The sequence below is a fragment of the Eleutherodactylus coqui genome, chromosome 3 (genome assembly GCF_035609145.1).
Source record: "Eleutherodactylus coqui strain aEleCoq1 chromosome 3, aEleCoq1.hap1, whole genome shotgun sequence".
NCBI classification, from domain to species: Eukaryota; Metazoa; Chordata; class Amphibia; order Anura; family Eleutherodactylidae; genus Eleutherodactylus; species Eleutherodactylus coqui.
Window position 1 is genome coordinate 303,437,241 of NC_089839.1, and position 144,179 is coordinate 303,581,419.

At 44.9% G+C, this 144,179-nt stretch overlaps 3 protein-coding genes and 1 long non-coding RNA gene across 15 annotated transcripts in view; 2 read left to right on the plus strand and 2 right to left on the minus strand.

Annotated features, from left to right (window-relative positions):
- Positions 1-32,047: 32,047 nt before the first annotated feature.
- NEXN (nexilin F-actin binding protein) lies at positions 32,048-80,290 on the plus strand. Of its 9 annotated transcripts, XM_066597816.1 has the most exons (16): positions 32,049-32,243; positions 51,877-51,959; positions 54,635-54,826; positions 56,345-56,426; positions 58,047-58,192; positions 59,326-59,367; positions 60,472-60,669; positions 60,899-61,078; positions 64,070-64,261; positions 66,411-66,608; positions 68,861-68,929; positions 72,897-73,094; positions 75,463-75,684; positions 76,520-76,705; positions 79,487-79,841; positions 79,927-80,290. In XM_066597816.1, the coding sequence occupies exons 2-16, from the start codon at positions 51,933-51,935 to the stop codon at positions 79,938-79,940; spliced, it is 2,301 nt and encodes a 766-aa protein (XP_066453913.1). In that variant the 5' UTR covers positions 32,049-32,243; positions 51,877-51,932; the 3' UTR covers positions 79,941-80,290. The 9 variants fall into 9 exon arrangements, with proteins under 9 accessions (XP_066453914.1, XP_066453913.1, XP_066453916.1 ...); XM_066597817.1 differs by lacking the exon at positions 79,927-80,290 and having other exon boundaries at positions 32,048-32,243; positions 79,487-79,852; XM_066597819.1 differs by lacking the exon at positions 68,861-68,929.
- A 6,771-nt stretch (positions 80,291-87,061) lies between these two features.
- On the minus strand, positions 87,062-89,322 carry LOC136621942 (uncharacterized). The gene is made up of 2 exons (XR_010791283.1): positions 88,158-89,322; positions 87,062-87,708 (listed from the first exon to the last, which is right to left on the minus strand). It is a non-coding gene; the product is annotated as an uncharacterized lncRNA (long non-coding RNA).
- Positions 89,323-89,723: 401 nt separating this feature from the next.
- On the minus strand, positions 89,724-109,706 carry FUBP1 (far upstream element binding protein 1). Of its 4 annotated transcripts, none has more exons than XM_066597827.1 (21): positions 109,513-109,705; positions 106,606-106,696; positions 102,140-102,178; positions 102,016-102,055; positions 101,102-101,151; positions 100,945-101,016; positions 99,915-99,972; positions 99,660-99,819; positions 99,473-99,571; positions 99,288-99,389; positions 98,530-98,632; positions 98,353-98,453; positions 97,439-97,580; positions 95,665-95,825; positions 94,905-95,059; positions 94,740-94,819; positions 92,874-93,002; positions 92,515-92,589; positions 91,989-92,048; positions 90,361-90,506; positions 89,724-90,085 (listed from the first exon to the last, which is right to left on the minus strand). In XM_066597827.1, the coding sequence occupies exons 1-21, from the start codon at positions 109,603-109,605 to the stop codon at positions 90,077-90,079; spliced, it is 1,965 nt and encodes a 654-aa protein (XP_066453924.1). In that variant the 5' UTR covers positions 109,606-109,705; the 3' UTR covers positions 89,724-90,076. The 4 variants fall into 4 exon arrangements, with proteins under 4 accessions (XP_066453924.1, XP_066453923.1, XP_066453926.1 ...); XM_066597826.1 differs by having other exon boundaries at positions 106,570-106,696; XM_066597829.1 differs by lacking the exon at positions 92,874-93,002 and having other exon boundaries at positions 109,513-109,706.
- Positions 109,707-127,702: 17,996 nt separating this feature from the next.
- Positions 127,703-144,179, plus strand: part of DNAJB4 (DnaJ heat shock protein family (Hsp40) member B4) — a 40,247-nt gene continuing 23,770 nt past the window's right edge. Inside the window, exons 1-2 of the mRNA XM_066597830.1 lie at positions 127,703-128,049; positions 142,523-143,094. Coding sequence (XP_066453927.1) covers positions 127,839-128,049; positions 142,523-143,094 — 783 coding nt within the window. The 5' untranslated portion in view covers positions 127,703-127,838. The remainder of the gene's footprint in view (positions 128,050-142,522; positions 143,095-144,179) is intronic.

A 144,179-nucleotide genomic window follows, 5' to 3' on the forward strand; every position in this document is an offset into this window, starting at 1 on the left:
AGAGCTATGGTTGTAAACTTTCTAAAAGTCCAGAAACCACTGACCAAATGCATCCCATGTTAATGGCATTGGCGCAAATCACTCCACCTATCCCCTTTACTTAGAATGATAAAAGTTATACCTGCCTTAGTAAATATGCGCCATTCTTTGCTAATACTGGCCATTACTTGATGACGCTCCCTTCCAAGTTTTGTTATTAGGCCACCATGGCTACTTGCTGCACCCAGTGAGTGACACCCCTCCTTAGTGTGTTTCATGTTTTTATATGAGACCCCCTCGTATTGTACTTGGTAATCCAGACAAAAGGCAAACATCACCATATAGATTTATAGAATTTTTTATTAGAATAGCAATAAGCAGCATTGTAATGAAATATTACCGTCCCTTTAATAATGACACAATGATCACAGTGACTTTCAGGTCAGGCCGGTGGAGACCACAGAACTTGCTGCGGTCCTTCTGACTAGTCCATCGATGTCCTGAGATGAGAGCCGCCGGACCCAAAGATCCAGAGGAAGGCGAAAAATCCCTCCGGAGAGTTCTACCTCAGGGGGGCAAAAAATTCCTTCCTGACCCCAGATGTGGCGATCGGCTGTTACCCTGGATCCCATCTGTGCTACTGCATATTGCTGTATAGATCTCTGTAATTACAGACAGCAGTCAGTGTACAGTCAGTCAGACAGTGTACCACCTAGTATAATTCGGTAGTCAGTCAGTCTATAGGGAAGTGTAATGCTACAGTATGTCTACTCTCCAGTGCACTGTTTAAATTTTGGACAGCTGTTGGAAAGTCCACCTCCACTTAGGCAGAACAGACTTTAACCTTTCTTAACCAGTCCTCAGTCCATCTTAATTAGTTAGTTTAGTCCGCAGTCTGTCCTCAGTCGCCAAGTCCACAGTCTGTCCTCGGTCGCCAAGTCCACAGTTCGTCCTCGGTCGCCAAGTCCACAGTCCGTCCTCGGTCGCCAAGTCCACAGTCCGTCCTCGGTCGCCAAGTCCACAGTCCGTCCTCGGTCGCCAAGTCCACAGCCTGTCCTCGGTCACCAAGTCCACAGTCCGTCCTCGGTCACCAGGTCCACAGTCCATCCTCGGTCACCAAGTCCGCAGACCGTCCTCGGTCACCAAGTCCACAGACCGTCCTCGGTCACCAAGTCCACAGACCGTCCTCGGTCACCAAGTCCACAGACCGTCCTCGGTCACCAAGTCCACAGTCCGTCCTCGGTCACCAAGTCCACAGTCCGTCCTCGGTCACCAAGTCCACAGTCCGTCCTCGGTCACCAAGTCCACAGTCCGTCCTCGGTCACCAAGTCCACAGACCGTCCTCGGTCACCAAGTCCACAGACCGTCCTCGGTCACCAAGTCCACAGACCGTCCTCGGTCACCAAGTCATTTTCTTCTTTACTGTTTGCTATAGACAGTCAGTCTGCAGGAAAGTGTATTGCTGCAGTATGTCTACTTTGCAGTGCAGAAATGATGCGTTTTCTTTCCCTGCTTAAAAAAAAAAAAGTTATACAATACATTAAGTACACTCAAGCATGGTTCCACTAAAACTATAGTTTGCCACACAAAAAACTAGCCCTTATTTGGCTGAGTTGAAGAAAAATGTAAAAAGTTATGGCTTTTGATATGTGGAAATGAAAATCTTCTGAAAATCATTGCTTCGCCAAGTCCGCACGCAGTCTGTCCTCGATCACCAAGTTCACAGTCCATCCTCAGTCACCAAGTCCGCAGTCCATCCTCGGTCACCAAGTCCACAGTGCGTCCTCGGTCGCCAAGTCCACAGTCCATCCTCGGTCACCAAGTTCACAGACCATCCTCGGTCACCAAGTCCACAGTCCATCCTCGGTCACCAAGTCCACAGTCCATCCTCGGTCACCAAGTCCACAGTCCGTCCTCGGTCACCAAGTCCACAGTCCATCCTCGGTCACCAAGTCCACAGTCCATCCTCGGTCACCAAGTCCACAGTCCGTCCTCGGTCACCAAGTCCACAGTCCGTCCTCGGTCACCAAGTCCACAGACCGTCCTCGGTCACCAAGTCCACAGACCATCCTCGGTCACCAAGTCATTTTCTTCTTTACTGTTTGCTATAGACAGTCAGTCTGCAGGAAAGTGTATTGCTGCAGTATGCCTACTTTGCAGTGCAGAAATGATGCGTTTTCTTTCCCTGCTTAAAAAAAAAAAAAAAAAAAGTTATACAATACATTAAATACACTCAAGCATGGTTTCACTAAAAACTATAGTTTGCCACACAAAAAACAAGCCCTTATATGGCCGAGTTGAAGAAAAATTTTAAAAGTTATGGCTTTTGATATGTGGAAATGAAAATCTTCTGAAAATCATTGCTTCGCCAAGTCCGCACGCAGTCTGTCCTCGGTCACCAAGTCCACAGTCCATCCTCGGTCACCAAGTCCACAGTCCATCCTCGGTCACCAAGTCCACAGTCCATCCTCGGTCACCAAGTCCACAGTCCATCCTCGGTCACCAAGTCCACAGTCCGTCCTTGGTCACCAAGTCCACAGACCGTCCTGGGTCACCAAGTCCACAGACCGTCCTCGGTCACCAAGTCCAGAGTCTGTCCTCGGTCACCAAGTCCACAGACCGTCCTTGGTCACCAAGCCATTTTCTTCTTTACTGTTTGCTATAGACAGTCAGTCTGCAGGAAAGTGTATTGCTGCAGTATGTCTACTTTGCAGTGCAGAATTGATGCGTTTTCTTTCCCTGCTTAAAAAAACAAAAAGTTATATAATACATTAAATCCACTCAAGCATGGTTCCACTAAAAACTATAGTTTGCCACACAAAAAACAAGCCCTTATTTGGCCGAGTTGAAGAAAAATGTAAAAAGTTATGGCTTTTGATATGTGGAAATGAAAATCTTCTGAAAATCATTGCTTCGCCAAGTCCGCACGCAGTCTGTCCTCGGTCACCAAGTTCACAGTCCATCCTCAGTCACCAAGTCCGCAGTCCGTCCTCGGTCACCAAGTCCACAGTCCATCCTCGGTTGCCAAGTCCACAGTTCATCCTCGGTCGCCAAGTCCACAGTCCGACCTCGGTCGCCAAGTCCACAGTCCATCCTTGGTCGCCAAGTCCACAGTCTGTCCTCGGTCGCCAAATCCACAGTCCGTCCTCGGTCACCAAGTCCACAGACTGTCCTCGGTCACCAAGTCCACAGACCGTCCTCGGTCACCAAGTCCACAGACCGTCCTCGGTCACCAAGTCCACAGTCCGTCCTCGGTCACTAAGTCCACAGTCCGTCCTCGGTCACCAAGTCCAGAGTCCGTCCTCGGTCACCAAGTCCAGAGTCCGTCCTCGGTCACCAAGTCCACAGACCATCCTCGGTCACCAAGTTCACAGACCATCCTCGGTCACCAAGTCCACAGACCGTCCTCGGTCACCAAGTCCACAGTCCGTCCTCGGTCACCAAGTCCACAGACCATCCTCGGTCACCAAGTCCACAGACCGTCCTTGGTCACCAAGTCATTTTCTTCTTTACTGTTTGCTATAGACAGTCAGTCTGCAGGAAAGTGTATTGCTGCAGTATGTCTACTTTGCAGTGCAGAATTGATGCATTTTCTTTCCCTGCTTAAAAAAAAAAAGTAATATAATATATTAAATACACTCAAGCATGGTTTCACTAAAAACTGTAGTTTGCTACACAAAAAACAAGGCCTTGTATGGCTGAGTTGAAGAAAAATTTAAAAAGTTATGGCTTTTGATATGTGGAAATGAAAATCTTCTGAAAATCATTGCTTCGCCAAGTCCGCACGCAGTCTGTCCTCAGTCACCAAGTTCACAGACCATCCTCGGTCACCAAGTCCACAGTCCGTCCTCGATCACCAAGTCCACAGTCCGTCCTCGGTCACCAAGTCCACAGTCCGTCCTCGGTCACCAAGTCCACAGACCGTCCTCGGTCACCAAGTCCACAGACCGTCCTCGGTCACCAAGTCCACAGACCGTCCTCGGTCACCAAGTCCACAGACCGTCCTCGGTCACCAAGTCCACAGTCCGTCCTCGGTCACCAAGTCCACAGTCCGTCCTCGGTCACCAAGTCCGCAGTCCGTCCTCGGTCACCAAGTCCACAGACCGTCCTCGGTCACCAAGTCCACAGACCGTCCTCGGTCACCAAGTCCACAGACCGTCCTCGGTCACCAAGTCCACAGACCGTCCTCGGTCACTAAGTTCACAGACCGTCCTCGGTCACCAAATCCACAGTCCGTCCTCGGTCACCAAGTCCACAGACCGTCCTCGGTCACCAAGTCCACAGACTGTCCTCGGTCACTAGATGATACACTGACTGACCACAGCATAATATGAGACTGTACACTGCCTGCCTGTACTAGACTGACTGTCTATAATTACAGAGATCTATACATTTCACAATTCAGCCTCTTTCATTCCATGTTTAGTAATCCAGTCCACAGTCTCGCCTTCGTCAGTCAACTGTTTCTAGTAATGCAGTAGTCAGTGCACAGTCTTGTATTATGCTATAGTTAGTTAGTGTACCATCTAGTGTAATTCTGCAGTCAGTCATTGTCTTCTTTACTGTTTGCTATAGACAGTCAGTCTGCAGGCAAGTGTATTGCTGCAGTATTTCTACTTTGCAGTGCTGAATTAATGCATTTTCTTTCCCTGCTTACAAAAAAAACAACAAAAAAAAACAGTTATGCAATACATTATATGCACTCATACATGGTACCAATAAAAACTACAGTTCGCCACACAGAAAAACAAGCCCCTATATGGCTCTGTTCACAGAAAAACAAAAAAAGTTATGTGGAAATGAAAATCCCCTGAAAATCGTTGCATCCTTAAGCCAGACATAGTCTGTGTCCTAAATGTGTTAAAAATGCAAAAACTGATGAAAAATGTGCATTCACTTGTAGTTAAAATGTTCAGTTTTTACAGAACAAATGCAATTGAAAACTGCAACACAAAACGAGTGAACGCAGCCGTGCAGAACCTCCCTAGATCTGTATCTATATAGAAAAAAGTGGCGCGGTCAGTGTAACGGCTTCAACAGACGACCGTGACTTTGTCCCGTTTTGTGGATGATAAAATCACTCCCGTAAAACGTGACGAAGCGAAGCCATTGACTTTAATGATATTGTTTTCACGACCATATTGTTCACGCGATATAACTCGCACGCAGTTTATCTCTCTGTTTTCGTTCGCATGCAGAACAAGTTTGAACAGTCAAAAAAAAACCTTTTGCCAGGTTCATGCGCTAATATGCTCCATAGCAGAGAGGATATTTGCGCATGCGCCAGTCTAGAGACCCTGAGAGACAAAGAGTCGCACACTTTGGTGCACAAAACGCCATGCGCCAAGTTGTATGACTTTTATATGATAGAAAACTAAGAAAGTTCAGTAAATCTGCCCTATTGTGCCCAGATGTGCACAATCTCCCTGCTACATAATGTGTGAACGAGGCCCCAGCACTTACCTAGGAGCTACTTACCTGCACCTGTCCTCTTCAGAATGTCACGCTGAAGTGACACAAGATGGCCCTGGTAAGAACTTTACACATTCTAAACCAATTGTGATGTCACGGGATGTCTGTGATGTCATGTGCCTTATGATGTCATCATAACTGCCCGTATTGTTCTGTGTATGCTGATTAAAGCGTTGAATTACCGTATTTCCCTGACTATGTGCACAGCTGATAACCCCATGAAGCAGGAGTGCCACTAATGTAACATGTAGTTTAGCGCTAGTGACAAGTCTGGCAGGTACAAGTTTGGGAACACGATACACACAAGCTACTTAATAAAAAATTTACAGTTAGACCTGCAGATTGTGATGTGGAATTCAACAGCTACAGATTTGGCTGCGTACTGCGGCGTCATTCCGTCCTGCGTGAAGGGTCCCTCAGTTGTCCTGCTTTGCCTTCCTGTAAGCCCAACTTCACATGGGAAGCACTATATCCAAGTTTTGGTTGGCGTCGGCTTTGGGTCATTTTCTTTTCGTTATATTTTAATTTTATCCTGTTTATTTTTAAATTTTTTATTCTTGTATTTTTTTTTACCATCTGTGCCCCCGTGATGTCATATAAGACCTCTGGGGGTCATTCACATTGTCTTTTTTTTTTATTTGACACATTTCCTCTGTAGTTGGGGCATCCATAGGAGCTCCAGTAACAGGGAAAACATTCTCCTGTAGTGACAATAGTCATTAATAGAGCTGATCACCGAAAATGGAAAAAAAGGGCCTTGCCCTTCAGGGGTTGAGAGTGTGATATCAGTCCAAGTTTCTCGGCCCCGTACCTCATTCACCCTAAGAGTGTCCTTGGTGCACCTAGCAACCAATCACCGCGCAGCTTTTACTGCTTAAACTGCTCTGGATAATGTGCTGTGATTGGTTGCTAGGGGTAACAAAGGCAACTTTACTATTAGACAGTTTTGACTAATGAGGCCCGTGATATCCTACAAGTGGAGGATTATATTATATTATGACCTCTTTTGTAGAACCAAATAAGGCAAACACAACAGCACTTGTGCGTACATTATCAAAGAGGTCTGGATCCGTGACCCCTATGAAGTCCAGCAAGAAATGATGTGTTGGAGCCGCAAAGCAGTTTACGCAAATACGTCAGTGCATGGAATTAAAGGAATTTCATCCTTATTTAAGCCCCCCGGGCTTGCATTGACGTATTTGGGTTCCCTGCTTTGCGGCTCCAACACATCATTTCTTGATTAACTCTTTTGTAGATTCAGAAAAGTGTAATACTGGAGCCGAGCAGCTGGATCTCTCCACTTCAAGAACTGCTGCATTCACACCGTGTGCAGCGGCGCCCTCCAGCATTTACATCGAACGTATCTCTAGTCCTCCATTAACCCAGTGGAGGCGACGCTTCCTTTTGGCTTACGCTGGGCTGGGATACATTTTTTGCTATGTGGAGTATTGCAGCTCTCTTCCATAGCGAGGCATCCTGTGTTTACCCCATATGTGTGATGGATGTTACCGTATGGAAGGCCATGTGTGATGAGTATTACTGTATGGAAGCCCATATATGATGGATGTTAACATATGGAAGGTCATGTATGATTGATGTTACTGTATGGAAGGCCATGTATGGTGGATGGTACTGTATGGGAACTCATGTATGATGGATGTTACCATATGGCAGTCCATATATGATGAATATTACTGTATGGAGGCCCATATATGATGGATGTTACTGTATGGAAGCCCATATATGATGGATGTTACTGTATGAAGCCCATATATGATGGATGTTACTGTATGGAAGGCCATGTATGATGGATGTTACTGTATGGAAGGCCATGTATGATGGATGGTACTGTATGGGAAGTCATGTATGATGGATGTTACCATATGGCAGTCCATATATGATGAATATTACTGTATGGAGGCCCATATATGATGGATGTTACCATATGGAAGACCATGTATGATGGATGATACCGTATGGAAGGCCATGTATGATGGAAATTACTGTATGGAAGCCCATATATGATGGATGTTACTGTATGGAAGCCCATATATGATGGATGTTACTGTATGGAAGCCCATATATGATGGATGTTACTGTATGAAGCCCATATATGATGGATGTTACTGTATGGAAGGCCATGTATGTTGGATGTTACTGTATGGAAGGCCATGTATGATGGATGTTACTTTTATAGTGACATCTAGTATAGGTTTTCATCACCCAATCCTACTGGTGGAAACCTCCAACGGACTGACCTCCCTCACACAGGGCGTTTTCAGCAGCATTTTCAGCCCAGCACAAAGCGCTGTACAAAGCTCCCATTCATTTCAGTGGGGCTGCTCACACAGGGCTGAAAACGCAGCGCCTTCCAAAGCTGCGCTTTGACAGCGATGCAAGTTCTATTTTTGGGGTTTTCAGCCCTGCGTTGCCCATTGAAATGAATGGGCAGCGGTTTTAGCACTGCTGAAAATGCAGCAACACTTGGTGCCGCGTTTTTGGCAGCGTTAACCGCTCACCGATTTTCGGGGGGAGGGCTTGCAATAGAAGCCCTACCCCGAAAATCAGTCCCAGCTAGCTAGATATAGAAAAAAAGAACACAATACTCACCTAGCCGCTGTGGTCCGGGTCGCGGACACTGGTCTCTGCCGCTGATCCGGGCTTTCCGTGCACTCCCAAGTCTATTGCCGTAGGCCAGGTTTGAGAACCCCGCCTCCAGCAATAAAGTGCTGTGATTGGTTGTCGGCGCTGGCTCGATGCCCAATCACAGCCCTTCACTGACTGTCTCAGCCAATCAGAGCTTGCTGCCTTAAGAATCATTGTTAGTTCATTTTCTTTAAACAATGATCGTTCCGTGTTTCACATTCATTACGAACAAGTCATCGATGAATCTGCCTGTCTGAACGCAATGAGACCTAATGTCCTTCAGACGGTATCGGGGAGAGAATGGAGAGCTGCGCAGTAGGAGCTCCGGTATTACAGGGCGGCCATTCATAGCGGTCCCGTAATACGGCGTTTCCTGTAGCAGCCACTGTAGGGGGCGTGTCAGGCTGCCTGCGGCTTCCCCCAGCAAAACCAGCTGATTGTCGAGGGGCTCAGAGCAGAACGCGGGGGGATCATCAGTCCGCCATGGGCACCGTATGCTGGAAGTGGTTGTGCAAGTTACCTCGACCCCTTTAAAGAGCGGGTCCTCATAACAGGTTCCCTTTAAGACATTCCTGATGGGTGAGAATCCTTACTGTTTAATCTATTGGATTAGTATGGAAGCTGCAAACCAAACATCAGATGTTTATCTGTTGCTTATATCTGGAGGATCGGCTAAAAGTCTCCAGTGTGACGGCGGTGCGAGACCGGAGACACAAATGTGAGGAAAAGGGCTGAATGTCTGACTTCTGGATTACATAAATTATAAGTACATGAGAGCCTAATGAGAATATATGTAAGTGCCTGAGTATACAGTCAGGATATATGTAAGTGCCTGAGTATACAGTCAGGATACATGTAAGTGCCTGAGTATACGGTCGGGATATATGTAAGTGCCTGAGTATACAGTCAGGATATATGTAAGTGCCTGAGTATACGGTCAGGATATATGTAAGTGCCTGAGTATACAGTCGGGATATATGTAAGTGCCTGAGTATACAGTCAGGATATACACTACCGTTCAAAAGTTTGGGGTCACCCAAACAATTTTGTGTTTTCCATGAAAAGTCACACTTATTCACCACCATGCGTTGTGAAATGAATAGAAAATAGAGTCAAGACATTGACAAGGTTAGAAATAATGATTTGTATTTGAAATAACATTGTTTTTACATCAAACTTTGCTTTCGTCAAAGAATCCTCCTTTTGCAGCAATTACAGCATTGCACACCTTTGACATTCTAGCTGTTAAAGGGGTTGTCCGGCCAGAAACATCATGTCTCATTACTTCTGTTTGCCCATTTCCATGCACTTTGTAATATACATTGTGCATGGAAAATGAAGCAAACAGAAGTTTTGGACTTACCTTTAGGGGTGCCCCCCCCTGTGTTGACCCTCGGTCGTCCCAGGTTACGACAAGAAATCTTCTGCATTTCTTGTCGGGCCGGCAGCAGCTCTCGTCGGCGCTGGAACGCTCCTCTTCCCTTCCGCGCATGCGCAGTCCTTCTTTCTTCTGCCGGGACCGCGCTCTTTACCTCTTCATCGCAGCGGACGCGCGCCGCCGGTCGGCGCATGCGCAGTACACTCACTTCCTGGTTTCATATACCAGAGCGGAGTGAGTGACTGCCTGCTGCTGTCGGGACCGTCGGGACTTTAAAAGTATGTGAAAGGGGAGAAGGGGAGTAGGGGAGAAGGGGAGAAATGTTGGAGAGATGGATGGATGTGTGCACGGGGGGGAGGCAGTGATGTGTGTGTGTGTGTGTGCACGGACCGGCTGACAGAAGTCCCGGAGGAAGGGGGGGGGTGTGGAGTGGGAGAGATCGATGGATGGATGGATGGATGGATGTGTGCAGGGGAAGGGGGGGGGGTGCAGTGATGTGTATGTGCATTGACCCGGCTGACAGAAGTGTGTGGGGGGGGGTCATTGTGAGAGGGGCACTATGAGGGCATGTGTGTGTGGGGAAATGTTTTACTTTACTTTAGCAGGGGGCGGGGCCTGGGCGGGGAGAGACTGTAGAGCAGTTCAATAGAGGTGGGCGTGTCGTGGGCGGGGCTAGAACGTGAGCTGAGGGAAATCCTGCCTTTTCATGTCTTACTACCATCGGGAGCGCGCACACAGAAGAGGGGGGGGGGGCGCAGGGCATGTGAGAAGGCAGCACAGAGGCGCCATCTTTGAAAACTGCAGAGAAGATCAGTCTAAGGTAATAAACTGACATTGCAGCTGATCTGCCGGCCAGTTTGAGCCCTAGTATGCTGTCTGTTACTATCCTTACTGAAAGGGAAGCAGCAGCATTATAAAAATTTTTACCCTGTGTGGCCGGACAACTCCTTTAATTTGTTGAGGTAAGCTTGAGAAATTGCACCCCACGCTTCTAGAAGCATCTCCCACAAGTTGGATTGGTTGGATGGGCACTTCTGGCGTACCATACGGTCAAGCTGCTCCCACAACAGCTCAATGGGGTTCAGATCTGGTGACTGCGCTGGCCACTCCATTACCGATAGAATACCAGCTGCCTGCTTCTGCTGTAAATAGTTCTTGCACAGTTTGGAGGTGTGTTTAGGGTCATTGTCCTGTTGTAGGATGAAATTGGTTCCAATCAAGCGCTGTCCACTGGGTATGGCATGGCGTTGCAAAATGGAGTGATAGCCTTCCTTATTCAGAATCCCTTTTACCCTGTACAAATCTCCCACCTTACCAGCACCAAAGCAACCCCAGACCATCACATTACCTCCACCATGCTTAACAGATGGCGTCAGGCATTCTTCCAGCATCTTTTCATTTGTTCTGCGTCTCACAAACGTTCTTCTTTGTGATCCAAACACCTCAAACTTGGATTCATCCGTCCACAACACTTTTTTCCAGTCTTCCTCTGTCCAATGTCTGTGTTCTTTTGCCCATCTTAATATTTTTCTTTTATTGGCCAGTCTTAGATATGGCTTTTTCTTTGCCACTCTGCCCTGAAGCCCAAAATCCCGCAGCCGCCTCTTCACTGTAGATGTTGACACTGGAGTTTTGCGGGTACTATTTAATGAAGATGCCAGTTGGGTACCTGTGAGGCGTCTGTTTCTCAAACTAGAGACTCTAATGTGCTTATCTTCTTGCTTAGCTGTGCAATGCGGCCTCCCACTTCTTTTTCTACTCTGGTTAGAGCCTGTTTGTGCTGTCCTCTGAAGGGAGTAGTACACACCGTTGTAGGAAATCTTCAATTTCTTAGCAATTTCTCGCATGGAATAGCCTTCATTTCTAAGAACAAGAATAGACTGTCGAGTTTCAGATGAAAGTTCTCTTTTTCTGGCCATTTTGAGCGTTTAATTGACCCCACAAATGTGATGCTCCAGAAACTCAATCTGCTCACAGGAAGGTCAGTTTTGTAGCTTCTGTAACGAGCTAGACTGTTTTCAGATGTGTGAACATGATTGCACAAGGGTTTTCTAATCATCAATTAGCCTTCTGAGCCAATGAGCAAACACATTGTACCATTAGAACACTGGAGTGATAGTTGCTGGAAATGGGCCTCTATTCACCTTTGTAGATTTTGCACAAAAAACAGGCATTTGCAGCTAGAATAGTCATTTACCACATTAGCAATGTATAGAGTGCATTTGTTTAAAGTTAGGACTAGTTTAAAGTTATCTTCATTGAAAAGTACAGTGCTTTTCCTTCAAAAATAAGGATATTTCAATGTGACCCCAAACTTTTGAACGGTAGTGTAAGTGCCCGAGTATCTGGTCGGGATATATGTAAGTGCCTGAGTATACAGTCAGGATATATTTACGTGCCTGAGTATACGGTCAGGATATATGTAAGTGCCTGAGTATACAGTCAGGAAATATGTAAGTGCCTGAGTATACAGTCGGGATATATGTAAGTGCCTGAGTATACAGTCGGGATATATGTAAGTACCTCAGTATACAGTCAGGATATATGTAAGTGCCTGAGTATACAGTCAGGAAATATGTAAGTGCCTGAGTATACAGTCAGGATATATGTAAGTGCCTGAGTATACGGTCGGGATATATGTAAGTGCCTGAGTATACAGTCGGGATATATGTAAGTGCCTGAGTATGCAGTCGGGATATATGTAAGTGCCTGAGTATACGGTCAGGATATATGTAAGTGCCTGAGTATACAGTCAGGAAATATGTAAGTGCCTGAGTATACAGTCTTGATATATGTAAGTGCCTGAGTATACAGTCGGGATATATGTAAGTGCCTGAGTATACGGTCAGGATATATGTAAGTGCCTGAGTATACAGTCGGGATATATGTAAGTGCCTGAGTATACAGTCGGGATATATGTAAGTGTCTGAGTATCCGGTCAGGATATATGTAAGTGCCTGAGTATACAGTCAGGATATATGTAAGTGCCTGAGTATACGGTCAGGATATATGTAAGTGCCTGAGTATACAGTCAGGATATATGTAAGTGTCTGAGTATACAGTCAGGATATATGTAAGTGCCTGAGTATACAGTCAGGATATATGTAAGTGTCTGAGTATACAGTCAGGATATATGTAAGTGTCTGAGTATACAGCCAGGATATATGTAAGTGCCTCAGTATACGGTCGGGATGTATGTAAGTGACTGAGTATACAGTGAGGATATATGTAAGTGCCCGAGTATACAGTCGGGATATATGTAAGTGCCTGAGTATACGATCAGCATATATCTAAGTGCCTGAGTATACAGTCAGGATATATGTAAGTGCCTGAGTATACAGTCAGGATATATGTAAGTGCCTGAGTATACAGTCAGGATATATGTAAGTGCCTGAGTATCCGGTCGGGATATATGTAAGTGTCTGAGTATACAGCCAGGATATATGTAAGTGTCTGAGTATACGGTCAGGATATATGTAAGTGCCTGAGTATACGGTCAGGATATATGTAAGTGTCTGAGTATACGGTCAGGATATATGTAAGTGTCTGAGTATACGGTCAGGATATATGTAAGTGCCTGAGTATACAGTCAGGATATATGTAAGTGCCCGAGTATCTGGTCAGGATATATGTAAGTGCCTGAGTATACGGTCAGGATATATGTAAGTGCCTGAGTATACGGTCAGGATAGGAATCCAATAATTTGTGAAAGAATGTTCAAAATCCAAGTTTTTATTTTTAGATCCAATGCATCAATAGATGCAAATACTACCGCACAGCGAGCCGCACCGTTACTATAACCCCCAGTTACGGGAACGGTGTAACTCGCTGTGCTGTTTTCTCAGCTCTCATTGACTTCTATGGACGTTTTGGAAACAGTATAGTGATGCCGACTCGGCTGTTTCTGTATTCCCGGCCACCTCTTCTAGTGCGGTGTTCCCATCTCGGCCATGCTTGGCCAACATCGGACCAACGCTTCGCTAGTGATTGCTGTGGCTGCTGCTTATGAGAAGGCTGGGTTCATGCGAGTGCAGGACGGGTGATTTATGTGGCACTTGCCCGCTCCAGAGCGTTTGCTATCCTCATTAGCGGTGATATTAGGACGGCCGCCCCTGACACCTCTGATTTATCGCACTGGCTCACCCCATATAACGAGGTCACACTGGATCTCTGCCCGGCTGATTCTGCCGTTTCCTTTTGCAGATGATACTTTCGCAAGTTGAAAATCGAGAATTTTTGATGAACATTGGCAGAAGAATCTTATCGCCTCTGATTATCAAGGCCAAAAAGGTACAGAAGTGAGCGGCCCGTGTTACTGAGTACGGGGGGGAAGGCCTCGGAGGGAGGCACAAGGCATGTGGTGTCTCATAATCAGCAATGTCAATAGTGGTGAGGAGTGAACTTTTCAAAAGTTCGGTTTGGCCGGTTCATTGAATTTCGGCAAAAAGTTTGTTTCGGTCCAAATGAGTTCAAACTAAACTGGTGTACAACACTGTCAAAGAGCCGTAAAAGCCCTATATGATACTTCAAAGTCATCTAGGAGGGTATCGAAGTGCTTCTGAGATGGTTTTAATGGCAAAGTTGAAGAAGAAAATGAGGGAAAGAGGGAGGAGGAGAGAAAAGGTGAACAATAAGCAAAAAGTGAAAATATTTTTTTATTTTTCTTCTTCTTCCTCTCCTTTTCCTTTTCATTCTCCTTCTCCCGCCTTCCTTCTCTTCTGATTCTTTCCCTTCTCCTCCTCCTCTTCCTTCCTTTTTCGCCATGTTCTTCTTCCTTCTTCCTCTTTCTTCTCTTCGATTTGTGCCAAAGCAAACTTATACCAAATTTTGACCTAAAGCACGGTTTGCTGTAACACAAGTAGAAACTGATGGCTTCTCCTCAGGATAGGAGACCAATATCTGACAAGTAGGGATCTATTGCCTGTGAACTGGCCTATGACATCACATACATCAGCCACATAGCCTATGGGCAGCTGAGTCCAATTTAAGTGAATGGGATTGAGCTGCTTTGCCCAGTACTGAGGCGCTGTGCTTTGAATGCGGTGAAGAGCCTGCGGCCTATTCAAACAGCTGATCAGTGGGTGTCCTGGGTGGCAGACCTCCACCGATCGGATATTGATGACCCAGAAACCCTTCTAAATTATAAAATTCTACATGCCTGCAGCCACCACTAGAGGGAGCTCCCTGCATAATTCAGACATATACATTGATAATATTAGCTCTGCATACAGGGAGCTCCCCCTAGTGGTGGCTGCAGGTAGGCAGAATTTCTGCATCTGAAATTAACAAGCACAGTTTTTGGCACCTGAACATAAAATTGTGTAGAAAGGTGGACATTTATGTTAACAAGGAGGCAGCTATTTTAGGAGCCTGCAAGCTCAGTGCAAACTAGTGACATCACTGTGATCAGCAGATGACATCACAATGTCTTCAAATGTGTGTGTGTGGGGGGGGGGGGGGGGGATATGAGAACAAATTAACAGAACAGACGTGTTCTTCATATAACCGAATTCTGCAGAATGCACATTTAATGTGGCAGATTTAAAAATTAAAAATGCACAATTTTGGTGCAAATTGCGCTAAAAATGTCTTGAATGCTTTGCACCACATTTATAATGTGTGTTAGACACTTTTTTCACAGTGTTTGACAAAGGGGTGTGGCTTTGCAGGAGAAGGGTGGGATCTAAATGTTACCTTATGAACCATAATGTTTCAAAATTTTGGCACAAAAACTTGTAAAACTAAGAAAGATCGCAGCACGTCCTGTTTTTTTGGGCGAAATCGCCCATTATTTGCTATTGAATAAGTAAAATAATCCCATTACGCTCCCATGCCGATGCGGTTTTCATGCGAGTTCATTGCGATTTATTTATTTTTTCTCTTACTGAAATGACATACAGTTTTAATGCACGTGAAAATCGATTGTGCCGCAACTCGTTTTTGTCTTTAAACGCAGAATTGCACTCGCATATAAAATCGCTGATTTGCATGTGCGATATCAGTCTGTAAATAAGGGAGATGGGATGGTACCTCCACAACGCCACCTATTGGATGGCAGCATTCCTTCAAGCCAAAGTTAGACTCTTTATACAAGCCTTGTAAAAATGACTGGGAATTAAAAGCAAAGCCAGACTCCATGTACAGACAGCTGTTTCAGGGCATTTGCCCTTCATTAGAAACGCTTCTGATCCCCGTTCCAGGCCTCTCACTAGCAAAACCAGACTCCTACTGTACACTGTACAACTTTGGCTTGAAGAAATGCTGCTTTCCACTAGGTGGCACTGTGGAGGTATTATTCCATGTCCTTTATTTGCATATTACCCAGAGGAGCATGAATGGCCTTTGAGTCTCCTCACTCACAGTCAAGGTGCTCTCCCTAGGGAGAAAAGATAACGTTCTGACCCATATATCAGTCTGTGGCACATTAACCCTTTCCAATCCAATTTTGGAATCAGGGTTTCCTAAAAGGCTTTCTCTTTTTGCTGTTACATAATGGTGCCATCTGCTGGCTAAAGTCAGTGTGCGCCAGAGAGGCTAAGAATACCCTGTCGGACGTCTTCTGACATTGGAGTTGTACAAGCTTGAGTCAGAATATAGGAAAACGTCAGACAGTGGATTGGAAAGGGTTAAGGCTTTGAGCACATGGCCGTATTTTCAAGGAGCATGCTGTCTGCATAGCCCACATACAGCACACAGACTCGTTACAGTCTATGAAGCTCCCTCTGCAGAGCCTGTCATCTGTCACCCCCCCCCCCCCCTCCTTCCACAGAAGCCTTCGTCCATCTTTCCACCCAATTGGCCGTGAAGCCCATTTCCATCTGTCCTCCCCCCAATCCCTCCTCAGAGCCCTTCGACCGTCCATCCCCCTCCCTCTGTGGAGCCCTTTGTCCATCCCCTTCCTCTGTGGAGCCCTTCGTCTGTCCGTCCCTCCACCTCCCTCCATAGGGCCCTTCATCCGTCTACCCCTGTCCCTCCACAGAGCCCTTCGTCCATTCCCCCCCTTCCTCCGCGGAGCCCTTTTTCCATCCTACCTCCCTCCGCTGAGCCCTTCATCTGCCCCCCTCCCTCCGCAGAGCTCTTCGACCCCCACCCGCCATGGAACCCTTACTTCTTTAGGTCCAATGAATGTCATTGGGGAGCATTACGTAGATGCTTCATTGTCTTACAAGTTCCCTTAGGTCCAGTTTTCAGACACTACAGCACATGCTGGACTATCAGATATTCCAAATTATCAGCCAGTGCAGCGTCCTGTAGGGTGACCCCAGATATGGCATATGCTGAGGAGCTGCGGGGGCAAGATGCTGGCTTGTCACGGTGGCCCTTACCATGCTCCCTCCCAGAGGGACGCACACAGTCAAGGCCAAAGCAGTGCTGGGCTTTTTCTGGACACCCCCGGCATGGGGATGCCCAATAAACAGTAGATCAGGTGCAGAGTTTGTCACGGGTGACGCCACCATTCCAGCACTCACCGGCATGAACATCAGCGGGGAAATAATTGAGCCACAGACAATGATAGAGTACCTCAGGTCCTCGGGAATGGTCAGGACCTGGAATAACTTTACTCGAATAAACACTCCAACAATACAAGGCAAAAAATAGACAATGTTCCAAGTGCAGGTAGCGTTCTAGATATATTAAGACAGACTTGAAGATGAGTACCTCCACACAGCGATCCCAGACTTCAGGACACTTTGGGCGTAAACAATTGGGAGAAGAAGAGTGCCTCTGCACTGGGCCTAGTAAAAACTTAGGACTGGCTCATGCTTTCTCTCTCTGGGGGCTCACTTAGTGATCATGCTGATTTTTGCATTCGGTAAATCTCTCCTCCTCTTCCATCTTAAACACATAAGGGCTGAAGGTGCCCTCATGTGTCTCTGTGTTTTTTCTAACAGCTCTACAAGATGAGAGATTTGAGGGAAGCCAAGATGGAACTCCTGAACCCTTTAGCGCTCTCAAGCACTCACATTTATACCTTCACTCATACCATGTGACAGGAGATCAGTTGGTACATTTATAGACAGTCAGCTCACACTTTGCAGACATTTAACCTCTTACTTGCTGCAGCTGTGAAATACACATACCTGAATGACAAGACAGTTTTCCACAGTGCATCTACATCTACATGTATGACATGGAGGGAGCCAGGAAAGCATGTACTTGGCCACTACACCAGGTTCAGGGTTTTGAGCAAAATCTTCTATTCCGGGTAATTTTTAGTCTTTGGTTTTACAAAACTCTGGATTACTGGACAGCAGAGATGATATTCCAGATTAGAGGTGACCTCTGAGCATTTGCGTGAACTGACCGGCTTTTCTGCGTCCGTCCTGCAGGTGAGGAATGTGAATTTTTACGACATCTTCTTGGACTTCATCGTGATGGATTCTTTAGAAGATTTGGAAAATCCGCCGTTAGTGATCCAGAATGTCGAGAAGAACCGCTGGCTAAACCCCTCCTTCAAAGAAAAAGTGAGTCGCTATTATTAGGATGACATTAACGGCGTCTGCAGATAATTACTGATAAGAGGCTTGTTAGCCCAAGTATGGCGGTGGCGGCTGACAGAGAGCTGACGTATCGCAGCTATTGCTCTGGCAGGAGCTGTCAGCATCACGTCGGATCTAGTCCAGAGCAGCCGGCCGACAGTAACTAAAGCTTCTGTGGGACTGCTCTGCATGCTGGGACCTGTAGTTCCTCAACAGCTGGATGCCCATTAAATGCCTGCTGCTGCTGTGCTACAACCTATATTATACTGTGATATGAGGGGGTCTTAGGGCTGATTCACACTTGAGTTTCGCCTCCATATCTCTGTTCTGTTTTAGGAGCAACAGAAGAGACGGAAGTAAACGGGTCTATTTTTTTTCCCTATTGATCTCAATTGGGTTAAAAAAAAAAAAAAAACGGGAAGCAAACTGAAAGCTTCCATTTTTTTAAAACCCCAATGAGATCAAAAAGGAGGAAAAACGGATCTGTTTACTTCCGACGGAGAGCCTGAACGGGGGAAAACTATAATGTAAATGAGCCCTTACATGATATTTACGGAGCTACCATCCCTCTGTTAAAGCGGATGGGAGAGATGGGAGAGATGGGGAGACCCCGATCGATCCCGCCTCTATGATCAATTTGTCACGGATCGACTACTGCTAGCGCTGTCGCCGCAATGACCACTCGTCACGGCAGAGCCTCAATCAATTACTCTAGTGGAATTGCCAGCGTGGAGTCATTAGAATACAGGCGCATTTGTACCCAGGTTTCTGCATGCATGCAAAATGAAAGCTCAAATCACTACCTGATCCAGTCCAACGGCTCCAGCACGCTACAATACCCGCACACACTTGCTGCCACCACTAGCTTTTATATCACAGGTAAGCTGTAACCCAGACTTATGAATTATTAACACAATCTTCGGAGTTATGGTTCATTTTAAAACGGACAAGGTCTGACTAATAAATTACAGATTTATTCTAAAAAAGACTAGCAGTGCTAAATATTGATATATGTACAAAAATATACAGAGAAAGATGTTACAGTGGAGATAAGGTTTACAGGAATACACAACAAATAAAACAAGGAAAAAATAAAATAAAGATAGCTGATTAGGGATGTCCAGCCCAAGGTTCTGATTGTACGGAGTCAATGGAAGCAAACGGGATAGTCCTTACACCGTGGCATATCTCCAAAGGTCTGACAACTGGATCTCACTGAGCCCCTAGTTTTAAAGTTTCCCCAGAACACACCTCCCCCCCCTCCCACTATGAGGTATGCAGAGAAGGGTGGGGTAAATGCGTACATTCCTGTGAAAAATCACAATTCCCCATTTAGGACATATCTCTGCAGTGGATCCTCCGATCGGGAATATATGCCTGCCGTATTTCTGGTCATGATGATTTTATCTATTCAGCAATGCCAAATGTGACACGTAAATTATAACCAGGTATGTGGATACACCATTTGGGGGTATTCTGGGCACCGCACCCCCAATGACTTTAGATGCATTTTATTGGGCTGGCCTGCCCGATTCTGCAAATATAATTCATATCAGGCTAAGACCTTCACACGACCAATCCTTATTAAAAGACTTTTTCATAATTTGAATGTCAGAGCCAGAATGTCTGCAAGAATCCAGCTCCTGGGTGAATGATTTCCCTTTGACTTCATTAATAAGTAAATAGTCACACAATTTGGTATCCTCATGCTAATTCCAAACCAAGCAGACAGGTGGAGCCAGGTGAATGGAAAGGCTTATTCCCTCTTGTCCAGGGAAATGTCAGACAATTGCCTTTCTAAATGTGAATATTCAAAAGGCCACAGGCCTGAATGGGATTATACAGTGGATACCAAATGGAAGCTGAGATAGGTCTTAGGCCTGACATACACAACAAAATGGCTGATGGCCTACTTATCTCAATATAACAGAACCTCCAACCCCTTGCTCAATGCAGGAACACTGAATCATCCCAGACAGATGTCTGTCCAGCCACTGAAGATTTCCATTTAAGGAGAATTCACCACCTCCTGTGGCAACTTGTTCCACTCATTGATCGCCTTCACAGATTTTTATCTCAACAAGTTATCCATTAATCACAGTATGTGGGATAACTTAGTGATTGGTGGGATTCAACTGCTGGAACCTCTAACGATCCCAATATTTTGCTCTTGGTAAGTCCCACAGTATTGGCAGCGTTAACCGTACATGCCTATTATTCTCAGTTTTGTTCTGCTCCAGGTTTTCTGGTTCCCATGCCATCTCTTCAGTCTTTCAAGATGGCGGCACCAGTCCTGCCACTACCTGGCGCACACCGTACATCCGTAGTCTGAGGCACTACACGCTGCTTTCTGGTTGACTTGCTGGCCAAATAGAACTGCATGTTGTGTCGTAGACTACTGAAGCACCCATCCCCAATGCACCAGGTAGTCTGGGAAACAGTGCGGCCATCTTGGAAGTCTGAAGATGGGCCCGGGAACCAGCAGATCTGGTGCAGAACGATGGACACTGAGACGACTGGTAATATTACTCACACCCTCTGGTCTCGGGACACAGTTTCTGCTTGGACTGGAACATGGGAGTCCGGGGATGTACTTCTTCTACGTACCTGGCTCCCAGTTCCCTCGCTGTCATCCCTGGTAGTCGGCGCTCGGTCTCATACATATCTTCTTCAGTCATGGTGTGCACACACTGCTCTTTATGGGAGTCCGGTGAACCAACGAACGAATAGAGTGGTGGCACTGTTGTGTATAACATGGCTACAGTGCATTATGGGGTTTCTTCCAGAAGTATCTTCCCACTGCATGTTGCTACAGAACTATCGGTAAATAATCCCAACCAGAACACACATCCCCCCCCCCCAGCAGACCCCGAACTATGCAGCTGCGTCCCCGGTGATCCCTGCGGTGTGATGAGGGAGAGGCGATCGCAGCGGCGGCGGAGTAGAGAACGGCGCTGTGCTGTGAACCGCGCCGCATCTGCGTCCTTGCATTACAGCTCCAGTCCATATTTGGGTAAATTACTGAGCCGGACTGAACTATTTCATGTTTGGCATCAGAAGGAAAAGAAAAAGTATCCAATGGCTTCCTGCACATTCCTCTAGTTCCTTCTCCTCGCCTCTAATGCGCTCAGTTTGGCATCCGACTCCTTATAACAGAAGCAGCAGAACGCGAAACATACAGGCGGAGAGAAGAGCCGTCGCACATCTGCCAGACCGGTGGCTTCAATTATCCAGAGTCTGACTGCGTTTAAAGGGAACCTCCAACTTTCAGTTAGGTCGGTCTATTGCAGAATCCGTGGTCGGCGTCCCCACGGAGGATCCGCAGCAAATCACATGCATTTAAAGGTATATAAAATCGCTTTTTCCTTCACACTTGCGGAAACAAATTGCGTATTCTGCGAGCGGAGGGAAAATCGCAGCATGCTCTATTTTGCCGCGGACTCCGCATAGATGGCCTCCATTAAAGTCAATGGAGGCCGTCCGACTCACAGCCCATTTGCAATTGACATTGTGGATAGGTTGTGTTAGGTTCCCTTTTACAAGACTTAAAAAAATTTACAAGGGCAGATAAAAGTGCAAGACAGAAAAAAAATTACACCCTTTAAATGGCCCTTCCCGATCCAGCGCCGCCATCTAGAATCAGCTGCAGTGGTCATCACTGTTCATCACTCATGTGACCACCCAGCCAATCACTGGCCTCAGTGGGCTGTGACCATGTAGGGGATCGGGCCTGCGGCATTGGATTCCAAGGGGAAGGGGCACATTTAAGGGCTCATTTCCACGGGCGGGTTTGAATTCCGGGATCTGCGTGATTCCCACCATGCCCACGGTATGAGGACATTTCGGACGTGTGCGGGTCATCCGGCATCTCCTCCGTGCATGTGGACGAGCCCGCCGGCCAGCACGCCCCCGCACATGTGCAGTGGAGATTTTTTTTTAAAAATCTCCTGCCTTTCCGCGGGACCCACAGCACACCCGAAGTGACAGTTCCGGATGTGCCGCAGAGCGGGCGGCTTCTATTGACTTCAATGGAAGACGTCCCCGCGGGTCCCGTGGCAAAACTCAGCATGCTGCGATCTGTTTTCCGGACTGCATGGTTTTGACCACAACCGAACAGCGCTGCAGGAACGCATCCTATATCATCCGCCTGTTGTTGACACTTAAAGGAATAGTAAACCTAAAGTTTGTCTTCTCTCCACCTGCCGTGGAGTTCTGACTCGTTCACATTAGGGTTTCCTTTTAGGTGCATCACCCCTCCATTGTACCGCCATATGCCTCCGATTATGTATGGAGGTATACTCTCTTTTTCATCAAATTCTGTATGAATCCAACAAAAGAAAAAAAGATTATTTGACTCCTTCAGGGCTCTGCTAAGCGCCATAAGGCTGCCGCCCCTCGGGTGTAAATGTTGCAGATTTCCACAGTAAAATTGCATGCAGAAAATCAGCAGCCTTCACGGTAGCGAAGTGTAGGGGCCCAGAGGGTCCTCCAGAATAGCCACACATTCCTGGTCCTGTCACACCTGCCTATGTGCTTCAAGGAGGCATAGGAGGTGCTGTACGTTGGAGAAACATTGTTTCCCCCTTCTTCTTAAAGGGGTTGTCCCGCGGCAGCAAGTGGGGTTATACACTTCTGTATGGCCATATTAATGCACTTTGTAATGTACATTGTGCATTAATTATGAGCCATACAGAAGTTATTCACTTACCTGTTCCGTTGCTAGTATCCTCGTCTCCATGGTGCCGTCTAATTTCAGCGTGTAATCGCCCGATTAGACGCGCTTGCGCAGTCCGGTCTTCTCCCTTCTGAATAGGGCCGCTCGTGCCGGAGAGCTGCTCCTCATAGCTCCGCCCCGTCACGTGTGCCGATTCCAGCCAATCAGGAAGCTGGAATCGGCAATGGAACGCACAGAGCCCACGGTGCACCATGGGAGAAGACCTGTGGTCCACCGTGGGTGAAGATCCCGGCGGCCATCTTCGCAAGGTAAGTAAGAAGTCACCGGAGAGCGGGGATTAGGGTAAGTACTATCCGTTTTTTTATTTAAACCCCTGCATCGGGTTTGTCTCGCGCCGAACGGGGGAGCTATTGAAAAAAAAAAAACCTGTTTCAGAGCGGGACAACCCCTTTAAGCATAAAGCTTGGCATCATCTGGCTGCTTATTGGCTGTATGTCATGCCCCACTGATTGGTCAAGGGGTGTGGTTGGAACTCAGAGCGGGAAACTACACAGTGAGTCTCTATGCTGAGGGGGAGGGGAGAGAGATGAAGTACTCAAGAAGTTAACTGTTTTGCACCGTGTTGTATACTGCAGGATTAATTGCTCTGCTAAAGACTGCCTTCGTTGTATTCTGTGCATTACGTTAAAGCTTCATTTCCTGTATACTACAAAAAGCTACCAGGACTCGTGTCAAGTTATTTACCGCCATTGACTATTACAGTTCTGGGTGAAGTGCTGGCGACACGTGACAAACATGACTGTATTTATTATTTGTGCCACTGTGCGCGACCAAGCAGGCACCTTGCCGCCATTGTTAGGAGAGATTACAGAGCCACCTGTGACATCTATCTTACAATCCCCGTCGTTTCCCCTTCTTTGGCGCATCTGGCTCGGGCGCTGCAGAAGCAGAAGGGATCTTAACAAATCTATGTTTGCCAAATCCGCATGCTTCAAAAAAATCTGCACTGAATTGAGCTGCAATGTGGATTATTAATGTTTGCAGCGCGGCAGATGTTTGCTTCGTATTTTCGATGATCGGGATGAATCTTGCAGTAAAATCTGCAGGTAAGACCTGTAGATAGAGTCATGGACTCATTGAAGAATTTCCTTGCCCCATTATCATCACTTTTTGAAGTTTGTGGCCCCAACAAGGAGGAATTCACTATTCTCAAAATTCTGCTGCTTGTCTTGGAAACGGTCAGCAAATTAACTCCTCCCCACGGTCAGACCCGCGAACAGGGGTTGTTCAGGAATGTAACAGTATGACCGCCGTCAACGGATGAGGATGGGGGCAGGGCCAAACGCAGGGGTGGAGCCTAACAGGACTCAACAGTGTAGCATGTTTCTTTATCTCTTTTTCAGGCTGATGTAGAGCTACATTGTTTCGTCCTTGGGTTTCAACAAGACGCACGGACAGCGGCTATTTTGTTGAATTCTTGCAAACTTTTTTAACAGCTCAGCTCAAACTGTGTAATTGTCATCTTAAATTTGTCTAGGAATTCAACAAAACGGCCGCCATCCGGCAGGGGCGGAGCCTGATGAAACACTGTTCGGTCCTGTTAGTCTGACCGGAATGAACAGTGAGGAATTGGGGTATGTTTACATGTTGCGGAAATGCTGCAGAATTTCGGCATCCAAAATAGAGTACCTGGCGGACAACAATGGGCACAGCACCCCTGGTCAGGTGATCCCACTTTGTTTATACAGACAAAAGAGGAATGAATGAGGTAACAAGGTAGCGTGACTCGGTCTACCGTGAACTATAACACAGGGGTAGTAACGGACTCTGAACATTCTGTAGTAACAATAATATCAGTAACACCCGTTATTAGTGATACTGTCTCAAAGAAATACAGATAGCATGCGCAGCTTCACTTCGGTGATTACAACCCCAGCACAGTCTTTTAGAAAGGCTGATTCCCATGTACACGTGTAGTATCCCTTTAAATAATATAGTCCATGAACCGGCGCAACGTTCCGTGTCCGTAGTATGAGCATTATCTCCTATAGCAGGTCTGCTAACAAACTGTCTTTAACCCCTTCTTTTGAGTGCACACCTAGAGATTTTACTGAGGCTGACCTCACTTACAAGCTGATGAGCAGGGGTCACAGCTTCTACCAACCCAGTGGTCCCACTGCACCGTTTGAGGGTCATGAGTGCTTTTCTCTTCTTCTCTGTGTGCAGTCCCAGTCCTGTATCATGGATGAAGCAGTCTGGCTCCTACGTACTCTCTACCAGCAGCCTCCTGTCCTCCTGTCCAATGTTGTCTCTCCCCTTAGTCTGTAAAGCAGCAGCTCCTCTCACCTTACTTTCAGTCCCAGGACTGCTGTTGCGCAGCAAAAATTGTCCCTTTTTATGGCCAGGAATAAGCCAATCAGCAAGCATCCATGGAGCATGCTCAGCTGCACTGCTATTGGCAGACTGGAAACCAGCAGAATTCTGACTGTAGCCTTAGATCTAAATAGAGAAGGAAAAGTCCTGTAACTCAGCATTACCCAACATTTTAGGTGAATAGTAAACCAGTAAGAACCGGTTCATATGGAGTATTTTTTGTATTGATGCCTCACTAAAATCTGCATCTGAATCCATGACACTTTTGCCTCCCATTTGATATCCGTAAAGCAGAAAAGAAGAACTCTGACCTGTCCTGCTGCCGCCATCGTGTTAAACGGCTTGTCTGACATATCTACTATTGATGACCTATCCTCAAGATAGGCCACCAACAGTTGATCTTGGGGATTGGCCGTTCTTCCCCACTGATCACGGACAGCGTGAGTGCAGACAGTGCTGTCCGTATTGCAGCTGCCTCAGTTGGTACTGCAGGCACAGCTCCCATGGAATTCAATATAATGCCAACCCGGGGCTCAAAAGCCTTGATAGCTCTATCTGCGTTCAGTGCTGTCCACACTGACAGCAACCCGGTGAACAGCTGATCCATAGGGATCCTGAGCTGCGGACCTCACAGATCAACTACTCATGAGAGATCCTGAGGACAGGATTATTCTGAGTCCATATACGTAGCAGTCGTCTCCCATGTGTGATGTAGAGTTGCTTAAACTGGAGAACCTCAAAGAACACTTGGATCCTGCGGTGAATAAGAGGCAGCTGAAAAGGATTTCATGTCCCCAGACTCCTGCCAAAGACGGCAGGAAATGAGAGCCACAAATTACACCTGACCGGCCCTGAAAGGGTTTTCTGATAAATGCTGTTTTCAGTTTGAGTTGTGATATTTACTTGTTGGAGACTTCGTGAAATGCGTGCAGTTGAAGTTTGCCACCTCTGTGTGTAGACAGGAGCTACAGCCCTAATAAACACAACCTTTGGTTGTCCCAAACCTACCACCCCCATACATATATTGGGACTGTAGCCTCTGTCTACACACACAGGTGTAGCTGCCACCAATGAACTTGGCCACTTCAGGTAAATGTCTCTACTGAGAACACAATGACAGCTGCACCATCTGTCTGTAAGTAACTTCATTGTCCTCTGCACCTTCCTGCAACTTTTACCAAAGTGATTGAATGGTATGTGTTTCAGGACTTGAACCTGGGACCTTTTGCACTCCACTCAGCAGCTCTCTTCCCTGGGCTACGCAGGATTTTGACAGGTCCTTCCTGAGACCCAGACTTCTCCTATGTTTCTTTGCTCCTGCTAAGTCCACTTCCTCTCTCCCTGGCTCAGCCCTGCTACTAATTAGGACTTCTTATAAAAGCCTGACCATGCCTCAGATCCAGCACATGATTATTGTGCTCCACCACCTTGATCAAGCTGCTCTTCCTCCTGCTCCTCTGCGATTGTACCGATATCTCCTGCTGCTGACCACTGGCTTCTATTTGACTATTCTTCAGTCTAATTCCTTGGTACTGCCAAGAGGTTATCTGCAAGACAGGCAAGATGGGCCCTGTTCTTCTCCAGATTTAATTTCATTGTGTTCTACCACCCAGGTTCCCGAAATGGTAAGGCAGATGCATTATCCAGAATATTTAAATACTGACCACAAAATTCTGTATTCAAAGATTTTTTTAGGTATCCTGCATTCTGAGGACAGCCTAACAAAGTTTAAAGGAGGCTACGAAAGTGACTCTTTTCCGAGTTGTCCTTCCAAGGACGTGAAGCTCTCTGTTGTGAAAGGACTTTGGAGACAGGGACATCAATGATATGTCCCCAAAGCTGGTTGACTCGAAGTCCTTAAACTAGCCCACAACTCCAAACTTGCCATTCGCCTTGGGGGCACAAATATCTTGATTCTTCTACTTCGTTTTTTCTGGTGGCTCGACTGCAGGAAGGATGTAAGTATGTACATTACCTCTTGCGAAGTATGTGCTTGAAACAAGACACCACGAGCTCGCCCCCTTGGTTTGCTACAGCCCCTTCCAGTCCCATAGGGGTCCATATATAGTGGATCTGCACCCCTCGAAGGGAATGACTGCCATTCTTGTGGTCGTCGACCGACTCATGAAGATGGCTCACTTCATCCTCATATAGAAGATTCCCACCTCTGAGCACACCACGGAGTTGATGATCCGGAAAGTGTTCCGACTACATGAAATTCTTCAGGGTGTGGTCTCTGACAGAGGGGTTCAGTTCACCTCACGATTCTGGAAACACTTTTGCACGGCCCTGGGAACTTGCATGAATCTTTCCTCTGCCTTTCACCCGCAGTTCAACAGCCATACTGAGAGAACAAACCAGACTCTGGAGCAGTATCTTCACTGCTTTATCTCCTATCTTGTGTGGTGCAGAGTGTTAAGGCAGCAGAATGCAGTCCTAAGCTCTCACTCATGACCTGAATGTTGTGGGTTTAATCCCTGCAAGGTTCAGGAAGCTGGCTCAAGATTGACTTAGTCTTCCATCCTTCTGAGGTTGGTAAAATGAGTACCCAGCTTGCTGGGGGATAATAAACAAATTACCTGAAAGTGCAGAATAAGTTGGCGCTATTCAAATAACAAGTCCCTTTTATCTCGAGGACAATTGTGTGGATTACTTATCAACTGCGGAGTTCACCTATAATAATGCTAAGCACAGTTCTACCACCCAGACTCTATTTTACGCCAATTACTGGGTGCATCCTGCCTTTATTCTCGGCCTTCCTATCAATACTCCAGTGCCGACTGTCACCTAACTGACAGCACTGGCTAGAACTCAGGAGCCCAAGAGGCTTACAGAGAACTGGTGGATAAACACCCCCAAGCTGCCCCTGCCTTTCAGCTAGGAGAAAAAGTATGGTTATCAACCAAGAACCTGAAGGCCCACGTGTCCGCTCCCAAATTGGGCCCTTTCAGATTTCCGCAAAAGTGGGCCAGGTCTTCTTTCACTTTTGAATCCATCCAGTGTTCCATATATCATTGCTCACTCCGTTCAAGGAGAAGACTTTCCCTGGAAGAAGCCCACCAGTGATAGTTCAGGGTGAAGAAGAGTTCCTGGTAGATCAGATCCAGGACTCCAGAAAACATAGAGGGGCTGTAGTCCCTGGTCCGGTGGAAGGGATGTGACCCAGAGAAGATTTCCTGGGAACCGGCCTTCAATGCTCATGCTCCTTAGCTGACAAGGGAATTTCATGTCAAGTACGCAGGTAAGCCGACTCCTGGAATGTCCAGTGTCCATCCTAGAAGGAGGGGACTGGTGTCAGGACTTGAACCTCTTGCACTCCAGTCAGCAGCTCTCTCCCCTGGGCTATCCAGGATTTGGACAGTTCCTTGCTGAGACCCAGACTTGTTCTATGTTTCCTTGCTCCTGCTAAGTCCACTTCCTGTCTCTCTGTCTTGGCTCCGCCCTGCTACTAATTAAAACTTCCTTTAAAAGCCCGACCATGGCTCAGCGCATGATTATTGTGCTCCATCACCTTGATCAAGCTCCTCTTTCTCATGCATGTACTGCAGACCATGAGTTCCCGATAACAACTCTCAGCTATCTTCACTACTCTCTAGTGATTGGCGCGGATACTACACCTGCGACTCCAATCCAGCGCCTGTAAGACGTAGCAATGTGTGTTATCTGTAGTGTGTTTATACCGCTATCATCAATAACCGTAACTTGGTTTTCTCCATTTCAGTCACCTGTAAGATCTTTTGCTCATTTTTATGCCGTCTGTGAAGAGATATGTCCAGTTTTGGCCTGGGGGTTCCTTGCACCCAAAAATGTCCTACATGAGGTGGCACATCCGCCGGCCGAATAAAGAAGATCCGGCCGCGAAGAAGAGAAGACTTTCCCGGTCCGCTGTGGGTAAGATTATTCTTATTTTCAGCGCCCATGTCCGTGGGGCAGGAGGGACCCGCTACGGATTCTCCATGGAGAATCCGTAGCGGGCCTGATTTTCCCCGTGGACATGAGGCCTCAAGGACACTGCTCTCTTCTGGTTTTCCTCCTACCTATCTGACCGCTCATTCAGCATTTTCTTCTCTGGCTCCACCTCCCCTTCTCTTCCCCTTGCTGCTCGGTCCTCGGTCCCCTCCTCTCCTCTTACCCTTGCTTTTGGGGTCCCCCAAAACTCAGTCCTCGGCCCCCTTCTTTTCTCCATCTACAACCCCTATTGATCAAACCATCAGGAGATTTGGCTTTCAGTACTATCTCTATGCTGATGACACCCAGCTATACATCTCTTCCCATGATATCACAGCACCAGTCCTCCAAAACATCACCGACTGTCTGTCCGCTGTCTCTAACACTATGTCCTCTCTCTACCTAAAACTAAACCTCTCTAAAAATGACATCTCCATCTCAGTGTGTGGCACCATAACTCCCAGCATGCCCGCTGCCTTGGGATTATATTCAATCTCAATCTCTCCTTTACCCCTATATCTAATCTCTCACCCGAACATGTCTTAAAAACGCTTACTGTTGCCCTCATCCACTCTTTGCTCGATTATTGCAACTCGTTGCTGATCGGCCTCCCCTGCGCCAGACTCTCCCCTCTCCAGTCCATCCTGAATGCGGCAGCCAGGCTCATCTTTCTGTCCAGCCGCTACCCGGATGCCTCTGCCCTGTGCCAGTCACTGCACTGGCTGCTGGTCAGACATAGAATTCAATTCAAACTCCCCACCCTCATCCATAAAGCCCTCCACAGCGCAGCGCCGCCCTACATTGCTTCCCTCATCTCAATTCACCACCCAGCCTGGGCCCTTCGCTCTGCTATTGAAACCAGGCTAAATGCCCCTTTGAACCTCTCATTTCCGCCTCCAAGACTTCTCCAGAGCATCACCAATCCTCTAGAACACGCTGCCCAAAACTATCCGGGCAATCACGGACACACTAAGCTTCAGGCACGCTCTAAAAACGTACCTCTTCAGGGAGGCATACCATATCCCCTAAACCAAACCCCTCTGTACTCTGCCTGATAACATGCTGCCTGTCCTTACGACTGCAATCCCTGCTAGCCGTAATCACCCGCCCCCTGCAGTCATACCAGTTCAGCCACTATACGGCTCATTTTGACGATTGTCTATGTGTATAGCATCCAACACTCCCTATCTCGCCATACCGTGCAAATCTCCAGCCCCTTTACCCTCTGTATCCCCCATTATTTGTAGCATGTAAACTCGTTGGAGCAGCAACAGCTCCTCCCAGCAGTCCTAAGAGGATAGAGAAGTAGAAATGCAGCATCCTGTAGGGTGACCCTGGACACAGGGCGTACTTTGAGGAGCGGGGGGAAGTAAAATGCTGGCTTGTCACGGCGGCACTCACCGTGCTCCCTCCCGGAGGGACGCACGTAGCCTCGGCCAGGGCAGCACTGGGCCTCTTCCAGGCACCCCTTGGAGAGGGATGCCCAATAAACCTGAGAACAGGGAGAGTTGTTGTCACGGGTGACGCCACCGTTCCACCACACACCGGAATGGGAGGAGCTGTTGCTGTTCTGTAGACTATATACACATAAGTACAGATATCCAGCTTTCTAAATGCCTATTACACACACAGACATAATCTCATCATGAAGGAGTGTACAGAAAGATTTAGCAGTGTACATTGTACAAACAGTAAAGCTCTCGCCATTACCTCTACTTGCAGCTCTCCATGTGTGAGTGCCTTTCCTTCTCCTTCCTCTCTGCATGTAGTTCGATAAGCATAATCACTCTTCCTCCAGTTCTAGCGTCCTAGCTCCTCTTGTCAATCTAGCGCTAGCCAACAGTGGATGGCAAGTTAGGGGGAGAAGGGAGACCGCTCTTAAGGGTGCTTTTAGACCGAACGATTATCGTTCAGACGCTCATTGATCATTTCATGCAGGCGTAAAGATCTTTGTTGGCTTGTTCACCGATTGTTCAGTATTTCACGTTCGCTTATGTGAAACACCGAATGATACTGAGCGATTCTTGTCCGAATAAGTCAACGATGAATCTGCCCGTCTAAACAGGATGCAAGGGAGCGAACGAGCCAGCGATGACATCACCGGCTCCTGCAAACGAGAATTGTTGAGTCCAAAAGGACCCTTAGACGGATTCTTCAGCACAAAAACATCATTTTGGGTGAGTAAAGCAAATAGCAGCTTTGTGAATTCTCACACTGGGTATCCGGTAAGCACAAGTTGTTTGAAAAGTTAGTGACCCTGTAAACCTCATGTGCACCAGATTCAAAGTGCAGAACTGCAATGAACAAGGCCGGGGTCAAATAGACCCCATTATACCACACGAGGGTTAAACATCAGTCCCCTAATGCAATGCTAGCAGCAGAATCCCCTATTTTAGGCCAGTTGCACAACATATTGCAGGTCTGTGGTGTATGGACTAGCAGTACAACACCCATCATACGTCCGATGTTATACGGAGGCTGCAGAAGTTTTTTTTCCTTAAGTAGCAGCAGCAGCATTGTCATATTGTGGTTTTCTCCATTAGATGGTAAGTATATAGCGACGCACACAATGCCTTGGGCTCAATACGCTGCCGTACAAGCTCCGTGCATACCCCCCTGCCATGTGCATGAGGAATTCAAAACAACCGAGCAGCAGGGGGTCTTACATACCATATTCTTTGCAGAATTCAGAAATTAGGAGAAACTGTGTGATTCGGAATTTGCATCTTCTGGAATTGCCAGTTTAGCAATAAGCTTACATTTTCTGCAAAGTGACCCAAAGCTTCAATTATCAAAGGGGAGCAATGCAGAGCCAATAAGAAAGATCTCACCTCTGCAGTAATAACACGGCAGATCATGAAAACAATCCACGCATCCGGGGGGGAAAAAAAATTCGAAAAAGAATTAACCCCTTCCAGACCCTTTACCCCTTATACTCATTCATAGCTCAAGAATGAAGTGCGGTTTCCCGTGCTGGGGGTCGCACTGGGAAACATTTGAGTGCTCAACAGCTGAGAGCTGCTTTTGGATTGTCTGGAATGTGGTAGATGACCTGACAAGCAGGACTTTTATGGAAACTCACAGGCTGGGAGTAACTTCAGCCAAACTGCATCCAGTCTGATGAGAGGAGCAGAAGAACTCAGACTGGACTAGAGTGTAGTGTGCATCGACTCTACAACACAGCCTGGGGGGCCAGACATCACAGGGTACCCGGCCTGGCACTGCAAGAGGACAGCTCCGCCAGGAAGACTGAGTTTTCCTTGTCTAGACCCTCAACGGGGCGCTGAGCAAGGTAAGACTTCCAATGCATGAATGTAAGGCAGCTGCAAAAAGATTAACGTCCCAGCATATGGGGGCTTTTAGGGCTCAGCATGCTTTGCCAACCAAGGATTCCTGTTTTGGCCCATTGCCCCTTGCAAAGGATTGTTCATTAGAAATAGTTAATCGGAACATTTCTTGGACGTCTTACGATAACGTCCCGTCTTCTGTCTGAGGTCTTCTACCTCCTCAATGTCAGTTCTTGCTGTGATCAGAACTTACAGAAAGTTTAAACAACTTTTTGGACCTCTGGCAACACCTTCCCCTGCTGATTCTATACCGTTGAATGCTTTATTGTGCCCTTGGCATTGTGCGGTGGTTTGACCTAGCACCTTTATCCTTGGCATTTGGGCGACCTAAATGCTTCTTGCCAGTTCTGTGCATAATAAAAGAGGCGCTAGTGTCTCGTTACTGAGCGCGGTACATTAAGTAAACTGGGAGCTCAGATTCTTTAAATTAATGCGGACACAAACTTTTTAGTTTCCAGTTTTGCCTAGAATGACCTGGGTTGATCATAGTGCAGCACTTCGAGGTTGCTGTTTACTGACTTTGCAGTTTTAGTCCAGTGACGATCAGTGGTAGAGACGTAACTTGTATCTTTTAGGCTTCTATGCAAAATCTGTAACCGGGCCCACACCTATATAATGCTTCATATATAGTAATGGTCTCCCCAAAGGGTAAAGAGAGACCTTATAGGTCCTGTAAATCTCCAGGGCTCGGGTGCAACCACATCCTCTGTACCCATAACCAGTGCCACACCTGTGATAGAAGCATGTCACAATCCCTGCCATGGGGCACAACATGAAGCTGCCCACCTGCCCCCGAGCATGGATTCCAGACCTAGGAGTTGCTAGTAGAGACATGGCATCGGGGCACAACAAACATAGGCAGCTGTTGATCTTTGTCAGAAGACATAGCTAAAGGGGTTGTCCCACAACTGCAAGTTATCGCCTATCTACAGGATAACTCACTGATCAGCGGGCGTCTCACCGCTGATCTTGAGAGCCGGGTGTCCACTATCCTCCTCACTGTAGGGATATTGCACACCCCACAGTGAAGAGGAAGCAGAAGGGAGCATTGGGAGCGCACTAGTGCACTTTCATTGGGTCTGTGGAGATAGCTGAGCGTGTGCTGCTCAGCTATTTCTGTCAGTCCCATTGAAATGAATGGAGGGCTGACCGTGCATGCTTGACCACCGATCCATTCATACTGACATCACTGTGGCGGAGTGATAGGCGGAATGGACCACATCAGTCTGATTCTCGAGATTGGTGGGGGTCTCAGCAGTGAGACCCCCCAGGATCAGCAAGTTATTCCCTATACTCTGTAATTGTGGTATGACCCCTTTAAAGATCATTGTCTTCGATATGAAACTAATGTTGGTTATTTTCAGTAGAATTGATGTTAAAGGGGGGTAACTGCTTGTGAACTGCAGGGGCAAACGAAACCCACCGAGTATTAGGGCGTCCTGGAGATCCATCTTCCAAATAGTCATTCAGAATAATTGCCAAAGCAAGTTGTTAGCATTCACATGACTGTTGTTGTTTACACGGAGCGAATGGTGTTCAGTAGTTGTTGCGTTTCGGAGGACATAAAGCGAATCTGTCGGCTAATTTGTTCACAAGTCATTCATATACGAAGGACGGTGACTTTAAACCAGGCGACTTTTTACCAATCAGCGACTATTTTTTAGGGCAGCTGAAACAAAACGACTAGTGAGTGAATTGTTCTGTTGGTGGCCGTGTTTACGTAGAATGACTGTCTCCTGCTCTTCCAATAGTCGCCCGTGTTAGGCCGCCCGTAATTACCAGTGGTGGTTGGTTATGTCTGGGAATTGAATCGCAGTATTATATGGCCTTTTTGAAAGGATCCATCATGTCTTCAGAGTAGCGGTGATGATGGCACGGTTGACTTTATTGGATCTTGACTTGGCTCCCGGTGTCTTGAATCCATCAAGTGAGCGGTCTGCCAATAAAATGTGATGTCTTCCATTGGGCAGAAGAAATCTGACGTCACCCATTGACTGTAATAGGAGACCGCCCACTTGACAAATTGAAAGTGCCAGAGGCTTAATCCAATCGAAGTCAATACAGGGGGACAGGGAGTAGAGACAAAAGACAGGCTGTGGTAGAGTTAGTGGGACCAAGGCCACAAAGCTATGCAGCCAATCCTGCTAACCCGAGGACATGACAGGTTCTTTTTGTACTGATGACCTATCCTTAGAATAAGTCGTCAGCCGTTAATTGCTGGTGACCCGTCGATCGCTCAGCCCACCGAACGTGCGTCAGAGGGGAAGGGTGAGGAAGTGCCATAGTTACCCAAGTGATGTGTCACGGGCCGAAGGAAGTTTAGGCCACCTTCACACATGCAGTATCCGCTTTACAGTACAAGTCATGTTAGGAAATCTCCTTCACGTGGTGCCGAAATTTCTCGTGAGGAATCCACAGCAGTTTTGAAAAACACTGCGGATTCTAAATACGCAGCATGTCTGTTTCTGCTGCGGAATCGCGGTGTGAAATTCAACCTTTGAAATACAAGAATTGAATTCGCACCAGTTCCATATCTAAAAAAAATGCAGCTAAATCCGCACCATTTAGTTGTGGATTTGGCCACCGCAGAATTCCTGTAGATAATCCGTTGCGGAATGGCCACAACGATTCCGCCATGTGAGACGGCGGCCTTACAGAGCGTGCCGGCAGAAAAATTGGGCGATGCACCGGGGTCCGTGTTCCCCATTGGACTTAGAAACAATTCAGGGCTAAATATATCAGATCCCTGCGGATGAAAATGTTGGTAGCCGGACTTTATTACTTAGGATTCGGGTCTGTGGTCATGTAATTATATGTTGAATATCCCTGCAACAAACTCCTAAGAAAACACAACTCTACATTTTTGTCCTTCGTGGGAACCTTTGGTCGGGGGTTGTATAGCGGTGATATTCATCAGCAGGGTCATCCCATTCACAGGCTTGGTCTTACATACGTGATGTGGACAGCTGGTCCCTTTAATGCAGCTCAATGTACGTTTTCTGAATATAGGATTCCAGGCTTTATATCTAGAGTCGGCCAAGGGCAAGGCCGAACAGAGTCGGATACTGCAGAGTACGTATAATGTCACTGGGCACAGGGTGAGTCCTAAGAACAGGTGACAGCTGCTGCGCCCGTCATACCCCCTCCTAACAGCGGTGCCATAAAATGAACCGTTTACCAACTCCGGAGCCTACAGGCTACATGTGATTAAGGGCTGCACTTTAACATATGTGACTCCATTACAACCACGGGCATTGGATCATTCTTGGTGCATCTTTCCAAGCGTCTGACCTTAATGAGGCTTAAACACTGAGAATTGCTGGCAGGTAGCGGTACAGTACAGGTCCATAGCAGCATGTGGATGACGTGTTTTGGATCCATGTAACACAGATATGTAACATGGATGTGTGTATGAGGCATAAATAAGCTGTTACATTACGTGACTTTTTCTTAATGGGGTCGTCTAGTTCTAAACAACTGATAGTCTTTTCACTGTTTCTTAGGTTGTGCACTAAGGTGGTTTCTGCAGGAAGCAGACAGCTCCGTTCCCACTGCAGTGCCCAGGCTTGGTATTTCAGACCATTCACTTTAATGGGAGCTTTGCCTGCAATACCAAGCCTGACCACTGCAGTGGAAGTGGCGCTGTCTGCTTCCTGCAGAAATCAGTTTAGTGCACAAGTACACTGGCCTGGGAAACAGCAGGAGCTCTTGGGCAGTGGACAGCCGAAGAACTACTATTCATGGCTTATTCTAAGGATAGGCCATCAGTAGTTTACAACTGGGCAACCCCTTTAAAATTAAATTCTCTGCCGCTTGGAGGTGCAGGTTTGCCAGTACTCTGCTGCAAGATTCACAAAGGCATGAATAGGAGTTTGGAATTTCCCAGAATTCTGCATGAATATTTTTGGAAGACTCCCGCCGCTACAGTGGTTATAAAAAATAATAGGCCATAGTATGTACTAGCCTCTCTGCCCTGGGGTTCTATCTGACTTGTCAAAGATTAAACCGCAGGCTTTCATTAGTAAAATGTATGCAAATAGAGGATAGAAAACTACCTCCACAGCGCCACCTATTGGAAGGAGGCTACCCTGCAGGCCAATATTCAACAGGCCTTCACAACATGACTAGAGATAGCTAAAAGCAAAACTAGAATCTTCTTCGGAAGGAAACGACCTCCATCTGCAGACTGTCTGTTTCGGGGTCTTTGCCTCTCTGCTCTGCGCTGACGAGGGGAAGACACCCCAACACAGTCTGTCTGCAGATGGAGGTCTTTTCCTTCTGAAGAAGACTCTGGTTTGTTCTGGTAGGAACACCCAAGATGAATGTGGCTGCACCTACAGGAGACGTCCGAGATACTTAGACATTTTTTAAGGGGACGTGTCAGGTTCCTGATGGTGCCCGGGCTGCGGACACTAGAGTGTAGTGATGGACATGCTGATTTCAGGAGTTTTTAAAAATTTACATTTCAAAATTTGCAGCGCGGGGCAGAGAGGAGTCCGGGCTGCCCATTAAAGGGGTTGTCTCGCGGGAGCAAGTGGGGTTATACACTCCTGTATGGCCATATTAATGCACTTTGTAATGTACATCGTGCATTAAATATGAGCCATACAGAAGATATTCACTTACCTGCTCCGTTGCTGGCATCCTCGTCTCCATGGTGCCGTCTAACGCTGTCTTCTCCTTCCATTTAGACGTGCTTGCGCTGTGCGGTCTTCTGCTGTGTTCAATGGAGCCGCTCCGGCGTGCTCGCGCCGCCGAGGTCTTCTGCGCATGCGCAGACCAGCTCTCCGGCGCGAGCACCCCGGAGCGGCTCCACTGAACACAGCAGAAGACCGCACAGCGCAAGCGCGTCTAAATGGAAGGAGAAGACAGCGTTAGACGGCACCATGGAGACGAGGATGCCAGCACCGGAGCAGGTAAGTGAATAACTTCTGTATGGCTCATAATTAATGCACAATGTACATTACAAAGTGCATTAATATGGCCATACAGAAGTGTATAACCCCACTTGCTCCCGCGAGACAACCCCTTTAATATTCATATGATCTCTGCTCACCTCGCCCCTTTGCTTTTGGTTGACAGGTCTCTCCATATGCACAGTAATACAGAGAGACCTGTCAATCAGTATCAGGAGTTGGGGGGAGCAGTGAATGGAAAAATATTAATGGGCTGGCCCGGACTCCTCTCGGCCCCGCGCTGCAAACTTTGAAACGTAAGTTTTCAAAAACTCCTGAAGTGACAGATTGCTGATATCCATGCGTCTCCTGACAGGTGGTCGGAAATAGAGGGCCAGGTTTTTCCATCTCGACCATGAAAAGCTGAGATTGGAACATCCCTTTAAGGGTCCTGACTGTCTCACTTTAAGAACAGGAAAAGTAACTAAAAAAGAAAGCTGCATCCACTGGTTTGACCCTCTGCTGGGGCTCAAGTCCTCCCCGCCAGGCTTTATTTACATTGCTGTCCGTATATCAAGTGGCCACTGCAGCCAATCACTGGCATCACTGGTGTACGGCACAAGACCGTCTTCCAGCACGAGCCACTGTAGTAAATTTGGCGCATCTTTAGATCTATTAGCAGTTTCCGACCTTCCCCCTCCACCCTCAGGAGAATACGTGAATTCCCCGGTAGGCCCTGAGCCACGGTGCCTCAAGTGAATCGCACACATGACCTGAATGTATCTACCAATCCCCGATCGCTGTATTCTCCATAAAGAAGTGTGGCCACACGCCAACGCAGCATGGCTTTGTATTGGGGATCCAGGATGAATTAGACTGGTGGGCCCTCTGAGCCGCAGTCCGACACTCTATTAGACAGCATTAGTAAATCTGCCCCATTGGGTGCGAATTTGAAAAAAAAAAACTGACAATATTGCCTGCAGTTGTAAACTAGAAATTGGAAACAAGCTTACATCTCTTGCAATCCTCTGACATGATGGTGACCTTCGCGGGACCGACGACGTCGCCTGTGACTTATGTCCGCATAGGGAACAACTGAAGCCACGACCGTGATTTTCCTGCGATTGGCGCACATCACTTAAGCCAAAATCTCATTTGTGGGAGTCAATCTAGTCCTAACTTTGCAATGTCCATAACTTCAATGTATCACATGTTTAGCGCAACGTGATAGTTTCTAACAGACGCGGCGACGTCTAGCAGCACGACATGTGGTGACCCTCGTCCTCACGTGACCCTGGCCTTGCATACGTGTTATGGTTTTCAGTGGGTTGTAAGGTTTCTGCACTCACCAGGTTTCTAGAATACGTCCCACAGACCCGCTGATAGTAATATACTTGTGCTTACTCTCTGCTGTCCCGCGAGAGGCGGCCCTGGCTGCCACTTATCCTGGCTCAGCACAGGCAGCAGCGTACAGTTTGGCTATTTTCGTCTTCACACAGCTGAGACCCCCGCTGTCCCCCTCCCAGCAGCTTCTGTTTTCTTCTAGACCTTTCTACACACTTGGAGCCACTCGTACAGATTTGCAGTAACGACCCGCATCGACTCATTTGGTTTTTGCATAGAAGATAGAGAACTGGAAAGCATTCAGGAGCCGATAAGATCTGTAGAGGTTCAGTGTTTATTCTACACCCCGAATGGAGACTCGTGAATACGTTACACGCTCGGCGCGCTCCGCTTGGCAGCCAATACCTTGCGATTTGTGCCAATAACAGGATCAGAATAGGTTTTTTTTAAAACTGAAGCTGGAAGCTAAACACGAATGCAACGTGGCCACAATTAGGCTGTCGTTACTGCGGGATACTTTATTCTCTACTACAAAGTTAGTAACTTCCAGGATTTATCGGAGAATCTCGCTAAGGGCTTATTCAGAGGGCGGAATTCTCCATGTGTCCAACTGACCGCACCGGGACCCATTACAGGCAGTGGAGCTATTACTGCATGCACTTACTTTACATGGTCCAATGATTTGGACTTACATACTGAATGAGTTAAATGCCTGTTGGGTTGCTACCCGGCCAGCTCACAACTGGAATAAGTTATTACTAGTCATTAATATGTAAAGAATAGATACCAGTTTTAATTGGCAGCCGGGCCGTTGACTTACTGATTGGGTGGCAACCCGCCGCCGCCCTCCGAGTCCTGCAGACTGCTGCCTGACGTGGCAGGCTCAGGTTGCCTCATGGTAGGGGAGCACCTGGTGCGACCCGACCTCTTGCATGACCAAAAGTCAGCGTGTAGCCCTAGATGAACTGCACAGTAGGCAACAGGAAGTTAAAGACATTTTCCATCTCGAGATGAGCTTCGTTAGTGTAGGCTCTATGAGGGGGCACGAGGAGTCTTCGCTTAGTGCTCGTTGTGTTGCCCAACTGCATCTAAAATTTCAAAAAAATGTAAAAAATTTGCAAATATTCAACCATTTTATGTATACAGCTCCTCCGCAGGCATGTGTCTCCATGGTTATGCAACACCCCAGAGGGATGACCCCAGACACTTGACTAACATGAAGAGCTGGGAGGGACAAGTGTTGGCTTGTCACGGTGGCACTTACCAAGGTCTGGTGCCATAGAGATAAAACATGTAGCCAATGCCAGAGCAAGCTTGCAGGAGAGCTTCGACACTCCTAGGATAGGGTATGCCAATAAACGGGATGACGGGGGTAGTAGTTATCACTCGTGACGCCACCGTTCCCGCACACAGGTATGTTACGCGATGAAGAAAAAGAACACAGAGACTTGTGTGTAGTAACTCGGGTCCCCAAGAACAGTTGAGGCCCGGTAAAACTTTACTTGAAGAATAAACTTTAAGACGGAAAGTATTTCAAGGTAATGCAGGTACAATTCACTTTAAATGAACACAGGCTAGAGCTCAGATGCTAAACGGATACTCAGGAAGAAAATGGTCCTACAGTCCACGGTATCTGTACGGTACCGCTCCTGGACTGGGTGCACTCCAGAGGAGGAAAGGGGGTAGGAGTCAGTTCGCAGACTCTCTGGCAGACAATTAAAGGAAGGCTTAAACAATGACACCCCACACGGCAGGCGGGTGTAACTCAGTGGTGTATCTCTGTGCGGTGATCCTGATTCTGGACGGCCGCACAGGAAAAGCCTGTAGTGTGAACTGGTACCTGCACAGTGGGTTCCTCTATGCAAAACTATTGGGGGATGCTCTCTCTCTTAAGGTGGTGGTGACTTACTCCATTCACATCTACACTCCAATCATGGCGGGATATCATTCCTCTTCTTTCATCTTCACCTACATGGAAGCTGAAGGTGCTTCCATGTGGCTCTGTGTTAACACTCCCTCCGAAGACAAGATGGAAGACCCTTTCCCGCTCTCAATCACTCCTATTTATACCTTCACTAATACCACATGACATGATAGACTGACATTTACATGCAGACGAGTCATTAATAAGGCTCCACTGTGCACCTGAGTCACTTATACACCCGCTGTGTCCCCTTAGTAACTTATATGAGATAAATGTAGAAAAAATTGTGGTTATGGACGCAAATCCATTTAACTCAAAGAGGCACGGGACATGTTTTTGAGCTTGACTCCTGTTTTTATTGAAAATTAATCCAGCATATAGATGCGTTTTGCGGCCGTTGCGCCCCTTCCTCAGTATTTTAGCAGGGGATACACAGCCAGCAGTGGTGTGTTCTTTTAGCAGAGGAGTGGAGCTTATAGGGTTGATAAGTAACTTATAGACCCTGCTGTGCCTGCTTAGTAATTCATAAGCCTGTGCTCGCTTGGTAATTTTTAGTTCCCACTATGCCCCTTTTAGTAATTTTTAGTCCACACTGGGCCATTTTTGGTAATTTATAGGCCCCGCTATGTCCCCAGAGCAATTAATAAGGCCCCAATATGCCCCAACAATAAAATAATAAACTCTCTCACCTCCATCACGCTCGCACAGCATCCTCCATCCTCTGCCTTCATCTCTTCTGGCTGGGATCATGCAAAATGATGCAGGCGGCATGATTACATCATTGTACCACCTGGATGACAGAGAAGGAACTGTGCGGCGGAACAGGAGGCGCTTGTATCCAAGTCTTTAAGACACGGATAGAATTGATTTATACGAATGAAAACTGGATTGATGCCATCCCTAAATGGGCTCCTCAGGCTCATTGGACCCCAGCACCTGCCCAAGTATGCCAGATGCGAACGCTGCCTTAGTTCAGGACTCTTAGGCTGCAGACAAAGGCGATCAGAATGACATGGCTGTACTAATGGGCTATGTAGGACAGTAGAGGGACATGTGTGATACAGTTTATGTGGGCTGTATGAGACTCTCTGAACAACATATGATGGTTGATTTATGACACATTATTTGGACGCTGTATGACACTATATTTGCACTGTGCGGCACTATCTTGGTGGTATATACTATTTTTCGGGCGGTCTATAACACTCTTTGGACATCATGCAGCGTTCTCTGGGCAGTGGATTGCAGGTTTTATTTTTTCCTTCCTTTGTTCTGAAAGGCCCCTTTAAAGCCCCTGCGTTTACCTCTGACATGGCGAATGTGACATTCATGCGGTGTAGTGTCACTCGCGGAGAGAGCAGGAGACGGGTAACTCTGCTGACCCCTTAAGCCACCGTCTCCTGCCAGGAATATTTGGCACTGACATGTCAGTTATGTAGTCTTCAAATAGCTGTCAGTATATTTCGGTGGCACCGCTCTGCTCTCTGGGGTGTCGCTCCTAGACCCCAACAATTCTGTATGTGCCTCTATGTCCAGCGATCAGGAGACGTTGAGGGTTGTAGTATCTTATGTATGGGGAATAATAGATCTGTATTCTCATCATATCCAGTGGTTGGGTCATGCTGGGGGTTGTAGTGTTTTGGGTATGGAGATTTCTACAACTGTCTTCTGACGGTGTCTTGCAGTTGGCACATACCGGGCACGTAATGCTTTACTAGAGTATACAGTTAAATTAAGATCATGTCTACTCATGCTGATTATAAAGTATTAGTCACAGCGTCCCCCACCTTACAGTGATTAAGTGTTCCTAGAACTTGCTTTTTAGGGGAACACAACAACAGCCACAAATAGAGCAAAGTGCATCATCGGGGATTGGTCACAAGCAAGAAATAATTGTATACCTCGTATGATGCTGAACGCTTGTGTGTAACAGATCATAGAATCATAGAGTGGTAGAGTTGGAAGGGACCCCCCAGGGTCATCGGGTCCAACCCCCTGCTCAGTGCAGAATTCACTAAATCATCCCAGAGAGATGTCTGTACAGCCTTTGTTTGAACACTTCCATTAAAGGAGAACTCCCCACCTCCTGTGGCAACCTGTTCCACTTATTGATCGCCTCACTATCTAATATCTAATCTGTGTCTCCTCCCTTTCAGTTTCATCCCATTGCTTCTAGTCTTTCCTTGTGCAGATGAGAATAGGGCTGATCCCTCTGCACTGTGACAGCCCTTCAGATATTTGTAGACCGCTATTAAGTCTCCTCTCAGCCTTCTCTTCTGCAAGCTAAACATTCCCAGATCCTTTAACCGTTCCTCATAGGACATGATTTGCAGACCGCTCACCATCTTGGTAACTCTTCTCTGAACTTGTTACAGTTTGTCTATGTTTTTTTAAAAGTGGGGTGCTCAGAACTGGACACAGTATTCCAGATGAGGTCTGACTAAGGAAGAGTAGAGGGGGATAATGACCTCACGTGATCTAGACTCTATGCTTCTCTTAATACATCCCAGAATTGTGTTTGCCTTTTTTGCTGCTGCATCACCTTGTTGACTCATATTCAATCTGTGAAAAATGTACATGAAAATTGCAAGTACATAGATGTGATGCGTTTTTTTAAGCAAAAATGCATCACGCTCGCATCCAAAATCTGAAGTTTAAGGGCGAGCACCCACTGGCGTTTTTTTACCTGCGTTTTGCGTTTTTCCTGCACAGGCATAGAGATAACATGTGTTCCTGTCCACTGGCGTTTTTTTTTGCGTTGCGTTTGCGTTTTTAACATAGGAACTGTCAGTTGCATATGTGTCCTTATTTTTCTCCTACTGCACCCATGAAAGTCAATGGAAATTAATGGAAAAGCTGCGAAAACGCCGCGAAAAACGCGCGGAAAAATCGCGGGAAACGCGGCGAAAACGCTGCGTTTTTTCCCCGCGGAAAACGCAAACGCCAGTGGGTGGGCGCCCTAAGAGTGTGATATTAGTCTGAGTTTCTCAGACTGATATCGTACTCACTCATGTGAATCCAGCCTTAGGTCGGCTTCACACGACCGGATTTTTACTGCAGAATCCCGGTGGGAACCTGCATGCGGCCTTAGGAATTAGGAGTCTTCATAAAGGGGCTTTTTACTTTGGACAATCTTTTTTTCAGTAGAACAGTCCCCTAACAATAAGCTAATCACAACTGTGGTGATCAGTTGTAATCTGTGGGAGAACCTGTCAGCAAGTGTTCAATTCCCCTGCAGTGCCCCCATAGGGGAAATGAAGTATTACACAGTTCTCATTGGAATCTATAACCTGTGCATGTAATATATGGATTCGCTGGGTCCTCCAGAGAGACACCCTTTCTGGTTGCTCTCTATTCTGGCTAATACATCAGGGTCCTAAATTGGGGAACCCCCTCTATTAACACAGAATGCACTCATAGGGGACTTTAAAATAAACCATGCATCCTCTGTGATATGGATCTCCTATTTAAAGTACATCTTTCATTAATACTGGGAGCCCAGCTGCATGGGAGAATATCTAAAAAAGAATATAATGCGATCTGCAGAAACTGGGCAAGTTTAGGGCAAGTGTCAGAAAAGCTAAAGCTGATAATGAATTGAGGCTTGCAAGAGAGCCGAAAGGCAATAAAAATGGATTTGGGGGGGGGGGGGGGTCAAAAGCAAAAGAAAGATCAAAGATGCTATAGGATGTTTACAGGATGAAAATGGTGAATTGGTTAGAAATAATGTTGAGAAGGCTGGACTAAATTCCTGTTTTGTATCTGTTTTCTCTCAGAAAGTAGATGGAACATCCACTGATCTTGCCTGTGCTGTTGGGGGAATAAAAGAATGCAGGCTATCTGTAAGCAGAGAGATGGTGTGGGAACACTTAGCTAACCTAACTCCTTAAGAACCAGGCTGTTTTGTACCTCAAGGACGAGACATTTTTTAGGAGGGGGATATGTTAATGGCTTGATAAAGGTGTAACTATGCACAGGAACGCGTTGCCATAGCTCTGTTTGTCTAATAAAGGAAATTAATTTAATCTAAATACGGATCAACAGATCCTGTATACACCTTTTACCTCTATCTGCTATACCATCACTAGGAGGTGGCTTCTGTGGTTAACATATCCCCTTCCTTCACAGTAAGTGCCAAGGCTACTTTTTATATATAGCTATTAATAGATGAATCTAATTGAAAACGGGCTACCCTGTTTCAAAGCAACTATTGTTTTATTCCTCATTTTGTTTCAAACGTTTTGATATATAATATGTATAGTTTTAGATTACAGGGTGCATACGGCGACGGTTTTGGTTGGCGTCAGTTTTTTTTTATGTATATATTTTTATTTTTTTCTGTAATTTTGTTGTGCTTGTGTATGTAATTATTTTTTTTACTGTCTACGTCCCCCATGACGCCATAGGAGACCTCTGGGAGACATTCACATTTTTTTTTTTTAATTTGACATTTTTCCACTGTAGCTGGGGCATCTATAGGAGCCCCAGTTACAGGGAAAACATCCCCTATAGTGACATCAGTCACTGGCAGAGCTGATCAGGGTCGGCTAGGACCCTGCAGCTCTGTTATGCCAGGCAATCCCGGTGGTCACATGACCACCGGCTTGCATAGTGGAAGTTATTCTTCCACGTTCACTTCTTAGTACATAACACTCATTGAGCACTGTGTACTAGGATGTGAAAACCTAGATGGTCTCAACAATGAATTGTTCCCCACTGGCTGTTCTGACCAGACTGTTAAGAGGTGTTGGGACCAGTGGATTTGTGAGGGCACACAAGGTGACCTAGCTCAGGACCCTCGACAGACCACCAGCAGAGAGGAGCGTCTAATCGTCTGACAAGCACAAGCAGCTCCAACTGTTTTGTTGTCCGACAAGCAGAGACAGGGTGCCATTTTTATAGGCCCCTGTGTCTATCAGAACCGTTTCCAGGAGCCTAGCTAAAGGACATTTGGTCTCATGGCCCCTATTACGTGTACTGTCTTCGACACCCATCCACTGTTTCTTCCATTTACAGTGTTGTTGTGAACAATTAAAACGGATTGCTACGGAGTAGAACAGGGTTGTCTTCAGCGACAAAACCCAAGCTTAGACACTGCTGGTGGTGAGAGCCTCAATCCAGCACACTGCCCCCACTACTGGTGTGGTAGTCTGGACAGCCATCGCATACGACAGTTGGTCACCTTTAGTAGTAGGACAATGACAGCTCAGCGATATGCTCAGGAAATCCTGCACCGATATGTGTTGCCTCTCGTGGCGGCTTCCAAGAGGTATTTTTCAGCTGCACACTCAAGGCTGTCACAGGAATGTCTCCACAACATTGTCACACTTCAGTGGCCTGCCATGTTGTCGGATTTATCTGAACATGTATGGGACCATCTGGGAAAACATAAGAAAACCTGCATGTATCACATCTTGTATCCAAGCTAGAGGTGGTACAACAGAGTGCTAGTGCCTCCATGCCCCCCTGTATCACATCTTGTATCCAAGCTAGAGGTGGTACAACAGGGTACTAGAACCTCCATGCCCCCCTGTATCACATCTTGTATCCAAGCTAGAGGTGGTACAACAGGGTACTAGAACCTCCATGCCCTCCGTATCACAGCTTGTATCCAAGCTAGAGGCGGTACAACAGGGTACTAGAGCCTCCATGGCCATCTGTATCACATCTTGTATCCAATCTAGAGGCGGTACAACAGGGTACTAGAGCCTCCATGCCCATCTGTATCACATCTTGTATCCAATCTAGAGGTGATACAACAGGGTACTAGAACCTCCATGCCCTCCGTATCACATCTTGTATCCAATCTAGAGGCAGTACAACAGGGTACTAGAGCCTCCATGGCCATCTGTATCACATCTTGTATCCAATCTAGAGGCAGTACAACAGGGTACTAGAGCCTCCCTACAAGGGGTCGGTTCTCCACTATAAATGGTCCTTTTGCTCTGATATTGTAATCACTTATATCAACGTTACAATCACACAGAGTTGCATCCATCTCACAACTCCTTTGTATTTGATTTTCTTTGACAATGAGTGTATTTTATGTCCTTAACATACCTTTTACAGAAGTGACGGCTGTGATGGAGAACAGTTGACCTTGTCAGAGGCAGCAGAGTTGGGTTAATCGTTTTACACAAATCACCTTAGTATCTTTGTTTTTTCTTGGGTTTCCATGTAGTCCTCCCACTTTTTTTCACTTTTTGTTACAATTCAGCCTCAAAGAGTTACGACACGTTCAGCTCTGCTACAGCAGTTAGTAATATAAATAGCTTAGAACACAGATAATATTAGTAAGTGTTTAAAAACTATTTCCAAGTGATTAGGCTGACAGAGGACAGGAATCTGGTGGGGTGGCAGGGAGACTGCAGGAGATAATGCAGGAATTCAGAGTTTGCAGCTGATAACATTTCTGAATGGCGGCACATTTAGTACTTATGGAATCTCTTGTTGGGAAGAGAAGTTATACAACCATAATTACAAAACCATTGGCCGCTGTGTAAAATGTAAATACATGTCATGGAAATCTCACATAACTGTATTTTATAGACAATAGAACAAATCAGACAGAAGAGGGAGAGATTGTTCCATTTAATTTCAAAAAAAGGAACTCGTTTAGAAATTGATGGCAGCAACACATCTCACAAAGGTTGGGGCGGACCATGTCTACCATTATGTAGCACCTCTTCTTCTGGGAAGTGAGGAGACCAACTGCTGGAGTTTTGGGAGGAATGTTGTCCCATTCTTGTCTGGAGGATTCCAGCTGCTCCTCAGTCTTCGGTCGTCTGTCGGATTTTTCGTTTCATAATGCCCAAATGTTTCCTGTTGGTGGACGGCCCGGACTGTGGACGGCCGGTTCACCCCCGATCTCTTCTTCTGTGAAGCCATGCTGTTGTGATGGATGCAGTATGTGGTTTAGCCTTGTCTTGCTGGAATATACAAGGCCTTCCCTGAAAGAGACGTTGTCTGGATGGAGTATATGATGTTGTAAAACCTCTATATACTGTCAGTATTGGTAGTGCCTTTCAGGATGTGTGCGCTGCCCATGCCATAGGCACTAATACAACCCCATACCATCAGAGATGCAGAACTGTGCACTGATAACAAGCTGGATGGTTCCTCTCCCCTTGAGTTCGCAGGACACGGCGTCCGTGGTTTTCAAAAGAAATTTTGATTCATCTGACTACAGAAAAATGTTTTCATTTTGCCTCAGTCCATTTTAAATAAGCTTTGGCCCAGAGAAGATGCTGGCATTTCTGGATTGTGTTGATATATGGCTTCTTCTTTGCATGCCACAGCTTTATCTTGCGTTTATGAATCGCACAACGATCTGTGTTCACAGATAATGATTTCTGGACGTATTCCTGAGCCCGTATAGCAACTTGCATTACAGAATCATGCCTGTTTTTAATGCAGTGCCGCCTGAGGGCCTGTAGATCTCCAGCATCCAATATTAACCATCAGCCTTGTCCCTTGTGCATGTGAATGTCTCCAGATTCTCTGAATCTTGGGATGATATTATGTACTGTAGATGGCGGGGTATTCAAAATCTTTGCAATTTTACATAGAGGAACATTTTTCTGAAATTGTTCCACAATTTTTAGACCATACATACATTTCCACGAGAGGAGGGAAATAAGCCTGTTGCCAGAATTGCAGCAGCTATCTCCACTGAGAATAAATGTATCGGACATGTTGAAAGTCAGTATGCCAGCCCTTCTTTCCCATGGCATCTGCTGCTGAGGGAGAGTCACAAAACCCCTGCAGACATTAGATGATCGCCTGGTCCCACTGACATCTGTGGGTTTGTCTAACATTCATTAATGTGTACCACCTTTACAGCTCTTAAAGGGGTTGTGCCAAGCTATAAAGTTATCTCCTATTCTATAATTTTATAATCTGTTGAGTCACAACTGTTAGGACCTACATCAATCCTGAGAACATGGGTCCTGTACCTGCATAAACAGAGCTACAGATGTACATGCGCGCCACTGAATGGAGCCAAATGAATGGAGCCATGACACACAAGCACGTTCACTGCTCCATTCATGCAGGTTCAAGATTCTCATTCTCAGGATTGGTGGAGACTTAGCAGTTGAAGCTCAACCACTATTAAAATTAAAACCCCCCAATCTTTAAAATACGTTTATAACTTGGCACAATTCCTTTACACCCCTTCTCGTTCCAGGACGTAAATCCACGTCCTAGCTGGAAAGCAATTTCTGCGAATGGGCATATTTTTACGTCCTATGGATTGACAGCCAGCCTCCTGCTGTAGCAGCGGGGATCAGTGAAAACACTGATCCCTGCTGTTAACTACTTACATGCCATGATCAATGATCGCTCCCTCTGAGATGTCATTCGCCATATAATCATAGAGGGTCAATGAGTTGTCATGGCAACTGGACACCAGACATTGGCGCCCAGGTCTTCCGTGAAATGAAGTATCAATGTGATTTAAATCTCATCCACACTTCAGGTCCTGTAAAATGCTGCGGATTTGCCACAGCCAATTCCACTGTGGAAAATCTACTGCATGTGAACATATCCTTAAAACAAATGCACAGAAGAGGAAAACCCCAAAGAATTGCTTTAGATGTACAGAGTCCTGTTGCCGTCTCCTGGGCCCATGTGATGTGCCTCTCGTCAGCTCCCGTCTGGTTACTATTCCACAAGTATCAAACTTTGTTTCCCTAAATAAAGCCGCACCAGTGATGAGATGGGACAGTTGCTTCAGGAATCTGACTGCTGGTCTTCTGATAAAACCTACAAAGTCGAATATAGGATTTCAGATCCGCGGTCATCGCAGGAGCCCAGAGGAGTTCGCCTTTTGTCTTCTTGGCCCGTTGCCAGTGGATATTGTTTCTCGTGGCTCGTTCAGCGTCTCCATGTTTTATGGATTCTACAGTAAATGTCATCCTGGTCCTGGGAAGAGATTCTGGATGTTGTTCTTACGTGTCATTGTATTTGCTCTATAAGTGTAATCATAAATCTTATTCTGCTGTTTATTAACCCCTTTGAGACCAGAATTATTTTTGAATATTTTGATTTTAGTTTTTTTCATCCTTTCCTATACCATATAACGTGACAAAAAACTTTTAAAACATATTTAAGTCAGGTGAACTTTTGAAAAAAATATGCAATTACGCCATATTTTTGGGGGTTAGCTTTTACGCGTTCTCGGTGCAGTAAAAATAACGTGAACTTTTTTCTATTGGTTATTAAGATTACGGCAAGAACAAATTTATATAGGTTTGGTTTATTACTTTTAGGGCTAATTTACACGTACGTATATCAGCCAGGTTTTTACGCCCGGCCGATATATGGTGTCCCTTTCTGTAGGGGGAGGAGGCGGGTTGGGCCAGAAGTAGTGCACTGAGCTCCAGCCTCCTCTCTGCCCCTCGCCACTGTTTGCAATGGGAGTGTTGGGGTGGGGGGGTGGAGCTCAGTTCTGCTCCGCCCAATCCCATTGCAAATAGTGGCGAGGGGTGGAGAGAGGGCGGGAGCTCAGTGCACTGCTCCAGGCCCAACCAGCCTCCTCCCCCTGCAGAAAGGGACACGGTATATCGCTGGGCGTGAAAACCCGGCCGATCTACGGACGTGTAAATAAGCCCTGAAAAAGGAAAACAATTTTTAAACAAAAGTTGCCTTCCTTCGCCGTATTTTGAGGCCCAGAACTTTATTTTTTCGTCGATTATACTGAGTTTGGGCTCGTTATTTGCAGGGTGAGCTGTAGTGTTTATTAGTATCATTTTGGGGTACATCAATCTTTTTGATCACTTTTATTAATCAATATTTTTAGGTCATCAAAAAAAAAAAAACCTGCAGTTCTGTCCGGGGCTGTCGAGTCAGTAAGCCAAACCCCCGACTCCTCATTTTTCTTAGACTCCAACTGCTTCATATATGACTCATGTTTTTTAAGTGATAAATTCACAGTAGTAAACAACATTTGTGCAGCCTGTGAATTTATTCTCAAGGATAGTATTACCTCCATCAGATGCTTCTTCACTGATGACTTCAAAAGTGATGTCATTATTTTAAGTTAAGTTCATTTTTTAGGAGTTGGTTCATTTCTACGGACTCTGAATCCACCAAAATGGGACTCTAACTTTAACTCTGCAGCCCTGATTCTGAGACTCTGTAACCTTTTTTTTTACCATGTGGGACAAATAGTGTGATATTTTACTAGTGTGGATTTTTATGAACACAACTATACCAAATACATTTAATTTCTTTTCATTTTTTTATTTTATTTATGGGAAAAATTTCCTGGTTTTAAAAATGTCCTTAAACGTTTTACATTTTTTAGTCCCTACAGGAGACTCGAACTTGCGATCACTTGATCATTTGTACTATATACTGCAATACTTCAGTATTGCAATATATAGTGATTTTCAATGTTGCCTATTAAGTAAACCCTGCCACAGGCGTCCATGCATGACAGCCCTGGGAGACTTCAGTAGGCTCCAGGCTGCAATCCTAACCCATCAGCACCCATGATTGCATCCGGGAGGGGTAATGGGGTGACAGAAGGGCCCGTCTTTACAGCTAGCTGTTTACATGCGGATTCTGAATAGTTAACTGCTGCTATCGGAGCCAACTCTGATCACAGTAGTTGCCGGCACCTGTCAAAAACAGCTCATAGCCACCAGGAATTGAGCCAACAGTTTCCCAGCCCATTCAATACTCAACAGCATGACCTTTACAACAGCATGACCTCTCTTTACATGATGCAGTTGAGAAGGGGTTAAAGGTAATGTATCACCTATATTTTTATAAAAATTAAAACCAAATAGTGGAACATTTTGTACTTTTCTAATGTTTTTATTTTTTGTTTATAGATTTTTTTATTCCATTGCCTGTACATGACTATGGGGGCAGCCATCTTGTCTGAGTTGCAGTTAATAGCATTTAGAGACACACTTTACAGCAGCCTCATGGGCCATAGATACATTCAACAGGCTGGGACTCATTGACTGCTATGGCAGAGTGTTGTGGGCATGCTCTGTGACCTGTGCAGGGAGGTGGAGGCGGCAAGCTGTGTCCAACACCTATTATGAAAGGTGGATCCTGTGTGATCTGTTTATAGATGTTACCTCTCATTGTAATCCTGTCAGTGATGATAATGAGATGACTGTTGAGAAGTGATCTCTACAGAATGGAAAGTGTCAGTGTTTTTAGGTTTAGTGGTCAGTGTGAGAATTGCAGGATTTTAGAATTTTTTTTCCATATAGATCATGAGATTGAGAATTTAAAAATGATTGGCCATTGGGAAGACGACCGTTATTCTTATATGTGTCCTAGTACAATGATTGGTTTGGAGGCCCTATCACAATCAGTCGTTACATAGAGCTGCATTACTTATTGATTATGGTTCTCCAGATAAGAAACGTTAATGTAAGTTTCCAATTTTAGGTTGAATATTACAGAAATCTGATTTACGGGGGAACGCCAGGGAAGGGAAAACAATCATGAATGACGTGGCCCAAAAGACTGAGGTAGGTACTCTGTGGGCATCTGTGTAGTAGCATGTATGTACTCGTGTATTCATGGCATAAACTCAGTTTGCCGGTTCTTGGTGGTTTCTATCAACCCCAAAGACAATGAGTGGAGCTACAGCAGCGCGCAAGGGAAGGGGCATAGCTAAAGGCTCCTGGGCCCGGGTGCAACCGCATCCCCTCTAGTTACGCCAGCGCTTCAGGCCCAACAGTCATTACAGCAGTTTGTATTAATATATTCTAAAGTTTAAGATTGTTTTCCTTTCACAATCTGCTAATAGTTTTGTTTCTTCTTGGCGGGACGTTCAGACCTTTCTTTTAGGATCCAAATGGAATTGCTGTCTTTTTGGATTTTCTGTTATATAGAGAGAGAATTGATACAAAATTGGAAAAATAGTATGTAATTTTCCTCGGTTCTTTCCACTTGTTCTCTAGTGTATTCAGTATAACCAGTAAGACCACCTAAAATAATCCTCTAATTCCCCTGAGTATAAGGCTTTATTCACACGCGCTTTCACACCCAGCTGATATACGCTGCCCATCTGATGCATTGGTTTACAATGCATCAGTTCAGATGGACGTATTCCCGTGGTGTAAAAGTGCCCGGCCAGCCAAGATAGCGCATACAAGTGCATTTCAGTCGGGCGCTTTTACGTCGGCCAGGAACTATCTTCTGGCCGGAATACGTCGGCCGCTGCATAGACTCCTATGGGACCCTATGGGATCTATCGTAAAAGGGAGATGGGAGGGAGTTTAGCGGCGTGTCTGCTAAACATCCACCCCCTTCCCTCCTTCTCTCCGCCCCTTGCCAGCTGTTTGCAATGGGAGAGGGCGGGATGGGTTCGTCCTGCCCCCTCCCGTTGCTGGTAGCCAACAAGGAGCAGGTAGGGGGCTTAGCACACTAGCTCCTGCCGAGACCCGGAAAGGGGGCGGACAGGGGCAGCAGAGCTAAATTGTCTCCTCCTGTCCGATGGCAATCCGGGTTCGGCGTATATGCGCCAGACCCGGGCCGTCTGAACGGGCACACAAACAGCAGATTTGTGCGCCCGTTCATGTGATTTTTGGTTGCGTTGTGGCTGTGACACAGCCGACCAAAAATCGCTATGCTCGTTTGAATGAGCCCTAAGGGTGCATTTACACGGGTTTTGGTTTTTTTTTTAAAAAAAAAACAACATTTTTTACACTATTTATGTCCCAGTAGGGGACTTGTACCAGAACACGTATGATCGCTATGATAAATCCTTGCAAGACGTATACAGCCATGCCTTATCGCTTGTAATAGCAAACATAGGCAATTGCAAAGGGCGCCTGTAGCTAGCATACTGTTGCTATTGCAATCCATTGGCCCTCCACAATTACATTGCGGGGGTCCGATGACATCACAGAGGAAGTTCCCTCCCTATGTGAGCCCTTTACATGCCATGTAAGGGGTTAACAGCGGGGGACACGGCCCTGATGCACCTCAGCTGTTGCAGCGGGAAGCCGGCTATCGGTGACAGCGAGCTCCCGCTGCTGGATGGCGCAGGAGCTCTTCTGATCTTGCGTTATCCACAGGGCATAAGTGTATGTCCTGTTGCGTTAAGTATCCCGCAGCCAGGACATATATTTACGCCCTGTGGCATTAAAGGCAAATGTTCACATGAAGGTGGTACTTTTTACACCTTAGAACTGAGGAGCAAAAGAGGTCATCTCAGCACAGCCCCTACCTGGAATGCAGCCCCTGGAATACAGTCTCAGCTAACTCCGACGGTCCAATTAAAGTGAAGGTAGTGGAGGTGCTTGCATGTCACTGCCGCACGCTTCAGAATGCAATGGGGCTACATTCCAGGTACGGGCTGTTATGAGACAACCCCTTTAAGAGTTGAACATCTATTTGATGTGCTTGTGATGGACATCTTTATGTTTTTGTATGATGAAACTGTAAGAGATTAGTAAAAAAGGATTTTTCCTCTAGGAAACACTGTCAGAAATTGCAATAATTCATGTAAATAAGACTGAGCTGCAAATACCTGATAAAAGAGAACAATAGGCAACATTTAAAGGGATTGTACTACAATTGACTTATCACCTATCCATAGGATACATAATAAAAGTCTGATGGATGAGACACCCATTGATCTCGTTAAAAGGGGCCTGTGTCCCCCTCCTCCTCACTGCAGGCTTGCTCCACCCCCCACAAGATTGATTGGAGTGGGGTGCGGTACAGCTCCGTTCATCTCAATGGGGCTGATGGAAATAGCCAAGTTCAAGCACTCAGTTATCTCTGGCAGACTCATTGAAGATGAATGGAGCAGCTCTATACACGCGCGACCGCTGTTCCATTCAGTCTCCTCCTCACTCTTGGGGAGGAGGGGGCTGTAAACCCGCAGTGAGGAGGAGGGGGCACAACCCATATTCTTGGGATTGGTGGGGGTCACCGAGGTGAGACCCTCACTGATCAGACTTTTACCTTCTATCCTACGGATGCGTGATAAACGTTGCTTTTGCTACAAGCTCTCCGCACAATGATAAGACTGTAGGGTCAGTTTCCCTTTAAGGTACTTCCAATGCTATAATAACATTAACATGCCTGGAGCTCTGGAAAGTGCGGATCACCCTCTGTCCTAACTCTCTTTCTCTCTCTTCTTCTTCTTCGGTATCTGTCATGCTCCTTTCCTGTTTTTCTCATCTTTAAGATTCTGCTTTCTACATCTAAACCTGTCCAAAAATCCTACGTCCCCAAACTTGCCAAGGGAGATGTAATGAATAAGTTTGAAGCCATGCAGAAAGCCAGGGAGGATCGGAGCCAGCGGAGAAGCGTGGACGAGAAGCAGCGGAGGAAAGAGCAGCATAATAGAGAGAGGATCTGGAACAAGCGCAAGCAAGAGGTTCTCTGCACAGCCGGGGATTTACTGGGCTGGATTGTAGACTTAGGCCAAATTCACAAGTTGTTGTGTTTGCCAAAAATGGAGCATTTTTCTATCTGTGTGCAACTCCACATGTCACCTATATCTGGTCGGCGGTCCGTTATTTACTAGCGTCTGTCATTTATTAGTGACGTACGCAAAAAAAACTGAAAAATACCCCAATTCATTTTTTTTGTGTGTCTAGTAATGGGTGGGAGAAGTATAGTGTGGATAGCGCACTGATGGCATCCATGTGCTGTCCTTGACCTGAATAGTAAAGCATAGTCCAGAGCTGTGTATGCTGTGACGTTTTGCATACGTACCATAGGTCTGTGTGAAAAAATTGGCACATTTGGTTGGTGCTGACCAAGTCTACACTGTCCTACCAAAAGTAATTGGACACCTGACTACGAATGAATGGTAATAGGTTAATACTCAGTGGGGTTCCTTTGGCCCTAATGACATCAGATACTCTCTGTGAGATACTCTCCCTCCATTCATCCTGAAAATGTCTGATGAGTTCTCAGAGAGTATGGACGCTGTTCATATTTTCTGACGTAACGTTCAACTTTGTCCTGAGGATATTCAGTAGGGTTTAGGTCGAGACTCGGTGCATATTCATATCTTCAAACCAATGTAAAATAGCGCTGGATGTGTGTCAAGGCGCGTTGTCTTGTAGGAAGTATGGCCGACCATTCCCAGAATATTGCCACATTGTCGGCAGAACATTATTGTCTTGAATGTCAGGGTTCACCTCCGTGTTCAGGGTTCTTGTCACCAAAACCAACGGACTGAGATGATGCCACGTAAAACATCTACAGACCATAAAGGAACCTTCCTTGTACTTAAATGTTGGCACAATACACTCAGGCAAAAGGCGTTACCCAGGCACCTCCATCTGATTTAAAGATGGAGTAGTGTGATTTTTCACTCTATAGCACATTCTTCCATTACTCAACTGTCCATTCACAATGCTTCTTGCACCATTGTAGACGAGCTAATGCATCTTCTTTGAAATAACTCGCCAGATGTTTGCAGGATGACTGGAGGGAAATGCCAGCTGAAGTGTATCAGATGTTAGTAGAAAGTATTCCATGCGAAGTATCTGAGTGGGCTAAAAGAGCCCCACTAGGTATTACCATATGAAAATAAATACTTTTGATGTTGTCAGATGTGTCTAGTTACATTTGGGAGGATATATCCAATTTTAGACTCAGACACAACAAGGAACGAAAATACGCTTGCGGGAATTGGCCCTTATTATGCTGTTGGGAGTTTGGACCACAGTATAATTATACAATACATACGTGATATTCTTCATATTTGTCTTCCTTATTTTCAAAAATGCTCCTCAAGGTCTCTCTTGAAGACATCTAGGTCTACTCAAGGGGGGTGCAGCTCATTTACTAATGTCTTGTCCATGGATGTGGCATATGTCCATAGTGATCTATGTATTGTACTATGCATTACAACTAAATAATTCTTGTTTTATACCACCAGATGAAAGAGTTGTTAGCTTCTGATGATGAAGAAGAAAACAAACCGAAAGAAGTGGAAAAAGGATATGTCCCAAAGCTCACCGGTGAGTCTAATAAAGCAATGTCAAGATGACTTTTTTATAACCTACTTTTTGCAAGAGCGACATGCGTAGCGTGAGTGCTGCCTAGTGGGCAATTGTCAAAACTGTACATGCAAAACAGGAAAGTGTGATTGTTCTCAGTGAGAGAAAAAAGGAATCTTGTAGATGTGATACCTTTTACTGGCTATCAAAAATACATGGTGTTACAGCAAGCTTTCAGGGATATCTCGCCCCCTTCGTCAGGCTAATGAATGAAACTACTGGCTGACATCGTACCAAACTTTTTTGTAAAACAGGAGAAACATGTAAATGTTTATGTGAAATTGGAATACCTGTCAGGAACGGGACGTAAGGTGAAAGATATTTCTTGAGATTCAAATGGTTCTTCCTTTGGAAAATAGTCCATATTGCGCAAAATATTATGGATGTGGATCGCCCAATATGTCTTTTTCCTGGATGATAGTAAACTAAATGCTACAATTGTAAAGTTTACCACTCTTCTGACATCTGGAGGATATTTCTATATTTCAGAGCCAATCATTTTAATAACACAGAGGTAACAAGTATCGTATCATACGGCATGGTTTTCAATGGTAAAATCTTTTGAACCTGTCACCTTGAAAATGCTGTGAGAAGCATATTCTAAAGCAAGAGGAACTGAGAAAATTATTATATAGTTTTGTGGGAAAAGTTCCACTATAACTTGTAATTTATAGATCCAAATCTCTGCTCATTTGGGCTTAGGAGTCCAGTGGGCGGTCCTATTCACTCTGGGCTTAATGGGATTTCCAGGCAAATCTTATTGATGGCCTATTCTATGGATACATTATCAATAGCTGATCGGCTGGGGCAGGGGCTGCTTAGGTGTCCGGTCCTATTCATTCTGGACTAAGGAGTCCAGTGGGCGGTCCTATTCATTCCAGACTAAAGAGTTCAATGGGCAGTCTTATTCATTCTGCGCTTAGTACAGTGGGCTATCCTATTCATTCTGGGCTTTGGAGTCCAAAAGGTGGTCCTATTCAGTAGTGGGTTTTTATTTCTATATGCAGACTCATGCATATGTTCATCACATGACCTGGGCAGATTTTATCTACTAGAAGTAAATTATGAAGGTTCCCACCGAATCAAAGCAAACAGAGATTGATATATAGAAATACAATAAAAAAATTGTAGAACTTTAGGGCGGATTCCTATTGCGGAATCTGTGGTTGGCGTCCGCACGGAGGATCCACAACAAATTGCACGCATTGAAAGGTATCTACTTTCGCCTTTTCCTTCACACTTGCAGATACGAACTGCGGACAGCCTTCATTGTCAATAGAGGCCGTCCGACCCGCAGCCCATCCACAATTGACACTGCGGATGGGCCTGGGTACCTATGTCATCGCCTAGTAACAGCACGGGAAAGTTCCCCAGTCATCCACGTTACAGATAATGCAGCTGCATGGAGTCGCCGGCCAGGGTCACAGCCGGATTTCACTGCGGGAACCCGCATGCGGAATCCGTATCATTCATGTGTAGCCAGCCTTACTTTTATTTGGTGATTACATAGCTCTTCGATCAAAACTAAATAGACATGTGGTCATAGATTGTACTCAGACATCGATCTATTTGATGTTGTAGGAACAGTTAAAGGAAAGTTTGCAGAAATGGAAAAACAAAGGCAAGATGAAGAGAAAAAAAGGATGGAAGAGGAGAGGAAACGAAGGCTTGAACAGGACTTGAAGGAGAAGAAGAAAATTCAGCGTGAACTGGCCAAGAAAGCTGAAGTAAGTGTGCTACTGTCCTGGTGATAACACATTAGACTTTATATTCTGCCACCTAATACTGTTTTACTTTATTTTTTTTTAATTATCCATACTAGAATTTGGTGCTTTTTTTTTTATAAATGAGTGATGTACCATTATGAAAAATATGTTACCGGCACTGAGCAGGCCTCGAGGGCACTTGGCTTTGTCCAAACTCTTCTCTAGTGAACTTCCTGTCAGTACAGATGAAGAATTACAACAAAGCAACAGTATGGGCAGATTAAAGTCTTTGGGACAATTTAGGAGGGCAAACAATTTTTGGTCATGTGTCTTACATCTGAGAATGTTTATAAGGTGTTTACACTTCTATCTCCATCTTCTATTAGTAATCTGTTGCTACAAGATGAAAAGAACATGCAAATTGGCATTATGTTTACTATGGCAGTTATTTAGCCTTTAATTAGCAACAAAAGTCCTGATTGGCCTGGTGAAGTTTCGGTACATTTAGAGTCTGTGTATTTATTTATATGTCTAAAGGCTCATTTACACTGAGCGATGATCGCTTAAAAAACGCTAAAAAGCGATCGTTTGAGTGATCAGCAGTGCGTCTAAACACGCATCCATTGTGCACTGCTAGCTGATCGTTAAATTCAGGCCAAACTAAAAATCGTTGTTCAGCCTTATCAGCAGTTCTCCATGGGGAGTGCTGATAGCATTGTTTCCCGTCAAAGAACAAAGGAACTGAAAGCAAACGAGCCCTCAGTCTATTAACTGCTTTCAGCTGAAGGCTTCATTTGCTTACTAAAGTGCTATTAAGTAGCTGAGTAGCTACTTAAAAGTTTATGCAAAATGATCGCTCAAAGCTGTCACTCAGACTGTCGTAAATGGGCCTTTAGATGGATTTGTAGGACACATCCTAGATCAGGACTGTGCCAAAACATCTGTAGGGATTCTAATCTTTTCTATTTTAGGTGTCATCAAAAATCTTCAAAATCCTAACTTTTTTTTGCAGAATTTACTATTTTAGGTGACCTTTTTGCCTGTTCTTCGGGTTATGAGAAAAAAAAACATTAATCCTTGAGGAACAAACACCAAGTTCCTTATTAAGTTTAACAGGCAAAAAACTTGACAATATAAAAATTCTCATTTAATAGATTGAGGACATTAACTGTGATGGAAGTGACTCGGAAATGGAGGTAATGAGACATTTATTTAACTAAGATTCCTATCCTTCCTACTTTTTTCCTTCTGTGTTTTCTATCATCGTCATTACTAATACTTACTTGATGCAATTCGGAAAGAGCTCGTCCTCCAGAATACGTGATGATACATTTTATATTTGGGACCCTTCGTCTGATAGATCCTAACAAAAAGATGTTTTTAAGGTAATTTTCTAGTTTACTAAAGTTTTTTTGAATCTTGGCCTACGGCGGAGAGCGGTTTACCTATCAACGCTCAAAAACAAAAAATAGAGACAGGGTTTTCCCTTGAGCTCACAGTTTGCAGAGGATTTACCATATCTCTACAGACTTGCACCCTCCTCTGTGAATTATTAAAGCCAACTTAAAATAATCTCACGATGCCATCATATATCTATGATTTGTAACGATTTTCATATTCAAAAAAATATTACAGCCAAATGAAATTTTAATGGTAATACAGTATATCCAGGATGAACTGGCCTTTAGAAGTTAAAGGGGCTGCTTGAGACCCAAAATTTACTTGTAATTTATTACACTCTTAATGCTACAGAGTAGATTTTCAATTTACCCATTTTTGCAAAAAATGTCCCATTTTCCTGATCTAATTTTTCCCAAAATATGTTTTAGCAGTAAACATGATTCATAATATTTTTAATGCAATCTTTAATCTTCGCCTTGTTTTGTGCCATAGGTACGAGTTGGCCGTTGCCCGACTCCAAATTGCAGTCTCCTCTTAACAAATAATGCATGCTAATTTCAATAAGGAAAGGGTAAAAGAAACCATCGTACTTGTCAAAATCCAATATTAGGACAGATCGAGATAAATATATTAACTCTCCATAGAATTCCTCATGGAATGATCATCAATAAGAAGTCTTCTGAGGTTCTAGATCTGGACATTGAAAAAATACTTCAAAGAGTTGATGAGCTAATTTTTTGAATCGCGGTGTTTTCCTCTATCATAACTTTTCCTTTAATTTCAACTTACCTTCATCTTTTGTAGAAATAGTTTATGGAGTTTTGGCACACGGGTTTCCTTTTCACCGTAGTTAGTAACTAGAATCTCAACTAACCAAAAAGAGTGTCTATTTTGAACAGGAAGAAAAAGAAGAAGTAGAGGTAGCCATCACAGCACTTAAGCCAGTCAGATCTCCTGGGAAAATTAATGTCAACTTTGAAGATTTAGAGAAAGAAAGAGAAAAACAAGAAAGAAAAACCCGTGAAGAAGAAAAACTGAGAAGATATGATGAGCATAGGAAGTCATTCCGAGATGCTAAGAGACGTTCCACTGCTATGGTAATGTCTAGATGATGGGTGTCATCGTATCCACTGTATCTCCAATAGAAGTATGGCTACAGTGAGATCTGATTTTAGTGTCAAATGTTGGGACATAATGGAGGAAAATTCCAATGCCCTGAGGTTATATTTGTGTCATGTCCAATTTATCCTGTCCATTTATTATAGACTGACCTCATTTGTATTTACAAATATAAATACTATTTGCATACGCATCTTATTTTATAAGGATGAAACAGAGACTCAGGACAAGAAGAGCAAGGAGCAAGTGACTCCTGGAAAACTAAAACTAACTTTCGAAGAGCTAGAAAAACAAAGACAAGAGCAACAGAAAAAGCTTGCGGAAGATGAGGCTCGCCATCGGTTAGAGGCAGAGAGGCGGGCCTTTGAGGAAGCGAGGCAACATGTGGTAATAACTGCCGTTGATTCTGTAGCTCTTCCTCCTCCCCTACACTTACTGACCACCAATCACAAATAGTATTATACGTACTTCTCATAATTGGCCATTCCCAAAGTCATCTGAAAAGCATATCTTTGGTCATCTGCCCTGTCAGACCAGGATTTGGCTTGTTCTTATGAAGTCCATCCTGAACCTCAAGGTTCTTATCTGTGAAGTAATGCTGTATGGAAAATCCACAGTTTATACAGTACTTACAGTGCTGTTCAAAAGTCGTGCATCATGCTAGAATTTGAGGGTTTTATTACATTTAAACTAAAGTTAAGTTAGCAAAATCTAAAATTGGCAGCAACATTATATATCGTATTATTTGAAGTTTTAGGGAGAATAAAAAACATGAAAAATTAAGTTTTTCTTATAACTGAACAATACTACAAAAAAACGATGTACAATATGAAAACATTAGTAATTCATTAATAATATTGAATTTGCCATCCTTTGTTCTTGATCAGCAGTCGGCATCTTTTAGGCAAGGAGTGCATGACTCTTTTTGGTAGTTTAACCGAAACCACATGATGCCAGGCGTTGATGACGCTTTCAAACAGTTCCCTTTCGTTAGTGAGATGTCTTTTGGATAATTTGGTAGACACAGTTTGCCCTGAGCTTTCTAGGGGATTTAAATCCAGTGACTGGGCTGGCCAATCCGTTGCCGCATACTATTCCTCTCAAACCACTGCATTAGACGTTTTGACCGATGGCAAAAAGCAATACCATCCTGACAGATGAGGTGCTTATTGGGAAACAAGTCTTGGATGCTTTATCACATTTGTTTCTTTACTACTTTGCTGTATTTTAACCCAGTTATCATCCCTTCAACAACGTTTAGTCTTCCAATGCCATTTGCAGCCACGCTTAATTGTAGGGACTGTGCTCTACGGCTTGAACCTTTCTCCTGCATATCTCATAACATAGACAGATCCAAAATTTAATCCAATTGTTAAGGTCAACGTATCACTAAAAAGTAGTTCTTCCCATTAATTGAGAGATCAGTGGCAATGTTCATCGCCCAGACCGACTGTTGTTTTCTTTGAACTTTTGACATCAATGGTTTCTTTTTGGCTTTACACCCATTGAATCCAACTTTGAGCAATCTGCAACAGGCTGTAACTGTGGAGCACATCAATCCGTAAGATTCGCTCCACTCCTAGATCAGTCCAGGCATATCAGCTTCCACTTTTTCGAGAGCAAGCCTATTGACTGGCATCTTTCCTCCTCTTCAAAAGCTTGCCATTCCTTGCTGATGAGCACCTTGAGCCACCGAACCGCAATCGATCAGCAATGCTTCCTGTAGTTTTATGTCTCTAGATGGTTCTAATAACCATAGATTGGTTGCACCCTACCCTGTTCAATATCTGTCTAGACGATAACCCTTAAAGATGGAGGGCAACAGTGCGGTGGTATCTTTGCTTATCCAAAACAAACTTCCATTTAATTTTGCCCAAAAGTAACCCAAACACAGTGTACTGCAAGCTGAGCAATCTTTTTTTCATTTTAATGCTACAAGCTGGTTGTGTTTAAAGGGGTTGTCCCGCGCCGAAACGGGTTTTTTTTTTTTCAACCCCCCCCCCCCCCCCCCGTTCGGCGCGAGACAACCCCGATGCAGGGACCTAAAGAAAGCTTACCGGAGCGCTTACCTTAATCCCCGCGCTCCGGTGACTTCTATACTTACCGGTGAAGATGGCCACCGGGATCCTCTTCCTCCGTGGACCGCAGCTCTTCTGTGCGGTCCATTGCCGATTCCAGCCTCCTGATTGGCTGGAATCGGCACGTGATGGGGCGGAGCTACACGGAGCCCCATAGAGAACAGGAGAAGACCTGGACTGCGCAAGCGCGGCTAATTTGGCCATCGGAGGGCGAAAATTAGTCGGCTCCATGGGAACGAGGACGCTAGCAACGGAGCAGGTAAGTATAAAACTTTTTATAACTTCTGTATGGCTCATAATTAATGCACAATGTACATTACAAAGTGCATTATTATGGCCATACAGAAGTGTATTGACCCACTTGCTGCCGCGGGACAACCCCTTTAATTAGCCAATGTTTTTATTAAATTATTCCTGGGTTTTTAAAGATATTTATATTAGGTAAAATCTATAAAAAATTACAAACAAAACTGAATTCAAACATATACTGCATTTTTTTTTTAATTAATTCAAAATAATTAATTATCAATAATTAATTATCAATATTTTTGCAGCTGATGCAGGACTTTTGAACAGCATTGTAGATCTCCTATTATCATTTACATAATTTTTTTTTTGGAGTCTTTGTAAGACCCCCCACCCCACCCATTAAAGAACAATACAGTCAAGTCTCTCCTCAACTGGAAGTGGTCAATTTTTTGTTTAGTAATAATTTCTAGCCAAGACATAGCATTTGGTTGCCACTACCTCTAAGATGGTTGTCAAGACAGTATCTCTCTCCACATTGACATTTAATCCTCCAGTTAAGTCGTCTGTGGATAATCACTGAAAACCTTGTGTTAAACAGACTTACCGTACTCGTTTGTACGATGTCTAGAGATGCCTCACATTCGCAGCAAGGTCAAAGTAATTCCTCCCAAATTCATGTTGCATTCCCTTGGAAAAAAACTGGGAAAGGATCTGACTCTGAGAAGGGGTCTCCTTATGTCATTTTACTAATTTCTATTGAAATGTAGTAAATATAAACCACTGATTAATACCACAAGTGAACGTATATTTGGTTATTTGGTTTTATAGGCACTCTCAGCACAAGTCTTCCCTCACTGGAACCTAATTACTCTCCTCTTTAATCATAGTAATGTCAACTTTAGGAAAACCTGCATGAATGATGCATGCAAAGTTCTTATTTTGCCTTTAATATTAAGAAACAAGTTTAGTCACATTAAGTAAAGAAGTCACTTAACCGAAATGTCTTTCAAGATCTGAAGAAATTTAACTTCTCAGCATCTATTTTCTAAAGGTCAATGATGATGATGAAGATGACAAGAGCCTTAATATGCACAAGGAAGAATTCCGTCCCGGCAAACTGAAGTTGAGTTTTGAGGAGTTAGAGAAACAGAGAAAAGAGGAGGAAAGGATAAGAGCAGAGGAGGAAGCGAGGAGGAGGATAGAAGAAGAGAAAAGAGCATTTGCCGAAGCCAGGAAGAGCATGGTAGTGTAGTGCTTGGAGAACGTTTTCTTCCATCTTTTCCCAATTCTGCATGAATTTCCTTTTTTCCTACAGGCAGGATGGCATCACTGCCCAATTCCTAGTTCAATCCCATTTTACTTATATGTATTATTAATAGATATGGATTCATACAAATAAATTTTGACTTACTGTGTTAGGACGGTCAGTAGTCCCTAGACAATTCATAGGCCGCTGTATCGAAAGTAGGAAATTTGCTCATATTGTAGTTGACTGGTAGAATGAAAATTAGGTGCACTTATGATCCAATACCTTGAAGAACCAATCTATATCTTCAAGACATGAAATATAGTTTATTGCAAAATACTGATCAGAAGCATCATGAAAACCCCAAGGGGTTTGCTGGTCAAGCTGTTACTAAAGGCCATCAACAAATCGTAGGAAGAGATGTGCTAGGCTGCTTCAAGTAGTGTGGATTAAGTGGCCAAAACCTCATAACTGTAGAGAACGTAAGGCGATATCTTGGATTCTAACATATGCAAATGTTTGAGATTTTATTCACCGATCAGCCATAATAATTAAAATACCTGCCTAATATTGAACACTGCCCAACTACACAGCCCCATACGTGGCAAGCTGTGATGCCCTGTGTGATCTGACACCTTTCTATGATAGACAGCAGTAACATTTCCAGCACTTTGTGCTACAGTAGCTCTTCTGTGGCACTGGATCTGATGAGCAGCCTTTACTTGCCACACACATCAATGAGCCTTAGATGCCATGACCCTGTTACCAGTTCACTAGTTGACCTTCCATGGACCCATTTTGGTAGATACTAACCATTACATATCAGGAACACCCCACAAAACCTGCCATTTTGGACCCACTCTAACCCAGTCATCTAGTCATGGCAATGTTTTCTGATTTTTCCTGCTTTCAACACATCAAGTTCAAGAACTAACTGATTACTTGATGCTTAACGTGTACCTAACCTTTGAGATGACTTATCAGAATAGGCTCCTGTATGTGTTTATGAGGAATGACATTATATCTGACTGCTATATGACCTGTAGGCCCTATTTATTCTCCATTTTCCCCCTCTGCAGGCTGTACATTTGATATTGAGTTCTCTCTAGACTGGTGGGAGGAGCCTGTCTGCTGTGTTCTATAGATTGTACACAGAGAACTGCTCTCTAAATGTCTGTAACACAGAGAGAAACATTATCATGCAGTACAGTGTACAGCAAGGGTGAGCAGTGGAGATGTGATTTCTGTAGCAAAACACAGTAAACAGTGACTATTAACTGCAGGCAGTGTCTGTGCAAGTCTCTTCTTCCCTCTTCCTCCCTATACATTTCAGTGAACATCCCCGTCCTTCATTCCTGTTCTAAAGTTTTAGCATCTCTTGTCAATTAGCAAACTAGGACAAGAGACCTCTAGTGGTCAACCATTTAGATGAATTTTTCAGCACAAAAAATACATTTTAGGTACATAAAGTATATTGCAGTTTTCCTAGTTAACACGCTGGCTATCATAGGTATAAGTTACTGACCATTTCATATATGCCGCCTCTGGAGAGTATATTGTTGTGATGACATAACCTGTGTTATTTACTTTACCTGTCAGTGGATTTCATGTTATGGCTGATCAGTGTATAACGTGTAGCAGTCAAGGAGATCATCACAAATTGATCAAACTTTTAGATCTGCTATTGGTATTGCTCAGTGCAGCACAGTGGACCTTTGGTGATCTTTAGATCAACTTCAGCCAGGTGATGTGTGCATGTTTTCTCCATGCTTGCATGGGCTTTTTTTGTTGGTTTGTCTCAGTTTCTTCCAACATTCCAAAAATATAGGTTAACTAGCAACCCATGAAATTGTTTGTGGTGTATATGCCTATGGGGAAAATTAGACTGTGAGCCCCTACTGGGTACAGAGACCTATGTGAGTACATACACCCTGTGTACAGAGTGGTAATGCTATATGTAGAGTGGGACACGACTAATAGGCACAGTTAGTGACCATCTACAACTACTGTATTTTCGCATGCCGGAGAATAAGTAAAATAACCAGCGTTTTCACTTCAGTAGTGTTGCAGTCCCACGTGGAGTGATGGTTTCCAGTTCTTAGCATGGACATATAGAGGGTCTAAAAGTATTACTTTTGCAATGCAGGCTTCCAAAGATGAAGAAGATGAGGATGAATATGGACTTGAACTCCAAAAAGAACATATTACCCCCGGAAAACTGAAATTAGGCTTTGAAGAACTGGAAAAACAGAGGCAAGATGCAGTACACAGAAGAGCAGAGGAAGAGGCTCGAAGAAGACTGGAAGAGGAGCGGAAGCAGTTTGCTGAAGCTCGGAAAAACATGGTATGTTTTTACACCGTCTTTCTTAAGATGCATGGTATTAGTATACAGTCTAAATAAGTCTGGAAGAGCTGAAAGTGAGGATTAATCTCATATCTTTCAATCTGTCAAGGTGAAATCTAGATAAGAAATTCATATAAGGCAAAGAAGTAAAACTTGAGGCTCCTTAAAACTTGAAGGAAGAGCATGTGGTGGCTTACTGCTAAATGTTATTGTTCATTGATTACTCCAAAGTCTGTAGCTGCCAATGTTTGATTCATAATGGGCATGAAATACAGACGAACATTTCATATCCTCTGTCTCCTGTGCTCATTGTCATCCCTTGCAGGGTAATAAGCATTATATGACTTGCTCTGAGCACATTGTACTCTGTTGGCCTGGCAAACTGTATCATGGCCAGCACTTACTATAGTAATATCCCCGAGGACTGAAGTTTCATAGTTCGGAGTTGCTCTTTGAAGAAGTTCTCCAGAACTAGAACATTGACGGCCTTTTCTTAGAATAGGTCCTCAATCTCAGATCAGTAGGGTTTCGACTCCCAGCACTCCCGTTGACTTGCTGATTGAGTGTGATGCGGCGCTCCACTGGGCGCTGCTCCTGCTTCATGGTTTACCAGGCCAGCTTTGTACTTTGCAGCTCACTGCTACTCCATACTATTCCAGCGACTAGGACTGAGCTTTAATATCAGACATGGCCACTACAGAAAGTACAGAGCTGTGCCTGGTAAACAATAAAGGAGACGCTCACTGAAGCTCCACTGCTCCTTCAATCATCTGATTGGCGCAGGTGCCGGGTGTTGGACCTCTACCTATCTGATACTGAGGGCCTATTGTAAGTTATTGAAATAAAAGGCAGATAAGGGGTTAATTACAGAGATCTGTAGTTATTTTTAAAGTCCCCCCCCCCCCCAATTATCACCCATCTATAGGATAGCTGATAAATATTTGAGTTCTTGAGAGCCCCCAAATCATTAAAGCGGTGATCTAAGCCCATTGCTCCTCATTGCAAGCTGTATTTGCACCAAAACACGGGATTACCTCCCTCTATCCATGTCCTTATTGCATCTCTACAACCAGGCAGTACTACCCACAGCCTGACAAATTTACTATAACTTATACTAGACACTGGTATAAATGATAGCACAAATCCACAGCAGCTCACTGTAGATGTAGATTTGATTTCCTGGTGTCTGCACATCCAGAGGTGTGCCTAATTTGTTGCATCCTACTTCAGCAGGCATTGCAAAAAGAATGGCGTATGAAACGCCGGTCTTAGTAAATCTGCCCCTATGTCTGCGGGGCTGACAGTAATAGCCAGGTACAGTGGAGTTTCCGGTAGCTCTATACAGACTGAATGAAGTAACTATGGCTAGGTCATAAATGGCTTTATTGGGAAACGTCATTGGGGCGGCTTTACAAATGTGGTGGACAAATCCGCCACAAAGCTCATACCTTATATGTGGATGATGATGCAGATTTGAAGCATAATTGCTGTGGATTTCAACCTGTACAAGCCCAGAGCGAATCCACATCATAACTCGCAAGTCAGACGGGCGTATTTTGTGGCAAATTTTTTGGTCAGGCATGAGGCCACCAAATCAGCATTATCCCCAAATCATCTTTTCTCACCTGTCCATAGTGATAAAATCAAGTATGATCGTGGGGGTCTCACCACTGAGACCCTCATCAATCCTGAGAACTGTGGTCCCATGACCCCTTCTCCTTCTTACTGGGGGCTTACTGCACCCCCACAGAGATTGAATGGAGTGTTGGTTGAGCATGCATGGAGTCACTCCATACATTCCAATGGACCGGACGGAAATAGCTGGGGACAAACGCTGGGTTATCTCTTGCAGTCACATTGAAGATGAATGGAGCGCCACTGCGCATGCTCCATTCAATCTCTATCTCACTGCAGTGAGGAGAAGGGGACACGCGACCCTCGTTCTTAGGTTTGATGGTGTGACCCCAATGATCAGACTCTTATCACCTATCCTGTAGATAAGTGACAAAAGTTGATTTTGGTGCAACCCTATTAAAGTTCCTTGGGCTAACAAAACACTGCTGCCTCGTAAGAAAACACAAAAGTATCACGAGACGCAATACGACTTGAAAACAGGAACATTTGGTCATTTTGCAGGTTCTATCAAAAAAGTACCGAATATCTTTTGCGATTGGTGACAGATGTGCTTTTATCCAAATTTGGAATAGTTTTGTTTTATTGTCCAAACAACCAATTTCCAAATTATTTTTAAGAGCCCAGGCCAGGAGCATATTCTTCAGGATATGGAGTGTTCTCACCTGGACAGTTGTGAAGCATGCGAAGTAAGAGATGTTCAAACAAGGTCCATTTCTAACATTCTAACTCACTAATTTATGTAGTTTTTTTCATTATTAACATAAATATAAAATGTACTAAAATATTTAAGTTCATTCTATATCTGTAAATCTTGTATGAGAAAGTGTTAAAAGTAATTTAAAATTTTTATTTTTATTTTTTTGTTTCACTTGAATGAATGTACACTCTTTTGTCAAAAAATATGCCGCCCCCAGAAGAAGTTGTCATTTTGCTGCAAAGCTCAGCATGCAGTTTCATCTCAGGCAGATATGTAAATGATGAGAGTTGTGGTGATTAGATGGACGGTCTTGTCACCGGAGGCCCTAAAAGTGGTTCCCTGTTGGCCTATAAGAGGTTCTCGGAGGCTCCTTGTGTGTAGTGACCTCTTCTTCTGCTTGTGTAGAGCTTGTTGACCACTAGACGCCTCTACGACGCAGAGGAGAGATTTCACCCCGTTACCAGAGGGGGCGCATTATTGGGATGTGAGAAGCTGGATGGTCGGATCAACAAATTGTACCCCACCAGGGCTGTCTGAACAGACTGTTAGGAGGTGTTGGGACCCGTGGATGTGTGAGGGCACACAAGGTGACCGGGTTCAGGACGCCCCCTACAGGCCACCAGTAGAGAGGAGCGTCTGACCAGACTGTTAGGAGGTGTTGGGACCCGTGGATGTGTGAGGGCACACAAGGTGACTGGGCTCAGGACGCCCCCTACAGGCCACCAGTAGAGAGGAACGTCAGACCAGACTGTTAGGAGGTATTGGGACCAGTGGATGTGTGAGGGCACACAAGGTGACTGGGCTCAGGACGCCCCCTACAGGCCACCAGTAGAGAGGAACGTCAGACCAGACTGTTAGGAGGTGTTGGGACCAGTGGATGTGTGAGGGCACACAAGGTGACCGGGTTCAGGACGCCCCCTACAGGCCACCAGTAGAGAGGAACGTCAGACCAGACTGTTAGGTGTTGGGACCAGTGAATGTGTGAGGGCACACAAGGTGACCGGGTTCAGGACGCCCCCTACAGACCACCAGTAGAGAGGAGAGTCTGACCAGACTGTTAGGAGGTGTTAGGACCAGAAGATGGGGGCACACAAGGTGACTGGGCTCAGGACCCCCCAACAGACCACCAGTAGAGAGGATTGTCTGATCATCTGACAAGCACCAGTAACTCCAACTATTTCATTGTCCGCCATACAGAGACAGGTGGCGCCATCATTACACCCCTGTGTCTGTTGGAACCATCTCCAGGCGCTTGGCTTAAGGACATTTGGTCCCATGGTGCCGATTACATATATGGCCTTTGACACCCACTGTCACCTCCGTTTGCAGTGATGTCGTAAACTATGAAACTGGATGTTACCGAATGGAACTGGACTGTCTTCATTGATGAATGCAGGCCATGTTTGTGTCTGGGGACCTCGGTGTGGGGGGGGGGAGCTCAATCCTGCCTTTGCTGTGGTTTAATGATCTAGGGAGCCATCGTACACGACAGTCGTTCCTCCCTAGTAGTGGTACGAGGGACAGTGATAGCTCAGCAGTATGTTCAGGACATCCTGCAGCCACATGTGTTCCTCTCATGGCGGCTTTCAAGAGGCACAACATCACCCCACTTTCGAGGCCTGCTCGTTCGTCAGTTTAAGGCCACTTTCACTGCTGAAAGCACAAGGAAAAGCATGTGCGTGCTGCCCATACTTTCCAATGGCCTTACATTAGCGATGTTTTCTCCGACTTGCGAGAGAAAAAAATTGGGGCATGCTCTGTCGCCGCGATTTGCGTTTTTTTGTAGTTAATGTTTCCCTATGGAGCCTCCTTATTTATCACATGGTATGAATTTCTGATTTTTGTATGATGCTATTTTAACATTAGAAAGTCCTATTGACTTTCGCAATAGAAAAAAATCGTGCTATTTTATCACAAGAGGCCGGGTCGCGATGCAAGATTATTCTCACAAAAAAGCAGCGATGTCGCTGAAAAATCGTGGGAACAAAAACGCTGTCGTCCGCGTAATAGTGGCCTTATCGCTAGTGGAACATGTATGGGACCATCTGGGACACCTACAGCCTACAAGTTTGCACGCTCAAGAGCCTCCGTTACAGCAAATGCGGACTGATATGCCACAGGATACCATATGGAACCTGTATGCCTCCATGCCCGCCCGTAATACATCATGTATAGAGATGAGCGAGCATACTCGGTAAGGCGATATACTCGAGAGAGCATCGCCTTTTTCGAGTACCTGCTGGCTCGTCCCTGAAGATTCGGGGGGGCCGCGGGGGGTTGCAGAGGGGATCGGGAGGGAGAGGGGGGGAGAGAGAGAGAGGGAGAGGGGGAGAGAGAGAGAGAGAGAGGGAGAGGGGGAGAGAGAGAGGGAGAGGGAGAGGGGGGGAGAGAGAGAGAGGGGGGGAGAGAGAGGGGGAGAGAGAGAGGGAGAGGGAGGGAGGGAGAGAGAGAGAGAGATCTCTCTCTCATTCTCCTCCCGGCTCCCCCTCGCTGCCCCCAACCCCGCGAATCTTCAGGGATGAGCCAGCAGGTACTCGAAAAAGGCGATGCTCTCTCGAGTATATCGCCTTACCGAGTATGCTCACTCATCTCTAATCCTGTATCCAAGCTAGAGGCGGCGCAATAGTGTTCAGTTTTCCACAATAAGTAATCCTTTTGCTCTGATATTGTAATCACTTATATATCAATGTTACAATCACACAGAGGATGTTTCATTTGATTCTGACTTTTCCTAGGTGCTTGGTTTTTTTGACAATGGGCTTATTTTGGGCTAACAATCATTTATGCTACAGGGTATTAAAGTGTTTGTCTTCTACATTATCACTGTATATAGATACTGCGGTAGGATATGTCCGTGAGGTTGGACTGACTGTTCATAAATTAGCTGATAAGATGCACAGGAGGAAAACTAAGCAAAGTTCATCTTTGTTGTGGTTGTAAATTAGCTGGTAAGAAGGGCAGGAGAGGAAAGATAAGGCTAAAGCTGAACCATCAGTCCCACCTCCAGAAATGGGTAAACTTGTAAGTGATGACAGTGTGTGTACAAGCGCTGCAGAATACGTATGCGCTATACAAATGAGCAAAAGAAATGGATTCAAGAGGTTTTACCAACATTTACTTTTAGCATCGTCTGATTGGTAGGTTCTCACCGCCGAGATCCCCGCAGATCCTGAGAACAGGGGTCCTGTGTCCCCCTTTCCTCCTCACTGCACAGAGCTGCTCCAGTCATTGTACTCCGCTTTTTCATCAGTCCAATTAAAATGAATGGGGTGATGCCGTGCAGGTGATAAAAGTCAATTGTGGCACAACTGCTCTAAACCCTATTGCAAAACATGATCGTTAGCCCAAAATACATGCATTTAAGTGAGGGAAAAAAGGTATCCATAGTCTGATGACCCATACATTTTTTTTACTTACAGATTGGTATTTCAATGATTTTTGCTAAAGGCAGCTTCGATTTACATTGGGATAAAGAATTAAAGATATATTAGTGCTTCCTGTTCTAGTTTTGATAAGGCAGATTTGCTTGTCGAATCTATGAGGTCAAGTAAGCGATCCCAATGTTACCGAGAAAGGCTGCCCCGGCTAGATGCCATAACCATGTGCCCTGCCTTCCTGGGCACGGCTACATATCAAACCTTGACCTCACTTTAATCTCTACATTAGGCCTGCCTGGATACAAAAACATGGCCGTGTTTTGGCCATCAGAACCTTTTAGAATAGTTTACAAGTGTTTTTACAACTATGCACAGAGCAGTGTTGTAGGAGTAACAATTATTGCATCAAGTTTCAGCCGCCTTACTAAGTCACCCTGGAATATCAGGTATGTATATGTTGCATATTCCCGGTCAGTCTGTAAAGTAGACACTAACGATCTCCTCGGGTAGCTAACCGCGGTGTCGCATCTGTCTAGTGTATACATGACAGCTTGTATATTTATCTTTCCTCCCGAACAGGATCCGGATGATGAAGGCCTGCCACTAAGCAAACACACTTCTCAAGAGGCTCTTGCCCGAGGCAAACTGGAAATCAACTTTGAGGAACTCCTCAAACAGAAAATGGAAGAAGAGAAGAGGTTAAAAGAGGAAGAAAGAAAACAAAAGCTGGAACTTGAGAAACAAGAGTTTGCTCAGTTACGACAAGAAATGGGAGAGGTGGGGCGTTTACTAAGCAGGGAACTCCTTACAATCACATCTGTGGAAGACAATTAGGGTCCGTTTAGACCGGTCGAGTTCCTTATTGGCCCTTTATACCGGCAGATACATCGTTGGCTCCATTAAATCAGAAGCCGGTCGGTTGTTCACATTCAATTAGTAACGAGGCAACAATCATTTTTATGACTGCATAAAATGAAGGATGAACGAAAAGCAACCGCTGAATTGTTCGTCGCTGGCTGCATTCACACCGAACGATTATTGTTCATCTTCTACTCGTTTTAATGCTTTTCTATGAACAATACTTGTTCATAAAAAGGACCAAAAGGACCTTTATTTAGTAGGATAGTGTTGCAAATCCTTAGAGGCAAGTGCAGCAATAGAAGGTATAAGAAAATGACAGGGCACCAACATTGGGCATGTGTGCAGATGAGCTGCAGCAAAGTACTGATGGCTTCCAAGGCTAATGAAATTTACACAAAAAGTCCAACTAAGGGCTAATGTCCATGCGATGCGTAAAACCCGAGGCGGTTTACACTTAAACAGCCCATACACAAGAGCTGCAGCGCTGCTAGAGATGGCATATGGGCTGAGTATGCACTGCACATGCCCAGGGATCTGATGTCACGGACATGCGCAATGTGATTTTTTTGCCCTTCAAATTCCACACTTTGTTCAGAGCGGGAATGGGTATTGAACCGCTGGCCCTTCGCAATGCCTGCGTACGGGCAGCGTATCACACGGAGCCCATAGAAGGGTTGCATATCGTCCGCAGAGAAATGGAGCACACTGCGCTTTATTTCTCCTGCGTACGGATACGCTGTGCCCACACACTAGTGTGCATTTTAGAATTAAAGTCCATTGACTTTCATTGCCTCCATTCACCTTGTATCATGCGTGCGCGCACCGCACACATAATGCGCAGTGGGAAAACACCCACATGAGCCCTGAGGCTGTTTTTGGCAGTGCCACAAATTAGGCTGTGTCCCATTGTTCTACTGAACCAAACTTGGGTCACGATAGGACTGTATGGCGATTTATGATTTGAAATTATATCTTAGGGCTCTTTCACACGAGCGTATATTGGCCGCAGTTCCCGGCCGGTCGATATACGCTACGATGCAATGTGAAAACTCGTGAACGGGCGCACAAACATTAGATTTGTTCAGACGGCATGGGCCCCGGCGCATATACGCCGAGGCCACCATGCAGTTGTCCCTTCCCCTCGCTGGCTCATCTCCTCTCTCCGGCTGATTGCAATGGAAGGGGGTGGAGTTAAGCGCCGCCACATCCCATTGCTGGCTGCGGACAAGGGGCGGGAGAGGGAGATTAGCTCCACCCACATCCTGGCCCTTATCCGCAGCCAGGACGGTGATTAGCTCCGCCCCCTCGCAATCAACCAGAGGGGAGGAGAGGCGAGGGAGTTTAGTAGTCATGCTGCTAAACTCCCTCTCACCTCCCTTCTCCGGCCGCTGTCATTGGCTCACATAGGAGTCTATGAAGCAGCTGAAGTATTCCGGCCCAATAGATACTTCCAGGACTATCTTTTCGACCCGACATAAAAAAAACCCCGGCACTATATTGGCCAGCTGGGCGCTTTTACATTGCAGGAATACGGCCATGTGATCTGGCGCAGTGCAACAGATCACAGCGTCTATTGGACGACCATGAAAACGGCAGGCCCATATACGCTCGTGGGAACAAAGCCTTACACACAGTCTCTAGTCTATTTATAAAGGAGAATCTACCGGGATAATTCGGCAGGTCAGGGTTATCCAAAGAGGAGGGAGGGGGACGGTAAGCGAACCCGATCGAGTTATCTGGCCCGAACGCACTGCAAACCCTTGGCTGGTTCTTAGTGGTCAGATGACAATCGCTCAGGTAGTTGTCATGTGTCATGTATAGGGGATATCTTTAAATCTTGGCATAACTAGTTTAGAGACAATCAGCTCAAAAACTGTTCTGTATTTTGTAAAGTCCATTTATATTATGGATATTTCTAGAAAATCGATACTTCAAATCTGTAACTTATACTTTCTCCAAAAATACCATTGTAAAAATGAGCTTTTCAACAGATGTTTTAGAACTAGAATTGTTGGTAATTGTTTATGGTGGTTTCACATCTGCGTCGGAACCTCCGGCTGCAGAAAACCAGGCAGCTTGGTGGAAATCGGGGTCCTTCTGGCGGCGTTTGGTCCCGTCCGGAGATAGAACCGTTCAGCCGCAGGGATTCCCCTTTACTATTCCCTTGGAGCAGGAAAATGGAATCTGCAGTACAAGTGTGAAAGCACCCTTACCCCCCATTAAATTAACTATCTCCTGTATTGTCTATGCAATCAGACTCATAACATTTTCTCTTTTGGAGCAGGAGGAAATAAATGAAAGCAATGAGGTTTTAAGTAGAGAGTATGAAGAACTGATCAAACTGAAACGGACTGGATCCATCCAAGCCAAAAACTTGAAAAGTAAATTTGAGAAAATCGGAAAACTATCAGAAGAGGAAATACAGAGAAAGGTAGAAGAGGAGAGATTAAAGAGAAAAGCCATGGATGAAGAGCTGAAAGAGAGGGAAGCAGAAAATTTCCATGAGGTCAGATGATCTTAGATGTTGACTGGTGGAAGGGCTGAGTCTACAGTAATGATCCCTTTACAGGATCTGCAGTATTGCCACATTACTAAATCTAGCGTCACCTCACAATAGGGCAGCTTGATATTGGCTATTTGGCTGGTAGGTGGCAGTCCCACTAACCCCTAATATAAGCATGTAGACTTCATCAGGTCATTTGAAGACAGCAGAGCAATAAAAGCTGAAGCGATCTCCTCCACCCACCTCCATTCACTGCAAACCGGCTGGGGATGAACCTGCTTATATTGAGCAAGAAATAAGTCGCTCACTAGTTGTTCTGTTTCAGTCAGCTGAAATACAATGACTACCGAGCTGGATGCCGTATTTATACAGGTCAACGGTTGCCCCCAAACTGCTTGTTTGAGCGATTACTCGGGTGACTACTGGCCGATGTAAATTACCCCAATAGTGACTGAGAAAGGAATCGATGGTCCTTCAAATCCCATTTATACGACGCTGAGGTGTCTAGCTCAGCTACTAAAATGTACTGCTATTAGAATTGAACGAACTTGCTTGATGCTCACTCGAGTATTAGCATACTCAATGCGAGTACCATGCCGAGTTCAGCCCCGCCCTGTTTTGACCCCTCACCGCTTTCTGCTGTGACGTGCCAGCGTCCGCACGTCAACAGCAGAATGTGGCTGGAAGAGAGTAAAACAAGCTTGGCACCCGACGGGTCTCCCATTGACTTCAATAGGGTTCGTTACTTGAATAGAGCTCTCGAATATTACAAAAAGCTCGACTCGAATAACGAGCACCCGAACATTTTGGCACTGAATCTCTAACTTATGTATTGCAGGAAGAGGAGGTTGATATCAGACCAGCAGTCAAAAGCCACGCACCATTCTCACACAAGGTCAACATGAAGGCTCGATTTGAACAGATGGCCAAAGCCCGAGAAGAGGAAGAACAGAGGAGAATCGAGGAACAAAAACGCCAAAGGATGCAGTTTGAACAGAAGGAAATTGATGCCGCTTTACAGAAGGTACAGAGACCTTGAACCGCTCCTGTATGCCTCGTAAATGGCCATATTACAGATTCATAATTGGATCACCTTATAGTTCTATGGGCTCATCCTGTGTTCAGTTTTAGTTTTTTCCTTGGATTCTGGGGATGGAAAGATCCCGGCATAATCCACCAAATGCCGTAGTCTAGATGTATACACAATAATGTATGGAGGCACGATATGGTAGGAATCCAGGGTCTGACACACGGCAGTAAATTATTCATGTGCGTATCTAAGCGGTGACATTTACCGATGTACAGCAGGAAGCCATTATTTGTGCTGCATCAGCACTGAACGCGATGCTGTTAAAGGAGATGTCTCACGCCGAAACGGGTTTTTTTTTTTTTTTAATAGCCCCCCTGTTCGGCGCGAGACAAACCCGATGCAGACGTTTAAAAAACAAACAAACATATAGTACTTACCCGAATCCCCACGGTCCGGCGTCTTCATACTTACCTTGTGAAGATGGCCGCCGGGATCTTCACCCTCGGTGGACCGCAGGGCTTCTGTGCGGTCCATTGCCGATTCCAGCCTCCTGATTGGCTGGAATCGGCACGTGACGGGGCGGAGCTACACGGAAGCGCTCTCCTGCACGAGCTGCCCCATTGAGAAAAGAAGAAGACCGGACTACGCAAGCGCGTCTAAAATCGCCAGAAGAGGCGATTTTAGACGGATCCATGGAGACGGGGACGCCAGCAACGGAACAGGTAAGTGAAATAACTTCTGTATGGCTCATAATTAATGCACGATGTATATTAGAAAGTGCATTAATATGGCCATACAGAAGTATATAACCCCACTTGCTTTCATGAGACATCTCCTTTAATCTTTTGTGGAGATTGGTAAGCACATGCATGTGTTTTATTTTCTGACTATGGTGAATATCCTTGTCCCACGATAAAGCCTCATGCACTTGGGGATACAACCCTATGCATGAAACCTAAGGCAGCGTTCATACAGCAGCATATAAAAATTCCCAAGCGAGCTGCAGATTCACATCAGATTGTGCTGTGTGAATATAGCCAATGGGTCTTGCTTGCATATTACATTAGGGCTTAAACACATGGGACGGTTTTTCTCCTCTTATACTGCTGTGATAATCATGTCCCTATAAGGGGGTAAAACAAAACTGCCAATATCAATAGGGGTTCCGCTTTCACTGCTGGGATTTAGTGATGAGCGAGCATTGCCCTTAGCGAGTACCTGCCCGCTCGAGAGAAAAGGTTCGGCTCCCGGTGGAGAGCTTTTTCTCTCCTCTCCCTCCCCCGCTTACTACCGCAACTCACCGCTCACCCGCACCTTTTCTCTCAAGCGGGTAGGTACTCGCTAAGGGCAATGCTCGCTCGAGCAATTGCCCTTAGCGAGTATGCTCGCTCATCTCTACTGGGATTTCTCAGCCAGGAAAGGATAGTGCCTGCTGTCTTCCCGGCAGGTAGTGAATACATTGTGCGGGGAAGATCGGGTGGACGCTACCTTCCAGCCTCTTTTATTTCCTGCTCTCTGGCACAAAGTTTGAACTGGGGAGAAATCTCTTTTAGGCGCAGCTACGCTCAGTAGGGCCGAGCATACTTGCCACACAGCAATGTGTTTTCACCCTAAAACGACTTTCAGTGCTTTAAAAATGGTGTTTAATTGGGTCATCTGTAATAAGGTTTATCAGTTGTGTGTAGCAGAGTTCTCTCTGTAAGGCGGTCTCACATGCAGCCACCAGACCCATGATCCTAGGATGTAGCTCCAGTTTGTGTTATATCCCATACGTGACTTGACACATCCCATATGTCTCATTTGGAACCCTATTTCACATCCTGGACAGCAGTTAATGTAGACCGAGTAATTACAGCATTATTGGAAAAAAGAAATTGCTCTTGTAGTTATGTATGGTAGAATTTCACTTTTCAACTTCCTAAGTGGTGTTTAGATTGTAGCATGACACTGGGTGTCTCCTTGGCTCCCAGGTTAAAGCTGACAGATTGAATAATCTGCACCTCTGGATCAACACGGGAGGATAGACAGGCTGGACTAGATGGACATTGTCTTCATTCAGCCTTACATACTATGTTACTATGTAGAGTATGCATGAGTCTTAGTACTGATGACCTAGCCTCCGTAAAGATCAATCACTAGTTGAGGATTGTCCGCCCTGAAAGCACATAGCGCTGTCCATACTGGAGCAGCCCAGTTTGGGATTACAGAGACAGCTCCCATGGAATTCAATGATAGCAATACATGTAGGATAAATAGTGGGGAGCAGTCCTCAGGCACTCGTACATCACTTCCTGGTTACGGTATTCATAAATCCCACCTCCAGGAAACAATGGCTGTGATTAGCTAAGCAGTGGGCAAAGAACCCATCAATGTAGTGTTGGATGAACCAATGCGATGGCTGCGACTCAAATCCCACCTCTACAACATGACTGTTGCTTGGCTGAGTAGTGGTCACGAACTAATCAATGCAGGGCTGGCTAAATCAATCACAGCCATTGCATTGGTTCATCCAGCACTGTATTGATTGGCTGAGCAGTGGTAAAAACCAATCACAGCTATCACATCCTGGAGGCGGGATTTATAAATCCCATAACCAGGAAGTGATGTATGAGCGGCGGTGAACTGCAAGTAGTATGGTGAAGTTGTGGAGAGCAACAGAAGGGACCTGGATCAAGCCTGTTAGACAAGTATAAAAAAATAAGACCTAGCGCCTCTTGGGGCAAAACCTTATGATAAGTGGCGTTGAACGATTAATCCATTGCTCATTTCTTACAGACAAGGGAAGATGATGAAGAGGAGGAAGCAAGTGTCAATGGTTCTCAATATGAGGATGAAGAACTTGCTCGCTCTGGGGCACCTTGGTTCAAGAAACCCTTAAAGAACATGTCTGTGGTAGACGGAGAACCTGTAAGGTTTACGGTTAAAATTACTGGTGAGCCAAAGCCAGAAGTAACATGGTGGTTTGAAGGGGAGATGCTGCAGGACAGCGAGGACTATCAGTACATCGACAGGGGAGAAACGTATTGTCTTTACCTACCTGAAACCTTCCCAGAAGACGAAGGAGAGTATATGTGTAAAGTGGTGAATAGCAGGGGCACGGCCGCCAGCAGTTGCATCCTCAGTGTTGAAAGTAAGAGTTAGTGCTTCAGACATTGATTGCATGGTTGCTATCGCTCTGGTTCCCTCTCTTACTCTGCTCTCTTTTCTTGCTCTAGCTGATGACTATTAACATCCTGCTTTAACTGGAGACTTCCTTCTGACCCTCGCTGCAGCCAGCCTTTCTTCGGTGAGACACGAAGCGCCTCTGCATTAACCTGGCATTCCTGTAGTACTGCTGTTAGTTTGCATGCATTGCTGCAGTTGAGAATAGAGGCTGAACGGTGATGCAAAGGGCTGCACAGCAGCAAACCTGCACATTGTAAAGAACAGCAGAATTTTATAGTATGTTCAATTGCCGTTGTAGGTCACAATCTGACTTTTCTATGATAAATATTTTGTTCTAGAAGTAACTTTGTGCCAACTTCTTATTCTGAAGTACTTTGATCTAATTTGCTAATAAAGGATTTGTTTAACCTTGAAGTACAATCGTCTTTACTGTGGTAGGAAATCTGAAGCGTATGATCAATCCCAAAGTCACACAAGAAAGGAGATAAATGCCACAAGTGACAATTTATTCATGTTTATTGAGTACAATGATACAGCAGAAATGGAAGATACATTTGCCAGAGATACATGAGCAATTCCAAAAAAAACACAATTCCTCTCAAGGTTGAAGCGTTACTCAACTTGGGGTGGGGGGGGGGGAAAGACAGCATACCAAGAATAGCCCACGCTGCAGTCGTAGTCACGTTCCACAGAAGATGGCAAGATCAAAGTCTCCTTGACCACTAACAGGGGTGTCAATACAAGCTTAAAACTCATTTGGTCTCATTACTAGAAAAGTAAAAATTGGTTTTCTACCATTTTTTTTTTTTTTTTTTTAAAACAAAAGCAGGAAGAGAAGAAAAAAAAACCAAAAACTTAAACTTGTTCATGTCATTTAATTAATGGCCAATCCGGGTCTGTACCACGGGAACACAGCCGATCGGCAGGAAAGGGCCCCTTTATTTATGCAGGCACTGCGCTGTACAGGTGCGGCCATAAATACAGCCATCAAACCCAAATGATGAAACGCTGATGGCCTATGTTAGGGCTAGGCCATCCAAGGAAAGTTTTTAAAAAGTTAATGCGGTGTGTTAGAAGGATTGCATTATAAAAACACAATTGCTTTCTTACAAAGAGCAGCCCCACTTCTGTCCTCGGACTTTGTTGGGTACTGCAGCCGAGTCTCAAGCTGAAGTATCACATACTCAGTGGACAAGAGTGGCACAGCTCCTGGAAGGAAGCGGCCATGTATTTCTATTCTGATACAACCACTTTAAAAAGGTTATTAGTTTATAGCTCTGCTTCCTGGATGCACTCACATTAAAAAGGTTCCCATCATTTTGAAATACATGAATGAGGACTCAAAAGTTGGGAACCACAGATAGATAATATCTAACACTATAGGGTAAACTAAAGCCAGCATTCAATTTAAGGCCTCATGTCCACGGGCAAATTAAGAATTAAAATCTGGAGCGTTTTTCCCGCACGCGGCTCCGCGCCCCATAGGGATGCATTAGACACCCGCAGGTAGTTAAATACCTGCAGATGTCATTTTTCCCTGCAGGCGCGGATCCGCACGCACGGAAAAATCCGGACATGCTCCATTTTAGTGCGGGTCTCCCGCAGGCTTCTATGAAAGCCTATGGAAGCCGTCCGGATCCCGCAGGCTTCTATGAAAGCCTATGGAAGCCGTCCGGATCCACGGGAGACCCGCACCTGAATTAAACTCACCTGCTCCGGACGGCACGGGTCTTCCCTTCTTCGGCCTGGGGGATGTGCCCGGCGCATGCGCGCGGCACGCAGCCGGCGTGCTGAGCACATCCGCCGGGCCGAAGAAAGAAGATCCAGCAGCGATGGAGAGAAGATCAGGCCGCGAAGAAGGGTAGATCCGAAGCGTCCGGAGAGGTGAGTAATTCTCATTTTCAGCCCTCATGTCCGTGGGGCAGGAGGGAGAAGCTAGGGATTCTCCATGGAGAAACCATAGCAGGCCTGATTTTCCCCGTGGACATGAGGCCTAAGATGTTACAGATAAATTAACTGGTTCCTAACCTTTGACCCGCATTGTGCATGTAAGTAACTTTTTAAAAAGGCATCTACACAAGATATAAAGTAGGATAAAATTTAGCCGCACTCCCCACACAGAACGATCCGTGCCAATAACCAAAGGAATGAGCTACTGGCAATTTCTAGTAGCACAATGCAGCTAATGAGCTTGACCTGTGGTCATCTTGGCTTTCAGTACTGTGAAAGTGCTACTAGAAGACACATGCAGTATAGGAAACATCTCCATAGCTGCCATATCCTCAAGAAAACTGTATTCTTGTTGGTCAGGAAAATAAACCAGAAACAAAAGTTACTTCTTGAAGTTTTACAGTCAGGCTGATATTAAACCTTCCGAAAAATCACAACCATTTGCAGTATTAAAGAATTTAAAGCACAAACATTTACGTGTCAACTACAGATTAGTGCGATTTACCTCAATCCGTACGACTGCTGACTAGGACACTGGCTTTTAACAAGATACTGGCGCCAATCTTCTTTAACACACGGACCAGTATCTTCCGAAGGGAACAGTGTGCGGCAGAAATGCATCTCAGGTGCATTGACGGGTTTATGTGACAGCTCATTTGTCAAATGGTAAGATACCCGCATAGAACATGATTTGTACTATTAGGGGTTAGCAAGTTACAGCATAAAGAACTAAAAATACATTACCGGGTTAGTAAATTACAGCAATCAGGAGATAGAAAACGGCTTACCACAACCAATAGGGCATTGGTGATAAATCAATGTCAGATTCAGCATTAATATATACAGAAAGTCTAAAAATCTGAAGTAATTTGCATAAAAATCACATGAAACATCCAGGAATGTACTTTAAAATAAGGAGCACTAAACTCAAGTTAGCTACGGATAATAAATGGTCATTAATAGCATAATCTGCTTTCCGCTAGAGGAAACAAAACGGGAGACTGAACCTGATCAAGAGCTATTTGATATCTAAGCAACTTATGACGTTTCTTAAAAAGTTGCTGCAACTCCAGCCATAAAGGAGGATCAACCACCGTAGAGTTCCACGGTGATCCAAGTCTGGTTCAGTAGAACCGCTGGGGTATCCAGGTCTTGAGACATTTTATGGATACTTAAGTGTGGCCCCCTTTACTTTAAGTTGTGATTGTAAAGCACTGACAGCTGCTACACCATCAATAATGGAACAAGTCAGCATTTTGAATATGAATATATGGACAATTGCATTTTAAAGGAAGCCATCTCGTTAGACCCCCTCCCCGCCTTAAAAAAAACAAACCCACACCATTGGTACCCTGTGCATAAAAAGCATGCAACCAGTAGGAATTTAAGTAATCACTGAGGCAGCCTTTAAGGGCTTGTATTAGAGTAGAAAACCATGGGTTGAGTTTGGTATTGCAGCCCACCTTCATTGAGGCTAATGGGGCCAAACTGCAATACTACAACAACCTGTGGACAGGTGTGGTGTGGGTTTGGGAAGGAATCCACGTTTTCTAACCTTTAACTACCCCTTTAATGAGAAAGAAGGGATCTTATGCCAAAAAGATCTGATCTGATTTTGTGCCGACTATACGGATCAACTTTACTAATATTACGGCTGTTTTTAATACAATTCTACGGCTCTTGAATTGTAAACAGAACTGTGTACAGATACACTGCAGAGCTTAAAAACTTTTACACCACTTTAGGTACACTACCAAGTTGCGGTGTGACGCATGTGGAGCAGAGTCTGGTATAAAGAAGGTGGGATCTGACAACTAAGCATATAATACAGCCAAAGTTGAGTCAGAAAAAAAACAGCAGTGAACACTGGAAAATAAAATAAAAAAAATAGAAGTTACACACTACAACAGAGGCTTTTAATATTAACTAAGGAAAGGCAAGTTAGGGCAGACCTGAAGCGGCACCGACAGCGCAAAACCTGGTTGGCAGGTGGTCACTGCAGTTTAAACGCAAGTGTCCGCGTGACTGATGTGAAACAGCAGTTTCACCACAAGACCGTGCAGCGATGACAATCAGCTGTTTGTGGTGAAACCGCCACTTCCATCAATCACGCAGCTAATTAAGGATATGTTCACATGTAGTGGAAATGGTGCAGATTTGCAGCAGAAAATCCATACCAAAAAAAATTTACCTCTTTAATTGAAAAGTGTGAAGTCTGCTGTGGATCCGCATGAAACGCGTGGATATTCCACTACAGACAATCCCTGCCATTTCCGCTAAATGTGAATGTACCCCAAGGCCAGTGGCACACGAGTGCAAGTCCCATGGGACAATACATGGACGCCTATTGGTGTGCTGTATGATATACACTGACAATGCGCATCACTGCATATTTCTAGTCTGTAAAATGGACAGGAATAGGACATGCTATGAGGTTTTATCTTCATGCAGATGAGTCATGTGATAAAAATAAACAGAAAAAAAAAAACAACACACCACATACTTCTATGTATAGCCTCAAGACTAATGGGCCACGTGCTGTCTGTGGAATTGCCTGGACAGCACATGGCCCTGAGATGCACTCGTGTGTCTCGAGCCTAAACTTTTAAATACTTCTGACATGACAGTGACTTTGTTTTTAAAAGACTTTGCTACCCGGTGACGTGTCAGCACTCCGACCCCTACTGATCTAAACCTCAGAGACCCTAAGGTCGCCTGCAGACGAGTGGGTCGGATCCGGCGGCGAGAATTCTCGCCGCGGGACCCGAACGCCTGCAGAGACGAGCACGTACTCACCTGCGCCCGGCGGCCCCGGCTCTTTTATGTGCCAGCTGCCGGCGCATGGGTAGACCGGAGCCGGCGGCCGGGTGAGTGACGTTTCTGTGCGAGGCTCTGCGAGCCCAAAAGTAGGACATGCCGCGGTTTGTTTGCCGCGCGAGATTTTGCGCGGCCGTCTGCATAGGAGTGCGTATTGTAATGCACTCCTATGCTGCCGCGGGATTTCCGCCCGTGTGCAGGCGGCCTAAAGCAGAGGTCCCCAACTCCAGTCCTCAGGGACCACCAACAGGTCATGTTTTCAGGATATCCTATGTTAAGAACATCTGAGGCAATGTCTGAGGACCGACAATAATTACATCACCTGTGCAACACTGAGGAAATCCTGAAAACATGACCTGTTGGCGGTCCCTGAGGACTGGCGTTGGGGACCCCTGCCCTAAAGGACTGCTAAACAAAACAAGCAGGTGTGCTTATCTCAGTGCTACCCCCATTCAACGGTCAACAGCAAGCTATATATGGACTTCATAGACTTTATGGAGGCAGTACAAAGCACAAAAGCGCTTCTGCCGGTTTTAACAAAAAAAAAGTGGTTTCAGGACCCAGACCCCCACTGATACTGACATGTCAGAAGTCTTTAAAACATTTACACTTTATAAAGCGCAGCCGCACGGTCTTTCTGTCCTTAGAAACCTTACATTAGGATATCTGCAAAAACCATTAACCTAGAGTCATTCCTGTCAATCTTCACAATGCATAAATAAAGTGCATCAGGCCTCTGTCAGAATACATTGGGTACAAGTACATAATAGCATTCACTGCACACATAAGAGACCAGCTGCTTCTATATAAATTCATGTATAGCTAATTTCTCTCTATGAATAATGTCAATTCTGCCCGCATCAAAAAAAATACAGACATTACAATCTGGTTATCTTCGAGAGGACCCGACACTCCTGGCACATCCCTTTAAGTAACTACGAGTATGCTTCATGAAAAGTATTCTGAAACATCTCATTGTTGTGCCATTCCTCCTAGAAACTTCCAAATTGACAGCTGAGTGTCCCCCCTTACAGTCTGAATCCCCGCGTATGCTGCAAACCCTACAAGGGAATTTGTAATACCCAGTTGTCAATTTATAATTATTCGTGAGGAACAACAGAGAAACGTCACAATACAAATTATAAATCAAGGCTTTGCAATTTGCCATTTCACTGGGAACGTAAGTATTTACTAAAACAGACACGCCAGGAGAGAGAAGGTCCTCAAAGTACTGCAGATTTCCAGTGTCTTTTAACTCCTGTATGGTGATTTACCAATGAACTTAGGGTTGTCCAAACATAGCAACTTATCTATTCACAAGGTTAGAGGTCTGTCTGCTGGGGTCCCACCTGTCACTACAATATGTATAACTAGCACTTCAATTTTACATTGGGACTGCGGCTTTTCACTACAATCTGTTCAGACAAAGCTCACAGTATTTGCAAGTGCAGCAGGAGTGGCACAGACTGCAGCTTTGCCCCATTACAATGTGCCCCTAGACAGCTGAGTAGGCAAATCCTTTACTTATGTAGTTCTCCAAACTTTAAAGTATTGTCCAGTTGTGAACTATTGACTGCCTATCCTCAGTACAGCGGCCGTGGTCTGTAGACTGAGACACGCACTGCCCAGCTGTTTACCAGTCCGGTGAGCTTCTGCTCAGAGCAGATTTCTGCAGGAAGCAGACAGCTCTATTCCTACTACAGCCGCCATTCATTTTCAAACAGGGACTTGGCCTACAATGCAAAGCAGGACCACTGCAGGAGTAACGGAGCTGTCTGCTTCCAGTAGAAATCAGCCTGATGCAGGAGCTCAACGTTCCAGTGAACAGCTGATTGGAGGAAGTCCTGGGTGACGGACTGATCCTACTGATGACCTATCCCGAGAATAAGTTAGCAATAGTTTACAAGCGGAAAACCCATTTAAAGGAGTTGTCCGATTGTAAAATATTATAGCATTAGGCTAGGCCATCAATAGTAGACTGGCAAGGAGCAGGGATCCCCATTGGTCTTCTGTCTGCCGGGCCAATGCATGTAGAGAGAGGATTTCAGCAGGAAGCAGACAGCTTTGTTCTCCCAGCAGTGGCCAGGTTTGGTATTGAATGCAAATTTCCCACTGAAGTGAATTTGAAACTTAGTCTGTAAGACCAAGCCTTACCACTGCAGAGAGAACAAAGCTGTTTGCTTCCTGCAGAAATCAGCTCAGTGGCCTGCTTATTATTAGAGGTACTAGGTGGATGACCCTGACTAGCTACTATTGATTGCCTGTCATAATACAAAACGTCATCTCTACTGTTAAGAGTACAGTGATAATTCGTAATCAATATGCAGTTGCATTGATGTCTAACACAAACTAAGTTGATTTTAATGTCCATTTGTAGGGACGGTAAGAAAAGGTTACTGTATATTTTCTGGAAAAGCAGCTACTTTCAACATTAAAAATAAAAATCTGGTGTCGTTTACACAATTGGATATGGACCAGTCACATAGAGATGCAGTTACAGCTTCATACCAGTGCACATAAACAATGCATTTTGCTCAATATTACAGTCCTATTTTATGTCAGGAGCTAGCTAACAAAAAAAAAACTGGGATACAACTTAATTGTTGCTCAGCACTCACCCACAATGCAGAATATAGGAAATATATACAAGAAAAAACAAACACGCAGAACAATTGTTTGCCCTCTCAATGCAAGCAACATAACGAAATTCAGTGCACTTCAGAAAATTAGAAACAGTCCTACAACCGAGATTCTAGCAAATGTGTCTCAGATAAAAATCAGGCTCACTTTTATCTACACAAGTCATGAGAATATAAACACTACTGCACAAAAGGATTAACTTCAAGGGCAGTATGAATAAAAAAACCAGTTGAAAAAGCATCAACAGTGATCAAAAAAGACAGTCTGCACTATAATGCATTATTACGGTGTTACCTTCTACATGAGCCCTTCTAGGTCCATGCTCATCGGCTCACCAATGGCATACACAGAAAGGATTCCTCCTTATGGGTGGGAACTACCTCAGGACCTGATATTAAGAGCTATCATTTGCAGCATCTTCAGCACTGTGTGTGAAAATGAAGGCAGGATTTTGAAACTTTCTTTAAAATGTACAAGTTATGCAGGACTTTGAGAGATTAAAATCAGTACATTTTGTTTCAGAGATTACGAAACAAATGATCTTAAAAAAAGAGAGACAACAGGGTCATAACTTTCGCTTTGCATAAAAACCATGGACATCAATGTCTGCCATCGTGTACTGTCAAACAGCATGAGAACGGTACAGAGAAAGCTAACAGGAATACATTAGATGCCTTTACTACAGGATTAAGAGAAAAAAAACACAATGTCTGCAGAAAATAAACAAAAGAATGAAAAAAGAAAACCTCCCTAATAAAACATAACATTCAGTCCAGAAACATTATTTGGTGGAGCAGATTTTGGCAAGAGAAAAGCACAAACCTTTAAAATGGGACAACATGATAATGCGTTTGCTTCCTTAGGTTGTGCTTACCTGACATATTGTGCAGCAGAACCTAAGGTGGTAGGTCAGGGAAGGCACTGATGCATTATTATTTCAACTCTTTCCCAACTATATAGAAATTTTAGACCTGAAATGAATTAGACAGCCTCCGATTGTAAAGGTCATAATAAATGTAATCTGAATCGTATATCAATAAAACTGGTGACTTTAAAAAATCAAGACAAGATGTCATGCAGAATAAGATCATTCAATGCCCCCACCTGTTTCATAGACAGAAGTGGAGAAATAAAAAAGCAGGAAACAAAAACATTGCCCAAGTAATCTAACTGAAATTTCATTACGCTTCTTCATTTTAAGAGTTCAGACGTCAAAACACAGAAATAAAAAAGGCAACGGACTAAAAGAAAATTATGCCAAATCTGCAGCCTGGCAGCTAAATTCACATTTACAGTTTCCCTGTTGGACTAAAGGCTCTTGCAGACTGCATTCAAGCCTTGTGTCAGAGGTATATGTTAAGATTTCCTAAAATATACTTCCAACGTACGCCATTATAGGCAGATACCATACAAAGACTAATGCTAAAAACAATGCATGGGTTTTTTTTTGTTTTTTTTGCATAGTCCACTGCTTTCTTACACAACTAGAAAGCATACTGATGCATAATCAGCCCAACTAAAGGCCAAAGACACTTTTGGCCTGCGTCAGCTGAATGGAGCCCTATGGCTATATTTGACGTTTTTTGCCAGCATACATGCCAAATTGTAGGGCTCGAACGCAGTGTGCACGGAGCCTAAATTAAGTTTTACATTCTCAAATAGGTTGTTATCTCCTACTGTAGCTAAATCCACATGTAAATACTTACCTGCAAAAGAGAAAGCCACAAAATAATGATATAATCTACAGCACTGTATATAAAATCTGTAAAGGAACATTATGTGCAATACTTACAGTGCATATAGAGAAAGCACAATTCGCTTTTTAGCGCTAGACAACATTTTAGAACTTAGGCAAAAAGGGCAAAATCATTGGGACCCAATGAAATAATCAACTAGCAATTGCATAAAATAAGCACTGCACTACTTGTTTTGGACACAGTAAAGTAAAATCAAAATATATTTGCATCAGCCTGCAGTCCCCCCCCCAAAGTTACTTAGCCACTGTTTGCAGTTAACTGTACCACATTAACACCCCCCCCCCCCCAGTGACGGCACTTTAAATGCCTTAAGTCAATATTACATGACTGAATACTACATCAAAAAATAAAAAGTCAGTAAGTAAATAAGTCAATGAAAAACAAAAAAAGCGCATAAGAATGCAAACTGGTAGGAAGAGACAACTTTACATGTCTGAACAGTGGTCACCAAGCAGTGGAATCTGTCTGCTATAAATGTATATACATGCAAACAGAGGCGTTATGGCGTCTACAGCTCATAACAGTAGAACTCAACTCTAAGAAAAGAAAGAAAAGGTGAACGACCATTTTCTGTGATAAAATCAAAGCCTCAGCGCCTTTTTCCTATGCAACTCATTCTTTTTAAAATCATTCATAAAATAAGAGGTTTTCATTTAAATACTCACATATCCAACTTACCGACACAGGAGGTTTCATATTATTTATTGTAAAGCACAAAACAGGCATTTTTAAAAGTGATAAAGTATACATTGAAAAAAGTACATTTGTATCACAAAAGCATTGACCACATAATAATTGCAAATACATTTGCTGGAATGTGTACATCTACACTAATATACTAAAAACAAACCGAGTCTTCATTTCTACACAGAAATATAACCTCCTGTCAGTAGTGATCCTTTATGTACATTTTCTCAAAACATTTTAAACCAAACAAAAAAAAAATTTAAGATCTTCATCAAGGCGTCTGCATCCAAACATTTAACAAAGGTTTTCCCCAACACAATGAAGCAAATACTGTACTGTCCACTTCGCATTATTGGCCCTGTGCAGAGGAAATACATAAGAGATATACAAAGTGTTAAACTAGAAAATCCTTTTTAAAGGAAGCCATCTCAGGAGAGACCCTAAGGAGAAAGGGGTTAACAACATGTTGGCTGCTTCCTGTATGTTTTTTCATTTGCCCTGAAAGGGGAAAATGTGATCACACAAACATTGTGCTGAACAGGAAAGCTTTACAGTCTAAAAAATTTTTTTGCAAAGGTAAAATAGATTCCCCCAAAATATAAATATACAAAATAGCATTTATTAACTTCCTACCTGTGGCGCAGGAGGATGCTGTGGCATTGCTTGTGGACTCGTCTGAGCATAATATGCTGCCTGTTGTCTGTAGTATTCCGCCCAGGCAGCACTATAATCTGCTTGACCAGCAGGTGGAGCAGCACCAGCAGCTGGAACTGCTTGTCCTAAGACAAAAACAAACAAAATAAAGCTTTATAAATGGACACCAATTTTTCATGCAACTTATGCGCATCCAACAACCTGCATATAACCTCGATCTTGCAGTATGCTTCCATTATATTAATTGCTGAAAATCAAGTTGAAGTGGCTACCACTAGGGGGCCTCTCTTCCAGCACTTTTTCACTCCGCTGCCTGTTTGGCATCTGGTTTCTCTAGTAACAGGGACATGGGAACACTGCCGATTACTTGAAACAGAGGGGCAGGCAATCAAATGCTGCTTTGCATCCAATTGGAGCAAGGCAACACAAGGCACAAGGAAAGTGTGGTAGAAGTCCCAGCCAGTACAGAACTGGCAGAATGGCTGCTTAGGATGCCTCATACCTCCTGTAAGTGATCAATGGGAAACATCACAATACACTAGCATGGACATCACATGACATGTAATATCTTTAAAAGGTCCCATTGAAAACAATGGGCAATGCGTTCTGAGGGACCGCCAAACAGAACATACTGCGATTAAAAAAAAAAAAAAAAAAAGTTCGCTCATGTGAATAAGTTCATTTAAAAGAATGAAGTTCATATTTGTGTGAGTTTTGGTTGTTTCGCAATGCACAAAACTCGCACGAGATTGTCGCCCCATAAGCCCTTACTTTGATAGACTGGACTTTTATGACCGCAATAAAAATATACTTTTGGCTTTGTTGTTTTGATTTTATTAGAAATGGGAAAATGTTTTTTCTTTTTATTTAACTTTTAAATACCTTTTTCCCCCAAACAAACTCATTTGCACATTTATCCTTTTTAATTAGTCCCCGAAGGGGACTTGAATTTGCAATAATTTGATTGCTTATAGATTATATAATGCAATAATCAATGCATTATGCCGCATTCTGACACGCAGTCTATCAAGCCACGCCACAGGCATCAGGAGGCCAAAAGCTGCCATGGCAACTGAATGGCATTTCATGATCTCAGAGGGGATTCGGAATACTGATCGGGGGGGTAAAGTGTTAACAGCAGATCTCAGCGCTCATGTTAAGGGGTTAAGACTGTCAAGCAGATATTAAATTATGCCAATGAAACAAAGTGAGATTTGTTAAATGGATATTCTAGGACATTTTTACATGTTCTATTGATGACTGACTGATCAAAAAAATGATTGGCTGTTCAAATTCCTGTTGATGAGCCGTTTCCGGAAGGGCCGCTGTCATTGTGGTCAGAGCACGGAGCACTAATCATTGCACAGCAGCCCAGGTTGGTTTTACAAGCACAACTCCTGTTTAAGTCAACTGGAGCGACGCCTGCAGTACCAACCTCGGCTGCTGCGCTATGCTCAATGCTTTTTGCACATACCTATTGACAGCAGCCCCAGGAATCAACTGATCAGCGAAGATCAGAGTGGTGAATCCCTGACAATCATCTATTGACTTGTCAGTTATCGAAAAAATTTTAAAATATCCTGGAATATCCTTTTACATATACTTGCCTTGCTTTTTATAGTATTCTTCCCATGCTTTAGAGTAATCTTGAGGTGGTGCTTGCTGACCTAAATAGGATTAAAAAACAAACAAAGCAATAAGCAGACTTACAAAAATGTTATGAACAAAAGGCTTTTCGAATTTAAAGGAAAAAAAATAAAAAAGCTGGCCATGCCCAAAATATAGAACGAGCCTATATCCAGACCAGCAACATCTCCCCATTCTCCCCGCTGATATCCTGTTTATAAGCTGCAGTCAGCCAGTCGATGGGACATCACAAACCTCAGCAGTTGACCGCTGAGGTCTGATTGACTATACAGCTTCTAAACAGACCTAGTTCAGTGAAAAGAGGCAGTGTTTAAGATACAGGCATCGGGAACCGGAGAAAATGGGCAAACATTTTTCGGCATAGCCAGTTGCAAAAAAAAAAAAAAAAAAAAATCTGATAAGAGGTTTTAAAAGTTTAATTGAAAGGAAAAAAAAAAAAGGTCCACTAAACCAAGTCTGACATGTAGGCAATAACTTATCACATACCCATTTTTTTGTAATACTCTTCCCAAGCTTTTGTGTAGTCCACTTGTCCAGTTTGAGGTGCAGCTGGGGGTTCAACTAAAGGAAAAGCATTACACAACAATAAGTTGCAAAAAATATTTACATTTCAAAAGAGGGGGGAAAAAAGCAGATATGAGCTGTTAAGGGTTCCACATGAGTGCATGCAAAGCATGTAAGGTGTGTGCAAAAAGGTCAACATGCCACCTAAGAAGGGGGCAATCCTTAGGATGCCTACATCACATAAGTGTGAGTCAAAATACAGCAAGATTGTAATAGCTCAGGGGACTTCGGTACACGGAGGTCAATAAAAAAAAAAGAAAAAAGTTAAGGAGTTTTGCTACCTTGTCCATTAGTTTGGTTTGGAGCTGGTCCAGCAGATGGAGCTGCAGGTGGTTGGGGTGCTTGCTGTTGGTAATAGTGAGCATAATAAGCTGCCCAAGCTGCAGAATTGGGGTCTGTTCCTGCTTTACCTAAGAAATTAAACATCACACTCTTATAGTGTACTGAAGAATAGCAGTCTATGTCTACATAATATTACCAAAATGCCCACCCTTCCATTTACGAAAAATATTGATGGATTTTGACATAATGGGGGCCTCTGCACCCTCCCCCCTCTATGTACCACAACAGAAAGCTGTTGTAACAGCAGCATCTGCTTTACCCATTCGTGCATTTTATGGTAGGCGATTTATTTGTAGTTCTACAAATATAGCAAGTATAAGCTGCGTACAAATATACAACAGCTGGTCGCCCGGGGAGGAAAGGGGGTATGTTTTAAGGATACTGGACCAGCAAAGAAATTTGTAAAAAGGGCTGTCTTCACGAGACAATTTCTTTAACGCTGCTTTAATCTACATAAAAGTATAGGATTTGCAAATGCATTGCACCTGAAAAACTGAAGATGCAGCTTTATGCAAGAGCTAAAGTCTCCCAGCATTCCTGATTTAAAACTGCTGCCAAGGAAACGTGGAGTTACTCCTGTTGATCTGATTGGTTGCTACAGGTAAGCATTCCACTTTTCATTTGCAACAGTTTTGATGCACTTTCCCAATGTCTGTACAGACCTTACTCAGATAACTAGCAACCTGGAAAGTGCAGCTGTCACTGCACAGTAATTTGATTTAGGAAACCAATTCCATTAGAGAAGTGTCAATGGGTGACACCAGCAACCAGAACGGACATTGCAGGGCAAGTAATGAAATGTATTCCCCAATGATTCCACCTTTTTCAAATAAACACATAGAACAGTGTTCAGATGGAAACTTACGTTTTTACACACATCAAACAACCAGCAACATGGCAGCTGCCGAAAATAAAGACATCATCCCACAACTGACTTATTACCTTCGAGTAGGATACGCGATTAAGGTTTGATTGGTGGTATGCCCACCGATCATAAGAACAGGGGTCCTCAGTTTCCCTCTCTTCTTCGCTATACTTCCTCAGTGTTGATCAAGCATATGTGCTGCTGCATTCGTTTTAATAGGGCTTCGGGAGAAAACCAAGTTCAACTGCTCAGCTTTTTCCAGTAGTTTCAGCTGAATCGAGCGGCAGTGTAAACCGTACAGTCAGCAGGGGGTGTAGTGAGGAAGAGAGGGCAACATGGGACCTCCTTTCTCAGGATCAGTAAGAGTCTCAGAAGTCAAACACCCAGAATCAAACCTATGTGGATAGGTGATAAGTCAATTGTGGGATAACCCCTTCTAAATTTTCACTATTGTATATAAGAACCGCTTTTTATATTACAACTTTTATAGGCCTGTTGGGAACCCTAAAAGAGGACTTGCTTGAATACCTTTAATCTTTACCACTTGCAGCCGATCTGCACTAAAATCTGAACTATAGAGCATGGAGGCAAAAAGGTAGCAACTGAAAGAGCGTCTAGTATAGTGTGAAGAAAAACCATGCTCATAATGGATGACACTAAAGCATGTTCAGAAACACGTCAATGATTGCCAGTCTCCACCAAATGAAGCATTATGATCACACAAATAAAAATTATGATCACAGCAAGGAAGCACATGCATTATAACTTTTATTTGCAAGACAACTAAATTTGGCAAAAAACTGAAGATCTTAATTAGTGGAAGTTAAGCACACACTCACTTATGCTGTTTTACATATACTCAAGTTGCATTATGTCTAAAAATCATGACAAATGCTAGTACTTCAAAGAAAAAGGAACACAGACTCTTAACACAACTTACTTGGATCTGCTGGGGCCGGCTGCTGCCAGTGCGGGTATGTATTTCCCCAGCCCTGAGGGGCATAGGGTGCAGGAGGACCACTTTAGGCAAGAACAGAATACACCAGGGTAAATATATACAAAACCCATGAATATTAGTGTACGAGGTGTGTTCCTTAATACTTACTGAGGTGCTGGTCCTGGGGGACCAGGATTATATGGTGGAGGGTTGTAAGGTCCCATTGGTGCGCCAGGGCCAGGGGGTCCGGGAGGTCCATGGGGTCCAGGTACACCACCTGGTGGACCATGAGGAACTGGAGGGCCTAGTGGATTAACTGGACCCTGACAAAAAGAAAAGAAAAACTAGTATAAAACTTTGCAATCAAACAGTTCAGTCTCTGCATGCGGGAAAATGGAACAACTAGCCGTTCAGCAGAAACAGCAGTCGTTCACTTCTGATACTGTCTGCTTGCAAGGAATTGAGGCGGGTGGGGGACGAAGAACTCTTCCTAGCCGCCTACCTCCATGCTAGCCCTGCTCTGAGCGATGCCAGCAATACTCGCGCCTGTGTTACAGCACAGGAGCGAGCTTCACTGGGACACGCTGTAGGGAAGTTTGCCCTGGGTAAATAGGGCTTTAGACTGGACAGCCTAAAGTTGTGCCAGATTTATCATTCAGCATAAGCCAGCGTGATAAAGCTGGCACGTTTTAAGAGTTAAGCTATATGCACACAAATGAATTTTCCATCCAATTTGTAGACAGTTTTTTCAGTCCAATAATTGGATAAAGAACATTAATTTGAATAGTTCTTGTGAACACCAAGTTTTCACAGTAACTATTAGATAGCATTAGTAAAGCTGCTCCAGTGTTCACCACAGGAACAACCATACTGGAGACTTCCCTACAACCTGGTTTAGAGACAAAGCAGGCATTTCTTTTTTACTTACCCCTATCTTCTCTTCAATAAGTTGCCTTGCATAATCTATCTGCTGGGGAGTTCCACGAATAGTAAATAACTTCATGTTTGGGTCAGAATTTGGTGGAGGGTTCCTTTGCAACTCTATCCTGGCACCAGACTGTTGGCTTATGCTTTTAATAGTTTCACCCCCTGTGAAAGAACAAATGACCATTAACAATCACGTTGAGTGTTACAAATTTGTTTAACTGCTGGAATATTCACTGTACACATACTATCAAAAATTAACTTTAATACCATTAAACGTGCAAAATGTTGTAAAGAGTTTACAATATCAGAGCTAAAACATCATTTACTGTGGAAACACTTGAAGGGAGTCTCCAATACCCTGTTGTATCCAAACTAGAGGCAGCCCAACATGGTACTAGAGCCTCCATGGCCTTCCATACCACATCTTGTTATCCCAACTAGAGACGGCACAAGATGTAATAAGGACAGGCATGTAGGCTCTAGTACCCTCTTGTACCGCCTCTAGATTGGATACAAAATTGATAGGGGTGCTCATGGAGGCTCTAGTACTCTTGTTGGGCAACCTCCAGCTTGGATACAAGATGTGAAACAGGTGAGTAAGGAGTTATACAGGTCCTGGATGTTATTCTGCGTCACATCAGTCCACATTTGCTGTAACTGAGACTTTACATCCTGCAAATTCATAGGCTGTTGAAGCTGGCATCCCAGATGGTCACATACATAAAATCCCTCTTGAAAGCCCTGCCATGACAGACAGACAACACATGTGGCTGCAAGATGTCTTGAACATATCTCTGAACTGTCATTGTTCCTCGTACCACTATTAGGGGTGACAGACTGTCATATGAGATGGCCCCCCAGACCATTACACCAGCAGAGGGCTGTGTGCTGCTCAACAGCAAAGGCAGGATTGTGGTGGTCACCCCCAAGTCTCCAGACACAAACACAGTCGTAGTCAGCGCCTAAACTAAACCTGGATTCATAAAGACTATCCAGTTCTACTCCAGTTCAGTTGTTCACAACCTCACTGCAAATGGAGGAGATGGTGGGTGTCAAGGGTGTCACGAGACCAAATTTCCTTTAGCTAAGCATCTGGAAATGTTTACTATAGACACAGTGGCTTGTAACTATGGTGGTGGATAATTAAACAGTTGGAGCTGCTTGTGCTAGTTAGACGTCCTCACACATCCCCTGGTCTTAACACCTCCTAACAGTCTGGTCAGAGCTATGTTTAAGTAAGGTGATATTCCTTTTACTTTTGCTATTGTGAAGACTTATGTTTCAGGGGCATTTGCTGACATTTTGCATTCAAGGCAGTGGGTGAGATGAAGGGCATTTAAAAAAAAAAAAAAAATGCACTTGCCTCCCATTGCTCCTGCTGGATGTCGCTCAGTATACGTTGGCGGCAGCAGTCACATGGATTATTAACCTACATGACTGCTGCAGCCAATGGGTGGGCAGCAGGATGTCACCAGTGATGTCCTGTAACCTTGCCTCAGGGCTTCTACATTAGAAGCCCACGGTCCTGCGCTGAATGGAGTAATTTCCTTTATATTGTTTTGGGCATAGGGAGTGTAAAACCCCTTTAAAAGAATAATTGCTACTGTAGGGGAAATGCATTACATAACAGTCATCCAGATAAACAGCCATTCATTTAATACATAGATGGCACACTCAAGTCTGCCAGAACAGGAGCCGCTCTTTACAGAGACTAAAGCATTAAGGGTACCACATGATATTTAAGCATCTTAAAAATAGAAGATATAAATTAAAACCTTTTCCAATTATGAGGCCAGTTTTTACTGTCAGAACAAAGAAATTGAATTCTTGAAGTCCGCCTGGGGGGCCCATGTTCCAATTTCCTTGGCCTCGGCCTCGTCCCCTTCCACCTGGACCAGGACCACCAGCATTTCCAGACTGTGTAAAATTGGAAAAAATAAACGAGTGAGAATCTGTAAAGCCTACATTTAAATATAAGCATTTACATGAAAAGCCAATGTTAAATTCCCATGTTACAGCAACCCTTTGGATTCCAGACAAATCCTCTCCTTACTGTTGAAGAGGGGAAAATACCCACAGTTCTCTGCTGTCCTTTCGATCTGTCAGCTCCCAGATGGCCGAAATTATCTTTTCACTACCTAATCCCCACAGAGCATTGGTAGTGTCGGACTAACGCACTATGTTTGCTCTCAGATTGGTCAGAGCCACTTAAGTGATAAGCACTGGCCAATCAGAGTAGTGTGTATTAGATAGTAAAAAAAATTACTGCAGCCATCCTGGATGGCTGAAAATAGGGAGTGAATGAAACCAGCGAATAGGAGAGGCGGCAGAGAAGAAGAACTGCAGATAACATAACTCCTTCCCTCTCCAGTCTCGGGAAAGAGGAGATCCGCTGCGGGATACCGCAACGCCTGTGGACAGGGGGCCTTAAGCATTTCAATTTATGTTGTGAAATTTTCACCTTTTCAAATGAGGGTGAAATCTGCACTAAAATACTCATGCAACATGTGAAATTTTTGAAGCTTCTCCCCATTAAAATCTGTTAAGTAGGATGTATCCTTAAGTCATTTAAAGCTATATTAGTAGACAAAAACTTTGTAAAATCTGACTTAAAAAGCTAAAAGTCAAACTGCTTGTGAGACTACGAGTTTGATTCCTTCTTCAAACAGTTCATATAGACTAAACCAACCTGGACACTACGGAGCAAATCTGTTATGATTTCAGCTGCATGCTGACACCTGTCTGGAGGACCGGAAATTTGTGCTATTCTTTCTGGAGTTGATCCATCGTCTGCAAAAGAAATCATCTTTTAGAGGACGCTTCAGAACGTCGAAACAACTTGACAAACGCCACGTAGTACACCTACCTGGTTTAAACTGTATTCTAACACCTGCATCGTTTTGAATTTTCTTGATCATTTCACCATTTCTACCTATTACAATTCCAACTGCAAATCGTGGTATTGGGACCTGAAGGAAAATATATGAAATTACCACCCAACTATCTTAAATACAAGATGTTTTGTTGCACTCATATCGTACAAAGCTGTCTGCAGAAAGCAACCTTTTACAAAAAAAAATAAAAAAATTATAGTACAGACTCAAACAGCTTTGCACATGAATCTTAACATCTAGGGGTATGAAAATAGATGTTAAGCTAGATCAGAGTAGAATGGGTATTTTCTTATAAAATTATGGCATACAAATGCAATAAATTATCACTTTAATATTGTGTGTAACCTCTGGGACCACCATTTATCCTGAGAATCAAGGACACAACACCGATTCGATGCTACATTCTATTCACTTTATTTTCCTGCTCAAATTCAAGTAAATAGTATCGGCAGCAGTTCTTTCAAAGCCTCAAAGCTAAAGCATAGAAAGGGCCGTAAGGCTAAATCAAGGCTGCATCTCCTTCATTCTCATGATCAGCAGGAGGGGAGGGTGGTGGGCAGATCCCACAGATTACAAAGTGATGTAATATCCTGCTGCTATGCCGCTTAAATGTAGTATTCCCATCTACTCATGATAGGCCATAAAGGTCTCCTATAGATGCAGGTCAGGGGTAGGTGGGGACCCGCATGTATTAGACCTTGAGGTTTAAGTAATTGTAAAGCATACTTACATCTATCCCTTCATTTCCGCCTATTCTTGAACCGTACTCATTTCTCGTTTCTCTGAAACCTCCTTGGTCACGTATTAAATCTAAAACCATATCTTTTGCTTGCTGTGAAGAAAAAATAAAAAGATATAATAGATCGCAGTCTTTGTTTAATGTCATCTAGGTTGACGTTTTTTTCCTTTTATTACCTGCACTTTGTATGGATCACCAGTAATTCTTAATGGCTTGTCTGCTCCAGTGTTCTGAGGTCCATCTTGAATCATCACCATTTTAACCCCTGCACGTTCCTGTTTTGAATTAAAAGAGTAAAGTTGAATCCACATTGAAAAGAAGCCAATTGAAAAGCCAGTATCCTACAATAGTACACAGCCATACCTGCAACTGCTTAATTGTCTCTCCTCCTTTTCCAATAACCAAACCGGCTTTACTGGCTGGAATCATGATTTCCTGAACTGTATTTCCTGGACCATCTCCATGATGGTATGGTGTAGGTCTTCCCTTTTCCACTATCTGATCCAGTAGTCTCTTTGCAGCTCTACAAAGTTAGAAGAAACAAAACAAAAAAACAACCAAACACTTAAGAAATGTGAACTGACCACATCTTAAAAAAAGGACAGTAGTTTTACTTACTGGACAGAATCAGGTGTGCCAGTTAACATGCAGGACCTGTCAGGCATACCACCACTATCTGCAACAAGACAAAAATAATAAGGGTTTATTAAAAGGGATTCTCCGGGAAGTTAGCCGATAGGTCATCTACAGTTGAACGGCAGGGTCCGCCAACGATCAGCTGATTGAAGAGAATGACAGCAGCGCTCACCTGAGCACCTCTGTCAGCTCAATTGGCTGATTAATAGGGATCCTGAGTGAAGGAACCACTCCATCAAATTATTGATGACCAACCTGAACATTGGTCATTAATAGTGTAGTACTGGAATATCCCATTAATGTCAAAGATGTGTTACTTTAACGCTACTTGCACATTGAAGTTCTTCCCATCTGATTTTTGGTCTGAAAATCAGACAGAAATTGACGGTATTTTTCTTTTAACGTTTTCAGTGTGACAATCTAAAAAAAAAAAAAAGCTTGCAGTTCACACACTGACCATTTCTGGTTGCTTAAGAACTATCACTTTTGAAAAATAAAATGCTGTTCAATATAACAAATGGTCCTGGCTCCATGCAGTACCACAAGGAAATCCATTTACGATACCCCAATATTTCAAATACATTTTCAGTAGCCTAAAACAATTTACAATCAACCAGCAATATTTTTTTTTTTTTTAAAAAAAGCACCACCACACTATAAAAGCTTTCTTGAGGAAATAACCAATTTTTAAGAGGAAAAGCATATAGGCATCTTTTTTTCCTGCACTATGAATATAACCGAAGTAATTTAGGATCTTCCAGAAGTACAGCGAGTGCTCTCCTATTGTGGATGTCCATCAGCCGGACAGGGTGTCCAATCTGGAACCTGATTGTTAATTCAAGGTAATCCAGGACCATAGGTGATGGTTTGTCTTCAGTGGACACTCCAGTCACACCGGCCAAATAATCTCGTGCTTTTTTTGTTTGCCATCTTTGGGTATTGCATTTTGTTGTCAGAGCGCTGTGTCCTGCTTTCAACTTCAATTTTGAAGAGCTCTGACAAAATAACTTACCAGGTGCAATTTGTATCTTGCATCCTGACTCTTGCTGAATGCGTGATATCTGTTCACCACCTCTGCCAATTACTAAAAAGGGAGGAGAAAGGAAAGTGTAAAAAATATAAACTGTAAATAAAAAATGCAAACAGGATTTAAATTCTACTGTACTTACTGAATCCAACCATTCCATCAGGAACTTTGTACTCTTCTGTGAGAACAGCCCTAAACGGGAAAAGAGAAAAAATATACGTTAAAAACTAGCTTATGAGATTTGCAAGAAAGTGAGATGAATTCAGTCATGGAATGGTTTGATAATTCTGCTGTAAGGAGCAACAAGGAGTCAAAGAACAGGATAACAAGTATAGAATATAATGGGGCCCTTTTACTTCAATTTCATCTACGCAGGTTTTAGCTATAATTTACATCAGTTACTGGCTAATTATAGTAAATGTGACAGATGGATAAAAGATACTACATGCCCTGATGTTTCCATATTTCCAGTTGAGAGGAAGGATGGGCTGCTGTCAGTGCTGGAAAACACCAAGGATGGAGTGGAAGCCGCTGCTCCGACCTCTGTGTAATGACCGGCCCTGCAAATACAAGCGCAGCTCCCATTGATTTTAATAAGAATTAACACCTACAATTATGACGCCAGCCAAAACACAGGGGTCAGAGCAGCGGCTTCCGCTCCGATATGTGTATCCCAGCACTGACAGTGGGTGCTGCCTGCAGAAGGGATGTAGCTGGTAGGAGGGACTAACTTTTTGTTTAGTGTCGCCTACTAGTGGCACCAAATACCCAAGGTCTTCGGTGTCCTCCAGTGATATAGATGAAAAAACACCTTGTAGAAACTATAGTTATGTGACTAGCCAGTGCTGCTCCCATGTACAATACTGGTCAAATCAGGTGTGTGGTGTCTAATAATGCATACTAGTGCACAGTGTACACTAGGTAGACATAGAAGCCGTTTAGCCATCTTTGTTTGTCCAGGATAGTCACTTTAATATGAGGTTTGCCAAATATATGAGTTACATTTCTTTACATGCAGGAAAATGTATCCTAGGCCTGCAGGGCTATACAACTCACCTCTGTTGCTGGTGCATGGGAGGCATTGAAGGTTGGAACGCTTTAAAGAAAAGGGTGAATTTAGATTAGAAACTTAATTTAAAAAATGCATCTTCAAAATCTACAGATAGATTGTACTGCTTACAGTCATTAGTAGGAGCAACTTTCTTTGCTTCTGGTTGATCTAAATAGGAAAGAAAACAAAAAAAAGGGTCAACTATATTGAAATAAGCCTTTGAAACAATACACAACAGTATGCAGTGCAGTAACAATCATGCTTCGGCAGTCATATACACTTCATTCTGCATAAAAACGCACAACTGTTTATACAAATCGCACTAAAAAAAAGACAAACTACCATACAGGATTTTTTTTTAAATATATACCGTAAAATCCTTTTCTCAGAAGTTCATTGGAGAACAAAGCGAAGACCTATGGTAAGCTCCTACCACTGGAAGGCAGACACTAAGTTAAAGGGGTTGTCCCGCGAAAGCAAGTGGGGTTCAGCACTTCTGTATGGCCCATATTAATGCACTTTGTAATATACATCGTGCATTAAATATTGGCCATACAGAAGTTATATACTTACCCCCTTCGGTGTTGGCGTCCCCGTCTCCATGGCGCCAACCAAAGCTTTCTTCTGCCTGGATTAGACGCGCTTGCGCTGTCTGCTTCTTCTGTCCTGCTAAAGGGGCCGCTCCGGCGTGCTCGCGCCGCACAGGTCTTCTGCGCATGCGCAGAAGACCTCTGCGGCTGGAGCGGGACAGAAGAGGGCAGACTGCACAAGCACGTCTAATCCAGGCAGAAGAAGGCTTCGGTCAGCGTCATGGAGACGGGGACGCCAACACCAGAGGGGGTAAGTATATAACTTCTGTATGGCCAATATTTAATGCACAATGTATATTACAAAGTGCATTAATATGGCCAGACAGAAGTGCTTAACCCCACTTGCTTTCGCGGGACAATCCCTTTAACATCTCCTACCAGCTGTACCCCTTTTGCAGCCACTAAGCTAAATCAGTTTGTACTCAAGCAGTAGGAGATTAAGAGCCCTAGGGCTAACTGAACATGTGGGCTAGGATAAAACATACAACTAAATGAAGACATGAAGGGGGAAGCCCAGAACAGCCGTCTCCTCCAATGAACATGCCAGAAAAAGGGAAGTAACAAAATCCTGTTTGGTCAGCTGTGTCATTGGGGGACACAGCAAAGACCTCAGGACACTCAAAATCAGTCTCCAGTTGTTAGCCAAAATTGCTTGTGATGGGATCAAGGTACTGCAGAATCCTGTGACCAAAGACAGCCACAGAAGAAAAAGTATGCAGCCTGTGAGATTAAGAATATATGAAGCAAAGACCAGGTCGCAGCCTTGCAAACCTGCCCAAGATGCACCCACCACTTGAGTGGAGCGAGCCATGACCCAAAGAAGCAGAGTCCTGCCCTTGCGGGGGGTGGGAGTAAGCCTCCATTATCGTCAAACTGATCCAGCAGGCGATTATGGAGTTCTCCAGGAATGAGGAACAGAGAATGAACACTGCGGAATGATTCTGTGTGAGGGAAATAGATCCGAAGCGCGGTACGACAACTAGCTTGTGAAGATTACATTTTGTACGGTGTGAAGGCTCCGGACTCAAAGGAGGCAGAACAATGTCCTCACTGAGGTGGAAAGACAAAAACATCTCGGGAAGAAAACATGGAGCGGGCCAGAGCACCACCCCGTTATAATGAAGCACGAGAAATGGGAGACCCACATGACAACGTGGCAAGTTCCAAGACACGGCAGATAGAAGAGATTGCCATCAGGAAGGCAACGTTCCAAAATCGCAGAAGTTCAGCTCACATGGTGCTGACGGAAGGATGTAGGTGTTAAGAGGACAGAGCAGAAAATTGGCCTTTTCAAGACCCAAAGCTCAATCCCTATGGTAGATTCAAAACAAAGAGGGTTTCCTGGCTTTAAGCATAGTTCGAACAACAGGGTAAGTGAACCCCTGGGCTGTCAACACTGCCGATTCAACAGCCATGCTGTCAAATGCAGCGTACATTTTTGGCCGATCAATGATCCAGCTGAAGCGAATGAGTGTCTGGCACTATCTTTAGGCCTTCCACGTTGGCTCTGAGGGATGATGCCTCGATCAGCATATCATACAGATATGGAATTGCCACGAACCCCGAGCCGATAGAACCTTCGTGGAGCTGTCATTAGGCTGAAGTAAAGGGAAGGCTGGTGTCTGCAGAGCAACATTTGAGCCACAACGTGTGGCAAATTGCCACAGAAAACACAGAACAGGCTAGGAGCCTGGTGGCATCCAAAGAGGCCTGACAGAGGAACTTGTCTGCCTGAGAGAACTGACGGGCAAAGTTCAGCCAAATTCTTCTGAGGAGCACTGGATGGGATGCCTCGGTGTAGTTGTTTCGTCCAGAGGAAGCCCTACTCACCCAGGATAAGGCAAAGAGAGCGCAGACCATGTCGCTTCAAAGGATGATTTGGTGAAGGATTCCAGACATTTATCATGCCGGCCCTTGAAAGATGATGCAGCGTAGTACGCTTGGAGAGGCGACATACGGGCAGATCCACCGATTGTGAGGAAGACCACTCAATTGTTTCCTCGGGGAGTTTGGAGGTGAGAAAACGCTTATCTGGAACGGACCACTCTTTGGACACAACATCCTCAAATTCCACATGAGTGGGAAATGTCTTACGCGCACGGCGGAAGGAGGCGTCTGCATTGGCAATGGACTGTTCGTAGTTGACATGGAGAGTGTCTCTAAATGCCTTTACATGTTTATCTACCATAGCAAAAACCTTGGATGACACAAATTTAGATGTTTCGCCCTTGGAGCAGTTGTCCCTAAAGTAGACTGCGGAGTTTGATGCTGTGGACGTGGTCAAGGCAGAGGAAGGAGGCAACGGAGTACGACACTGCGACCTTGGAGACAGCAGTCGTTTCTTGGATCTCCCACGTTCTGGAAGGAATGATTCCTCAGCATCATACCTCTTGGTCAGGTTCTGGCTGGCTAGCATCTCCACAATGGGCCTGGAAGCTTTCATAAGAGAACATGCCCATCCGGGTTCAGGGCCCTAAAGGGGCATCGTGGTAGATGCCCCTGGGACAGGTTCACTGGCTTTTGGACACGACCATAGGAAGGGGATCACTGCTACACATACTTACCTGTCCTGGAGGCGAAAAGCCACGACGTCCAGCACAATCCCTAGTCATTTCACACCTCTCTCTGGTTGGGAGGAGAGTCCAGGGCACTTGAGCGACAGGATGTTCGCTGGCGGGTCACAGAAAAGTTAAGGCTTCTCTGTGCCACCTTGGCTTTGGAAAGAATGGAATCAGCAGGGCAGTTAGAGCAAACCTGATGGCCTTCCTCGGTAGGGTAATAGGAGTATTCTGTCACTAAGTCTAAAGAAATCCAGTGTCTGAAGAACTGCAGCAGAAAGGCCTGCCTCCTATGGACACTGAGCTAAAATGGATTTAACTTAGTGGCTGCAGGTAGGGTATGGCCGTAAGAAGGAGTTAACTTATTTAGTGTCCGCCTCCTAGTGGCTGCACATAACTGGTAAGGGGAGTTAACTCTTTTGCTTAGTAGCAGTAGCTATACCCAAGGTCTTCGCTGTTCCCCAATGACACAGTCTAGAAATGCTAAGTTCTAAGTGCATAATTTGATCTAACTTATATGGGTCCACTAAATGGATGGGTTCTTAGCGCTACACCTCTCTTTGGGCTAAAAAGCTTCCACATGGATGGGAATACAGCATACCTGGCTAAATACTGTCAGTGAACCAACTGGGACAGATGGGTAAATGGAGTGTACGACACGTGTAGGAAGCCAGACCCACAGAAATACACACCCAACAAATAAATTAAGTGTGAAGATGCACAATAAACTGTGGCTACAATTATAGTAATGAACATGCTTGATACACATATACATACATACATACATACATATATATATATAAACATGCACAATTGTTTATACTAACTGCCTAAAATAATACGAGATTCCAAGTGCATAATCTGATAACGTGGCCTGGACGCGGTGGGTGGGCCCACATAGTTTGATCAGATTGTGTGCCAAAAACCTTGCCTTTTTTATGAGGTTAGTATAAACAGCCGTGCATTTTTATACAGATATTAAAGGAGTATGAATGCTGAAGTGTGCGTCACAGATTAATGTACACCTTCACACTTGGCTGTGCAGATTTTTCTTACAACAGTCTACAGTAGTGAGTGCTATAGATTAGAGAGGCAACAAATAAGCCAAGGAAACACTAAAGCTCACAATGCTGGCAATGCCTCAAAAGGAGAGAACTACCAGGAAGATGGACCTATTTTTTAATTTTTTTTTTTGAGGATCCAATTCCTGTACTGGCTGTAAAAACGCATCAAAAAGTTCAGTGTTACAATATAATACAGCATCATCAATAAGGATTTCATGACGTCACCGGGAGGAGATAATACACCAGAGCAATAATCAGACAGAAAACAGGAAGTCCGCATACATCAGGTAATACTGTAAGACATTATACAAAACATTTATTTGGTATCCAACATTGTGTTAACATACGTGAATCTGAAGAAAGTTCCACATCTATAAACGCACCTCCGTCATCCAGCGGTCTCTTCTGCCCAGAAAAGCTATAGTCATTGGTAACGGCAGGTGGACCAGAATCACCTCCGATTTTTGCAGCAATCTGTAGGGGGGAAACACAACGGCCGTTAAAGGAGTTACCTAGTTTATAAAACCCACGGCCATGTGGGCCATTAAAGGAAACAGAGGCGGCCGTTCTATAATGACCCTGTGTACCTGTCTTTCTTTTTTAGTATTGCGGGTGGTCTGGCCATCGCACATGCGCAGCACAGAATTTCCCACGCCGACACTACTCGATGACACGGATAACCCACAGCCAATTCGGAATTGACATTCTGGAGAGACTGCAGGTCGGATGGCTTCCATTGACTTCAATGGGAGCTGTCCCTGCTGAGGCCACACAGAAATGGAGCATGCTGAGATTTTTCTTCTGCGAGCGGAAACTGCAATTGGTTTCCGCTCGTGTGCATGAAGAATTAATTTGCGTAGCATACAATGGCCAGTATTTGCTGCGGAATCCGGAGGCGGACGTCCGCTCCGGATTCTGCAATGCAAATCCGCCCGTCTGCAGGCAACCTTACTGTGTGCGTGTTTCTATTTCAGGAATAGAAGAACGCATACGCCCGCGTAACCGAACCGAAACAACTGAATTTTTAAGTATGAAATTCCGAAAACAAGCCTAGAGACTGAACCCAGCGCTGCGGGCGGCTCACGCTGCCACTTCCAGGAAACCTGTATGTGCAATAGAGTATGACTCCAAGTGCCAGGAAACCAGCCCAAAACGCTCCAAGTTGTCCAATGTTTACTGTATAATGATCCTACGCACAGGAAGTGTAAACGTAACGGAGAGGGGGGCGGGGGAGTTCTCAGGACTTCCTGTCAGTAACCCACAGAACAAACACCACATAGCCTTCCCACAGCCTGTAGGGGCTGATAACAGACTTAAAGTATATGAAGCCATATGAACTGATGCACAACTGAAGGAGATGCCAGGATCTGTAAACTTCAGCTCCAGGTCACTTCCTCCCCTGTTCAGCCCATCGCTGGGGGTCCCGAGCCACAGGTATCTGGCAACTAACTATTGATGACCGATCCTGAGGACTGCTGCCTGGTTAATTTTTCCATCCCTGCACCTGTAAATTGTACCTGTCTCCCATGCAGTGCTGCCCCCTGTCTGATACTTATCAAGACAGTGCCTGATGTTAGTGTCACCTTCACATCACTCCCATGATGCATTAGTTTGTGGCTATACCATTTCTGCCCACCGGGAGGCCAGTGCAAACAGCATTACCCTCCACAATCACCTAAATAATCTACAAACTGTGAGGGAAATTTACTGAGCCAGGCTTCGTACCATTTACCCAACGGGCTTTATACATCAATAGGCATAAAAAGAAAAAACAAAAAGTAATTTAACTTTTGCACAAGTGGGCCACGTGCAAATTATAACTTTTACATCAGAAGCTAGGGTAAACAGTTTCATAAATTCCTTCAAAAAACGAAAACTCCCAGCAAACACCTCAAAAAAGTTAAAAAGGAAAGGGGGGGGGGTGTCTGCTGACCACACTGCAATTACAGAGGTCGGAGTGGAAATTTAGGCCCCAACCGCGGTGTAGTGGCCAACGCTTGTAACTGCAATCGCAGCTCTCATTGAGATCAATGGGTCCCCAGCCTGCAGTTACAAGCGCCGGCCACTACACCGCAGTCGGAGCCTAGAATCCCGCTGCTTCCACTCCGACCCGTGTAATCGCGGCGTGGTCAGCAGGCGCACAAACAGTCGATCGGTTTGGATCCCGAGGGACGGACCGCAGCCGATCAACCACTGACGTCGCATCCTGAGGAAACCCCCTTAAAAGGATTAAAATCTGCGCCAAAAACTACAAGACAACACGACATCACAACACCGATAACAGCGAGGCAATAACGCGCAGCGGGGGTTGGAGAATATATATATATATCATACACAGCCAAACGGCGCCTCGTCCACGGGAGCGCATGCAGTATCCATGAAAAGGGACGATTCCGCTGTACATGTGCGGCGCGTCTTTTTATTGCGCATCCGTGTTTCTAACCCCATCCGTTTCACACGTGCGATAATACCCCATGATGTCGTGTTCATCGCCCGTCGCGGTCACCGCAGCGCACATGTAACCCCCGCACACACGTGTAACCCCCGTGCCTCTTTTCACGCTCCCATAGACTAACTGGTGATTTCGGTCCGTAGATCTCGGCCAGAGCCGGACCCGCGCCAATTTTCTATGCGGATTCGCCTTCACGTCAGACTATCATGGAGGATCGCGGTCGTGATAATTGCTAAAGCAGCGTCATTAGTCGGGGCGGGCAGTTCTTTTTTCTTTTTGCACTCATGAATATAGAGGAACGCGGGGATAAAACCTGCGTCTGCGCAAAAGTGCTTTCACGGAGCAATAGTGCGGACGGCCGCGTGAATGGCGGCTCATGTAACGGGGCTGTGCGGATCCAGAGTCAGTCTGTACAGCCAGTCCCTGGTGAGGCCTCATGGAGAGCCGCCATATACAGAATATACTGCGCTGAGACTTCACCCTCACAGCACGGAGAAGGAGCGCCCGCCATTCCCCGCTCGCGGCCTACATCCCGACATTCGCCCCCAGGAGCCTGCTCCCCGCCATTCGGACCAGCGGCCCACCGTTGCCCGCTCGCGGCCTGCTCCTCGCCATTCGGACCAGCGGCCCACCGTTGCCCGCTCGCGGCCTGCTCCTCGCCATTCGGACCAGCGGCCCACCATTGCCCGCTCGCGGCCTGCTCCTCGCCATTCCCGGCCGGCGGCCTGCCATTCGGACCAGCGGCCCATCATTCCCCGTTCGCGGCCTACACCCCGCCATTCCTCCCTCGCGGCCTACACCCCGCCATTCCCGCTCCCGTCCCGCTTCCTCCGCTCACCTGTCTCGCCCTCTGCAGCGCATCCTTGAAGGCGTCATTGACGGCCCCGGCGGAGCCCGAGTTGGGTGGTGGAACTGTGGAGTAGTCGGCCATGTCCGCGGAGCTCGCAGCCTGCTATACCGTGGGAGTCGCCGCGCCGTGCGTGTGAGGGAAGAGAGAAGATGGCGCCCGAAGTCGTCGCTGGTAACCCCGCGCCGTCAGATCTCGCGAGAGTCTGCGCTGAATCCTCCCACTGAGGTGGAGGGAGGTCTCGCGAGAGCAGGAGGGGGCCGCAGATGTGGAGTATTGGCGGGCTCTGAGGGGGAGGAGAAAGCTGTGAGGGAGGGGGAGAGTCACGTAGGAGCTGCTCTGGGGGGGAGAATGCTGTGAGGACGGAGGGGTCACGTAGGAGCTGCTCTGAGGGGGGAGAATGCTGTGAGGGGTCACATAGGCGCTGCTCTGTGGGAGTCCTAGGGTCCTAAAGGGGGAGAATGCTGTGAGGACCGATGGGTCACCTAGGCGCTGCTCTGAGGGGGAAGATTGCTGTGAGGACGGAGGGGTCACCTAGGAGCTGCTCTGTGGGGGTCCTGAAGGGGAGAATACTGTCAGGATGGAGGGGTCACGTAGGAACTGCACTGTGGGGGTCCTGAGGGGGAGAATGCTGTGAGGTCAGAGGGGTCACGTAGGAACTGCTCTGTGGGGGAGAATGCTGTGAGGACGGACGGGTCACCTATGGGCTGCTCTGTGAGGGTCCCAGGGCGGGGAGGAAATTGCTGTGAGGACAGAGGCATCACATAGGAGCTGCTCTGTGAGGGTCATGGGGCGGGGATGAGATTGCTGTTAGGACGGGGTGGGGTCACATAGGAGCTGCTCTGGGAGGGAGAATGCTGTGATGATGGAGGAGTCACATAGGAGCTGCTCTGGGAGGGTCCTGGGAGGGAGAATGCTGTGAGGATGGAGGGGTCACCTAGGAGCTGCTCTGTGGGGGTCCTAGGGGGGAGAATGCTGTGAGGATGGAGGGGTCATGTAGGAGCTCCTCTGTGAGGGTCCTTGGGTGGGGAGGAGATTGCTGTGAGGACGGGGAGGGGTCATGTAGGAGCTGCCCGGGGGGGAGCAGTTTGCTGTGTGGACCGAGGGGTCACATAGGAGGTGCTCTGCGGGAGAGGGAGAATGTTGTGAGTACAGAGGGGTCACGTAGGAGCTGCTCTTTGAGGTTCCCGGGGGGATGAGAATGCTGTGAGTACAGAGGGGTCACGTAGGAGCTGCTCTTTGAGGTTCCCGGGGGGATGAGAATGTTGTGAGTACAGAGGGGTCACGTAGGAGCTGCTCTGGGGGGGAGAATGCTGTGAGGACGGAGGGGTCACGTAGGAGCTGCTCTGAGGGGGGAGAATGCTGTGAGGGGTCACATAGGCGCTGCTCTGGGAGGGTCCTGGGAGGGAGAATGCTGTGAGGATGGAGGGGTCACCTAGGAGCTGCTCTGTGGGGGTCCTAGGGGGGAGAATGCTGTGAGGATGGAGGGGTCATGTAGGAGCTGCTCTGTGAGGGTCCTTGGGTGGGGAGGAGATTGCTGTGAGGACGGGGAGGGGTCATGTAGGAGCTGCCCGGGGGGGAGCAGTTTGCTGTGTGGACCGAGGGGTCACATAGGAGGTGCTCTGCGGGAGAGGGAGAATGTTGTGAGTACAGAGGGGTCACGTAGGAGCTGCTCTTTGAGGTTCCCGGGGGGATGAGAATGTTGTGAGTACAGAGGGGTCACGTAGGAGCTGCTCTTTGAGGTTCCCGGGGGGATGAGAATGCTGTGAGTACAGAGGGGTCACGTAGGAGCTGCTCTTTGAGGTTCCCGGGGGGATGAGAATGCTGTGAGTACAGAGGGGTCACGTAGGAGCTGCTCTTTGAGGTTCCCGGGGGGATAAGAATGTTGTGAGTACAGAGGGGTCACGTAGGAGCTGCTCTTTGAGGTTCCCGGGGGGATAAGAATGTTGTGAGTACAGAGGGGTCACGTAGGAGCTGCTCTTTGAGGGTCCCGGGGGGATGAGAATGCTGTGAGTACAGAGGGGTCACGTAGGAGCTGCTCTTTGAGGGTGCCGGGGGGATGAGGAGAATGCTGTGAGTACAGAGAGGTCACGTAGGAGCTGCTCTTTGAGGGTGCCGGGGGGATGAGAATGCTGTGAGTACAGAGGGGTCACGTAGGAGCTGCTCTTTGAGGGTCCCGGGGGGATGAGGAGAATGCTGTGAGTACAGAGGGGTCACGTAGGATCTTTTTTTCCCCATCTTTTATTTTGTTTTATTGAGGGTAAAAAGATAAAATGATTTGTTTTATCTATAGTTGAAGTATATTATATTGCAGTGCACCGATGTCCCCATGACGTGATGTAAGACCACTGGGGGTCATTCACATGGCCTTTTTTTTTTTATTTGAAACTTTCCCATTGTAGCTGGGGCATCCATAGGAGCCCCAGTCACAGGAGAAAACATCCCCTGTAGTGACATCAGTCACTAACAGAGCTGACCAGGGTCTGCTAGGACTCTGCAGCTCTGCTGTAACAGGGGGCTCCCAGTGGTCACGTGATCGCCGATTGGGTTGTGGAATTAATACTTTCACTTTTTAGTATTGAGCACTATGTACCCGGGAAAGGAGAAGACAGAAGTGATTTCTCCGGGATCTCAGCTGAGAACCCAACCTGCTCCTGCTTGATTGCAGAAGCAGAGGCTTTAATCCCGCACTGTACTTCTGCTATCGGCCAGTATTTAGGCCTCCTTCACACAGGTGACACGGCATCGCCGCTGGAAAATTGCAGCGATATCGCATCGCTGGTCCATGCGATATCGCTGCATCTTCTCGCGACAATATCATGTCATGCGACTTGAAATACATCTTCTGGCCGGGGACTTAAAAATCCCTGCCTTCTGAAAGTGCTGGCTGTGATTGGCTGACGCTTAGCCAATCACAGCCAGTGCTCGATGAATGGCTGTGATTAGCTAAGCGTCAACCAATCACAGCCAGTGCTTCCAGGGGGTTGGGATTTTTCAATCCCCGGCCAGAAGATCAGTGCCGGGACCCAGGGAGAAGCTGTGGCCGGGCTGACGGCGCGTGTAAGGTGATGTATGTGTATTTTTTTTTCTTTTCTGCAGTTAGGGCTTAGATTATAGCTTTGATAGTAGCATTTGCTACTGTCAAAAGCTGCACTGCCCGAAAACCGCGTTTTCGTGCGATGCAACAGAGAGGAAGCCTCCATAGGGAGACATGGGCTGCAAAACCTCACAAGGCGCGGACATGTCGCCGGACCCACGAGGTTTTTGTGTCGGGTTGTTGCATGCTACAAAACATCGCATGTGTGAAGAAACCCGTAGGAAAGCATGGGCTTCTTATACAAGCGATTTGTAGCAATGCTACAAAATCGCGCAACTTTGTCGCCGATGTAAAAGAGGCCTTAAGCCCAGGACCAAGCACCTTATATTTACAGCGCTGGGTCCTTAGGTTAATGGGGTTGCACCAGAATTTCAAGTTATTTCCTATCCGGAGGATAGGGTGTAACTTGCTGATCAGTCAGAGCCTCAACGCTTAGACCCCCGACGATCTTGAGAATATTGATATAAATATCAGAGCAAAAGGAGAATTTATTGTGGAAAACAGACCCCTTGCAGAGAGGCTCTAGTACCCTGTTGGGCTGCCTCTGGCTTGGATAGAAGGTGTAATACGGACAGGCATGGATGCTCTAGTACCTCAAAGGACTGCCTTTAGTTTGGATACAAGATGTGATACGAATGGGCATGGCAGCCCTAGTACCCTGTTGTGCCGCTCTAGTTTGGATACAAGATATGATATGGGTGGACATGGAAGCACTAGCACTCTGTTGTACACCTTCTAGCTTGGATACAAGATGTAATACGGGTTTGCATGGAGGCTCTAGTACCCTGTTGTACCGCCTCTAGCTGGATACAAGATGTAATATGGGTTTGCATGGAGGCTCTAGTACCCTGTTGTACCGCCTCTAGCTGGATACAAGATGTAATTCGAGCAGCCATAGAGGCTCTAGTTAGGATACAAGATGTGATACAGGCAGGCAGGCACAGAGGCTCTAGTACCCTGTTCTGCCTCTAGCTTGGAAACCAATTGTGATACAGGCAGGCATGGAGGCTCTAGTATCCTTTTGTACCACCTCTAGCTTGGATACAAGATGGGATACAGGCAGGTATGGAGGCTCTAGCCCGTCCTGAGCCCGGTCACCTTGTGTCCTTACACATCCACTGGTCCCAACATCTCCTAACAAGCTGGTCAGACACTCCTCTCTACTGGTGTCCTTTTGGGGGTCCTGAGCCCGATCACCTTGTGTGCTCCATCCGCTGGTCCCAACACCTCCTAATAGTCTGGTCAGACTCTCCTCTCAACTGGTGGTCTGTAGGGGGCGTCCTGAGCCCGGTCACCTTGTGTGCCCTCACACATCCACTGGTCCCAACACCTCCTAACAGTCTGGTCAGACGCTCCTCTCTACTGCTGGTCTGTAGGGGGCGTCCTGAGCCCGGTCACCTTGTGTGCCCTCACACATCCACTGGTCCCAACACCTAACAGTCTGGTCAGAGGCCCTTCTGTACTGGTGGTTCGTCGGGCGTCCTGGGCCCGGTCACCTTGTGTGCCCTCACACATCCACTGACCCCAACACCTCCTAACAGTCTGGTCAGAACGGCCCGGTGGGGAAAAATTTGTTGATACGACTCTTAGGTGTGTGATTTTTTATTTTTTTTTTCACAATGAGTGGCCATCATCTTTTGACAACGATAACTTTATTTTGTTACCGATACGGAGTACATTCACATTTTTGATCACCTTTTATAAAATTGTTTCTTGTGGATGGGGTAACTAAATAAAGCGCAACTCTGGCATGTTTTTTTTCTGATGACGTTCACTGTGCAGGATAAATATTATGCCAATTTTTAATTTTTTTTTTCAATTATAAATAGAGAAGAGTGAGTAGTGCCTTAGCCGAGTATCTCCCCGCTCGTCTCTAAAGATTCAGGGGCCGGCTCAGGTGACAGGTGAGTTGCGGGGGGGACAGAGGGAGAGAACGATCTCCCCTCCGTTCCTCCCCGCCGGCCCCCGAATCTTTAGAGACGAGCGGGGAGATACTCGGCTAAGGCACTACTCACTCGAGTAATGTGCCTTAGCGAGTATACTCGTTCATCTCTAATTATAAATATGGGCAAAGGGTTAATTTAAAATTTTAATACCGTTTATTTTTTCTAATAATGAATAAAACTTTGTTAAACGCATTGCTCCATTTTCCTTTTTAGTTCGCATGAGGGACTTAAACTTGTGATCGCTTATAGAGTTTAATGCAGTACCATATCATTGCATTATACTGCGTTCTGACACGCAACCCACCATGACAGCCCGGGGGGGGGCCTTCAAAATGGCAACAGAACAGCACTTTGCAATCTAATTGCAGGGGGGGGGGGGGGGGGGCTGCTCGGGACTCTGGCACACTTAAATGCTGCTTTCTGAATTGAAAACGCTATTAAATGGTTCACAACCACGATCAGCGTCCTAACTGAGTGAGGCTGTTATCGCAAACGAAGAATAAACCGATAAATAGTTTTAGGTGCATAAATATGGAACTGCAAAATCAAGGCCCCATACGGTTATGTCAATGGAAAAATAAATGCAGGGATGAAAGAAGTCTTAAACATTGCGTGTTGAAAGTCAAAATAGGCAATGTACTTCATGGGTTGTCGGGAACTTTTTTTTTCTATTTATTTAATGTAGGACCTGTCCTCAGGACAGATCAAGAGATGATCCGTAGGAGTCCGTCAGCGCCCTGGGTTAGTATGCTGATGCAGTTCCCATGTACGTCAGATAGTTTTCCGCCTCTAGTGTGGATACGATATGTGTAGACATAGAGGTTCTAGTAACCTGTTGGGTCGCCTCCAGCTTGGATACAAGATATTATGCGGCAACAATGGTGTGAACTGTTTCTGGATGGCAGACAATGAAACATTTGGAAATGTGCACAGGACTTGTATGGAGTGGGCTTAGCAGCCAAGCTCGCTTCATACATGGCACGGACACAATCAGAGATAACTCTAATCACAGCCATTAACAATAAGTTGCACATGCTTTAAAAAAAAAAAAAAAAAAAAAACCCTAAAAAATTGAGGCAAAAAGCTTATTTTTAGCCTTTTGCCTCCCAAAAGACACAATAAAAGTGATCAAAAAAGCTACATCTACCCCAAAATTGTACCAATAAAAACTACAGCTCGTCTCGCAAATAATAAGCCCGCACAGAGCTCCGCCTATAGAAAAACAAAATAGTTATAGGACTTCGAATGCACAGATTTAGAAAAAAAAATTATTTCCAAAAAAAAGTTTTTATTGTAGAAAATCCTAAAAAAAAATCAAAGAATATTCGTATTGTTGTACCGGCCCGCAAAAAAATGTAATATCATTTATGCTGCATAATAAACACTGTGAAAAAAAAACCAAAAATCCATGGCAGAATTGATGCGTTTTCTCTCCTTGCTATCATAAAAAAAAATGTTTTACAATATAGTCTATGTACCCAAAAATGGCACCATCAAAAACTACAGTTCGCTACGCAAAAAACAAGCCCTTATACGGCCGCGTCGACGGAAAAGTAAAAAAGTTATGGCTTTTGAAAAATGGAGATTAAAATCCACCAAAGCTCGTTACATCCTTAAAGGGGTTGTCCCGCGAAAGCAAGTGGGGTTATACACTTCTGTATGGCCATATTAATGCACTTTGTAATATACATCGTGCATTAAATATGAGCCATACAGAAGTTATATACTCACCTTCCCTGCGCTGGCGTCCCCGTCTCCATGGTGCCGTCTAATTTCAGCGTCTAATCGCCCGATTAGACGCGCTTGCGCAGAAGCGTCTTCTCCCTTCTGGTCGGTCCAGGCACGAGCAGCGTTCTGGCTCCGCCCCCTTCTACGCATCATCGCGTAGCTCTGCCCCGTCACGTGTGCCGATTCCAGCCAATCAGGAGGCTGGAATCGGCAATGGACCGCACAGAGCCCACGGTGCACCATGGGAGAAGACCCGCGGTGCATCGTGGGTGAAGATCCCGGTGGCCATCTTGGAGGAAAAGAAGGAAGACGTTGCAGAGAGGGGATTCGGGTAAGTAAAATTTTTTTTTTTTAAATTTCAACACATCCCTTGGGTTTGTCCTGCGCTGAACGGGGGGCCTATGCAAAAAAAAAAAAAAAACCCGTTTCAGCGCGGGACAACCCCTTTAAGCTCAAAATAGGCTGTGTCCTTAAAGGGTTAAAAACAATGGGAAAGAGTCTAAAAGTGATGGGAGGCTTTTTGACACAAAAATGCCTAACATCCACGAGGAAATGTTTGATATTATAAGTTAACGTAATTTCTACTGTGCTTTGAACATCGTAGAAACAATTTATCACACATTTGCAGTTTTTGTTTTCCATTTTAACCAATTAGAAATGTTTACATTCTTTATACATTATATGATACGTTAACCCCTTCCCGCTCCAGGACGTACATTTACGTCCTGGAGCGTCGGGGTATGTATGCAGAGAGGTCGCCTCATAAGCCCCGCCCCCTGACGTGTTGGCACTTTGTGGTAAATAAGTGGGTCCCTGGTCAGCGTCGTTATGCGCCATACAAGATATGTGGACTGTGTGGCACACTGCGCTGCCGTTTTGTGTGTTTCTTCATGCACGATATGGTATAATATTTGGGACAGTATGGGGCCTAGTCCGCATGCGCAAGGGACTGCTTGACACATGATTGCGCACTGCGGTGCGCTTCAGCCTGGAACGCATTGAGTGATACGCGATCTAGTGCGCATGCGCAGTATATCGTGTGATGCGTTATCACATGACATTGACGTCAGCGGACAGGAACATTGCGCATGTGCAATAGACAAACATATGGACGCCTGTTTGAGCGGTCAGACGCCATGATACCACCTGATGCAGGTAGCTACTTACCACTATTTCTACACATTCTGATTCGTTAATTGTTTTAATTGCTTTACTATATAAATGTCTGTTATTGTAAGTGTGTCTGTATTTGAAAAAGACTCAGAGTCGAAACGTTATATTTGTCGCTTGGGAAGAATAAAGATTGTTTGAACTGCACCTTGGATGCTGCCACTCCTATCTTTTGTTCACTGGGTATTATCACTGGGGGAGTCACTATTATCGCTGGGGGGGGGGGGGGGGTCACTATTATCGCTGGGGGGGTGGCCACTATTATCGCTGGGGTATGTTTACATGTGGCGGGAATGGGCAGGGCTGTTTCAAAATGGACAGGGTGCAGATTTTGACTGCTTTTTGGATGCGGAAATGCTGCAGGATTTTTCACAGAAATTTCTGCTGAGGACATTCTGCAGTATTTCTGCGTCCAAAAAGCAGTCAAAATCTGCTCCCTGCCTATTTTAAAGCGGCCCTTTCCTTTTTAGAACGACAGGGGTAAAATTGTACGTCCTGATAAGCCCCGCCCCCTGACGTGTTGGCACTTTGTGGTAAATAAGTGGGTTTTGGGTTGCAGTTTGGGCACTCGGTCTCTAAGAAGTTCGCCATCACTGCTTTAGACTATAGTAGCAATACCGAAACCGGATAAAACGACATCTTCCCCAACCAATTTCAGACCCATGTCTCTTTTAAATAACAACACAAAATTCTACGCAAAGATTCTAGCAATACGTTTATTGAAAATCCTCCCAAGCTTAATTACCAGCGACCAAGCAGGACTTGTAAGGGATGGGTACACTTCAGAAGCGACAAGAAGGGTGATGGACTTGATGAGTGGAGCAGAAAGCTCTCGAATGCCTTCTCTGCCCCTCCCACTGGACGTGGAAAAGGTGTTCGATAGAATACATAGGGGATATGCTTCTGCAACCCTCGAGAAGATGGGCTTTGAGGGGAAAAATGCTAGAGGCCATCCGAGCTCTATATATGGCCAACGTTTTGATTAACGGAATTATGTCAAAATCTTCCAGCGCAACTATTGCCACCCGCCAGGGTTGCCCACTGTCCCCCACTCTATTCATTCTAACAATGGAACCTTTGGCAGAGGCAGTAAGGATGGATGGGAATATTAGGGGGATCCCTCTATGTTTTAGGCAACACAAGAGTGGACTCTGCCGATGATGTAGTATTGACACTGTCCTCTCCAGTAGAACCCCTGAGGGCAGCATCCCACCTCATCGAAGAATTTAGAGCTAAATCACAACTCCTAGCCATTAATATACCCAATAAAATACAGAACCAGATTAAAAAGGAATTCCCATTTACATGAGAGACGACTGGTATCCAATACCGAGGTATAAAATGATCCCTTCCTGTATCAAACATAGGGAATAGTAATATATCCACCTTAATTAAAGAATTACACAATCATTCAAAATTTCGGCAAAGTGGGATTCTCCTAATTAGGCAGAATAGTCCTTTACAAAATGATGCTTCTTCCGCAGGTCCTATACACATTGCGAACAATTTCCATCCAGTGCTCAGTTAGATTGATCAAAGATCTCCAAGACCAATTGCTGGCTTTCATCTGGGGGAACCAAAAACTGCGGGTTGCTAAATCTATCATGTAAAGCCCTACAAGGACTGGGGGAATGAGCGTCCCGAATATTGAAGCTTACTACAAAGCAAACTTATTAAAACAATTGAGACCATGGTGTGTAACAAGGGAGGGAATAGGATGGCCCACCATAGAAGAACATTTTGTGGGAGGGAATCACTGCGACCTTTTACTAGCAGTAGCTTACGAACTGAAATTGGCAATCCCAACATGTCCCACTATAGAAGCATCCATCTACGCGTGGCGTCAATTCATATTTCAAAGGACCCCACTCCGCGGAAGCAGGTGCTCCTTCCAATAGAGATACTGGAATTTGGGGTAGATAATTCGTCTATACAGAGCTGGAGAAAATAAAGGGGTGCGGACATTATTGATGACATTGTCGTCATCTGGGATGATATCAATGATAGTGACAGTGAGGTCAATAAAAAATTGTCAGATTTCACGGATTATATTAATCTGAATGAAGGCAACCTGAGGTTCACTGTCAGTCATCATAAGGACACGATTTCTTTCTTGCATCTCACTCTTAGAGGGAATTCAGATTTAGCATGCATAGAATCATCGTTATACAATAAACCCACGGCGGGGAACACAATTCTACATGCGAGCAGTGCCCACCCTAGACATGTGAAAAATGCCATACCTTATGGAGAAATAGTTAGGGCCAAAACGGCTTGCTCCACTGATGAAGATTTTAAAGTAACAGCAGATTCAATTTTTGACAGTCTTAAAAAACGAGGTTATACTGATTCATTATTGAATAAAGCACCAGTAAAAGCTAATAAATATACCCACAGTGATTATTTAGATAAAAACAGGGAGAAAAAAAGAGTCAAAGGTTGATCGAATAGTGTTCTGTAGTAGAGTTGAGCGAACGTACTCTGCCGAGCTTGATGCTCATTCGAGTATTAGCGTACTCGATGGTGCTCGTTAATCACGCTGTGCTGGACTCGGCCCCAGTTTTTGGCTCCTCCCCGCTGTAACGTGCCTGTTTTGGCCCCTCCCTGCTGCGACGCAGCGCGCGCGTCAATGGCAAATTTTTTGGCTGGCAGGGAGAGAGAGAGAGAGAGGGAGAGGGAGAACACACACAAACCAAGAAAAAAAAAAAGCTCAGGACCCGGCGTCCCACATACAAAAATGCTCTAGTCTCCCATTGTAGTCAATGGGGTTCGTTACTAGAGTAGAGCTCTCGAATTTTCCGAAAAGCTTGACTCTAATAATGCGGACCTGAGCATTTGGGTGCTCGCTCATCTCTATTCTCTACCCCTTATAGTAGGGATTTTTATGATAGTCAGGATTCTAAGAAATCCTGCATAAAAAGTTATATGAATTGTAATTCAAAAAATATAGTTTATGTTATTGCATATAACAAGTGTAGGTTGTACTAGGCGCAAAATAAAAACTGGAAGAAGTGAACACCTCAAACAGATCAAAAATGGTAGTGTGAGCTGCTCAGGGGCGGTACGGCACTTTATCCAAACACATCAGGGTAGGACAGAAGCTTTCTTGTTCTATGGTATTGAAAAGGTTAAAAACCACAGAAAACTAGATGTAGATCAAATCACATTTAAAAAAAGAAGCTTTTTGGATCATGACCCTTCGGACTCGTTTTCCCGAAGGGCTCAATGTAAAATCAGATCTGCTATACATCTATTAATACACTATTTATTGATGTTTTTTGTGTTTGCATACTGCTATTTATTGATCTGCACAATTTTGATAAGTGAGGTCTATTAAAGTGATTTATTGTGACGGATCATTAACAGGATTTCATGAGATAAAATATCTGTATGACCTTTTTCTGTTATAATGAGTACATTTATATATTCTAGACTTTTGTAATATATTTATTATTATATGCATAACTCATAGGAAGATGAATTGGCAGTTTAATAGCATGATTATACAAACTCTATACACTGCATGGACTCCTTTAGCATTGCAGTTTATTAATTGAGTCCAGCACTTTAGGTGTTAATGTTAAGCTGTTTGTTCTGATTGCAGGTGTACTTCCTATAAGAGGAAAGCACTTTTAGCACTCAGGTAATCAAGGCTCTGTTTAAGGTCCTCTGGCTGTATCTTAATGCGGACATGTAGTGGCACGGATTGAATAAAGAGCAGCATGTCCTTCTTATCACACATCGGCTTCATGATCTTCTGAAGAATAAGAGAATATTCATGCTGTGTTCGTATTGCCGTTTGGGTCTGGACGGTGAAGCTGCCGGTGTATACCCACTGAAGGTGGAGAGGACCATTGCTGGAGCTCAGACGTGTAGCAGGATTCAGACGGCAAGTCACATTGTTAGACCTAACAGGCGAATCCAGGATGAAATCTTTTAAAACTTTGCAGGTACAATACGGTCTGTCACACAACACATCCTTAAATTACTCTCAGATTAAAGACATAAGGACGTCTCCACTGTCCAAAGAGTTGTCTCTGCCAATGTACCTGTATACATATTTTTTTCAGTCTTTCCCTCTTCAACCTCAGCCTAAAATGTATCTAAGACATTTTTTGCGGGGAGTGGGAAGGAACAGTTAAGCCACGCAAAAAGGTCGACATGTTAAATTAGGAAAGTGAAGTGGAAAACTGCCCACATTTGGGCTCACAAAGCCTCCAAGTGTGCAAACCTCATATAGGTTCATTACAAGGTAGTAACCCAATGGTATCCATCTCCGGCTAGGTTAGCTGACTTTTTCCCTGACGAATCTGATTGAGGCTGGAGAGACTGTGGTAAGAGAGGTGCCCTCCTTCATGTGTTCTGGAGTTGCTCAAGAATGCGATCTCTATGGCAGTCGCTGTTAATAATAATAATATTTATTTGTATAGCGCCAACATATTCCGCAGCGCTTACATAGACGGGGAGAATACAGAAAGCCAAAAAATACAAACATTACAGAACCACGGTTACATAGTAATCAGCTGATGGAAACAATAGGGATGAGGGTCCTGCTCCAACGAGCTTACATGCTATAGGTAATGGGGTGATACAGAAGGTAAAGGGGCTGGAGATGTACACAGTATGGGGGGGTGGAGGTGTGCACGGTAGGGCGAGGTGGAGAGTGAGGGATTCTATACACATAGACAATGGTCAGACATTTAACCGTGTGATGGCAAAGTCGGTATGACTGCAAGGGCAGTTGATGGTGGCTGTCAAGAATTACAGTCAGTAGGTCAGGGAGCATGTTATCAGGCAGCGTACAGAGGGGTTTGTGTAGGGAATGCGGTATGCCTCCCTGAAGAGGTGCGTTTTTAGAGCATGCTTGAAGTTTGTGAGTCATGGATTGCCCTTTGGTAGCCTTTGGTAGTGCGTTCAGAGGACTGGTGCTGCTCTGGAGAAATCTTAGAGGCGGGAATGAGAAGTTCGAATTAGAGGAGCGCAGTCTAGTTTTGTTAGCAGAGCGGAGAGCCCGGGCTGGGTGATAGATTGAGATCAGAGAGACAATACAGGGGGACACTGCGCTGTTTACTTTAATTGATAAGGTTACAAACATTAAAGGGGTTGTCCCGCGAAACAAAGTTGGGGTATACACTTCTGTATGGCCATATTAATGCACTTTGTAATGTACATTGTGCATTAAATATGAGCCAAACAGAAGTTATTCACTTACCTGTTCCGTTGCTGGCGTCCTCGTCTCCATGGTGCCGTCTAATTTTCAGCTTCTAATCGCCCGATTAGACGCGCTTGCGCAGTCCAGTCTTCTTCTTTTCTGAATGGGGCCGCTCGTGCCGGAGAGCGGCTCCTCGTAGCTCCGCCCCGTCACGTGCCGATTCCAGCCAATCAGGAGGCTGGAATCGGCAATGGAACGCACAGAAGACCTGCGGTCCACCGAGGGAGAAGATCCCGGCGGCCATCTTCACAAGGTAAGTCAGAAGTCGCCGGAGTGCGGGGATTCGGGTAAGTACTGGACGGTTTGTTTTTTTTATGCCTGCATCGGGTTTGTCTCGCGCCGAACGGGGGGGCCTATTGAAAAAAAAAAAACCCGTTTCGGCGCGGGACAACCCCTTTAAGGTCTCTCCCTCCCCGGAGCTCGCTGTTCTACTAGGAATAGAAGACATTCCAATCAAAGTTAGATAGTTGCACATATGCTCATGACAGTAAAAAGACTCATAGCTAGAGGACGGAAAAAACAGCATATCACCACCTTAGAGGACATTATACACACCATATCAAATAACTGCCTCTATGTAAAGATTCACGCATATAGAAATGATCATTTAGATCTAGAAACGTGGAAGCCGTGGATGAAATACAACCATTTAGAACAAGAAGGGGAGAGGGGCCGACTCCGAGAGCCTTTTAGCTGAATACCATTATAAACAGAATAATTGGCATTAGGATCATTTGCTGGATGAAAAAAGAGATATTATATTATTATTGTTGCGTTTTTTTCCCCCTCACATATAAGCGCTATTTTTAATACCTTTTTTCACAGAAAATTTTTCCTTTTTGAAATTTTTTTTTATTAAGGGTAAAACATAAAAAAAGATTTTTAAATGTATAGTTCTTTATTTTTAAAACCTATATTAACATTAAAATAAAGTGCAGGAATGGAATCATCATTTTGTTTCGGACATTTTGATACATAATTTGTATAATCTCAGATTACAGGGCAGATATGGCGATGGTTTAGGTTTGCATCGGCAGTGTTTTTTTATTTATATTTTCCGTAATTTTTTCTACTTATTTTTGTAACTTATTTACCATTTTATGTTCCCTGTGATGTCATATCCGAAAACATCTCCTTAACGTGACAGAAGTCACTGTCAGAACTGGTTAGGGGTCTGCTGGCGGTCGCCGTCGGTCACGTGATTGCCCCGTCCCATGCAGGAAACAGCACTGTTGCTTCCTGCCGGATTCTTCTTTTTCTGTACTGCGGAAGCACCGGCCAGCGCGCATGCGCAGTACAGATAGAGCTGTGCCGTCGTTAGGGCCACAGGATGGACGGCTTCCATTGACTTCAATGGAAGCCGTTGGTGCGGAAAACTGCACAGAATGAAGCATGCTGCGATTTTTCTGCCATGAGCCAAAGCAGCGGGAAGTGTGCAGGAAACAGCGGGTCTCCATAGGAGGCTATGGTCGGTATTTGCTGTGGAATCTGGGGCAGCCACCAGCCCGGAATACTACAAATCAATTCTGCCCGTGTGCAGGAGTCCTTAGAATGCAAGTTACCAAGATAAGTGTCCTTTCCAATAACAACTATCAACATTGTGAATGCGACCCTGGAGTATAATACAGGATGTAACTCAGGAGCAGTACAGGATAAGTAATGTATGTACACAGTGACTCCACCAGCAGAATAGTGAGTGCAGCTCTGGAGTATAATACAGGATGTAACTCAGGAGCAGTACAGGATAAGTAATGTATGTACACAGTGACTCCACCAGCAGAACAGTGAGTGCAGCTCTGGAGTATAATACAGGATGTAACTCAGGAGCAGTACAGGATAAGTAATGTATGTACACAGTGACTCCGCCAGCAGAATAGTGAGTGCAGCTCTGGAGTATAATACAGGATGTAACTCAGGATCAGTACAGGATAAGTAATGTATGTACACAGTGACTACACCAGCAGAATAGTGAGTGCAGCTCTGGGGTATAATACAGGATGTAACTCAGGATCAGTACAGGATAAGTAATGTTTGTACACAGTGACTCCACCAGCAGAATAGTGAGTGCAGCTCTGGAATATAATACAGGATATAACTTGGGATCAGTACAGGATAAGTAATGTATGTACACAGTGACTCCACCAGCAGAATAGTGAGTGCAGCTCTGGAGTATAATTCACCATGTAACATAGGATCAGCACAGGATAAGTAATGTATGTACACAGTGACTCCACCAGCAGAATAGTGAGTGCAGCTCTGGAATATTATACAAGATATAACTTTGGATCAGTACAGGATAAGTAATGTACATACATTACGGTATGTAGGAACATCCTGGGTGACCTGGTGAAGGTGCGTTCTTTGGAGTATGAGAGGCTGGGCACATCTAAGGCTTCTCTCCTATGGAGAGGGATTGTATTTCGTTAGGGACAGTGTTTTCTTAATTTTCTAGGGGCAGAGTAGAGAGAGAGGAGGGACAGGATAGGGATAGAGGAGGGATAGGGCAGGGACAGTTTTCCATGAAGGGTCAGACTGAGGGGCAGACTACGGACAGTCTAGGGCAAATTAGGGAGAGAATAGGGAGACCTTTTTTTAAATTCAAGGGATAGAACATTGCGATGTCTGTGCCTGGCTTATCACCTCCAATCCCGGTGGGGGGCTGTGAGTGCACCATGAAGCTTTTTGTTTTGATTTGGGCAAAATGGAATGAAGTAGGGCTGCAGGAGAGCCGACCTTAGGCTTTCGGGTTATGTATATAGTATATATTATGTATGTTGATATTGGAGTGTATTATGGTTTTGTATATATTGTATATATTCACGTTTTGGGTGGTAGGTAGGTTGGGTGGGGAGTTGGGGGGAGTGGGATTCACGCCTTGAGCCGTAGCCTGGCACGTCCCGAACATTGAACTCTGGGCACAGACTGGTGGAGTGGGCATGGCCCCCAGGCTGCGGAGGGCACTGTGTGGTATTTATTTAAAAAAAACAAAAAAAACCCTGGTGTGGCTTGGCACGTCCTGAACTGAACTCTGGGCACGGACTGGTGGAGCAGGCTTGGCCCCCAAGCTGCACTGGGGACCCAAAAAAAATATTTTTAGTTAGTTTTTTAGGCCAGTTTGGCTCGGCCTTTCTGTTTGAATTTATTTACGTTGTGTTTATGTTATTGCTTACATTTGTGTTGTGTGGGCACAGTGCGGCACGGCTGGACCTGGAGTTATAGTTTACAAGATTTTATGTAGTTAGTTTCCTTAGTTTTATATTTTAGGTATATACTTGTATATTGTGTTTATAGTTGTATATTGTGTTATATGTTGAGTGTGTATGTGTGTGGGTGTGTACGGCGGGGGGAAACCCGGATATGGACATTTACTTTGTTTATGGATCATGGACTGTGGGGGAAGGGCCTTATATTGCTTTATATGGTTATTCTTATTGTTACAGTTTGTCTTTGTTGTGTTTTTTACTTTTATAATAAAAGATCTACAGGATGTAACATAGGATCAGTACAGGATAAGTAATGTATGTACACAGTGACTCCACCAGCAGAATAGTGAGTGCAGCTCTGGAGTATAATACAGGATGTAACTTAGGATCAGTACAGGATAAGTAATGTATGTACACGGTGACTCCACCAGCAGAATAGTGAGTGCAGCTCTGGAGTATAATACAGGATGTAACTCAGGATCAGTACAGGACAAGTAATGTATGTACACAGTGACTCCACCAGCAGAATAGTGAGTGCAGCTCTGGAGTATAATACAGGATATAACTCAGGAGCAGTACAGGATAAGGAATGTATGTACACTGTGACTCCACCCGCAGAATAGTGAGTGCAGCTCTGGAGTATAATACAGGATGTAACTCAGGATCAGTACAGGATAAGTAATGTATGTACACGGTGACTCCACCAGCAGAATAGTGAGTGCAGCTCTGGAGTATAATTCACCATGTAACATAGGATCAGTACAGGATAAGTAATGTATGTACACAGTGACTCCACCAGCAGAATAGTGAGTGCAGCTCTGGAATATAATACAGGATGTAACTCAGGATCAGTACAGGACAAGTAATGTATGTACACTGTGACTCCACCAGCAGAATAGTGAGTGCAGCTCTGGAGTATAATACAGGATATAACTCAGGAGCAGTACAGGATAAGGAATGTATGTACACTGTGACTCCACCAGCAGAATAGTGAGTGCAGCTCTGGAGTATAATACAGGATGTAACTCAGGATCAGTACAGGATAAGTAATGTATGTACACGGTGACTCCACCAGCAGAATAGTGAGTGCAGCTCTGGAGTATAATTCACCATGTAACATAGGATCAGTACAGGATAAGTAATGTATGTACACTGTGACTCCACCAGCAGAATAGTGAGTACAGCTCTGGAGTATAATACAGGATGTAACTCAGCATCAGTACAGGATAAGTAATGTATGTACACTGACTCCACCCGCAGAATACTGAGTGCAGCTCTGGAGTATAATACAGGATGAAACTCAGGATCAGTACAGGATAAGTAATGTATGTTCACCGTTACTTTAGCAGCTGAAGAGGATGCAACTTGGGATCAGTATAAGATGTGTAAATTTGTAGAATTTTTCCGTACTTGGCAGGTTGTGCTTTTGGCCTTTTTTTCATTTTTTTACAGATAGTTTTCTTTCTTTATGTTACTGTTCTGGGAGTGCTCGGACCTATATGTTGTTGCTGTTACTGTTATCAGTTTTTGCTACAAATTGTATAATCCCAGAGATCTCCTGCATAGATCCAGCAAACGGTGATAGGCTTCCATTGTCGAACTGCAGAGTTGGAACCCCCTGCCTGCACATATGTAGCTGTCGCCGGGCAGCTTCCTGCAGCTTTTCTGTGTAGCTTCTGTCACCCGCTTTATCCTGGTACAAAAGACAGCCGTGCCCCGAGTTAGGTAGCAATTCTGTTGCCTGTCATCTAATAAAGCTTCGGCTTGTTTAAAAAAAACTTCTAGAAAGAGCTGGTAAATTCTGCAGGCAGCAGAGAGACGTACATGGGAGGCTGGGAGCTGATCTCTCTATATATGAGCAGGAGGGGATGGACTGGTGAGCACTCAGGGGGGGACAACCTTTTTGGATCCCACTAGGAACGAGTAGCTCCGAGCATTCCAGTCCTGTTGTCAGAGGGGCTATGGGGAAAGATTACTATTCAATTTTGGGCATCGAAAAGGGGTCTTCGGAGGAGGACATCAAGAAAGCTTACAGAAAGCAAGCTCTGAAGTGGCACCCAGACAAGAACAAGTCTGCCCATGCAGAAGAGAAGTTTAAGGAGGTAGCAGAAGCCTACGAGGTGTTGAGTGATCCCAAGAAGCGAGAGATTTACGATCAATATGGGGAGGAGGGTATGTATTATCTGTACGTCTCAGCTGCGTCTTTCCCCCCCGTACACACTGGACTTTATTTTCACTCTGACACTCGGCATGTAAGGGGTTAATGCCCATATCCCACATCGTATAAACATAGTAAGACCTGGAAAATAACATCGACGGGATACTTTTGTCGCTTACCGTCGCACAGATCACTTATGAATTTTTGCGCAGTCGTTAGCCTTCTAATTGACGTCAGATGGAAATGCGCGAGGCTTAGATGGGATGTTTTTGCAGCTGTTTTTGAAAATGACATCCACTATTGGAGTTTTTAGTTCTGCGGATGTCACAATTGTACGTCAGTAGAAAAGGGGTGGGGGGCTATTATCGTTTGCGTAGTTCCACCCAGCCGGACCCTGTAGGATTTATCAAAGCAGCTGCTGCAATCATTCAGGAACTCAGGACAACTTTAATCACGTAGTATCTTCTCTGTCTACAGGCGGCTTATCTGCCTTGCACATCTACATAGATATTACCTGGAGATGCTTTGTCTCCATTATCACACTCCAGAACAAGGGAGGATCGATATACGGTATATAGATGAGTAGATATGTAATATACAGTGCAATAGGATAAAGGATAATAGAGACAGATAGCGGCGTATAACTGTTATACATCACCAACAGATATGGTGGCGTATATATAATACCGACATAAAATAGTCCGTTGTGTGTGTGTGTATATATATATATATATATATATATATATATATACACCCTGTTTCCCTGAAAATAAGACATACCCAGAAAATAAGACACAGCATGATTTTCCAGAATTTTTGAGGATGCAAAATGATTTTTAAGGCTTTTTGAGGATGCTTGAAATATAAGCCCTACTCCAAAATTAAGCCCTGCTAACAGGTAATTAAAAAAGCCAATTTAAATAGTGTCCAGGCAGCTATACATGTAAAAAAAGTTAAACCTTCTTGAACAAAAATTAATATAAGACACTGTCTTATTTTCGGGGAAGCACGGTGTGTATGTATGTATATATATATATATATATATATATATATATATATATATATATATATATATATATATATATATATAGAACATTGGGGTCACTGTATGCTAAAAAGAGGTGTCATGTCTCTGACCATTACTGCTTAGTTTCGAGACTAATAATACAAATGCCCCCTGGGGTACATTGGTCAGGTTTAAAGGTAGCCTGCCATTACCTTGAAGCCCCATAAACTATGTTAAAGGGCTCAAAAGTGAGGGGAGAAAGAGTCCGGGGTGCTGTGTTTGATACTGGGTGCTTCGTTCCCTGTGAAGGTGGTGGCGCACACAGCGTGAGTCTTTTTGGAAGCTCCATGCCTGTGGGGAAGGTGTACACAGAGCTAACTAAAAAAAGTCACGCTGTGTGCACGTGCCAACATGCGGGGACACAGTGCAGAAACGGGGCAGCCAGCGAGTATCAAATACAGCACCGTACCGGAACCCCCGTTCCATAACCTTTGAGCCCCATAATGCAGTTTACGGGACTCGAAGGTGATGACAGGATCCCTTTAATATGTACTAAGAGCTGCGGAATAAGTTAGCGCCATACAAAAAAAGATTATTATTATTTTATGACTTGGAGAAGTCTTTCCTGTCTTGAGAAATATTAGATTAGATACACGATCAATGTCTGATTGGTAGGGCTCTAACAACCAGTGTGCAGAATGTAGGGGGTGTGGGCTTATTCTGATGCGCTTTATAAAGCATCACAGCCCATTCTAGGGGGCGTAGCGGGCAAAACCACACCCATCATACATCTGTGGCATGCGTGATCTATGAGAAATGGAGTAAGTACATTAAACCTGACCCTATTGGCATTTGTACCACTGCTACACAATAGTCAGTGACCTGATATATGTAGCAACAGCAATGCAACTGCATTTTTCTGGTGGAGGAAGTGTTCGTTTGAAATCTGTCACATTGAATTCAGTTTACGTTTTTCATATGGGAAGGGGGTCATGTGATATATCGGTCTTGGCTAAAATGTGTTCAGAAACACCCTGAAAGTGACAGTTTTGCCCTATCTTTACTTAGTTAGGAGTTTAGCAAGGGCGCAAAGTTTCTCGCAATGAATCCTTTCACACACTGGAAGTCAATTTTCTCCTAATTACACCAGTTCAATGGGTGTGTCTAGACTTTTGCCTCACTATATATAATCATTTTGCACATACAATCATATATATATGTAAAACAATGGGTTTTACAGCATTTGCTAAACGGTCCTGCGCCAATGCATGTAGACATTCTGGAACACTTAAGGTACCGCTAAACGGGTGAATGCAAACAGTTGTTGCGTGTGAACATGGCCACAGAATGATGAGTGAGGATTCGCTCCCTAGTCTCGAGTCATTTGATTTCAGCTCCCCTAATCAACGTCTTCCGGCGTAAAGTCACCGTCATTTGTACTTGAACGATTTGCGTACGAATTTGCATGCAGATCCCCCTCTGGATGGCACACAAAGAACAATAGGCGCTCTGTGTAAAAGCGAACGAATGACCGTTGTTTGTACTCTTCAGAAACTTTTATGAGTGACTATCTAAACGATTGTTGCTCCGTGTAACATATGAACACCTGAGAAGTGCTATCCGTTTAGGGGTGCTCAGCCCCCCAGTGATACCTAAGCAGTGGTGCTGTATCTGGTAGCAGAAAAGTAATACAAGAGGGCAACTCAAAAAGTACCGAACATGGTTAATAACCATTGGAACGTACAAAGGGAGAGTTATGATGTCACTGTTACTGGGGTTACAGTCAACAAAAGGAAATCATAGATGAAGTGATGTCACTGCTCCTATATTACATCTATCAGTTGCCTATCTCTGGCTCCCGGCCCGGGAAGCTAAGAATGTTACATGATGTCATGAAATTCCAGGAGTGATTCTTAACTCTAATTGCAAACAGCAAATTGGAGCCAAAAGGACTCGTCTGAGAAATCTCCAAAATAAGCTAGAAGGAGGCACAGTCACTGATTTCTGCCAAGGGGCCGTTCTCTAACAGCTTGCAGATTCGCAGCGCTTCTCTGTATACATCCTGATCGTAGTGCTGCTCCGTCAGCTCCCATCGGATCAATAAACTCTGTTTAGCTGGTTAGTTCTTGTAGGATCTCTCACCGTGAGGGCAGATGGAGAATATAGTGATAATGGTCAGAACCTATGCTGTATATACCCATGACCGGACTTGGTTTGGTGATGGCTCATGGGCAAAATTGGTGGCGGTTTCATATAGTGTATGGCTAACTAACTCTGAACTTAAAGGGGTTGTGCCAAATTATCAAATTATTCCCTATCCACAGTGGTCAGACCTCCACCAATCTCAAGAACTGAGGTCTCCGCATGAGTGCTGAAAATTGCTGAGTGTGAGCGCTCGGCAATCTCTGGCACAGTAATTAAAAATAATGGAGCTATGGTACATGCTTGACCCCTGATTCATTCATGTGAGGACCTTGGATTTCCCGTTCTTGAGGTCAGTGAGGGTCCCAGTGAACAGACCCCCACCAATTATAAAGTGATCCCCTACCACGTGAGAAAGGGATATCTTTATAACTTGGCACAACCCTTTTAAAGGGGTTGTCCAGGCATACTCTCCCACCCAATCTGACATCGGGCATGGGGAATCTAACCTGCACAATGGGCCAAGCCAGTGGTCCGACACCCAGCGAGTATTGAGCACGGGTCCTATTAATTAGAATAGTTGTCAATAGAATTGGACAGTAGTCTGATGTGTGTAAAGGCAGCCCGACTGTCTTCCAGTGTTATGGGCTGAGGACAGCAGGGATTGGCATGTTGGATTTTAACATAACCAATCCTTTATTTAGTCAAGAGATAAGTGGCTCCAGAGGTATCTGACTGTTGCTTATTGTATTCAGACTTTTTGGCCACCTGATTTCATCTAGTTAGCAGTTCAGGCAGGTGGGCCTTTGAAGCGTTATACAGGCACACTTGTTGGTGGAGTGTTTGGGAAGGAACTGGGTGGTGGAGGTTTTTGGGAGTTATATATATATATAAAGCTGATGAGCAAATTTCCTTTTTGCCCCCTCTATCCAGCCATTTGACTGTATGTTGTCCAAGGTCTTCTGGCATTTGACAACTTGACAATACGACGGGGCTTCTTTCTAAAAACTAGTGCAGACCTGGTTAATCAATGCCAATTACTCACCCATTCAGTATTGTGTAATCCATAAAATTTTGCATCAGATTAGGCTGGATGGACACTTTATTATTCCTCCCACTTTTTGTAACTTCTTCATACCTACCCATTACCCATTCCTCCCACCACAATCACCCAAATATTTCCCAACTAGTCACCCCACCATGCATGGCCTTCCGGATCTGCTAAAGTCACTCAGTGTTGACCAATGAAGGCCTAAATTATTCTAAAGGGGTTCCGTACAAATGATAGTAGCTGGCATATGGCCTCTTCATTCTTGGGATTGATGGGGTCCATTAGTTAGGTTATTAACTATTACATTATTACTTGTACAGAACCTCTTGATGGTCATTTGTGGTCCTCCTTTTTAGACATCATAAGTCCTTTTTGGGAATAGGTTGCTTAAAGATGAATTAGGATCGCTTCTATTAACCCGACTAGAGAGCAGCTTTTATTCTAAACTACACCCACTGATTTCAGTGGACAGTGTGTAACATTTCCACTCAAAGGTGTACATAAACCATGGGGATCCACAGCTAATCTCAGATTTCCCCCTAAATAAGTGTATTAGAGACAGCATATCTAAAACACTGTGGCTCAACTCTAGTAAACTTCTAAGTAATGCAATTATGATATAATAGATCCGAGTTCTGCACATTGTTAGTAATTATGGTGCAGTTACCCTCAGAGACCCCAGGTAACATCTTCTCTGATTGGAGTCATTGTCGGTTTTCTTCTCTATCTGGGCCCAGACCGCCATGATGACTTTTTCCAACAACAACTCGTCTATGCAGACTCTCCACATCCTGCCACTACCCACAATGCTCCTCTCAGTACTTCTTCACAGTAATAGTGCTCCCTCTGTAGCCCCAAAAGCTATACTACCCTTGCTTTTGCCCCACAAAGTTATAATGAACACTCTGCACCCCTAGAAAGTTATAGTGCCCCCGCTGTACTCCTCAAAGTTATTGTGTGCCCTCTTTGTGTGTGTCCCCCTACTAAAAGTCCAGCTAGCAGTAGAACTCTCTAACTCACAGTCCTGCTTGACAGCATGACTCCTCCCCGTCTCTGGCACTTTATGTACTGAGATCAGGAGACGGGGGTTTGGGGAGTTAATTTTGCACTGCATGGAGCTGTGCTGTCAGGCAGTTTAGTGAGTTAGAGTAAGTCAGGGATGGGGTGGCTGGTCCCATAGCAGCCTTGTGGTCTACCACCGTTGGTTGCACGCCACTGTTTCTACTTAGCAGGCGGTGAAAGATTCCGTTTCCGGGGGGGGGGGGGGTGCTATCAGAATCCTGAAATCAGCTGTTCTTGTTAAGGGAATCTTAACGATTGCCCCCATGCGGGCCCCTCCCCCGGCGCAATCATACGATGATCTACTTAATTATATGAGATGAAAAAACCATGACTGCTTTCTTCCAGAAATAGCCCCCGTCTTGTCTTGGTCTATGCATGCTATTGCAACTCACGTCAATGGAGCTGAGCTGTAATACCATACATAGCCTATGAATGACATTGGCGCTGTTTCCATAAGAAATTAGCTATGTTTTCTAAACTCACCCCACCCCCTTAACAGGAGTTGTCCAAAGTTGACCCCTCCACAGTCAGATGTACAAAACGTCTTTGAACTGCCCATAGCTGCATCGGTATTAAGAAATATTACAGTTTTTAGACCATTTTAACATGCAGCAGACAAAATGCTGCGTTTTCATATCCATGGCAACCATCATTGTGGAAAATTGGGAATTACGCAGCTGTCATTAAGATCTGTGATCTCCTTGACAACTACCTTTCCAGTCACCTCACCCACAATAAGTATAAGAATCTCAGTATACAAAGAATGATTACTTATTCACAACTTTCTTGTTTGGTTGGCGTCATTTCTTTCTAACAAAAACAGAAAAAAAGTAATTGAGGGAGATTTTATAAAGACGCTACAAAAGAAAACTGCAGGGGTTGCCCACGGCAACTGATCAACTAGCTACTTTTAGTTTTCAGTGGTCTATGAGAAATTATAGTTGTATCCAGTTTCTTGCTCCACCTTCACATTGCACTGTTTTCAATAATGGTGGACAATGTTGACAGGAGTATTGCGATGCACATAGAAGGTGATGTAATTTGATTTTTTCAGTCCGGTGTTGGGCCGCCTTTGGCCTCAATGGCTACAGTAACCCCCCCCTAGACTGCTTTCCACCAAATTCCCATAGATGTGTAGAGAAATTTGCCTTCATTGCTCGAGGAGACCTTCAGATAGGGATGCGGGGGATGATGGGCGTGTTGGGTGTGTACGGATACGCCGTCCTAGTTTGTCCCAAAGATGCTTGATGGGATTGAGATCCAGACTTTGGGCCGGCCAATGAAGTTTGCCAAGCCTCAACACTGCGTGCCGTATGACATGGTGCTCGGTCATGTTGGTGGAGACACGGAGCTGTACCAAAGTATTGCCACAGGGTAGGTGATGCTACATTGTCCAGGATGTCTCTGTACCCATTGGCGTTGATGGTGGACTTCACTATAACCAACAGTCCTAGTCCTTTCCATCCGATTTGCATATACCCTTCACCTGACAGCACAGGATTGGTTGGTTTCCCAATATGTTTGTCAACACAGTGTATATTCACACAGTTTTATACCACAGACCAATCCGCCACACAATGCAAGGACCCTCTCTACAAGGGGAGGAGGCGGGACGGGCTGAGAGCTAGTGCACTGAGCTCCCGCCCCCTCTCCACTGTTTGCAATGGGAGGGGTGGGACAGGGGCGGAGCTAAGTCACCCTCCCCGCCCATCCCTTTGCAACCAGTGGCGAGGCAGAGAGGGGGCCTCCTCCCCTTGCAGAAAGGGGCAGTGTTTATCAGCTGGGTCTGAAATCCTGACCGATATATGCCCGTCTGAATAAGCCCTTAGCCAGAATTCTGGCGCATCACCAGTAATAAGTGTGCCCGCCATATAACTGTCTTATATGGCTTGTGCCACTTATATCTTGTGTTTTTAGATATTTCTGGACACTTTTTATGGCTCTTCCAACAAAAAAAGCATAACTTTGTGAAAAGGGGACGATATTGTGCACCAAAAATGGTGTCAAATTTTGGTGCACATTTTGTCGTATGCTGAACCAACTAATACCTAGGTTAGATCAGACAGTTTAAAGATACATCAGATTCATCTTTCAGTAGAGTCATTATAATAAATCTGGTGCATCTAAAGACTGCGGATTGTATCTCTCAATCCAGAGGCATAATTAAAGGCTCAGGGGCCCTGATGCAAAAGGTGAGCTGGGCCCCCCCCCTCTATCTGTACCCGTACCCATACCTAAACCATACTGCACAGAGACATAACTTGAAGCTTCTGGACCCCAATGCAAAACCTGTAACAGGGCCCCCAACTATAATGCTTTATTCATAGTACTGGGCTCCCTATATGGAGAAGAGAGGCCTTGTAGGTCCCCTCAGGCTCCTGGGCCCGGGTGCAACCGCATCCCCTGCACCCTTTATAGTTACGCCCCTGTATCAATCGTTGTATGCATATGAAAGTAGCATTTTTTTCTAGTCTCCCTCTGCTTTCTCCTCTCCTGCACCCTCTTAACAGCTAATTTATGACTACAACCAAGTTTATCTTTGTGGTTGTAAATTAGCTGATAAGAAAGTGCAGGAGAGGAGAGATAAGCTGTCAGTCCAGGAGAGGAGAGATAAGCTGTCAGTCCAGGCTCATTAATGGATCTCCTGCTGAGATTTAAGGCACCTTTACTTGGGATTATCACCTAAATTATTGCTGGAAGCAGCCCTGTTGGTGATAGTCATCCCATGTACACATGGCCAGCCAACAGGGCACCGAATGAGACATCGTTGGAATTGGTTTTTTTTTAGATCACCTTAAACCAAGCAACTATCGACCCGTTCAAACAGGCAGTCTTTCATTTATGAATGACTGCCTGTTAACTATGAATGGAGGTGGGCAGCCAAAACAAATCTCCGCCCCCCCCCTCTACCTCCATTCTCTGAATGCCTATCTTTCCTGTGTGAGAGCATAGTACAATAGTCTGTAGGATGCCATAATCGCTCAACATTCGTTCCATGTAAAGGTACTTTTAGACTGCGGTTTCTATATACAGTGATATGTAGAAGCTGCAGAAGACAAACTATGACATTTTTTTAAAATTAACCCCTATTGTAAAAATGATTGTCAACCCAAAATACATGCATTTAAGGGGGAAATGCCATTGCAGTATATATTGCACACCCTCTGCTAATGCGGTTTTGTGCACAAGTTGTTGTAAATCAAGCCCATTGCACTCACAGTAAGCTCCGGGAATGTGGTCTTTCCGTCAGTACCACCCACTCAGTGTTTATTCTAGGAAATGCCAGGGCGATAGCCACATGTTTCACTTTGTCTCCAGTTTCTTTGGCATTGTCACTGAGCTGTGTTCACATGATGCTTACAAGTCGTAGAAGAAGTTTGGAATTTGCTTCCATTCTGGACGCCCCCCAAATGATGAATGGTCTCCGCTGTCTTGTCATCCAGACAAAGATCCAACCGCTAGCTGCGGGAATACATTGGGCCTTCCAGGGTGAGGGCATTAATTAGCTATGCTGCCTACTAATTTGCATTGCAACCATCCTGAGGATTAGCAGGGCGAGGTTATTTCATTACAAGCACCTTTTATTTGCATTCACATTTTTTAAATGGACTCTCTCACCATCCTTTTCACCCCTCTCTGAGAGCAGTCCAAGGTAGTGATATGACTGATGTGTGTACCTTTGCAGTAGTTTGGGAGAATCTTGTATTTGATTAGTAGTAGCCAAACACAGAGGACTACAGGAAGTAGGAAGTAGTCCTCCATAGTCATGAGCTACTGACTAGCCTCACAGGGGTTGAACCAGAATTTCAAGTTATCCCCTATTCACAGGATAGGGAATAACTTGCTGATCGTGGGGGTCTCGAGAACGGGACTACACGCTTCTCCCCCTGCAGTGACATCAGCATGAAGGGAGCGCTGGGCGAGCATGCACGGTCAGCAGTCCATTCATTTCAATGGGGCTGATGGACATACCCAAATGGTTGCCACTTAGGTATCTTGGCAGTCCCATTGAAAGTGAATGGAGTGCTAGTGTTTTTGTGCAACCGGCGCTTTATTCAGTCTCCTCCTCCTTCTGGGGGTTGTAGTATCCCCGCAGTGAGGAGGGCAGGGGACACAGAACTCACCTTCTTGAGATTGGCGGGGGTCTCAGAGGACTCTCACTGATCAGCAAGTTATCCCCTATTCTATGGATATCCTATGGATGGGGGAGAACCTGAAAGTCTGATACAACTGCTTTAAGGTCTGTAGCAAAAAAAAAAACGAAAAAGAAAAACAAAATTGCTTTGTGTGGGAGACGAACAGATAAAAGAAGCATTTAGCGTTCAATTGCCATTTTTGCAGATAATTGCATACCGAGCACGGTCTGTATATTTCTGCTACATCTGCATTCAGCGTCAGCCTTCTTGCTGTGTCCAATCTTGCTGACCGTGTCTCTACTCACAGTAGGGTTTATGCGCTGGGAGTCCTATATGGGAGTCTGGTAGCTCAGACTTGTTAATCACTAAAGCTGTAGCAGACCTGAGCATGGGCTTGATGTAGGCTGCGGAAAGCCAATTCAAGATAGAATGTGTCATAAAAGTCTGATTTGTAAAATCCAATCATTGAGACCCTAATAATCACTAACATAAAGGGGCTGCGCTGCTCTTAGGTTCCCATTGGGTAATAATATTACATGTGAGACTCTGAGTTGGCCCACTATAATCAATCAAGTTACATTAAAGGGGTTGTCTGGAACTTTTACTATTGTTGGCCTTATACTCAGGATAGGTCATCAATAGTTGAACAGTGGGTTCGCCACTTAGGATCTCTGCCAATCAACTGATAGCTGGGCTGCTGTCAGCACTGACAACATCACAGCAACCTGGTTAGGTACTACAGACACAGCTGTGCTTGCAGTACTAAATCAGGCCACTGCAACATGGACAGTGCTATCTGCTTCCAACACTATCCACATAGATAGCAGGTCAGGTGATCGGCTGATCAGCAGGGATACTAAGTGGCGGACGCTTGCTTATCAATTATTGATGACCTATCCCAAGGATAGGTCGTCAGTAGTAAAAGACTGGACCACCGCTTTAATTCACAATTAATGTATGTGGTAGCAAAACAAAAGCATTAGTGGGTGCAAAGAGCTCCAATATACAGGGTTAGGGCTCACACCCACTGGCGATACGACTTCCCTGCGATGCGAGGTTAGAGTGAGAACGCATGATAATGAAACCAATGATTTTTTAATGGTTTCATTCTCATTAGCGATGTTTTCACTGTAACCTCGCATCGCAAAGAAGAAAGTGTGACATCGCCCATTGTTTTCAATAGGCCCAGCAGCAGCGCCAGCCCCATTTAAAACATAGGGAGTACATTGCGCTCCCCTGACATAGCTGTGATGGCTATGGCAGGGGATGAAGGAGTGGGCTGTCACAGTTGTGGCAGAGGTCCGCGATGCTATCCCATTGCTTTCAATAGGGCGACGCTGTTATAGCCCCATTGAAAGCAATGGAATGAAGGCCACCACCGCAGCAATGATTTTTGGGGAAGGGCTTGAAATATAAGCCCTTTCCTGAGAATCAGCCCTTGCTGTAAAAAAAAAAATTAACTTACCTAGAAGAGCCATCCGGCTATTCTCTCCAGCCCCGGCAGTCATCTTCTGGAGGCCAGGGATTGAAAAATCTCCGCCTCCATAAAGCGCTGCCTCTGATTGGCTCAGTGCTGTGACCAATCAGAGGCAGTGCTCAGCCATCATTGAATGACAGCTGAGCGCTGCCTGTGGGTGCAAGGAGCCCCAATATACAGGGTTAGGGCTCACACCCACTGGTGATACGACTTCCCTGCGATGCGATGTTAGAGTGAAAACGCATGATAATAAAACCATTGATTTTCATTGGTTTCATTCTCATTAGTGATGTTTTCACTGTAACCTCGCATCGCAAAGAAGAAAGTGCGATATCGACCATTGTTTTCAATAGGCCCAGCAGCAGCGCCAGCCCCATTTAAAACATAGAGAGTACATTGAAAACAATGGGTGATATCGCAGATTCTTCTTTGCGATGCGAGGTTACAGTGAAAACCTCGCTAATGAGAAGGAAACCATTGAAAATCATTGGTTTCATTATCATATATTTCCACTCTAACCTCGCATCGCAGGGAAGTCGTATCGCCAGTGGGTAAGAGCCCTTAGTGAAATTAAACATCCCAACTCAGAGGCCTCAGGAGGGTGTTCTGCTGCTCCAAATGAAACCAAATTTGGACAACGGCCACTTCGAATGATACGCTTGCCATCTATGAAAAAAAATGTTAGCCAAAAAAAAGACGCTGATAGGTGGCAGATCTTCCTACAAATGTTCAATCTGTGCCCCTTGGTTTTCAACAATGCTCTTTAATCACTACAACATGCCACCGATGAATGCTGTCCTTCACATCTGTCACTGATACGGGTCTGGCATGGTAGACCTACATGTCATGGTAGACCTAGTCCGCTACAGTGCCAGCCATCGGCGACTTTTTTACCAAAATTTTTTCTTCATAAATGATGAGCGTCTGATGGGGCCGTTGTCTGACTTTCATCTTCTTTGGAGCAGCAGAACGCCCTCCAGAGGCCTTGGACTTGGAGAAGTTTAATTTCACGAACCCTGTACAACTCATGGAGTTTAGAGGCATGTTTGCCGGGCATCCAACTGAAAAGGACAATTTGGAGAAACATTGTGAGTTTCTGTCAATCATTGGCACTAAGCTAATCAGCAGTACACGACTATTCTCGGTAACACTATGTGACGGGTCCTCATAACGATTTTTCCAAATGTCCTCTCCAGATGGACGCGAGGAACATAAAAACAGACGTGCAAAAGTGATTCTGGTAGCTGCATAGTGGAGGCTCTTAACACTCCCCCTTATTGAGCATCTCATCGATGCCCATTCTTAAAGTGCTCATGACAGTGGAGCTTTGACTGAGAACTAGATAGAATCTTAATCTTGTAATATACATTCTCCACATTTAATGGTGATCCTTTAATTAGTAGAACCTGTAAATGTGATCTAAAAACATTGTGCGCTCCTGTTCTGGATGACGGAGGTATTCCGATATTCTCCATGGTTACTGTATTCACCATGGTTATTGTGATCACAGTTTCAGACTGATCCTTTGGTATTTTCACACCTTCTGTTCCGTACTTGCACCAAGTATTTCTGTAAGTTTCATCTGCAGGGATCTTGCAGTGAAACAGGTTGAGGACATGGGGGAAGGTAGTCGTCCAAATGAGCATCAGAGGAGCATAGAATATCTGACTTTAAGCGTTATATTATGTAAAGTCCGATGGTGTTCTGAAGTTCACTTCCTGGTCACAGAGGTGGAACAAGAAGTGTGTAGACTGGGCTCCAAATGTATACCAGGGTCCTTCTCCAGATATTCCTTACTCTTCACAGTAATACTACTGACTTCCTATACGGTGGAGGTGCCTGTTGGGTGACACAATAATATATATATATATATATATATATATATACATACACACACACACATATTTATGTACTGTATATTTTTGTTTTTAATGTGTAAATTTTCCACTGTGGAAAATCCATAGTATTTCCACTACATGTGAGCATACCCTTGAAGGAAACCCTTCACCAGTTTTTCACATGTAAATCTGCCTGTTACATTCATACATGGATACAACCCAAATAAGGGCTAGAAAGGGGAGTTGAAAAGTGCATACACAACTGGACACCAACATCAAACATAAACCGGATGTGCATACAAACAAGCACAAAGACAACAGACGTAATAATACTTTCCAATGTACTAAACTACCAGACAGGTGGAAATATCTATAACTATATACGACGTATTAGTTTGTATTTTGACCAGAAAATGTAAGCTGGCAAGCCCACGTCAAGGGTCCTTGTTTTGCAAGTCCCTACTCTGACAAGACAACTAAAACCACAAAAAGAGAACCCTGCCTACAAGTGGGGCAATCGTCCCAATAGGGATGGCCCCAAGCTGGAACCTGGGGGCCTGGCTCACCCTAGATGGTAACAGGCAGGAACAAAAAAAATACAACATACACACTGAACAGGCCAGTTCACATCAAGTGTAGTCCACACCTTCAAGCATAGACTGAACAGGTCCGTTCACACCCAGTGTAGTCCACACCTTCAGGCATACACTGAACAGGGCATTGTTCACACCTAAATTCTGCTAACCTCACCAGCACAAGGAAACCCCACTCACCCTATGCATGCATAGATAAACAGGAGCTAGTTCAAGTGTCCAAAAGGGGCAAGCACGTCAGATGTAAATCTGACATGAAAGGAACATGACTGGAGGTCGCACCTTATAAAGGGGAAGGGAGAGGGGTCTGCAGAACATGAGACAGGGAGATCAGGTGTGCAGACCATCTTCAGGGAAGGTGGGGAAAGCAACTCAAACTAGCAGCATGCATGACACAAACCACCAAAGTTCTGAGTGGGAAGGGGATAATGGATAAATGACCGACAACCTCCAGTAAGAAGAGCTGATATTTATGTGCAGCAGACCGGTGGTGATTGGCTGGAGAGCTCCACACCATTAGACAGCCAAATCAACCACACCTGCAACATGATCACAGCTGGGATCCAAGGTTCGCGTGTCTGCCGTGACCTCTGAGACCGGCGCATGCGCAGTTACAAGGGAGGATGTGGGATCTGCCCACAAAAGTGATAGATATACTGTGCATACGTCGATGTTGGAGTTAACAGCACCCATGCAGGACTTGGACCAAGGCTGTGATGATCTGCCAGCCCTCCACAATTGGTCCAGCACCCACATCGGACAGATGGCTTGTAATTTACATGTGCACAGGAGAAATAAAACTTTTCATTTTGCAGGTATCCTTGACAGATGGTGGACAGCAAAGTAACTGTTGAAATGCTTAATTCTTCAGTGTTTTAACAGCGTTGGCAGATTTATATGTGAAAAACTGGTGACGGGTTCCCTTTAAGACAGAACCTAAACAGCATACTGATGCAAAACTACAACGTCCAGAATGTCCCAATAGCCTCATAGAATGAAAAGTGGAGAAAGTGCCACCTTATAAACATGTTTATTCGAATCATGCCCAAGACGCATCTGTGGTTGCTTTGACCAGAGATTACCAGTACTAAGAACAAAGAACTCAACATTTGTCCAGAAATTACATTGTATGAACGTCCTGTTGAAAGTTTGCTATAATGTGTTTTCTGTTATTTATTCTAGGACTTAAAGGAGGACCCGGTGCACAAAATGGACAGGGAGGAAACTTCCACTACACGTTCCATGGAGATCCACATGCTACCTTCGCTGCGTTTTTTGGTGGAGCAAACCCATTTGAAATCTTCTTCGGAAGACGAATGCCCGGAGGTCGAGATGACGAGGACATGGAGCTGGATGGAGATCCATTTAGCTCATTTTCTACCTTTGGCATGAATGGGTTTCCGAGAGAAAAGAACCAAGTGGGTCAGATCCGGCGTAAGCAAGACCCACCTATTATTCATGAGCTAAGGGTATCTTTAGAAGAGATTTACCATGGATGCACTAAAAGAATGAGAATCTCCAGGAAGAAGATGAATCCCGATGGCCGAACGGCACGGACTGAGGATAAGATCCTCACAATCGAGATAAAGAGAGGATGGAAAGAAGGCACCAAAATCACATTCCCCAAGGAGGGAGACGAGACGCCGATGACCATTCCTGCCGATATAGTTTTTGTTATCAAGGACAAGCCTCACGCACATTTTAAGAGAGATGGTTCAAACATTGTGTGTCCTTTACAAATCAGTCTGCGAGAGGTACGAGCTTTCTGCTGCTTTTTGTTACATAATGACTGCTTTCTGGTGGCTCTTGACATCTCATAGCCATCCTTTTATGAGAATGCTCTATAGGAGCATTCTTGTTCATATAGAGAGGCTGAAAATCTGTTCACACCTAATACTTCTGACAGATAAGAGTTTGCTACAGTTGTATCCAATCCTTTGTGAGCTAAATACATTAGCATGAGCAGTTTGCTACAATGTATCCATGTAGATAATATGTAGCATTCTAGTCTTAAGGCTCTCTCACAGAGGATTGTCTAGATTAAAGGGGTTTTCTGGGACTAAACTATTGATGACCTATCTTCAGGATATTGATTGATAGAGGTCCAGCACTTGGGTTCCAAACTTGTCACCTGATAGAAGAGTGAAGGGGCAACTTTGCTCCAGTGAGCACTACAGCCTCTACTCGGGCCAGTGACATCATGTTCATTCGTCACGTGGCCTGAGAGCAGCTCCTTCCAATTCAAGTGAATGGGATGGAGCGGCAGTACCAGGCGCAGCCACTATACACTGTACAGAGCTGTGCCAGATATGGACTGTATTGACAGCGGCACTCACCCAAGCGCCGCTGTCACTTTAATCAGCTGATCTCTGGGGATCCTGAGCAACTGACCCCTACCGATCAACTATTGATGACCTATCCTGAGGATGGAACATCAATAGTTTAGTACTGGAAAACCCCATTAAATACAGTCAGGCAACCCATACACATTAGAACGCTGTCAGTTGAATGCTCAATCTGCTGATATGTATCTTGCTGGACACCCTATTCACATGCTTGCTCGGCTTGGCTTTTTTTTCTTTAGCTATATAGGAAAGTGTAGTCTGCTGCACTTTTCTATACAGAAGGCTACAGTATAAATGGTATTAGTTTTGCACAACACGTATCAATGGACGACGTATGCCACTATTAGTGTTGCTTTTGTTAATATAAAACAACAAGAAAACATAACAGGGAAATAGCAAATGCACACAGTGCGTGTCAGCGGCCTCAAACGTCGTTCAAATGTCGCCAGGCCACTACAAATTATTTGCAAACCTTTTGCAGCTAGCAATGGGGT

Coding starts and splice junctions, on each gene's coding strand:
- NEXN (XM_066597816.1), top strand. CDS start 51,933: ATGAATGACGTGGCCCAAAAGACTGAG. Junction 58,193..59,325: donor AACTGGCCAAGAAAGCTGAA/GTAAGTGTGCTA, acceptor CTCATTTAATAG/ATTGAGGACATTAACTGTGA. Junction 59,368..60,471: donor GAAGTGACTCGGAAATGGAG/GTAATGAGACAT, acceptor TATTTTGAACAG/GAAGAAAAAGAAGAAGTAGA.
- FUBP1 (XM_066597826.1), bottom strand. CDS start 109,605: ATGGCCGACTACTCCACAGTTCCACCACCCAACTCGGGCTCCGCCGGG. Junction 102,179..106,569: donor GGAACTTTCTTCAGATTCAC/GTATGTTAACAC, acceptor TTTCCTATTTAG/ATCAACCAGAAGCAAAGAAA. Junction 95,060..95,664: donor TTATTGAAGAGAAGATAGGG/GTAAGTAAAAAA, acceptor TCTTTTTGTCAG/GGTCCAGTTAATCCACTAGG.